The sequence below is a fragment of the Rhea americana genome, unplaced genomic scaffold (assembly GCF_003343005.1).
Source record: "Rhea americana isolate MKP2758 unplaced genomic scaffold, rheAme1 scaffold_9, whole genome shotgun sequence".
In the NCBI taxonomy this organism is placed as follows: domain Eukaryota; kingdom Metazoa; phylum Chordata; class Aves; order Rheiformes; family Rheidae; genus Rhea; species Rhea americana.
The window spans coordinates 5654400-5765248 of record NW_028187088.1 but is presented as its reverse complement, the minus strand read 5'-3'; the positions used below and the strand labels follow the sequence as shown (position 1 = coordinate 5765248).

Sequence of the window (110849 nt, the reverse complement as noted above, 5' to 3'; positions counted from 1 at the left end):
CCCCGACGGGGCCCCGGCGCCGGCCGGCTGCGGAGCCCCGCGGCGGTGCCGCAACTCCGGCGCCTCCCGCAAAACTTTCGGCGCCGCCGTCCCGGAGCCGCGGTCGTGTGTCCCCCCTCTCCCACACACGCGCTCTCTCCCTCCCGCCCGGCCCCCGACGGGGCGCACGGCCGGGGCAGCGGGCAGGCGCGGCGGCGGGGCCGCATTGTCCGTGCGTGTGCGCGCACGCACGCACACACACACACACACACAAGTGCACACTCACACGCACACACAAAGCGGGGGCGTCCGCGCCTCCCCGCRCCCCCTCCAGCCTTGCCCAAAATGGTGGCGGCGGCAGGCGAGGCCGCCCCCCTCCCCGGGATCCCCCTGGGGCCGGTCCCGCCGGGGGCGGGGGGGAGGAGGGGGGAGTCCCAGCTGGCACGGCACGGCACGGCACGGCACGGCGGCCGGGGCTGCTGCCTTCCTCCGGGCGCTCGGTGGGTCCCGCCGGCGGTGGCTAATCCGCGGGGCAGCGCCGCGCTCGTTGCGCGGGTTGCGGTGGAGAGGCAGCAGGGAAATTTCGGGGAAACTGCGGTGCCTGTCCGTCACGGGGAGGCAACTCGCTGTTTTTATGCTTTTTTTTTTTATTGTGTGGTGCAACTTTTCCCATGCTTTTTTTTTTTTTTTTTGGTGCGTGTGGCTAATGCTCTGTAAATATTTTGCGCCCTGGCTGCAAACGTTACAAACAAAGTGTGTCGGGGTAGGAAATCTTTTGTGCGTGCGGTGAAAAGCTATTCTTGCCAGCACACTGGCAATAAACCGGCTGAATAACATGGTGGCGTGCGTGTTTTAAAGACAGTAATTGCCCCGTGAATGCGAATTGCAAAGATGCTGGAAAGTTCAATAGGATGCGCGAAGCCCTAAAGAGCTCAACGCCTTGAGCAGGATGCGACTTTCTGAAGAGGGGGAATCCCTTATGCGGTGCGAAATCCTGAAAGGGGGGTAAGGTCTCTCAATGATGCAACTTCTTGCGACGGGGGACTCCCCTCCCCCTCCTACTGAGGCAAAACCATTAARGGGGGAGGCTCTCCGGCCGGCAGCGCCGAGTCTTGGAGGAACCTGGGTCTGCAGTGATAAAAGGGCCGAGGCACTAGCCTTTCACCTTTGCAGGCAATTAGCATCTGGCTTGCTTCACAAATGAAGCGGCCGTGGGCTCCCCTTTGGTTCCTGGGGCACGCTTCGGGTGGGGGAGTTAACATCACTCCGAACAAATTAACTGCTTTTGGGGGGTCGCAGGGGGGAGAGGAGCCCGGGCCGGCTGGTGCCCGGGCCGGCTGGTGCCCGGGCTGTTACCAAGCACGACCGGCCTCGCCAAAAATGGGGTCGCCAGCACCTCTGCGCGTAGGGTGACGCTTTGCACGAGGGCTGGTGGAAATCACGGTTAAAATCTGCGTGCTGCAAGGGGATGGATAGGGCTGTCGTAACTTCGCATCTGCAGGCATGCAGAGTGTGACTCTTTCCCTTTCCCTGCATGATACGAGCAGTCTAGTTTAGGCTACTTTAAAATTTGCTCTTCCTTAAAGTTCACCATCTTGTTACCTCTTCGCTGGTGTAGTTGTTCCTGTCTCGTCAATGGTTTCAGGGATATCTGTGAGTGGCGTGTTGCACAAAGAGCCTACGTGGTTTATGGAGTGAAACCACACAGGGACTTAGAAACACTTTTTTTTTTTTTTGAGTGTTGCTCTATGTGATTCTTGGTTTGTATTTTATTCGGCTGCATAAAGAAGGTTCCTCCCTTGGTTTCTCACTTCGAAATGCCAGTCCCTTTTGGCTGTCTCACGGGATATTCTGGTGCATCCGCGATGGACTTTGAGTTTCAGAGGCTTCTGCATAAAACAGAGATGGCCATTCTTGTAGGCATTTGAGGAGCACTAGTACTCAAGGCATATTGGAGGAAAAAATGGCTTGCCACCAAGAGTGAGATTGTGCGCTCATCTACAGATGAAATTTTCTTTCTTCTAGCTGCTTTGGTTATTGAGGCGWGCTTGTGGCTGACGACAAGTGGTTTGAGAAGTTACTGTCCCCTTGATCGAAAGTTACTGTCCCTCCTCTGGGATGCAGTAACTGAGGGGCTGAGTGCCACAGTCCATTTTGATGCAAAGTAAAGCAGGTGAGTTGGAGCAAACCTGTTTTCTGATGTAGCAAAACAGAAATGCAAAGCTCGTGGGTCACTTCAGAGTATTTCAGCTGAAACGCTCTGATGTTCAAAGTGCTTTGTGGCAAATGTTTGTCCACCTGCATCCCATGTCACCATGGACCAGCTTCACTTGGGATGCAGTCAGTTACTCCTGAAGGTATTCTCCCTGGTGGGAAGGGCTTAGGTTGGTTCTCAAGTATGAACCTGGCTGGTGCCTCTCTATGCTGATGTTAGGGTATTTCCAGTYGAGAGTTTGCTTGACTCTTACAACRTTCTTAAAATGGTGAAAGTTTTAAACTAACTCTGTAATTGTGCTGCTAACAAATACCCCTTGTGTTCTCAGTTGCTCAGACCTTACTGTACTGTGAGTTTCACTTTTATGGTCACTGCTATTCCCAAACTGGACAAAATCTGATCTTTGGAGATATAGCAATAAAAAAAAAAAAAAAGGCTGTTACCTCTTGGTTTGTTTTTACTCCTCTCCCCCTCACCCCAACCTACCAATTTGTTTTCTTCTGGTAGCTCTGCTAGTATTTAGTCAGAAGGTGCTATGGTGATAGGCCATCTGGACCTGTCCCACCCTGACTGAGCAGATCTGCTGATGATACTTGAAAACTTTTTTTTTTTTTTTTTGGGGGGGTGGGGGAATTAATACAGTGAGGCAGCATGGAGTTCTTCTGGTATTTTTTCCACCTCTTTTTAAATGCAAAACTTTTGCCCTATCGTTACCGGCCTAAAAGAAGGTGAGCCTTCCAGATGTGGGCTGCCATCAGCAGCTGGATGTGTCAGAAACCTGGGAAGCAGATGTTTTGTTTTCTTTCGCACGGACCGCGGCGTAGCGAGAGACTGGGGCAGGGGTGTCCGGAGCGGGAAGAAAGGAGCGCATCCATCAGGCCGGGCCCCGGGCATTGTTCGGGGAGGGGGTGGGCGCAGCCAGCCCCCCGTGCCGGCTCCGGCAGATGCAGGCGCCTGACAGGGCGCGGGGCTCCGCTTTTCACATCTCCGCAGCATCACACAGCGATGGGCTCAGGAGGGGTTCGGCGACCACCAGGTCAAAAGTTCAGTGGGCCACGAGCGAGTGCATGCGTGTGCACCGGGACACGTTCGGGTTCACGCCGGGTTTTGCATGGATCTCTCAAGGATGACAGAGGGGACCTCTGCGTTCTTGTTTTTTTTTTTTCTTTTCTTTTTTTCCCCCTTTATAATGGCTGCCTTGTCAGCCATCTGCTGTACAAAACTTTCGTGCCACTTCAAAAGTGGGCTTTTAGTTGTGTTGGTCTGGTTGTGGTTTCTTTCCTGGTGGCTCATAAAATCTACAGCGAGTGTTTGTCCTTATCTGCCCTAATAGTATTTCAGGGCGAGAAGACCTGTCCGCGTGGGGGATATCAACCTTCCTTTTTTTGTAGGCTTACTGTGGTAGGAAAAAAAAAAAAAAGATGCTTTCCACAGTCAAGTTAGTACATGTGATGATAGGAAGCGATTTACTTCGCTTTTCACAACCAGACTGTCGTGTGTGACAGCTCTTGCTACAGTGTCTCCTGGACACATGCCCTCCCCTATGGGACAGAAATGCTTCTGGTAGCTGCAGCAATTGTTTACGTAGAAAATATAAGAAGAACGCTTAACGTTTTCAGGCATATTTCAGCACAACTGAAATAAAAAAAAAAAAAAATAAATTGGAGAGAAGCCAGAGCGGCACGGCCACCCAGCTCTTCGGCATGTGCTCCTGAGAACGGTGGACTAAACCATTTAAGAACTTCTGCCTTGGTGGGTCCAGAGGAGCAATTTTTGAGAACCTACTTGAAAATAGTCAAAACGTTGTTGTTAACTTAGTTTATTTGGAAAAGGGGAAAAGCCACATTACATAGGGAAAACATAAATCTTTTCCTGTGGTTTTTAAAAGCGCCTTTGGGCAAATTGGCTCAGCTGTTAACTTCACTATAGCTTTAAGAAGCTTTTCTTCTCTTCTTTCCCCTTCCTCACACTTCAGGCTCTGTCTCTACCTTTAGCTGCTCTCCTCCCACCCAAAGAGAGCACCCCTGCTCTTGCACTCCTTTTTTTTTTCTCCTATAGCCCTGTATCTACCATTGCAGGTCTTGGACAGGCTCTTCCTGTCAGAAATATTTCGTGTCTGTTACAAAGCAGTGGCTTCTACTGCTTCTGTGGGTCCCTTAGGAGGAGGAAGAGTGTAGAGAGAGGGAGGCAGCTTACTCCATGGCATCTCTCACCTTCCCACCTCTGTGCTGCAAATGTTCAGCTGTGGCTGTGAGGTAGAGAGCAAAGGACAGGGGTTTTTTTGGTGCAAGCCAGACAGAAAAACACATTAAAAAACAATGGTTAACATGTTAAACTTTAGGTGTTGGGTCTTACTGTTATTCCTCCGTGGAGTTTCTTGCTTTCTGCCCTCTGGGTGGGTCCTGTGTGAGCCACGRTACCAAAACTGCTCAACCTTTCTGTTCTGTCACTGCTCTGAATGGAGTTAAATGCATAAACAGTGTGCTACAAAAACTGAGTGTTAGATCTCCATCCCCTCTATAGCAGTTCTGGTCCAGGACTGTGTTACTGTTTGTTTTATAGTAGCATTTACTTCATCAGCCTCATTGTGCTGGGTAATAGCTGAGATGGCCAAGCAGCTTCTGATTATAAGAGTTTAGAATCTAATTAAGGCAAGTGCCACAAATAGGCACATGCAAGCTAAACATGTAAATGAATTCATGTAGGTGAGCTCTACTCACACAAGATAGGTTGGAGGTAATAAAAATGCTTTTTCAGTAGAATAGTTCAGATGTTAGGATGCCCTTCTCACTGTTTGCCCATTGGTGTTAAACATCAGAGTGGAAGCGAGTGGCTTGGGAAAAGATTGAATAATGGATCTACTCCCTCAAAACTTAACTTTAGCTGGAGTCAGCACTTGGTTTCCGAAAAAGCAAATCGTTGGAGGAAGAATAGAGCAATTGGCAGTGCAGAGACTTGTGCTGTATGGTGAGTAGACAGGATTGGGAAAAGTGATGATGGGCTTCAAACATGCACGCTAGAAAGAGTGTCAACCCCGCTGTGCAGAGATACCCATTTATGGACTGATGTGCGAATTTGGGTTATATACCACGGTCATTCCTCAGGGAGGAAAAAGGTGCTGAAACATTAGGCTTTAGTGCTGGTTTTCTATTGCTCTTTCTACCTGTTCATTCACCATTTGGTTTTGTTGCTTCTGTTACCATTCTTCTTCCCATGTTTTGGTAGCAATTCTTTCTTTGCTGGGCCTCACTTTTGCCGCCTTACTTACTCTGTTCATAATAGAATCATTAACACTCTAAATGTCAGTATTCAGCTTTAGAGTCCATTGAGATTAATGGAGGGGGAGGCAGAGAGATACTTCTCAGAGCTGTTGTTTCAAGTGGTGTGCAAATTGGAAAGCATTATATCGGTTTACATTTCACATGCAAGTCACATTTTCACAAGTGTAAATCTTAAACTTTTTAACAAGTGTTTATATTTTATATAATGAGACTGTATAATTAGATGGGAAAAAAAACAGAATAGGTAGTTTAGGAGGTTGATACGCGAGTTAAAGCCTTATCTTAAGCCTCTGCAAAGGACCCAGAACTGGCTGTGCACAGAAGGACGGGTGTCTGAACAATGGCTAAGGAAGGTTATTTTGACAGCAACATTTTGAATGGATCTGACTTAGGTGACAGGGAAGTCAGAGAGAATGACTGCAGCAGTCCAGGGCATAAGAGAAAGAGGACTTCAATGAGAAATTCAGAGGTTTCGGTAGAGTACGTGGGGTTGATACTGTGGATTTTCTGCGGTGATTAGTAGTTGGAGGCAATTACCTCTTCCAGCAGCAGCACAGAAGAGTGAAAAATAACATCTGTTGTTAGCTGAAGTGTTTGTGCATTCACAAGTTTAACAGTTTAAGCTGAATTGGTTTAGAAAACAGTTTAAAGATAATTTAGTGTAAACCCTGCTAGAAAAAAATGTTCTTTATAATAGTTTAAATATGACTTAGCAGTTTGCTTTGTTTACAACAACTTGACTCTCTGCAAACCTATACTAATTTAATTAGGCTGATGTAAACCATTGCATGGTGCATCTAAATTAGGCTTCAAGTTTATGTGCTTTTTAGAATTTGCACCAACTAAACCAGTTAAAAGTAACACCTTAAAAGTGTTGCAGCTTTATATGTAGACCTGCTTAACTGTGCTCTTTCTCTCCCTGCAAAGAATACTGTAGAGCTGTGCCATTCTGCCCCTGGCATCTGTTAAGTGCCTGCATGAAGGGTGAAGAATTAACTTTTGTAATGGCAATGGATGCTTTCATAGGCTTCTTTCAGGGAAAATCTCCTCAAGAAAAGGGCCAGGGAGAAACGACAACAGCCAGGGAGTTGAAAGTTTTTGAATTAAAAGTTTTTATAGTTTAAATCTTAGAGTAGATGTTTATGAAAATTATTTTTCCCCCCTCGTTACCCGGAGAAACAGCATCTGCTGGGGTTGTGGGAACAATGCAGCCCAGTGATTCCTCCTTCCTTACAGTAGAGAATCCTGTTAAACACACAAGGCTGTGCCTTAGAGTGTATCCTTTCAGCAGGCTTGTTCCTTTTAATGGGTGCCCATTCCTGGGGTCTCCATTGTTTCATCAACAATAGCACTGGGGGCAGCTGATTTGGTTGACAGAAAATGTGTTAATTTAACAGATCTATTCCCTTTAGCAAGTCTCCTTCCTATTGTGTCCCCCTTCTCCCTCCCTTCCTTGCAAGGAAGGCCGCCTTAGCAGATCCTGTTAGGTGGAGTACTCCTGTAATTAGGAGGGGTTTGGAGTCCTTTGTGTAAAAGAACAGAAAACAGCTGATAGAGAAAATTGATTTTTGGTGCGTTTTGTTTGTCACCGGAGCACACGTTTTTGCTATACTTCCATGCTTGTTGTGTGTGTGCTTTTAAGTCAGTCTTTACTGGGGTTGGGGGAATAACTTGGCGCTACAGACTAATTGCAGTCAAGGTCTTTACTTTGCAAATGCTGCTCTGAGGTGGCCTAACAGCTGTATGTGACTCCTTTTAAAGTTAGGTCTTTATGGACTTTTTTTTATGTATATATAAATGCCTAGGTAAGATCCCAACTTTTTCCTGAAAACAAGGCTGTTGAATATCATTCAGGATAGGRGTGCTGACTGGAGGCTGGCTGGAGAGGACCGTATATAAAGTCAATACCACAAGATTTGAAATATAAGGGGCATATAGACCTTCTTAGACCTTCTCTGTCCTAGGGCAGGCCACCAATGTAACACGATTTTAAGAATGATCTGATTTAAACGATGCAAATCCTTAATGCTAGAGGTACTTAAACTAGTTCGGCTTTATTTATATTGATTTAGGTTGTTTCAGTACCTCGCTGCCTGCTTGGGGGGTATTCCTTTGTTGCTTTTTAAATCAGTGTGGTTAAATCGGCGCGTTCGGCTCTGCGGAAGGGGCTGCGTACGCTGCTGCTGAAGGAGCTGTGAAACTTGAAGCTTCGCTTTTGCGGGCAGCCCGCTGCGTGGAGGAAGTCTCGCTCCCTTTCCAGCTCTCGCCCTTGCTCTGGCCTCGCTCCTGACGCTGCGGCCGTGCCCCTTCCCCGRCGCCTGCCCTGCAGCGTGCTGGGGCCTGGCAATCCTTGGGCAGGATTGCTTTCCGCCGGTGGTGCTGGAGGCAGCGCGATGGGAGCGGGACCTCGTGTTTGCCCGGCGGTGAGCCAGCGGGTCAGTCCGCTGCAGCCCTCGAAACTCTTGGCTTAGTGCTGCTCTGGTCACTGGGGCTCCTGGTGCGAAAGCAGCCTCGGAGGGTCTTGTTCCTCCTCGTTGGTAAAACCATTAGTTACTGGAGTCTTCTGCTCTAAAAGAGATGCAGCTTTGCAAGGCCAAAAGGTAGGAAGAAAGAGCTGAGTGGGTTTTTGTTGTTGTTGTTTTTTTTCCATTTCAGATGACCCATGTACACAAGGAGTTTAGGCAGCAAGTATGTTTATACATCCATAAAAGCAAAGAGTTTTGTTTTGTTTTTTTGCTCTTGCTGGGGGTTTTTCTTATTTGCTTTAGGAGGCAAGAGGTGAGAGTTCAATTTAGGAGCTTGACTCTTAATAGAGCTTGTCATTGTTGCTAATATAAAACAAATGATGAGCATGGGAAAGGAGTCAGAGGCTCCCTCTTCTGGTGTGCTGTGAAGGTTCAAACACAGAAAGAAATTTGGGGGGGGTAAGCCCTGCAAGAAAGACCCCTTCCGTGTTTTCATATAGTACTGTAAAACCTCTATTAGGCCTAATCCTTACTGAATTAGGTCCAAGATACAGCTTGCTTTGTGACACCTGAATAGGTAACCTTAAGGGGGCTGTGAAAAGGTAAAATGCTTTTACAATTGCACACCTAGTGCATTTGCAAGCACAAGCGAGTCCTGGCTTTACAGGGCTCCTGGTTTGAACATGGGATGTGGCAGCCCATCAGGCCTTCACATCTAGCTTTCCTCAGTACCCTTCCTCATGACTCCTTCCAACGGTGTCCTCCCCATGCAAAGCTCTTATTTCATCCCCTGCTGTTCACCTGCTGCTGCTTGGTCTGTTAGTTAGCCAACCCTCGTGCAGGCTGTGCACGTGCTGGTATGCAAACATACAGTCGGGGGGGGTGGGATGGGGAGATGTAGGGGCCAGGTGTGGTTGAGCGCTCAATGTAGAAACTATGTGTCTAAGACCTTTGCACTCATGCTGCATTTGATTTAAGTCGACCAAGAATTCAAAAAGTTATTCATTGGTGATTGGTAGAAAAATGTGTGCGTGGCGTAGTTTATATAAAGATTTTAAAAAACTAGTTCAAGAATTTGGACAAAATGCGGTTGTTGAGTTCCTCTTAGATTAACATGATTTCAGGAGATTAGAGAAGTTACTTTATATCTTTATTTTTGTGTTGTTCATTGGACAGCCTATACAGCCAGTTTCACTGTTGTACTATTAGTGTGGACTCATGACCGAGTTTCTGGTGGAGCCAAAGGACATGTTCTCAAGTGTTTATCTCGCAACAGTTCCTGCCACCCTTCACTGATGGCATTAAAACTGTTCATCTGAATTTAAAATATATATATTTTTTTTCCTTTGAGTTGTGTGTTCATAAGCTGGTTCTCTGTGTAGCTCCACAAAGGTTTGCACCAGCATAACTGAAGTAGTGGCACAAGAATGGAAACAGGCGGTGGGGAGAGGAAGGGCTTTTTATAGCTGACCCTTCTGCCGAAAGAAATGCTTATCACACGGCAGCTCTGGGTAGCAGGTGGAGTGAAACTGTAGGTAACAAGAGGTCACACAGCAAGAGGAGACACCTGAGGAAGAATCCTTATCATCCTTTTACARTGATATTTGGGGTGGTTTTTCTGACACTAAATCAAGATTTGCTCTGTTTTTTTTTTTTTTTGTGTGTGTGTGTGTGTKTGTATATGTATATACACACATGCATACACATAATATGAAATAGTAGATATTACACTATACATGCATGCATATATGTATATATGCTTTCTAAGAGTTGACTTTTTTAAGGAAAAAAAATATGAATTAAAGTTCGTGGTTGTCCTTTAAATTGTTCCTTCCAAATTCAGGCCTAAACGTGCAGTCACAATCAACCAGTTTAATTGTCTTGCACAGAAACAAAGTAGTGAAAAGTCTGATTATCCTTCTTAGAATTTCAGGTTTTTCTTGTCTTAAACAAACCAACATTTTTGTCCCTAAAATTTCTTCCAGGCTCTGGTCACCCAGCATATGCAGGTATCTATCCACCAGGATTTGCTTGCCTATGGTGAGAAAGCCCAAACTGATTGCCCTGTAGGACAGAGCAGCCATGTAGAATAAGCATGGAATAGCTGTCTCGATTTCTTTTCTTTTAGCTCGATACAAGGTGCCGAGGCACAGAAGACTACTTTGCCCTTAAGATAATTGTGTGTTGGAGAGGATCAAAGGGCTTGAGSGGTTTTTTTGGTTGAAAGGGGATTTTCTCCATGGACAGCTGCAGTAGTGCATTAGTAGTGCGATGGATTATCTTTCCATGATCTGTAGGATCTCGACCAGCTATCGGGGGGCCCTGCCAAAGGCTGCTGCTGGGAGGAGGCAGAGTGAAAGTCCCTGGTAACGGGGGACCTGTGAGGCCCCCAAGCTCGGCCCGCTTGGCTCCCTTGCCCGACAGGGTGGTGCTGGATATTCTTAGGCTGCAGATAGTGCTGGAGCATGGTAAAAGGGAGCGCAGCTCTTGGTTATGATTAACTGCAGCTGATGCCCGACATCCACCCTGCGTGGCTATGGAAGTACTTATTAAGGAATGTGAGAAGGGAGCCGATTCCAGCTGTTGCGGTGTCCTGTAAAGGGCAGTGTGTAATTTGGGAGGAGTGTTACGAGTCCCTCGGCAGAACAAACTGCTCACTATAGTAAGCATCTGCCCTGCCAAATGCCCGGACTTTCTCATTTTGGGAAGTTTTGGATGATGGCTGAACCACAAATAGCCACAGCGTTGCAGGGGAGTCCCTTCGAGTGTGTGGATGGGTATCGGTATCCTGTTTGTTGCTTGCCGGGGGCGCATGCAGTCAGACCTGCTGACTGTGGCAACAGTGGCAAGAGGAGATGAGACGGGGCTTGGTGCTATCAGAGGTGGAGATCAGGTCATGCTTTGCCTCCCTGACCTGGTTTCAGCGCTGGGGGACACAGGGCGGGAATATGTGCCACGGGGTTGTCAAGGAATGCTGGTCCCCAGGTGGCTGCTTCAGATGCTTGTGCTTAAAYAGGGTTCGAATTGCATCTGTGTGCTGGTTAATAAGTGGCGAAACAGCGCTGTCTTGGCAGGTCCTGTTATGTGTTTCTTGAGGTAGCAGGATGGCAGAAATACAAGATAACAATAGTATCTGGGTAGCCAATATACATAGTCCCTCAGCAGACTCTGTCACTTCTCTTTTGTTGTTCTTGTTGTTTTGTAACTTGTAAAGCATAAGCCAGAGGAGCTCACCTTGGATTTCAGGACTGAAGTTTTCCAGGAGGGTGGTTAGGAAGACTTTTCTCTTGGTGATTGTAAGCTGGACTGGTTTCCACAGAAATTTTTAAAGAATTAAAGGATGAACACGAACTTCCATATGATCTTGTGTTGTTTTTCTTTGGAAGAGTAAGTACAATTTAAAATCATTGCCTAATCTGTAGCCAGTTGGCAGGAAGGCTGTTAAGGGATTGATTATTAGTGGATGCTTCATTGTGCTGTCCAAGCTTGAATTTCTTGATCTAACCAGTTTCCCTCATTTGTAATGGCTGTAGTCAGCAAAGAGAAGAGCGGGAGATGTGTCTTCCCATTTGGCAGTCTTATTTCTTGTTCATGGGATATGCTCAGGAAGAAAGGGTCAACAAAAAGTGTCAACACTTCAGCGTTCTCGTAGAAAGCCAGCTGTCTAGCTGGCTGTCTGGAGACTGCTTGCAATTTTTCTGCTGCCTCTTGGGATTCTCTCTAAGTGCATTCATTTTCCATGTGGTGACTTAACAAAACTATTGCCGTTTGGTGCGGGTATCCTGGAGGCTGTGCTTTTTTCCTGGGAAACACAGCCGGAGAGTGGAAGTCTCACCAGGATCTAGCTCTCAGAAACGCGAGTGCCCTGCAATCCAAAGGTGCTGTGGCAACTCCCGTGACTGTACCTGAATTAGCATTTGAACTGGCAGCAGAGAGGACATGCAGCACTAGAGCTGCAGCAGCAGCACAGAATCGAGCTTGGACAGCAAAGTCTGTCCTTGGGTAGATACTTTGGAGGTTAGGTCATGCTGAACCACATCTTGCTGCAGCTGGGCTGATACTGGTACCTGGGCTATCTAATTAAAAGTTGGTATGTGCATGGCTGTGCAAAAAGCAGTCATGCTGCCGTACTGCAGTGGAGTACCTAGTGTTACTGCTTAGGAAGGGGAATTTCTGAGCAGGAGCAGTAGTGCCATGAAGGGGCAGCCCCCGCAAGCAGTGTGGTGAGCTTAAACCAGGCTTCAGCTCAGCACTGTGGCGGGGGCTTCTGGCATGAGGCGTGAGGCTGAGTGATAGCAGTGGGACGAAGACAGCTGAGCTAGTACTTGCAAAGCGGAGGGGTCAGAGACTCCATGCCAGGTCTTAGGAGCACGGTCCTAACCCTCTGCTTTTCTCCTCTTTTCCTCCCCCCCCACTCCCAAGCCCCCTCTTGTGCTGTGTGGAAGTGTCCCAGTTCTTGCAGCTGTGTTAATTGTAATGGGTCATTTAGTCCTGAAATCCCTGTTTAAAGGGGGCAAGTCCTTGCCTCGTGTGACAGCTGCTGCCTTGCACTTTTCCCCAGGCTGGAAATAACTGCATATGACACAGGAGCAGAGAGCAGGGTGGGGGAGGGAGGAGGTTTTTCTGGCTTCCTCTTAGCACTGTAATGGCTTTGCTGTGTGACTCTTTTCCCATGTGGACCATCGCAGAGTCATGCCCCACATATTTAGCAGCACTCTCAGTTGTCAGTGCCTAGGTGACGGCCTGGCRCTCGGGGCGCCCTGCTCAGAGGCTGCTCACAGTCCTGGTGTATTCGTGGGCATCCAGGAGCAGGAGGCGAGGGGCACACGCCTGCCCAGGAAGATGCACTTGCCTGTGCGAAGGCCGAGGTTGTAGCGTGCAAGATGGAAAGGTTTGTACTCTCCCTATTCTCATTCCCCTGTCCAAAACCCAAAGCCGGGAGCCCAGGGAAACCTGGCCAGCTTTTCCTCCTAGCTGAAGGGCTGTCTTCTGATTGGAATGACAGCTTTGAACTGGAAGACATTATTTCATTAGCCTGCTAATCAGATACAGAGATTACCTGATTGGCTACTTAATAATTAAATGAAGTTGCCTGTAATTCTTTGAGCACACACAGAACTAATTAAATTAACCCTTTGCTGCCCTGCATGCCTGGGGTGCAGTTGTGTGAAATGGAGAGGTCAGCTCTTCGAATGTGGGGACCGTGAGCAGAAGAGGGGAATGGCTGGGATGCAGCCAGGGCTGGACATCTCAGGTGTGTTTCTTGTGCAGAGCATGGCAAAGACAAGAAAGTATGTGGTTATACTCTCCCACTGAGTTGGCATTTGGTATTTTACCTGCTCCGTGATCAGTCTGTTTGGCAACACTCCACACACAAARCAAAACAAAACAAAACAAAATCTTATCCTCAAAAACCTCGAGAATGCACTCGGCTTACGGAAGCTGGTGCCCAGGCATGTGTGGTAAACCAGCCCATGGCTTTGTATTGGCTAGCAAAGTGTCTGTGAAGAAAGATGTACTTCACAGTTCTTCAGGAGAAATAGTCAGGTGAAGTTGGAAGATGTTCTCCTGTACCTCTGAAGCATTCTTCATCCATACAGACACATAACCCCAAACTAAGGCAAATATCTCCACTTTTTTGRCAGGATTCCACTAATTAAACTTACTGTTAACTACATACTTCTCTCTACTGCTTCAATGGCTGCTTGAGGAACTGCATTTTGCATGTGCTTACGGGAAGACAAGTGTGTCTCCTGTAGTTATAGGAGGACACACGTCATATCGTTCACAACTTTCCTATGTTGTAGATTAAAAGAAAAAAACTGAAAAAAGTAACAGGGAGAAACAGTTTAACAGACCTACAGTTCTTCCCCACTGAGGCTCTGGTTTTGTTTGGGGGGAGGAAAAGTGATACAAATTCAAGCAGTTTTTCTGAGTGTCTCCTATGATAGCAGACAYAATGATTTGTAGTATTGAGCTGCTGGTTTCTAGACCAAACTTCTCCATAGTCCTACATGTTGCAGCCCCACTACTACCACTTCCAGTGCTCTGCCCCGGCTTCTGTAATGCCCAAGGTGAGCACGGTGTTTGAAATCTATAGCAAGAGGCTGATTTTTTCATAACTCTTGCCATGTGCATGTGAGAATGTTGTTATACTGTTGGAGACTGCTTTTTTGATTATTTCATTGCTAGAATGAACAGGCACTATCTATAATTTTTTGTTTTTAGTACTGAGCACTAGGCTGAGGCAGTAGCAAAGCCACCTTATAATAATCCAGCTCTGCTGCCTTGCTGCTGTCGCCTTCTGGACTTTGCCCATACATGTTAAAACGAAACTGTCAAATTAAGCACATTTCACTGTCATCCAAGACTAAACTTGGCAGAAAAGAGCCCTCGGACCTTCTGGCCTAAGTTAACCACAGCTGGCTTCAGCTTCCCTGCTATTGAATTGCTGTTCATCCATTCTGGGCAGGCAGAATGGCTTTCCCCTTACCCACAGCCTGCCTTGCTAGACCTGTGCTCTTCCTCTCTCTTGAAGGTTGGTGGTAGTGGTAGTGCCCTCAGTGTCAGCCAGTCCTCAGCGGAGGGATGAATGCATGAGCTACTGCTTTGTCTTTAAAATCTGGCTTCCACATGACAGGCAGCCAGAAATGCCTCTGAAAACGGGTCAGGAGACAGAAGAAAACAGGGAGGATGYGAAACAAAAGGGCAGATTTCAGGGTAATTAGACAGTTTCAGCACTCTGTCCGGTKCGCGGGGCATCTGCTTGTGAGAAATGATCTCCTGTGCTGACTTGCTATAGATTTGGGTGCGAAAGGGATTGGAGAGAAGAGCAGAGTAAGCACAGAGATGGGCCGGCCAGCCTTGGGATAGCACATTTCTMTTGATCCCTGATATTAACAGTCTCCCCTTGCAAGGCAAGCTGTCGGACCTGTTTTCCTCACCAGTTAGCTTGTGCTGTCTTCTCCATCCCATCTAGCCTGTAGCAAAGCAAGAGCTAGGGTACCTTCCTGCCTCTTAGCCTGCATCTTGGGCGGGCAGGTTTGTGCATTTTATGAGCAAGAGGGCAGGCATGGATAGAAAAAAGCATATTCAGCATATAGCAGGGTCAAGCTGGAGCCCAACTGCAGAAACCAGTTAGGTTTTAGTATTCTTAATACTTGATGTTATCTTGTTGTGAAAGAGTGGTAAGTAAGGCTGGCAGGTCTGCGCCTGATCACTTGTTGTAATTAAAAGCTATTTTCTGTAGAGATTTCTGAAATTAAGACTATCTTAGTGTGTGGTAGAAGTGGCCATTTAAATGCATCTAACCGTGAATGTTGCTTGTTTGCAGTTTTAGTATTAGAGCTGTCGCTGCCCTCATGGGGAGGGGGCAAAAGCGTGCTTTGTAGGACCCTGTATGCCTGAATGCCAGAAATGCAGTTTGGGGTGGTGTTGAGGGAGGCTTTTGCCTCTTCTRTCCTCTTTGTTTTTGTTTATGGGTTTACAGTATGAGATTAGCATTTCAATGTTACACCTTTGAAGGGAAGGCCCTTGGGGTGTGGTGGAGAGCTGTGCAGCTTAGCTGGTTGGGCTTAGTGCTCCCTTCCTAGCAGTGGTGGTGCTCCTCCGCCTCCAGYAAGGAGCGAAGCCCGAGGCCTTGTGTGAGTTGGGGGTGTGCTCACACTTCAGCCATCCACTCAGCTGCACCAGCACGAAACCTTAAGGYAGATGGGCAATGCCACCGTGAACTGTAACTAGCCTTGCTTTCAACCAGGGATAATTTTGTATTGTTTTAAATTGTAGCACAAGTTCTAATAAAGGGACTCTGAATCCCAAAGCTGTTTGGGTGGGTTTTTTTTCTGGCTGTAGCTGCTGATATAACACAAGATACAGAAGCTTTATCTTTGGGATATCTGATTTTTGTTAACTGATCATGACTTCTGTTTGGTTTATTACCCAGTTTGTACAATGAATGTGGAGTGCTATATAAACAGTATTATGTGTTTCTGTAATATAAGACAGTTGCGTGTGGTTGAGCTGGTAAACTTGAATTTACACAAGACTTCAAGGTAACTTTGCAGTAAATAAGGTCATATGCTTATTTCTTCTTTGTTATGAAGAAAATGTGAAGTTTTTTTTTTTTTTTTTAAATCCTCCCCCCAGAACAGTTATGATTAAAGTGGTTGTATGGCTTTTTCCCTGCTTGAAGAGGGCACTGTATTCTTGCATAAAGGTCTGTCTCTGAAATCTTCACAGCTTGCAGCTATTAACCAAGAAATGTTAAGTAAACAGTATTCCTCCAAACCAGCCTTGATTGTCTCAGGTTGACTCCTAAGTTTTTATTCTAGTATAGAAAATTTTACAACAGTTATTAGTGTGTTCTGCCTCTCTCTCTCCTCCTAGAGCACTGTGTACACCTTCATTCCTCCCTTCTGGCCGCATGGTTGGTTGTCTGCTGTCTGGAGGAGAAGTCGTTCAGGTTGCCGGTGTGCTAAGCTGCTGAGGGAATGGGGAGAGCTGGGATGGAGGTGTTGTTACCCTCCGAGGTGTTAATTGGTGCTCTCAGCCACTTGCTTGATTTCTAGACAATTGCAGCAGCGCTTGAAGTTGCGCCTGAGCGAAACAAATGGCTGCGTCAGTGCCYCATTTTCTCCCTTTCGAGTGTGTATCCCCCCACTCCAGATCAACCTGGTTGAGCAAAGAGGATGAGTCTGAATGTGCAGGAGTTGGCTGGTATGTGCTGCACAGGCGTTGCTCACACGCGATGTGACAAACGTGGAGCAGCAGCACAGGATGGGTAGGGAGATGCTGTACTGCATGGGAATATTCCTGGCTTCTTTGAAGCAGAGGACTAGCAGCACTATGGTCATGCATTTTCTTCCGTGGTGTTTTCTAACAGGAAGATGCTCAGCTCTGTCCAGGACAGAGCCCTCTTGCAGGAGAAACATCCAACTGCCAAATAACACTTTTTACTTGTAGTCTAAGGTCCCTGCCCAGAAAGATAGCAAGTGAGGGTCTCTGTTCCTCCTGTAGCAAGGGTGCACAGCTTTGACCTGTGCCACCAAAAGAGTAGCTTGCTCTCCTGTAGGTTGAAGAGGAGGAATGCTGTGCCTTTCTGGCCTTTYTCACTTGGCTGGGAATTGAGGGAACACTCTAATTTCCCTGTCCAACCACAAGAGCTTCTTCACAGATGGAGGAAGAAGTGGGATGGGGGTGGTATCTGCTGCAGCTTAGAGACAGGTATCTTTTAGGCTAGATGCGTTCATGCCTCCTTCCTGCACCAGAAGATCCAAGGTGTGTTGAACATTACTGAACTACTTTTGCACGGATCCCCTGGCATCCAGCCACATGTGCACCCAGCCTCAAATGCTTTTGCATCACAGTCTTTTGGTCTTGGTGGGTGGAGTATTGCCACACTGATATCCTGCTCTGGGTGTCAGGCCCTGCTTTGCCATGCTTTTGCCTGCTTTGGTGGGGCACTGGCTTTGTGCTACACCATCCACAGAGCATGGAAAACACAGTGAAAGAAGGCTGAACAGGGAGATGATGCTAAATGGACACTGAGACTTTGAAGTGTAAATGATCTGTGATAAGCATTATGATTGGAAAGCCAGTCAAACCTGACTTCAGGAGAGACTGACAAGGAAACCCCACAGAATTATGTGGCCGGAAGGGACTTCTGGAGGTCTCTAGTCCACCCTCCTGCTTGCAGCAAGACTGTTGCAGGCAGTAGATCATGGTTTTGAGGATATGTAATGCTTTCCTCTGTTCTTTTCCCACCTCCCAGAACAGAGAGCAGGATTGTCACAAGAATTGTTTTAAGGTAACATTTAGCGCTGTATAGTCTGAAACGATTTGCTGAAATATGACATTGGGCAGGAGGGGTGACAGAAATAAGGGTATTTAGTTGTTGATTTGGGGTTTTTTTTTGGGGGGGGGGGACAATTGAGTTTGGGATTGATAATAAGGRGTAGTTGGAAAATGCCATTTTTTCCCTCATTGTACAGGGAATAGTTTGTCTTTGAGGGTGGTTGGTGCCTGTACTCTGATACCTCATTTCAGGAGTCATTATGTGAGCACTTGAAATGGGACCTGTGGGTAAGGAACACACAAAATAGCAGCTCTTACCTGGCCAGACAGGAGAGTGTAGGTTTTTTTGTTTGTTTTTGCTTGGAGAGGGGGGTGTTTCTTGGGTTTCGCTCGTGTTTTTTTTGGGGGGAGGGGGGGATTATTTTTTTTTTTAGGTAAGAAAAGATAGTCTGAATGCTGTCCTTTGTTTTTTTTAAGATCAAGTTAATTTCCTCTTACTTTATGTGCCCAACACTAGTCACTAGTCTAACATCTAGTTCCGTGTGTATTTTTCTGATAGCAGTATTAACTGAAACAGTCCCTATATCTCTAGCAGCACCTTTTCAGGTGTGCCAGCACAACTGTTTGTGGGGCCACGCTGAGATAGGTCAGGGAGCTCGTCAGGCTAGTGCRACTAGCAGCAACTCAACTTCCTTCCCACCAGTTATTTTTCACCTGCATCAGCTTCATTAGACTGTTCATGGAATGGCCCTGCAAACAGCTGTGCCAGCCATACCATAGYGTGTGAGTTGAAGTAAGTGGTGGAGATCAGAAAAGGGGCAAGAATAATTTAGTGCTGAATGTGGACCCTGAGGTCAGACTGGTCATGCAGGTTTTCATCATGGTCTGTGAAAAGGAATAATGTTTGAGAGATGAGAGGAGCCTATTTTGGACTGATTTGAATCATTCTGGAGGTGTTCCTCTCTCACAGTAGATGATGGAGAGGAACAGCATGCACCTGTTCAGATGACACCTAACTCAAGCCTCACTTTGACTCTAATATTTTAATAATTGAAAAGTCAGCATCCCTAATTAATATTTATAATATTAATCCTAAGCTCATAACCTGACAAGTGCAAGCAATAAYGTAACCATGAAAACCAAACCTGTAACTATAACGCAACAAACTGAAGGGCCAGCTGTTAGCTCTGAGGGGAGCGGGGGGGAAACCCTCTTAGCTACTTGCAGTTAGCAAGGCAGCCTGTAAAATGGGGCTGTTCCTGTATGCTTTCCAGTGTTTCAGTGCTATAGGGACTGCTTCAAAGTACAATATTCTCTCCTTGTCTGCAAATGTAATTTGTACTCAAGCTCAAGTGGTAGCAGTGGTAGAGAAGGTGTCTGCTTTGAAACACCGCTGTGGCACGATAGCGAGGGGTTTATTGCACATTATTGTTTTCTGTGTTGAAACTGATGCTAAATGATTACAAATTCAATTACTTGACAGGAAACTATAGATTTACACTTGTCTGTGCAACCTTTAATCTATTACCTTGTACCTGCAGATGATGATCGTTTTTAATTACAGGGTCACRTGCTTTTTCTATGGGAGAATGGCAGCGTTCAGTTTGTAGGACAGATGGTGCTGAGAGTATAAATCAGGCCTGAGCATTGAATGAATCTGTTAGCTGTCTGAGTCTCACCTCATTTACTGAAGTTTGAAGGTGGGCAGGAAGTGAGGTGTAGTGCCATGTTTCTTGTCGCTCCCGTAGCAAAGCAGGTCTGAGATCGTTGCCTTTTCCCTCTTTTACTCCTGCTCCTAGACCGAGTTTACAACCCCCTTTTTGTGCAACATCAGAGCTCTGCCTACAAAATGGGGGGGGGGGGGAAGTCCAGGCTTCAGAAGCTAAACTGGAATAATTTCACTTGTCTGTCTTGCAAAGAAGCAACAAAATAATTGCCAGAGGCAGTGTGCTGTGGCATAGGGATAGAGGAGGAAGGGAGAGCTTTGCTGCCAGAAACAGGCTGATGCAGAGTTGCATGATCAGTTGCATGTTGCCCTCATCTGTTGCAGAGACCTAAACTGTTGTCTAGGCAGAAGTGACTGCCCAGATTTCTCACCGGCAACCTCCATTTGCCCATCTTTGTGCTCTTGAGGTCGTTATTGTCACCGTGTGTGTTTAGTAGCAGCACTTGCCTCCAGAGGAGCTGAAACACAAGCTGCCCCTCCTCTGTAGCAATGCTGTGGTTTGTGGAGGTGTGTGTGAACTGAGGGAGACCGGAGTGGGGTCCCATGTCGTGTCACAGGCAGCCCCACGAGTCACAGTGTTGGCCACACCATAGAGGGTACAGCCGTGGAGGCTGCCCAGTGGCATGGTGTGCATGGGCCCCCATCCCAGGCTGCGGTGGTCCAGATAAGGGCCACAGTTTTCGCTGGCTGAATGAGCCCCTGTCAATGCCAGCTGATGAGTGGCAGCAGATGCCAGCCAGTGCAAAGTTAACCTGGTTAAATGTGTTAAAAATCTGAAGTGGCAGAGGGATGTGAATGCCAGATAGTGTGTCATTTTGGGTTCAGGACTGAAAACCAGAAGCTATCTTTAGCTGTATTGTTGCGGTATATCTTTAGAAAGTGCTAAGAGCTTGCTGCTAAAGTTGAAATTGGTCRCAATAGCTGGGTTGAGCACTGCAGGAACAAGCCTACCTCTGCCACAGGCTYGTGAAAGGCTTTGGTCTTGTTCTTGCTTTCCCTGCCTTTGAGGTACATCACTACTTACTCATGTAAGGGTACCCATGCAAGGATTGGTCATGTCCTTTCTCAATTTCTCATTTGTCAAATAGGATTAAAAATCATTAACTTGTAAAGTGGTTGAGAAGAGAATTCATCTTCATTTAATTGAGATACTGTGTGGAGGACCACCAGAGAAAAAAGTCTATGGAGCGATTAATAGCTTCTTATTTGGTGGCAGGGCTTGGAAGCTATGCAGTGCATTAGACATAGGGATACATAAAGAATGAGAAAGATAAAAATCAATATTGAACAGCTGTCTACTTCCTCATTGCTCTCTCCCATGTACTGAATGAAGTGTAATAGAGAAGTAGGTGATCACTCATTTAATAGCTGTTATAAAGAGTTTGAATGATGTGACAGAACTAAGGTTGTTTTTGCAGTTCTGAATGCAGCATTTCCTTCTGTCACCAAAATTTTGTTATGGAAGGTCAACACTCTGCACAGATGATATGAAAGAAGTAGTAATAAGCAAGGCAGTATGGCAGTGTAAAAACCCAAACTGCTCTGGTTAGCAATGAGTTAAGAGTGAAATGAAGCTTTGGGTGCCATCTTTTGGGTGAGGAAAAGAGTAATAGGGAAGGAGGGAAAGGGGTAGAAATGGTAGCCTGAATGCTTATCTGGATTTGGTAGAGAATGAGAGCAGAAGGAATTATCTGGATCAGCGATATCAGAATATCACACTGGTTGCAGATTTGAACTGTCTTGGTATCAGATGGCTGTCTGGCTCTGTGATTACTAGCAGCTTCAGAGTTACAGAATATGCAACTCTGATCCAGAAGACAGATGATTTTTCCGATAGGCATCTCTTGGACCTAACTTTCTTTTAATAACCTAACTATTGTAGTCTCAACAGCTCTGTGGTTTGAAAAAAATGCAAATTTCTGTATGTCTGATGAGGTAGACTGTGTGGAATAGATATTCTCGGCAAGCTGGCTGGTGCTGCGCAGTCTCTCCAGGATAATAGAGTCTGGGAACAATTAAGCAGCAGCGTAATCAGTTCCTGGGGGCAGGAGCATACCCTCTTGCTTTTCAGCATTCCCTTGGCTGACTCATGAACTCTGTTGATTGACTTGGGAAGCAAATGAATCCAGCTCTCCTCCACAAGGAAGAGTTATGGAGGCAAGGTGGTGAGAGGAATACATCAGATTACAGGCAGTTCCTGCCCTCTCTTCTGTAAAATGTGTGGAATTTACAGTGGCTACTTAGCTGCTAAAGGAGTAAGGGTTTAGGTATTTTTTTTTCTTTTTTGGCCTTGAAGTTCTGTCCATCATTTAAGAAGTACAGCAAATTATAGCAGGGAAGTGCTCAAACTCAGAGGACAATCTGAGTTTGCTGGAAAACTGACTATAACTATATTTAGTTGTCAAAAATAAAAGTATGCAGCCATATAATTTGCATGTACTTTGTATGTATCTTGATAAATGAAGGAAATGGCTCACTTGGATTGACAGTTTATGGGGTCCTCCTTGTTATTCAGCTGTTTCCAAGCAGGTAGCTGGGTACTTTGTTTCAGGCAATATCCTTGTTTTTCAATGCACTTTGTATTTCCATGTTTCCTTCCACCCAAGAATCCTAAGGGCATTAACGTCAGGTTAATGAGTATAGTCAGGCAGGATGTCTGAGAGCCGGGCAGTGCTCTTGTTCCTCAGGTGGAGAATGGAGGCGCAGAGGGGTTAAGTGACCTGCCACAAACTTCCTGTGTGATCCCGGGCAGCTTGCAGTGCAGCCCTGATCATCTGCCTTCCAGTCCTCCATGTGTGAGACACAAGAATGTCTAAGGCACAAGAACACTCAAAGCATTTCTTGTTTCTTTAGCAGGTTTACTTAGTTCTTTTGCCAAAAATCTCTATTCTTCCCCCCCCCCTTTATTAAAAAAAAAAAAAAAAAAAAAAAAAAGCTTGATATGTTTTGGTGGTAATACATTCTGTAAAGTTATGCGGTCTCTCAAGCACAGAGAGAGGAAAAACCCTTGCAATACCCCAAAGTGTGCACAGGGAAGAGATGTGCTGCATGAACAGGGCTTGCTGTTAACTGTATTTGATTTATGATATCTTGTATTCAGTGATGAGAAAAGTGCTGGTGGTAAATCTAACTTGCAGAGCCCAAACGGGCCAGTGATGGGGGAAACTGGAGGAGGGGGGAGAAGAGACAAGCACACAGAAAAACAGCTTCTGCTACCTCAAAAACATGCATGCAGAATGATAGTGGGATGGGTGAGGGGGGCACAAGCTAGTAACATCCCAGAAGCTGGAAGAATAAAATGAAAAGGCAGCAGGATCAGCCCTCAGATGAAAGGCAGCCCCTTTAACATTTGCTCCTGGACTCCGGCAACTCTCAGCAGTTGGCTGGAGACTAAGCTGGACGGTCCTGTGGAGCCACAACAAAGGGACGAAACAAACCCCCGTCCCCCGGGGCCCCCCTCCCCGACAACGCGTGAAACAACTTGATAAATGATTGCTCTGTCAAGGGACGAGGGGATGGAGACGTCTGGGAGCACAGGGGGAATGTATCTAATTCAGGCGCGCAGGGAGTTTGGGGTGGGAGAGAGGAGGAGAAGAAAGGGGGGCGGCGGGACCGGGCTAAGGTGGTCTCTCCTGGTCTCGCAGCAGCAGAATTAATATGTATGCAGAAGTCGGAAGGGGCAGGCGGCACGGTGCCGAGGTTTCTCGGCGAGGGGCTTGAGGACGGTTCCCGCCGTCCGTCCATCCGTCCCTGCCTTGCCTCTAGCCCCCCCCAGTCCTGCGCACTCACATTACCTCATTTATTCGGGATGGCAGGAAATACAAACCTCCCCCCGCAGCTCCCAGCTCAGTCCAATAAGGGCAGCCGATAGCATTGAAAGCTACAGAAACAGGAGCCCATGGCCTGGCTCTATTCAGGGGAACATTAATTACCCTAAAACAAAAACAAGAGGAGCTCACAGCTGGGGCCCAACACTTCAGATTCCCCTCCCACCCTCCCCTGCTGCTCCTCCGGAGTATGTGCACGCCAGCTATTTATACAGTCTCCTCTCACAAGCGGCGGATATTGGGCCCGGAGTACCCTTGGTCCCCGACCCTCTGCTGTTGGGCTTTATCAAGACGCCGTTGCTGGCTCCGGCGTTGCACTGGCATTTCAGAGGCAGCATGGATGCAATCCAAGGGCAGGCGCTGTACACTGTGCAAAAAGCCAAATGCCACCACCAAAATAAATAAATAAAAAGTCAAGACGGTGGCCCACCAACAGTTCAATTTGCTGTGTAGTGGTCTTGTGGCAAATTGTGGCAGCTGGAATACAAGCAGAGCAAGAGGGCTGCTGAAGGAAACCTGGGCTTGAGCATCTTAGCTTGGTAACAGTTATTAGAAGAGGGCAGTAGGAGAAATTTTGTTGTGTCCYGCTGGAAGCGAATAGGGACTCAACAGTGGCAGAGTATTTCCCCGCCACCTCCCTCCAAATGGGACTGGAGCAGAGAACTTAATTTAGAGCACTCCTGAGCTGTTGGTTAATAAACGCTTGATCCAGGAGGCAGCTGCTACTACCACTTACAAGGTGACCCAGAGCCCCGTTCTAGCACGTCCCAGGCCACTATGTCATGAGCACCAGTTGCCAAGAATAGAGAATGCAGCAACATTTATAAATAAATAAAATTGGTTTTGAGTGCACTTCTGCATTCAGTTGATGAAAACAAAGGGTCTGAGTTCATGAGAAAATAAATGCTGAGTTTTGTTCTTGGTTTAGTTATCAGATTACTGTTATCCATCCAAATAGAGGCTGGTTCTGACTTTCACTTTTGTGGCACATTGTCAGTGAATATTAACAAAACTAAATAAAATGGGGGGACGACTGCTTGTGAAGAGGAATGTTCTGAAACACTTGGAAGACAGTAATGGCCAGCTGTCAGCTCCAAGTATTTCTTCAGGGTAGGATTTAATCTCRCTTGAGCATTGCTCTTCCTGTTCTCTGCTATGCCCCCTGCCCCAGTATCTCTGACAAGCTTAGTAGCACTTTGGCACAGGGAAGAGAGGTTATCTGCAGCTGAAAGCTCCAGCGAAAGCACTGTGTTCATTGAAGCTACTMACCCTCTGACTTTGCAATATTAATACAGGCTAAAGCACCTACGTGCTTAAATCCCTCTAGCACCTCTCCAAATTTGCCTTGTGTCTCCAGAAAAGCAAAAAATTCTCCCACAATATTTAGAGGCAACAGCTACAGGAGCTGTGAGATATGCCCCTGGAAGCGCTGAAGGGAGCAGCAGGTCTATGAATCCAGCAATTTGTATGCAATTTTGCAGTGTAGCCGCTTGCACTCATGTTGAGTTGAGCTAAATGGTGTTAGCTGAGTTAAGTAGAGACCTATTTATAGTGTTGAATGGACCACTTCAAGCACTGTTGCAGATTAGGAGGGTAGGGATAGGGAATTGTACTCAACCTTTTTAATGTCCTCCCTAACAGTAAGAAGGAATTGTTGGTGACTGTTACTCCTCTTGGTCCTGCAAGGACCATCATCACTTTGATTCATTACAAAGATAGTTCTCAGCCTTGATAACTTCTGTTTTTCCTTGCACTTTTGGAAAGAGGGAACAGTTTACTCAAATATGCCCAGTATTGGGGGGAGGGAGAGGAGCAACCCACAATGTGTGGAAAGATTCTGTGCTCTTTGGTTTGGATCATTGGGAAAAGAGGGGAGAGTAAGAAGAGTTTTCATTGTGATCAGGCCTAAGTTATAAAAATGTAACATTGCCAACTTTTAGAATACAGGCTATATCCTGCAAACTAGCAGGGAGCAAATCTTGTCCTGTAACCTTGGATTCTGCAAGTGTGTACAACACTACAGGAGTGTAGACACAACCTGTTTTTTCATTATTACTGCAAGTTCTCGACTCATGTAGGACACCACCATGTAGCCTTTCACCTTTTCCACCAGAAGCTCATCTAATACTCTGGGCAGTAACCTTATGTAGAAGACCAGAGAGGACAACTGAATGCAGTGATTGCTTCCAATATTTTACTGGAACTTGTAGTCCTACCTAGTGGTAGGGTTTTTTTAAAGGAAGTAATTTTCTGCACAAAAGGGAAGTATTTTTTCTTGCAAGACATAATTAAACTGGAATTCACTGCCACAGGATGTTGTGGATGCCAGAAGTCTAGGTAGGTTCAAAAAGCAATTAAACAAATTCATGGAAGAGAAGTTCATCGAGGGCAATTAAACACAAAGATACAATCTCTGGCACAGGAAGTCTTAAGCCACAGCTTGTTGGAAGCTGGTAGGGGGGAAGCCTTATGGTATGCTTGCCCCATTCTTATGCACCCTCTAAGCATTTGCTGCTGGTTGCTGTCTGARCAGGATATTGGGCTAGATGGACCTTTGRTTTGACCCRACCTGACAGCTACATTCTTCTGTTGTGTTTTAGACAAATCTAAGATGTCCCATTTCTGCTATGGAAATGCTAACAGCAGGTAGAGATTCATGTGTCCCTCTGGAGTCTTCTCAGCAGGTAAAAAGCAAATTAAGACTAGATCTTCAGGTAGTGTAAGACAGAGCTGTGCTCACAAGGGAAGCAGGGAGAAAGAGAGGCAGTGGAGAAGGAAAGGAAAAGGGACTGGACTGCTCAACCACTGTCCTGCTGCCACAGCACACGGTATGCAAAGCACACGGGGTGGTGTTTGTGGACAGGTTCCAGACACTTTATGTGCTTCCAGAAAATCCTGCATGAGCCCTGTCTTCCAGTAACTTGCCCTTCTCTGCCAACTGCTTTCTCCAGTGCATTCAATACACAAGTAAAGTCTTTCATAATGGATTTAAAATGAGACTTACTGTTGATTAGCACTGTGTACATACATAGACTTCTAGCCTTTCCTTTAGTTTCATGCTTTCTGAACCTTCTTTTGGTTGAGAAGTTTAAGTGAAGCAGTGTTAGTATGATGTTGTTATTAAGTGCTGTTAGCCAAAGCAGTTGATGCCTAGTACTGTGTTATTGTAACACATTTTGTTTGTCTCAATAATGTTGCTTCATTTACACTGCTAAATGAATTCAGCTGTAAAAGCAATAACCAAAAAATCCAGGTCTTCCCTCTACACTCTGGGTAAACCTGTAACTGAAAACTGCACTGCACTGAGAGGATGTTTATGTAGGTGCCATGGGTATCAGAGTTAGACTGTGTCATAAATTCACTGTTGATTCAGAGATGGAAATAAGCAACTAATTAAATTGTTGAATGTTAAAAATGCTAAAGGAGTCTTACTTGATAGGACAAGAGCCTGGAGAGATTAAATGTATAGATAAGAAATTCAAGCTGAGAAGTGTATGCTCTCATAACTGGACAAAAATAATGCCAAACACACTGGAAGCAGTTGAGTTGTGAGAATGAGTATGTCATGTCTTGTTGCCAAAATCTCAATATTGAGTATTTTACCTCAGTTCTTGAAGATGCTTTGAAAATGTAATCTAAGTATACCACCAATATAGAGAATCTAAATGAACTCAGTATTTATTATTTTAAAGAGCTAGATTGTGAATCCAATATGTTGTGTTTGTTGTGGGTTGGATACCTTGTTTTGAATGTTTTGGAACAGTAAAGCTGTTTGGAATTTCCAAAAACTGTTTTGGAAAAGTAAAGAGGCTGTAAGTGCATGATGTTTTTTTCTTAAATGTATGTTAATGAAAAGGAAGTCTATTGGCAGCATGTATAGGAGGAATATGATACTATAAAACATACCGTAAGACTGGTGGTAACTCCTGCCCTTTTGTGTAATTGTGTTTGCACGTATAAATATTTAAAAATTGTGAGGAAGTCATAGAATGTCAACAATAACAACASTGTAGGATGATCCTGTTATTTAAAAAAAAAGGTGGAGAGACCTCAGTATATCCAATATGTCTGATGTTCACTTGTATCTAAGGGACACAGACGCCAAGAGAGCCAAGGCATTTGGGTGACAAAAATAATAAGCTGAGTTGAAGGAGGAGAAGGTTGGTTCTGAATACAAGGAAGGCTCCACTCTTGAGACATTTGCACTAGAATAACACATTAGAGGGAAAAATAGGCAGCAGAGAATATCTCCCAAATAGTCCAGGCTTAAAAATAGGATCTAATAAGCCTTTTGTGTTTCTGAGTTTCATGCTCGAGAAAGTGAATTGGAAGATGGTGGAGGTTTAGTATTATGAATCAGTAGTGGGTTCCTCTCGCTAACCAATGACCAGGATTGTTTGACCAAGAGGAAGCATTTGTACTGTTCAGACTGGCTTTCTTTTGACAAAACTGAAGTACTGAACAAGTGACAGGCTTTTACTGGAAGGTGTGAGAAGGAAGTAGACAGCAGATATGCTGTAGTCATCTTACTGTGTGAGTCAGTGCTTCACGGTTCATTGTGAAGGGCACAAGCTAGCTGACTGTGCTCTGTGGTTGGTTTTTGATGGAGATACTTTCCCTTTCCAATGTAATGAGAAGATTGGCATCTCCTCCAATAATTAGTTTGTCCTCTAGGGCTGGATGGCTATCAGGGTGATAATCTTGTGCCCACCATTTTCTTTACTTGCAATGGCACAAAGTGGACCACACTGTGTGACCTTCAGGGCAGATGCACAGCCCTCCTTCCTGTCCTGAGTGATCCTGCTTCCAGTGTCCACTTCAGGTTTTGTCTGTGTGTGTTACTGCTCAGCAACAGCTATTCTATTTTAAATCCTTGCTCTGATCTGAATGGATATTCAGACGTAGGAAAGACCAAGGCAAAAATTGTCTCCTGTTTGGTTTGGGTGGGAAGAGGCAGTTACAGTAACTGTAGAGTTGATATCACCTCCATCTTCTCTTCAGAGAAGGCTGAAAAAATGAGTAGTTTTAGACATGAAAAGCTCTGTTTCTCAGCATTATTTCACCTATTCTTGTGCTGACTTAAACCATTTTTTCCTTGAAYATACTCCACACAATGAAGTTAAAATCATGTCCTCTCCATTTCCTTCCTCTTTCATGTTGAGATACTTTCATGTCCAGGGTTTGTCTGCCTCCTCACATTGAACCTCCCGAGCAGGTCCTGGATGAGGCCAGTGGCCCAGCTTGTTCTCATTTCCTGTCCTGAGTCATACCTAATATTAGATACCTTAGAAGAAAGAGTAAAATCCTGCAAAGACCAAATGGGAAAACTGCAGTATTCTCTTTCCTCTTGTTGCTGACATTGTTGATGCTTTGTGGTTTTTAATCTTATTAGGGTTATTGCTTCAATAAATASCGTGCAGAAAAGAGTTCTATGGGTTAATGTATGGGTACAACAGTATTTTCTCTCCTCACTTTTAGATCTACTGTCTTTTATTTAGTTGGACAACTCCTTGCTCCTGTCTCATTGGGAGAAAAAGAGGGTGGAAATGGAGCATAAGTGCATCCAGATGGGTTTCTCTGCTGYCTTATGTACTTGATCATTTCGTCTCTTACTCATCTCACCTTGAACGTAGCCCAAAAATTTGAAGATTATTAAAACTCTTATTCAGCAAACATTTTTTTTACTCAATCATAGGTCATCCAAATTCATGCTAACTAGGGTTCAGATAGTCTGATCCTACTGTAATTGTAATATATATATTTTGTAAATAAATTCTTTGACAAGCTTCTTTCTAGATCTCTAACTTTTGTCAGTCCTTTCTGGACTTTCAAGTTTCTGATATTTCTTTTTGTTGCAGAGATGGAGCACAATTGAATGTAATGTTCATGACTGAAATTGCTTTCCATGTCATTCTTTATCTCTCTTTAATACAAGTTACACATCTGGTTTGCGGTTTTGACAATAGCTGAACACTAAGCAGATGTTTTCCCTGTGCTGTCCAAAAGGGCACTTAGATCTTTCTCCAAATGGTTACAATTAATTTAGAACTGATCTATGTTGACAATTAGTTCAAACTCTTTATGCCAATTTGCATAACCTTGCACTTGTATGTACTAAATTTTATTTGGTGTARTTTGTGTAGATCCTTGGGATTCTTTTTCAGAATACTCTCCAGTTTTAACTTACCTATTGAACTGTATCATCCACATTTTTTTTTCCTATTCCTCATTGTATGTGCCCCTTTCCAGATCATTTAATATATTAAATGTTGATCATAGTATCCGCCCCTGGGACTTCCCCCATTAACCCTCTTGAAAACTGGCCATTTATTTGTGCTGTTCGTTTTTTCTAAATTAGCTCTAATCTATTGACAGATGTTTACCTCTCACCCCATGACTGGTTTCCCTAATAGGCTGTGGTGATTAATATTACCAAAGGCTTTTTGAAAATTCAAATTAATTATATGTACCAGTTTTTCTTTAACCACTGTCCCAAGTCCCTTATAGAAGAAAAATGGGCACCTCCATTATTTTCTGTAAATACCATGCTAATCTGTGCCTCCTGTACCTATTAGCCTAACTTTGTAGCTACCCCGTTGAGCCATTTTACCCAGTACTGAAATGAGATTCACAAATATCTGTAAGTACCAGTCTCACTGTTGCTTTTTATTTGCAAAGTTTTGTTATTCTCTCCCCTGCAGTTTTGCTGTCTGCTATGTAATTTTAATGATAAAGCTGCCAGCAAAATATGTAATATGCCACTTCATTTTTGCATTGTTTGGCACTCAGGCAAGTGCGACCGGGGCCAGTCTGTTTCCAGTTTGGATTAATTTTCTGTGACTTAAGGCACCAGGGAAGGGCTGCCCTGTGTTTTGACAGTACCTGTTCTAGTGCTGCATGTTGCAGACGCCTCTCGTGTGCTTGGTGGTCAAAGCRAAGGCAGAGAGCATGGTTAAGCTCCCAGTATGTGCATTGCCTTCTAATATTGATCGATCTCTTTATTTTACCGAGTTCAGTCTMTCTTGTAAGGTTCTCACTGTGGATACACTTTAAAAAGAGGTGTTTTGAGTGTCATGATAACCCCTTCTCTTCAAACGTTGAGGACACTTAAGTGGACTGGTTTAAATTGTTTGCATGTTTGAACTGAAAGGTGAACATCTGTGATAATTTTTCATTTAAATATGATTGTAATAATTGTTGCCATTTGTGCTTTAGTAAAAGGTGGATTGTCACTTGGTCTTGCTAAGATGTGGGGATTTACAGCCAAATTTCAGCTTTTACATTAAATTCAGTACTTTTTTCTATAAGCCTTTAAGCCGTTTACGGCTGTAATATTCATTAACTTGGATTCTTAATTTAATGTTTTATGTTACTTCCTGTTTCTATGTTTCTTCATGTTTACAGAATAAAACAGTTACTTTTGATCTGTAGTAACATACTTTTGGATGGAAATTGGAATTGATCTAAAAATGCACTAAAACCTTTTAAACTGGTGTGACGATGTAGTTGAGTACTAAATTGTGTTCGAAGAGCTGGGTGTTACTAGAAGTAGTTTTTGCACATAAAACTGACTTAACTGCAGTTAGCTGACTGACCTGGTTTGTTGCTGATCCTCAGGTCCTTCAGGGCTCTATAAAATCAAGATCTCAGCCTCTCACATACAGTTTTTATTTGGAGATTGGAAGAAGAAAGTAAGGTTTTTGGCTCGCAGCCCAGTGCCCGCCTGTGTGCTGAGCGTTGTGCAGGTTTAGGCATTTGGCAGAGGCACTGCTGACCCCGGTGCCGGCAGTCGCCTCCTCCCGCGCGCTGCACTGTGTTGCCATGAGTGTGCATGTGTTGGGCAGAGGAAGGTTGATCCGTGCATAAAATAATCCAGCAAAGAAATCTCAGCCAACTGGTCCATTTTGAGATAGAAGAACCAGCCTGGTTTGTCACGTACACCAACATGTGGGGAGAAGTTGCTGCAGAGCTGATAGTGAGTGGTGGGTGGAAGGCAAGGAGAGGACACAGGCAGGGGAACATGGCATCAGTCGGGCAGCGACGGTACAAAGTTAAATGTGAGATTTCATTCAAAGTGAAAGGAATACACAGAAATGAAGTGTGTATTCTTTCAAGTGCTCGCAGATGGGACCCACACATGTCAAGGCTCAATTTATTCTGTCAGTAAGGTCTATTCTGGGCTCTTCCTTGTGTTTTCTACTAGTTCAGTCTGTGAGTTGTTTTACATCTTTTGGCAAATATTTATTTTGGATGTTTTGAAATATATCTTAATGACTGATATAAGTCAGAAAAAGCTTCAGTTCTTACTGGTTATTGCCATTTCAAATTTAGCTTTATGTAAGTACAATTTAAAGGTATTAGCGTGTCTTAAGTATTTGAGTGTAACATCCAACCAGATCAAAACAYCTTTTGTTGCTGTTCTTGCTGATTTTGCAGTGGTGTTGGTATCCCAGGTCAGAGTCTATTTATATCTCCTTTCATGATATAGATAGATCTATGAGGTTTCTAGAGTGTTGGGATTTTTTTTTCAGTAGAAGATTTAATATCTTTGCAAAATTTAGGTCAAGTATTATTATTTCTGTATTTCTAAGTATTCAGTGCATCTTGGATGTGGACACAGATACTACAGTACTTGTCACATTGAACCCAATAACCTTATTTCTCTCCTACCCTTTTAGAGCTATGCTAAATCCTTTGTAGAGTTTGCAGTGTTATTTTTCAGAGGCATKTCAAGCTTTTCAGCTCCTTAAATGCATTTTCCATGCCTTATTTTGACTTGCAGTATCTGTTCCGCTCATACCTTAACAGGTTTAATTTCCCTGAATTGATTTCCTGAGATTAAATTGTTTCCTGCGTCCTCATGGCTCTATACTTTGGTTRCATCCCGTTCTGTATTTGGTTCCAGTAGCCTGTGAAGTGTAGTACTGGGAGTGCAAGTATTCAGCTTTTGCTGTTCTAACTATGCTTCTTCAGATACTACAGTGCATCTCAGATGTTTGAAGAGTTCAGCCTCACAGCTTTCCTGTGCATTAACAAAATATTTTTTTTTAGTTTTATGGAACAACGAGTGAAATGCCCAACATCATGAAGGAAGTCTGTGGCACAGCTGGGACATGAACTCTGATCTCCCTGTGTCTGTCTAGTGCCTTAATTACGTGATCATCTCCAGTGCCTCATCTGAAAATCGTCTCTTGAAGTTGAACAAGCATGTCAAGCTGCATTTTTCATCTCCCCCTCTCATCTCTGCTTATAGCTAGAGGCATTGGAGAAGAGTGGAGTTTTTACATGTTGGGAGTCTTCTTCAATACCATTCTTTTATCCCCTTCTTTTTCTCTCCCTTCTTGCATCCYAAGTCATGTGAAATCAAGAGTCTACTCCCTTCTGCATCTGAAATACTCTTCTGTGTATTTATGCAGATACCCACTGCCAAAAATTTCATCCATAACCTTCATTTTAACACTATAACAAGATTTTTCAAGGCCTTTATTTTCCCTCCTCTGTGACATTCAGCTCTAGGCAACCAATGTTTTCAGTGTTTGCCATATGAATCTTGTTCTCTCCTGTTCAGTTTTTACAACTGTCCAAATTGCACATGGAATACAACCCCCCCCCCCCTTTTTTTTTTTTTTTTTGCCTGGTAGACAGGAATGGATGTACAAGGTTAGATCAAAGACCTGTCTGGCCCAGCATCCTGTCTCTTGTTCTGTAGCGGATACCCRGGGAAGTGTGTCAGAACAGGGCAATCGAGCAATGATACTTCCCCAGACTATGCTCCCAACCTCTAGTTCATATTTGCAGCTCTGGGACTTCCTTTTGTATTAAAAGCCCTTGATACGTTCTTTTCTTGCTTTAGGTTGTCCATTTGTTCTGTGAACCCATGTACACTTTTAGCATCCATTATATCCCATGACARAGAGACTGACAGATGAATTATTGCTTGTGCAAAGAAGTGCCTCCTTTTGTTTGTTTTTAACCTGATAATTTAATTTAATGTCTGTTCATTCTTTTCTCAGAAGAGACCCTGAGCACTCCTTTACCTTCACCATGCCATTCCTGGTTTTATAGACCTTTATCATCCTGCATAATTGTTTTTCCCACAGAAGCTGTTCCATGCCTTTGATCACTATTGTTGCTCTGCTCTAGCTTTTCCAGTTCCACTTTTTTTTCCCTCAAATCTGGGGGCCAGAACTGCATATAGYATTCAAGATGCAGATGTGCTCTGTATTTTTACAGAAGTATAATGATGTTTTATGCTCCTTTCCTAGGCGTTCCTACTGTTTTTAATTCATTTTTGTCAGCTACTCTGTTGCTTCTGCTTTGAGAGTTCTGCATGCTGCTGGTTGCCCAGGTTGCATCTCAGCTGATCGTTTCCCACTCTTGCTTGTGGCCTGAGCTCTGCCAGCTACTCTTGCCTCACCAGAATTTCCTTTTTCCTCTTTCTTCTCTCTTTTTATGCTTCTACTATATCTGGAAGAGCTTCCTTCCTCTAGTGTTCCTACCCACCTTGATCTCCAAATTCCTGCCAAAGATTCGCACTACAAAGCCCTTCAGAAGCATCTGCTCTTTCTTGTCTTATCTAGCGTACCAGCAGACAGGCAACTTTCTAATACGCTGGAAGGAAAAAATGCCTTTAAGATTTGTGCCAAGCTCACAGAAATGTAAATTCACATATGTATATCCAATCCACTCTTCTTTTTTCTCTTTTACTCTTCACCATCTGTCTTCTAATCTGGTTTCTGTGTGCATTAACATATAATTTTACACCCATGCAGATAATTCCAAGTTTAGCCCCAGTTTGTGGTGTTTAAAAATGTCWCACATTAATGGGGCTTAATCTCATCACAGTGTGAGTAAAAGCTCAAGGAAGGCAGTATTGCAAATCTTAAAGAAACAGTTTTGGAAAGTCTGGGGTCTTGTATATTCCTGTCTGGGAGTTTTTGGATAGAATTCACTCAGATGATCTGTGTAACTTATGCATAGTAGGTCTGATGTTTCTTGTCTATCTGGGACCCGCTGCAACACTGATGCACAGATGTACAGTATGTTTGCCTTCCAGATGCACTTGATGGTGTGTAGACTCCGCACGCAGCGGACACATATGCGCGAGCTTGGCGACTCACCAAGAGCCTTGCGTTTGCTTCTTACGTTGTACGTTATGTCCACCCATAAGCATTGCTTCAGAGTTATCCTGGATAAACAGCGCTAGCTGGAACCTGCCATAGAGTGCCTTCCTGCACAAGTCCTACTATCACAGCATGTTTTAAACCCAGCAAGGATGGCTCGTGCAAGGGAACTCGGTGCTTACAGCAGTATGAACTGTAGCTGCCCTATCCACGTTTTAGATGAGTACTCTGACTCCCTGGAAGAGCAAAGTCCCTCATCTTTTCAGCGTAAGTGGCAGGCAGTGGGCTGTAAGCGTTTGGGAGATTCGGGCTTCTGTTGAGGTGCTCCCACATGGACTTTGGAAGTTGGTGTGCACTGGTGATAACGTGTTCTGTGGATGGGGTGAGTGGGGCAGGAGAAATGTGCTACTCCCACCACTGTCCTCCTCTACCAGCAAGTCTAGCAGTGAGGCAGTTTCAAAGGTCAGCAGCGTTTCAGGCCTCTGACTGTGGCAGTACTAGCAAGGACTGTCGTTAAGGTTGTGTCAGATTTAAGATTAGATGGGATTCACAGAAAAATACCAAAAGTCTTCCTTGAATGTATAGCTGTGTGCTGCGTCCTTTGGAATAAATCTGTTAGCTGAGCAGTGAATTAAATCAAACTAAATTAGAAATGGATTAATGCTACAGAAGCCTGGTCTGAGACTTGTTAGACTCAGTGCTCTGCATCAGGTTTCCTGTGTGATCTTGGGCGAGTCACTTAGCTTATCTGTGAGAAACCCACATGGTTGCTGTGAGGTTAAATTCTGTAAAGATGCATGAGGTCCTCTTATGTATATGTTACGGGCGTTAATAAAGGCTGAAGATAAACTTAATGCAATGGGCCCTCCTTTGTTGGCCCTTGCTCCATCCCAAATGATTTTTACAGTCTTGCTAGGAAAAAAAAAAAAGAAAGAAAAGATACTTAAGAATTTGCTTATAACAAAATCTCACTAAAATACTTCCATAAACTATATCTGAATAAATGAGGTTACACTTAAATTRTCAATGGTTGAATCTAATGTTTATGATTATACTGCCAGTGTGATCTTCTTCTGTAGTAAAAGTGGCTCAAAGCCTTTCTGACAATTAAAAAACAAAAAAAAACAAAACAAAAAAAAAAACAGAAACGATCTCTTACCCCTGCTGTGGGAGAAGGAAGTATGAGAGCTAACTCTCCACCACTGTACTGTGCCATGCCTAGCATATATTTCACACATCACCCCCTTTCATAGCTTTTGCAGGTTTAACAAAATTCCCATCSATGGTATCTCCCTTTCAAGGTAACTTTAGACAGAATACGAAATTACGGCAAGAAGTGCGAGGACCAGTGAGGCAGTCTGCAGGCTCGTCCTTCTCCCATGGCCCCCCAGGAGCTGAGACTCCTGCTTGCTGCTATTGTGAGAATTAATCCCTTAGTGTTCCTCGCTGCTTTACCTTCTGTATGGACACTAAGCACACAGTGACTGAAAAGTTAGATGCATGCTCAAAAGAATGAATAGCAATGAAGCAAACTGTTTTAGCTCTTTTGCAAGTGCTATTACGAAAAAATAGCCGATTGCTTTTTATTTGAAAAATAACTGTGATGCCTTGGTTCACCTGAAAGTCAATCCGGCATTTTTGGAAAATTTCCCCCTTTTCAGATCAAGGGCAGATGCAGAAGAAAGCAAATTCCTGGTTTTGCACTCTAACTAGAAATCAATATCTCAATGCTGTTCCTTGATTGCTGGCTATAGATATGGCTCTGTGCTGATTAAGTGTGCCTGCAGTAAATGCGTATGTGAAACATTGCTGCACTTCAACTGAGAGTTTTTTTCAGTACCAAGATTTATTTTGAAGGAAAACAAAGCAACATTTTATTGTKGTGGTTTGATAACTTCTGTGCAAATAACCCTAGAATGAGCAAATCTTAGAGCTTAGGATGCAGTGTGGGGGCTTTGTGCRTTTTCTTTTTCTTCTTTGATTGGCAGGAAGTGGTTTGGAGGTTACTACATTAAAATAACTTCCTGGGATTCTCTATGCTAGAAGGGAATGAGTTGCAAACAGTCTTTGKAGCTAAAGTGTTGCAAAAGCCTTATTATTACTGAGACTGGTTCACAAGAAATGTTATCACCCATCRACACAAGTGCTGTTCAGTCCCGTCAAGCTTTGCTCTGGGGGTAACSAGGTCAGAGTCACCTGTACTCATGGGCAAATAGATGTTTTGAAGAGTAGTGGTATATGAATGCATTGATCATTCTGTTGGTGTATGCAGAAACTAGCTGTAGACAGTCCTGAAAAACCTGACTCTTTGAACTCTTGTTGTGTGTAGTAAGTATGAAGCTTTATKTGCCTTCTTTTAAGGATTTTTGGTAACCATAGGACTATTTCATACCCAGAAGTTTGCTAGGCGATTGGACTTATTTCAGCCCCCCCCCCCCCATGCTGCGTGCAATCTAGCTTTAAATAAACAAGATAATGTGACAAAGATAAATTCTGGTATTTATTTCGAGCTGTTTTATGAATGACTGAAACATTCCTTTGTTTTATTTAAAATTTTGAGATGAATCTACAAAGAGTGTGAAAATTTGAGGGGAATGGAAATCATATTCTGAGGGGAAACTCKACGCCGATACTGGTTTTCATAATAGACTTGTCTAGGATTAATTTATTATTTGAAACAAAGTGGTGATGATTGTTCCAAATGCTGAATATTCTGTTTTGTCTTGCGTTCTRTGTTTTACCTTTGAAACTCCTATTTCTTCTTTTTTTAATTCACTTTCTTTTATAGTCTTTAAGTTGTTTTTAACATGTCCTGTAATGAAAGAGTGTTCTTTAAGAGTTATCTAACTAACATGGCTTTCTCAAAACTGGAATTTTTCGTRAAATCTCTGTTTTGCCCCTTCTGAGCACCTCCTGGGGACTTAAGTGCTAAACAGAATGAGATATTTCCTTCATTGCTGAAAAATCTTTATTTGCAATATTCTAGTTCAGGGTTCTTGAATTTATGAACTGCCTGGTGCAGCTGTGCTTGCTGTCATCTGTGGGACTGTGGAGAATTTTGAGCAAACATGCATAGATGAGGGCCAGCCATTCTCTCCTGCTTTGAGAGATCTGTGAGTTGTAAAGTTGGCGCTCGTTGTCTTACAAATATCAAGCCACATGGGAGATTTAGGTATTTATCTATATTTCATATCTATTGGAAAAACAGCAGAGAACAGTCCAGTGGGTTGCCTGAAGTCACCTAGCCTGACAAAGCTGGGAATAGGTTTCCTGGCTTCAAGTACAGCACTTTAAACTACAAGATTAGACTTTTTTGAAAAATATAATCTGTATGTTCAAAGAAGGCTTTATAAAGTTCCCATTAACCATGGTGCTGTACCTAGTGAGGGATCTAATTTATGTTCTGGCAAATGAAAGCAGTTTCGAAGACCTTAGTGCTGCAGGTCACTGTCAGACCTTCAAGGTCTGTTGCCACTAGTTTAATTTTTCTCCCGCTTGGATTCTTCTCTGTCCATCGTTTCTAAGAAAGGGAGAGAAAACTGTACTCCTGAGGAAAGATTTCCAGAACCATCAAGTTGCAGCTAACTGAGAACAAGGTCCATGTGTGTTTTTTGCTATGCTTAGTTAATATACAGAATGGCTGATGTTCCCATTTCTTCCTTGAAAGAGCCGGGGGGGTAAGCGAGGGAGAGGGACCTTCTGACAAAGTTCTTTTTATTACATTTTATCACTTAGCCAAGATCTGAAGATCTGAATTCCAGTAGCCAATGTCCTTTCAAACTAAAACATTTGAACTTTTGAGCTTACCCCTGAGTCCTAGGGCTACCTTATCTAAGCATGCTGTAGAGAGGAAAAGTGTTCCAGTTTTATTCTGTTATCTACACAGAACCGCGTTTGTGTATTAGCGAAGTAGCAGTACATCATTCCCAGCATTGTTTTCACCCAAAGATTCAAGTGATATACAGGGTTGGGTAAAAATTGTCCAACTTTGCAGAGGGAGAAGGAAAGGAGGAGGAGGGAGAGAGAAATTTAGCTCTCATCACTGAATGCATGAAGTGAGAATAAAAGCCAGGGCTTTCCCAATCCCATACTCTAATAAATAGCACTTTTACAAGCTGGTTATATAATTATCTATTACCGCTTTTCGTGCTTCAGGCAGAGATCAACTATTTCATGTAACTGAAGCATTTTGTGCAGATCTTTTGATAATCCAGTGTCATCATTGGTGCACTGATTTGCAGAAACAAAGCTGGCTGTTACAGTTTACAAGATGCAACATACCTTTGTTTCAATTTTTTATTTTTTTTAAATATATATATATAATATATATTCTTTTTCACTCTGAGTAGGAGGGAGGACTTAGAAGGAGAAGGTACTCTGAAATAACATCTTTAGAACAAATGTTACAGCAATAGACTTAGTTTCCTCTGTGTCTGGGCAATATTTTACTGTCCCTCTTTAAAATTATGGCCCTGTTTATAATACATGTTTTATGACCACAGTTAGTATTAACATTTACAAACATAATTATTATTAACATTAGTAATAATTTGCCATTTCTGGCAAATAACTGTTATTGCAGAAACAGCTAAATGTTTATAGCAACCTGTGAATTCAGTGGCTATAAAGACAATATGAAGTCCAGCCACAGGAGAATTTCCCCTATGGAGTGTATGTTGAAGAAGATATTCAGTCTGTGCGCTGGAAAGATTGAGACCTAGAAACACTTTTATCACCTTTTCTGTTGAGCAGTGTTGCCAGATGTGAAATAAAAAGTGGAGGGCCCGTTTCCTAAACCCACGGAGGGCTTTACATCGTTCTCCATAGCGCGCACGAACGCGAGCTGAGCTCCTGCCGGGCTCGGGTGGGTACGGGGGTTCGGTGCCGAGTCTGGCCGAGGGGCGTTCGCCAGGATGGTTCACTGACTGCCTCTGCGTTAATGTCAAGTCGCTCGGAGCATGTCACAAAAAAGCTTTGTTTTTCTAACCAGACCCTTCTCCCTGCTATATTTCCCTCAGCTGCGATTAGGGGAATGCAAATTCCTGCGAGGTTCCTGCTTCTCTCAGCTGCTCCGCGCGCCTGCGGCAGCCGGTGCCGTCACTAGGCAACGTTGTTGGGTCCTGTTTGGCTTTTTTTTTTCTCTCTTTCCCCCACCCCCCCACCCCCCCAAGCATCCTGTGGCAGATGACCACTCAGCGGAGCAGAGCAGGTCCGCGTGCTCGGCAGGAAAGCCAAGGAAGCGTAGGATTGCGGTTGGGAGTGGGAGGCCAGCCCGGGAACGCGCGCGGGATGCGCACCGGATAGCGGCCGCAGGGGGACGGGTGCTCCAAGCTCCTGCTCGGCTTCAAAAACACTGGGGCGCTTTTACACACGTCCAATGCAATACAGATTTTTTTGGACTGGGCTGAAGGTAGGGTTTAGGAGTACTGGAAGAGATAGCTTCCCCTCAGATTTATTTTGGCCTTGGCTCCTGCAGCAACATGTGTTGTAATGATGGTTAAGATAGAGCTGCGTGAAGAGCTGTGACTCTCACGTTTCAATATTTGACAGACTTAAAACACCATTTCCTGCGAGACACCTATCCCCTAGCGTACATACCTCTCGTTAATATGGTAGCATCTGTGTTTACTATAAAATATAATAATAGGAAACCTGTGTGAAGGCCTTCAATTTTTGCACTGAAGTATGGCTGGACTGTGCAAGTTTGGGACAAATACAGAGATTCTGACAACAAGTAAGGCAAAACTTTTGGCTCTCCAGAGTAGCACAGAAGGAGATTTAAGAGAAACACAACTAATAGGCTTCTTTTGTACTACAAACTGATAACAGCAGAATAGATCTGGGTTTTTTAAAATGTTTTTTAGACTTATTTGCAACTAAGCCTGTTGCAAATGTGCAGTTCCTGCATCTGGGTGACTGGCTGATTCTGTAATCAGAATTCATGCTGATAGGCATGTATTTTGTACTTTTTAGATTTTTCTTTGCTAAATTAGTATGTGCATGTGTATATATATATATCCTGGAACTCGGATTTCAGCATATCACGCTCGCCACGTGCTGGGGGTAGAAATCTGTGGACTACCTGTGCGTGACTCCAGGCTCTGCTGTTGTCTCTTCTTTTGTTTGACCCAGAGTGAGGGCGAAGGATTTTTAGTGCTGGTGGCACTTTAAGACCCTTCTCCCTGCTGAGCCACAAGCCGGGGTTTGTTTGTGATGGGTACGCTGTGGACTGCACTCGGGCTGCGGACTGCCGCGCAGCAGCTGAAGGGGAGTTAGAAGAATGGCTGGCTGGGGAGATCAGATTAAAGAGAAAAGCGAGGCTTTACAGCCTTTTTTTTTTTTTTTTTTTTTTTTTCATTTTACTTTTTCATCCTGCTTTTTCAGGCAAGGGTGAGCAGGAATTTTTCCCCATTCAAAAAGCCAGGCCTTCATTTTTGTTACAGGGGCAAAAGGGATATAATGGAATCACCTTAATTCTTAAAGGATGATCTGTGCTTTTAGTTTCTTTCAACACATGCGAACATAGTTTTTCATGACTTGCTTATCAAGTGGCAGCTAATAACGCCCTGGAGGGAGGGGGCAGCGATATGAGCGCTGGAGAGCCACTCTTCACTTTTACAAGAGGACTTTCATGATGCGAGTGTGAAACAGCTGCATAGCTTGAATACCGTGTTGCATCAGCAGCACATGATAGGAAAAAGTAAGTCCAAGGAGTTTTGGACAGTATGAAAACGAGAAAAGTGGAAGTTGACTAAGGTGTGTAAGCCTGGATATATTGAGAACTGTAAAAATTGCCTTTAAAAAGTTATTTTCCTAGTAAGTCTTGAAATCTTTGCAGAAACTTTAGCCAAGCAATCCATTCCAGATTTTGGTGTTCATCCTTTCTCTGCCCTGTGCTCATGCTGAGCAGATGAGCGCAATGGCCAGACCTAAAATGAAGAGCATCTACAGTCTGATCTCATCCTCCCTTGTTGCCTTTGGCTGGAGAGGAGGAGGAGCTTTGAAATCGGATTATTACTTCGAGCCTCTTGGCTTTGGAGCTACAGACTGTTCACCACGTTGCCAATGGGCTTAAAAGCTTAGCAGAGCTCCCACTAGGTACCCAGGAAGCCTCTTACTGCAGAAGATGGTAACATCGTAGGATCAGCTGTTCTTTATTTATCATGCAGCTGAATAGTCTGGGGAGGTACCATAACTAACCCAGTGATGTTGTTTCCTAAAACAACAWCCAAGACAGGTAGCCATGCTGATGCTATTTCTGCATATGCCATTACATTTACCAAAGGTGCTATGTAAAACAGTTGCTAAAATGTTTAGCCTTCAGCTGTTGGTAGTGTTTAGGCAATAAATGAAAACACTAAATCCAGCATTTGTGGAGAGAGGGTTTTGGGGAGAGTTTTTTACTCTGTTTCACTTTGTTTTTACCAGCAAGATTCTACTGGCCTGAGGTTGTGAGCTCAAAAATGTGTAATGCTGTTATACTTCATCGTGGGCTGGTTTCAGAATGGTCCCAATGGTGGGATACAACTAGTGGTAAGCTAGCTTCTCACCACGTTCCTTCCCCTGTCTTCCCACTATCAAAAGGGAGGGTGGGAAAGAGCCTAAAAAATAGACTTTACGAGTAGTTTAATAATCTGAATACATCTGTTATTCCATACAAGTGCTGCTAGCCTGAGAGGATGCTTCTAAGCAATAAATAGTATCTTTCTTACAGGGAGGCAAACAGGATGCAATTCAAAAACTTTGTTTCCTCTCATATTGTTGTGCTTGGAGGTTATTTTCAGCTAGAGTAATTGAACTTGTGACTTGGGCAGTATTGGTCAACCACTTTGTGGGAGTTTTTGTCTTGGGTCTTTTTTCTTTTCTTTTATTTCTTCTTTCTTTCTTTTTTTCCTTCTTTCTTTCTTTTTTTCTTCTTTCTTTTTTTTTAAGGGCATGACCCTAGTACTTTGGCAGTAAAGGCATGGACCCCTGATTAGACATTTAAATGCACTGGTGTTAAGCTTAATTTTCTTAATTGCCTCTCACAGGCTTCTTGGAAGTCTTCCACCAGGTCTGCAAACCATAGGCTGCAGACCATTGGTTCTGCTGAGGCTGAAATTTCTGTCTGTCTCCCATGAAAAGCCAGCTCAGTGCCTGGTGTGATGCTTGCCCCACTGCCAGCATAACTGGCTTATGGGTAAATGGCATAGATTATCTGCTTTGAAGGAAGAGGGGATTATTTTGAAAGGGAGACATGATCTTTTGGAGGGAAACAGCATGATCTCCAAATGCCTTGGCTACTAATAAAACTGTTGAAAAAGAAGAAGTGGCCGCAGCAGTGGCCTCAAGTGTGAAGTGTGCCCCWGGTGAGGATGCTGGGTTTTTGTTAGTTTCTCCAGCTTTAACATTGCTCTCTGTGTGGCTGTGTGCCTCTCCTTCCTTCACAGGTGCTGTGAAGCTTCATTAAGTGATTTTAAAATGCTTTTGATGCTCCAGGATGAAAGCTACTCTARAGGAGTAAAATATTAATGTCTTACTATTAAACAAACTAATCGCTTGTTACTTCAGAGCTTCAGACTTCAGATGTACCACTGTCCATCTGAAAAGGCTCTTTGCAGGGCATGGAAGTATGAACCAGCAGCAATTTTATATCTCAAGTGCTGACAGTGCATAAAATTCATRACAAATGCGGTTCTTTTCCCAAATCGCTTACGCTGCAGACGAGATGAACTAGGTGGCTCAGAGGAGAGAAAGCGTTGTTATCATCAGTWCGCTGCTATGGGCCATGAGGGAGGCTGGATTGATCGTTCTGAAATCTCTTCTCAATACAGTTTAGCCACCCGGWGTGAGCTGTTCGTATTTGTTTGTATTATACAGCAGTGAAAAATTCCAGTTGGAGAGCAAGCCTCCCTGTGCTGTGCAAACAGGGAAGGGTCTCTGTCCTAAGGGAGTGACAGAGACAGCAGCTTGATGTCGATGGGTGCAGTGGTCTCAGAGCACCAGCARCCTGGCATCTGCCCAAAATCATTAAGCACCCTGGTAGAGAGGTTAAGAAAGATAAAACCAAAGTGTGTCTCCAAACCAAGCCTCAAATTCTAGCCTGAGCAAAAAGCTTCATCAGTACAGGAAAGAGTTTGTGTTTTCAAACCTGCTGGGACTGAACTAAACCAAGTTCAATGTTTGTGCAGCCCCTTTTGCAGCCAAAGGGAGCTGCTGGAGGAGAGAGAGGAAGGCTTGAGGTTATCCATCGCACTGCCAGCACCGTAGGGGAGCATGGGAGATTTGTTCTTTGCAAACAGCAGTGATGTGGAGGCAACATGACAAATTCTCCATGGCTTTCTGTTTATAACCATCTCCCTAATATAAAGCTGTCATCTCACACCTCTGCTTAGCTCTGGAGTAACATTATGCCCCTATTTACAACGCGCTTGAAATAGCCTTCAAAGTCTGCTTGCAGAAAGTTAAGGGAGGGAGGCAGAGTTTGCAAGGTCTCTGAAGGCACTGACAGACATTAAAGATTGATCTGAAGAAACAGAAAAGGGGAAGGCTTTTGCTGCTCTTGGATTTCCTTTMCCCCCTTGCCGAATCGTATTTCTTTTCCAGCAGGATAGCTTTTCTCTTCCCTCAAGTGTTTGCCCCCACCCCCRCTTACCCAATGCACACCAGTCTAACAGCTCAGATAAGACCCAATGGACTGCTACAGCCCTGAGCGTTATTAAACCACTTCATCTCATGCCCCTGAGGCTGCGTAGKCTGGCTTGGTTCCCTCTGAATCAGAGGTCTGCAGGGGGTGAGGTGCCCAAGAAGGTGTTTGCTTGAGGAGAGCTGCTGATTCGGTCCCTACTGCCAGGAGGGCAGGGAGGGGATTCAGCATTACTTCTGGGCTTGTTTCCATCTCTGTGGAGGAGCTGGGGGTAGTATGCTACCTTTTCTTCATTGAGACACTCTAGTGTTTTACTGCTTCCCTAGCTTAAAAAAGCTCCCACAGAATCACAGAACGGTTGAGGTTGGAAGGGACCTCTGGAGRTCGTCTAGTCCAACTCCCCTGCTCAAGCAGGGTCACCTAAAGCAGTCCGCCCGGGGTAGTATGGAGACTCTTGCAGTGCCGTCACCTGCAGGTCTTTAGGGGAACGAGGACACCGGGAAGTTGGGAGAGAAATGTGTAGCTGCAGTTGTGACTGGCCCTGGCACTGCACAAATACCGGCCTGAATGGTGTTGCYAAGCTGTTCGTCAGGGACAGGGAGGCACGAGGGACCGGTGTGTCCTGCATGTGAGGCAGAGAGTGTAATCTCCTCTCAAATATTTGGATAAAGTATGGTGTCTCCAACTAGCGACTGAAGTTAGGAGATTGTAGCTCAGAGACTGCATCAGGATCAGGAGCCAAAACGTCTCTATGCGACTTTATCGCAGTGATATAAACTCACGGGGTTTTTTTTGTCCTCAGAGTATCAGGAATACCTTAGAAGTGCCCTTCATTCCCTGGAATTGCCCCCTCTGCTTGTCACTCCACACCGGGCAATTTCAGTAGGTGTCATATTTTGAAAACTTTCCTACACTGGTAGTAACCACAGCCAGGCAGAGTGCGGCAATGGCCTGCAGAAAGCAATCTCTGGTTGCTGGGTGGGTTCATGGGTTTTTAGGCATGGGAAATACATCCTAAGGACACCACACARCATCCCACTAAGATAACCGGCTCTTAGATTTGTTTGGAGATGCCTGGATATATTCCACCATATGATCTGACAGACTAAGTGGCTGGATTAATAATTTAAGTTAGCTCGCTTCTGACTGTAGTCTGGAAATGGACTTTTGAGGACATCATTTTTTTTCCTAAATCTGAGTGGAGTGCTACTGTTCACCTTTGGCTCTCATTTCCCCATCCTCTTTACCAAGCAGCTATGAGGTGGCCCATCATATCAAAACCTCTTGTTTTTCATTGCGTTGACTTTTTCATGATGAATTGGCTGGGTATGCTTTGCAACTGAAAGGAAGATGCTGCACTTTTCTCTGTGGTATGCGTGGAGGAGTGGTTGTCACTCCCAGAGTCCCTGCATGCTGCTGGGTTTGGCTACTTCTGCTCATAGCTAAGGGGACAGCTGGATATTTAAGGGGGGGGGGGGCAGGAGCTCTTAGCTGGAGATAGGAAGCACATGCAGCAGTGTCAGGGAGCACTAGGATAGATGGTGTTTGTTTGGAAGTATTTCAGAGCTGTGGTTGTCTTCATGTCTTCCTTCCCAGTCTAAGTAAACTGTATTCTTTCTTTAGCTTTCCAGAAGGCATGAATTTGCCAGACTCCTGCCCAAGCATCTCTTATCATTAATATCATTATCGGGGGGGGGGAAAGAATGTCCTGAATTTAGTGGTAGTGTTGAAATTTCAACCAATGAGTTGGGTTTGGTTCAACATAGCCTGCTAGTAGCTCTCCACGATCTCCTAAAACTCTCTGCAAAAGCCTGTTGAGTCACTTCAGAGTATCGCAATGGAAAGCTGATAACAGCCGCRGTATAGAAATAGAGCTGAAGGGATTGGGTTATTAGACTGACAGCTAACTTGGGCAGGGCTTAGCTGTGCTTAAACTGGTTATGTCCATCACAGTTGGTTATAGGTGATTCAGCTTTGCAGCACCAAGGAAGCCCTGGCACTGCAGTTGTGCTCCTCCGCCGTGCTGCCTGCCCGCGCGGTGCCCTCACGCCTGCTGGGCTTCCCCGCTGGTTTGGAGGCTGTCTTGTGAAACGAATGCCCCTAGGCTGGTGATGCCACCGTCCAAGCAGATAGCTTGCTTGGGGCTGACCTGTGAGTTTCCGTATTTATAAAAAGCCACTGTATGCAGCAATACCCTTGTTTCCTTCATCATCTCTACACTGATGCTGGTAACTTGTTTTGTCTGTGCTGTCATGTTTGTGAACTATTTTTTTTTTGCTTTTTCCTGGTGACTGATGGTCTTTTCTTCCAAAAAGCCAGGCAGAAACTGAAAAGTCGCATGCTTTGGGGCTTGGGCACCAGCTGTGCTCTTCTCTGCTGGCACAGGGGGGTGAAGCAGCATTTGCAAAGAGATACAAGTAATAGCAGGGTTTGATATATGCATATTCACAGTTGTTTTGTGGCGGTAGTTGAGCAGCGCTCATTTCCAACTCGAGCCTTCGTCGCCTTCGACGGCACACCGAAATAGTTAACCGTACCTGCCCGCTTCTCTGGCACGGGGCTTCGCGGAGCTCCGGGGCCGTTGGGTGGCCCCGCGCTCGGGCCGGCTAGCCCCGCTGCAGACCAGCGCTCCTGCCGGGYGAGGTGGTCACCCCTGCCCCACGCGCGCGCTCCTTCCCAACAGCCATTGCAGGACTCGGAGGGGATTTAGTCCAGGGCTGGGGGCAGGGAAAGACGTTAAACAGGCTTTTCCCTAATGAGGTGTGACGCCAGCTGGAGRGGGGGAGAATCCTGCTTTTCTCCTGTCTGTTGCTCTCTCCAGCTACAGGAGGAGGAGGAGATGTGTCCCCCCTCACTCCCCGCTTTCCTCTGCTGATTTGCTGCCTCTTCTGTTTCCTTTCTGTTCTGTCCCCAAAGCGTTTTGGCAAGGTTCAGATTTCTGCGCTCACAGCTCAGTGCTCAAAGAGAAAGGGGGAAAAACAAAAGGGTTGCAGGCGTCGGGGGGATGGTGGCGGCGAGGCTGCCGAGGAGGCACGCGGCACCCTAACCGGGCCCGGGCGCACGGTGGCGGGCGCCCTGGGGCAACGCTCGCCCTGAGAAACAGGCCACTGGTTTGGGTGGGTTTGGGGTATTTTTTCTTCTTCTCTTCTTTCTCGGATTGTGGCGTTTCTCCTAGGCGCATCCCGTGCGCCGCTCCAGCACCTCCCTGCTCCAACGTGCGTGAGGGTCAGAGAAGCAAAGATTCTTCTGTTCTTAAAAATATGGGTTAGAGGATGCAGTGGAAACGTGAGAGGATCCTAATTCTTTGTTCTTGGTCCTGAGATGTTAAAATGTGCATCGTGTCCTCCTGGTACCTGCCATTCCCACGTCTCCCAGGGTGCCCCAGGCAGTGCGTGGGAAAACTCCGGCGTTTGGATGTTTTGGGGCAGAAAGCCAGTGAATCTGCCTGGATGGAAAATGGTGAACCTCCAGGATTTGGATGTTTGGGGGCAGAAAGCCAGAGAATCTTTCCTGGATAGAAGACTGTCATGTTAGGTTGGACAAGGCCAACGGACCCATCATGGGGAAGTTAAGCCACCTCTTACTGCTTTTGTCTGATCTCCAGCACCAACAGGAAAGAAGCGGCCAAGAACTTCATAGGGGACCGTGGTGCTGTCGCTTTTTCAAGGCAAATATTCACAACGACACTTGGATTGTGCCTTAAACATAGGCTTGATGCTGAGTGCAATGGATGGCAGGGACCAAATGACCCCGGGGGATCGCACATGTGCACTGGGGAGCGGGTTGCAAATGTGGGTCTGCAGAGGGCCTGACAACCTCGCGCCTGCTAACGATGGGCCTTCGTTAGCCCCATGCAGTGCCAGTGCTCGCTGGTCCTAACGTGAGAGAGAGCCCCCCAGCTCCGCGCGCTCCTGGGCTACTGCGGCGGGTGCRCCGTATGGGTCCAGGAAGGAGCCGGGAAAGCCCGGCGCCGGGTGCGCGGGGAGATGCGCGCCTGTCCTGCGTCGCGGCCGGCACCTTGCCCGGCGCCCGAGGAATGCCCCCGTATCTCCTCCGCGAGCGACCTGTGAACTCCGACGACGGAAAAGGTCACCGCTGGGCTTGGAAAACAACCCTGGCAGATAGCGGGCTCTCCGGGCGGGTTGTGGCCGCTGTTTAATGAGCGCTAGGCAAACAGCGGGCTGAAGAGGCTCATGGGAAGCAATTTAAATATTCCTTGGTACAAAAGGCTGTCACATCCTAGCGAGGGCAGGCTGTTGACTGATGGCTTTAACGCACAAGGATGCAGTGGGAGGGGGAGAGGCTGAAGGCAGCGTGGGGGGAAGGATATCCCGAGTCTCACTTTTTTCCCCCTTTCATTCTGGGACCTAACGTGTCATTTTTCACAAGCTGCAAGTTCATGGTGGTAACGTACCTGAGCAGCTATATTTTATCGCATCACATCCTTTCTTCTTCCCCCACCCCATCACGTCCTTTTTTTCTTTCTTTTTTTTTTCCCCTTCTCAGTTATATTTTGTTAGAAGTCTTTTAAAAATTAAGCAAGTCAACACCTACAAAATACTACCTGCTTACTGCGTCAATTTAGTTTTACATGTCTCGTGACCTATTACTGTTATTAATTACTACTTTTTCTATAGCAATGTTTTCACTCCATCCAAGATATGGCAAGTAATAACTGTAGTTTTTGTATTAACTTGCCATTAAGCAAGGCAGTCAGCTAGAGGCCAGCACAGATATTCTTGGGACATTTCCTAGTTCTGCAGCATGGTCACCGTGTGAAGCTTTGGTTGCCTTTTGTCCTTTCTTTGCCTCAGTTTCCACAAATAATAAATGTTTTTAATATATACTTTACAGGGCGTGTGTTGGGCTTCTGCTTATGAAGCTCTCTGGATATCGTGCAAGAAATAAATAAGAGTAGTGTTGATAGTGAAAATATGCCATTAATACTTTTCCAATAAAATACTACAAGCAGCATTTAATCTGCAATCTATTATCAATAACTTTATTACTGCAGTTACCGCAGTCTAATAAAAAAGCACTTTCTCCTCTTTATTGGGTAAGTGCCAAAACGTTTATCCTTTATTCTCTGGCCATTAACCTTTATTCTCTAGCCATTAGCTTAGCCATTTGTATAACAGTCTGTTAAGTAACATTCAAGTAGGAATTTGTATTCAATCCATTATTTACTCTGAAACCCAAAAAGAATAAATTCTTATGGCTATGTTATCTATCCGTATTAAATCTTATCTGCTGTATACTGTGATGATCACTCATATGAAAAGTGGATTTTCTTGCTGTGATTTTCTAGCTTATAAACACAACTTACTTTAGTTAACCTAGTAACATTTTGGAAAGAAAGCTTGAAATTGCCAGTCAAAAGCCTGATATTTTCTCACAACACGTTCAAGATATGTATTAACTACTAAGAGTTGAAAGTTTATCATTTCTATGGATCCTGAAATAAGCTGGGATACTCTCCACTGTTTGGTCAAGGGTTGAGAGTTTGGATCAGGTTATGTGGCCTGACATCCCTCCATCCTGTCTTTTTTCTCCTTGTGAAAAAAAYGGAGAAAACCAAAATTCCTGGGGATATGGGGGAGTTGAGGCATTTACTCTAGCTTTTTCACCATTTTCTGGCTACCTATCTGAAATTGCTGCTTCTCTGCCTGAGTGGCTTTTTGCGCCACACTTTCTGAGCAAGTCATTTAAATTAACTCGCCACTACCACTGTTAGTGAATGGAAAACAAAGCAGCAGAATGAAACTGTTAATTCCTGCCCATCAGCTGTACATAGGAGAGATTAGGTTTTTTTTTTTTAAAAAAAATTGTAGTAGCTCAAACTCACTAAATCTTTTTCTTTTTTTCTTTTTTTCTTTTTTTTTTTTTTTCCTGTTTCCAGACAAAAGCATTAGTCTTCTGGCTAGAGAGTGTCTTTTAGTAAAAAGCCTTTCAAGGTCTTCTCATAAACTTTTGCAATGAAGAAGTAATAGGAAGCAAAAGCTGAGGGTGGGGGAATTAAAAGGAAAAGGAAAAAGAAACAATTTCAAATTTAATATTTTTATATTATTATTTTTAATGAGGAGGAGGGGGTTATGCCCTCCTCATCATGTATACTTCAGACTGTTTGGGTCTTTCGGGTCCTGGTCAGCTAACAGAGTATTTTGAGGAATTAGTTTGATGACTGGAATTTTTTTTCTCTCCTTTCTGCTCATTAGGAACTGGAAGCTGCTCTTCACAGGGATGATGTGGAGTTTATCAGTGACCTGATCGCTTGCCTTCTTCAAGGTTGCTATCAGCGCAGGGATATCACGTGAGTAACCTCACTCTATGGTTTTAAGCACTTTGCAATGAGAGCTAATTAACACAGTCGCAGGGATGTTTCACAGCTTCAGAGTGATGACATGGAAGGGATCGACAGTCACCAGCAATCAGGGCAAATTCTTCACTAAGTGGAAGGGAATTCCATCTCCCCTCTACATTGCAGGCTTTTAATGTTACAGACCTGTTGCTACGCGGAAGTCTGTGGAAGAAAATGTGGTGTTCAGATCTCATGCAAATCTGGTACTCTGCTGTAGCACAAATGCATGTTGAGAACATTCACATCTGCTGTGGTGCTCTGCAGGCTACTTGATCGATTTAGTAACATCGTAGTAAGCATTGCACAGAATAAAAAATGCTGCTCTGCAACCACCTTACCTGCGTGGAAGGTTCGACTGCTTTACAAAGGGACAGGTTGGGCAGCAGGAGCGGTGACAGATACTGTAATTATTTTCTTGGGAATAAGAGGAGCACTGGAATCAGTTCAGTTGTAAGATGTTAAGAAGGACTTTCGAATGTTCTCCTGATGTTTCAACATCCAGAAACAGTTAGTGCCCACCTAAGTAGCTTCCCAAAATGAAACATCTGTAAAACATCATTTTAAAGGATTGCCACTCACACAGTAAAATGCACTCTCAGTGGTAACAAAGGCTTGTTGCAGTGTTCTTCTCTTGTGAATCCTGCTAATAGCAAATCGTAATTGTGGAGATGAAGACATCTTGGCAACTCTTACTGTTGCTTAGAAGAGGTGTGAAGCAATCCTGCTCCCTAAGATTCCCCTGTTGTGCAGAGGTTTAGGCTAGTATGTGGGCATAACCATAGTGCTTGCTTTGAAGGCTCTTTTTCTCATTAAATGATGTTGTTCAACCAAAAAAAACTATAATATGTACGTGTGTGTGTGTGTCTATTTGCCATTTAAATGGGTTCTCTTGCATTTCTGAGTATCAGGAACCGAGTGGCTCCACTGCATTTACTATCTCTGAATGAAACTGATGTAATGGGAAGCTTGATTGTAAAGTGACCACAGTCATATATACCTCCTTCATTTAAACATCCACAGAGTGATACTATCTTGCTTACAAATATGTAGCCAATTTATTTCTGCACACAGAAATACCAGAAAGTAGTTCAAATGTTTTGCCCACATTAACTAACTCATTCTAGTAGAAGCAGTGGAAGATTTGTCACTGTGCATCTGTTTTTCACTGTGCTGTGTTAGTTTTCAATGGCTTAAGCATTTTGGTGCCCAAACAAGAGGTAGCTCACAAATGTAATAAATCCTACATTTTGAAGTTCTAAGAGAGTCTGCCTAGCATTTGCACTGTTTAATTGCCTCCAATTCTCAGCTGGTTTAATTAGCTAAAAATTAGGGATGAATCATTGGTGAGTTGTTAGGCATTGGCAGGTTGTCTGTTGGGGAAGTTTACACATGTAGGCTTGAATGTACACTCATGCACAGTTACATGACTCATCTGGCTGCTCAACAATGTGCAGTTATTCAGTCGTGTGTAGGTCCCATTCTGTACGTGTGTAAATACCACCTTGATTGGTGACATAAAAGATGGAAGGAAATAATGTCATTACAGAAGGAAGGGAGGGTAACATATATGCATTTTTGTGTAGTCTAGTCAGGATGCATGTGCAGCATAGGGTGGTTGCGAGAACTTGCACCTCACCCAGAAGGTGGTGCTAGGAAAAGCATGAAGTACCTGAAGGAGAAATGGGTGATCAGACAGTGAAAACTGTGGCCACCTAAGCAGTAGCTACTGTGTAGGAGGACTAACTCATGGGTAGGGTAATAAGAAGAAAAATGTTTTCTGCAGAGGAAGCGGGAAGAACAGCACAGTAGGAATGGTGTGGTACAAATGGCTGAAGGAATAAATCAAGCAAACTGTCCGTAGCTGCTAGGATTTTAGGGAGGTGAGTTCTTAAGCATTGCAGAGGAAGCAATAGGGAGGCTAGCTGGAAACAGAATGCTATGCATATGCTATATGCAGAGGAACGGCACAAAGAAAGAGTCATCAAGAGTTAGTCTAGATGTGGAAATCTGTGAATAAAAATGGTGGCTTGGATACATTTCTCAGAAACAAACTTGAGCCACTGTTTGTTTCATGCTTACAAAACCAGTCATGAAACATTCATCCAAAATAAATTTGCTTTTGAAACTTAATATTCTCATTGTTCCTTGTGCACTTACTTCCAATGCATGTGTTCCCTCTAGCCTAATTTCAGGCAACATAGGCCTTTGCTGATGCACAGCTTTCCTGCTGTTCTTAATTTATCCCCCATTAATGATAATAAGTTGAACCTCTAATTGATTTTTGCTTGACTGCTCAGTGGTCAGAGACGCACAGATAGGAGAAGCACATTTTTTGTGGAAGATCAGTTTAGAGCCGGCTTCTTATGATGGGCCAGGGCTTCTTAGTTCTCTGTTGCTGCCAGGTCGAAGGTATCTGTCTTGCATGGAAAATGTCAGCAGTTTCTTGGACTATTGCAGCTAGAGCAGCGGCATTACTACAGCAACTTCTACAGCTATTTGTGCCGTGCTTTCTCATGCCGAGCCTGGGCTGTTAATCTTGAGGCTATAAACTTTGCTCCCAGTTGCACYTCACAGGGGAAGGTAGCTATTCTCATCCTTTTTCTTACACTGGAGCTCTGTGGCCTAAGCACAGGACACTGAATATAAACTTCATGTAAACCATAGTTTAAACCTCAAAACTCTTCTGAGAGGTAGGCAAGTAGTTTTGTACAGTGTCTTACCTCTTTGATGGCCAAAATGTTATCTGTCTATGCTTTCTCGCAGTCTGTCTRGGAGTAGGTTGTAGTTCTTGTCACATCTGTTTTGATGGCATGCAGAACTTACGACTGAGCTGGGTTGCCTGGCTTTAATCATGCATCATAAAGGGGTATAAAACTGTCACATACCTTTGCTAATTATAATGTGCTCTCAAGTAATTTGGGAAATGGAACCTAGCCGAGAACCCTTATAATACACAATTTAACATGCTCTAGTTTGATACACTTACTGGTATTTGAGAAAAATAAGGTTATTAATTTTGTAAGGTTCCATGATTCTTGATTTTCAGGTAGAACAGTGTGGTTTGCAACTTTGCCTTGGTTTTGATACTCTTTATCACAGATTTTTTTTTAAGGAATTAAATACAAAAGATAAATTGCTTTTGCCTTATTTGGTCATTAAGGAGTCTTAACTGTAAATTTAGCACTTCCTTTGAGTTATGGATATTTGGGTTTAACTACTAAGATTACTTAATGAGATGCCACGTGACAGTCTTCAAATTATTGTTTATCATAACTGCAGTGTTTAGGAGCACTGTTCATTGACCTGGATCTTATTGTGCTAAGCATTGTAGAAGAACAGAACAAAAAATGTGGTAGTCTGCATCTCTGTGATCTGGTAGTCTTCGTTTTGCAATGATCTTGTCTGGCACCAGGTGATTAAAGCACTTGGCTGAAGCAGTTCCCCTGTTCTTTCCTCTTTTTGTTCTGATCCAAGTAAATAGCATTCTTCGTATTTATATACCATACATACTATGTGACTACTAACCATGTAATAACTAATATCCTTGAAGATCTTTTTATGTAACCTCACTGCTCAGTTTTGTTTTATAGGCATGATTTGGTTTGATGCCAACGAGCTTACCCATATATTTTTCCTGCTACTAGCTTTTGTCCAGAGACCTTGAAATGTCTGTTTTCTTTCAGTGGTTTCAAAATGTGACTGCCTGGAAAGTGAGGAGTGAAAAGGGAGAAAGTTCTTAATAGAATATGGAGTTTATACTAAAAAAATTAAAGCAGTTTGAAGAAATACTTGTACTCACTTCAGAATCTGCTCTGATATAAATTGGGCAGCTGCATAATCCCTAGGGGCTGCCACTTTAATTCCAACAGGAAATGCGACTTGATGACTTGTATCAAGACAGGAAGATCAGAGCTGCAGCTAACGGCAAAGGCCACAGCGGGAGCCTTCTGCAGCTGTTTTTAAGTAAGAAGTGATGGTGTGACATAGATGGACACGTTCAACTAAAATAATCCAGAAAAGCTGCTTCTGTTCCGCATTTCTTTAGGCGAAACTCTTTCTTCCCAGCATATTTATTTCTTGCATATTTACTACTTTTTTCATGTGAGGGCRTAACAAGTTTCAGTGACTTTATCATGTTTCTCATCAGGAACTATATGTTATTGTATCTTGAAAAGCATTTTAATTGCTTTTTCTTACAATGTATTTCACTTCTTATTTATTCAAAGTGGACAAAGGTGCCAAAAAGGAAGAACAAAAACAATATCTCTACTCTCATCTATGCCCCATGAGACTCTCTTCTTTTTTTTCTTCTTGTATCCCWAGACATTGGTGCATCACTCTAGCTAGAAATGAGGTAGTTCAAAAAAGGTAAGAGATGATCTGAAATCTTCTAACCCATCGAGGCAAAATGGCTGTTTTTGAGGACTAGGTATAATGGCTTTGAGTGTTTCATTTCTTACTTCTGTTTTGTCATGCTCATTCATCTTTGTTCTTCATTCTGCTAGGACTGTGTCTTTACAGTGCAATTTGGGGGTTACCCAAGTCTCATGTTTTGGAAGAGTGTCCACAATAAAATGCTTAAAGTTTTAAAATTGTCCTTCTGCACATGATTGAGAGCTGTACACTTTCAAGAACTGCTTTACTGTGGTCTCGCTTAGGGAATAAAGTTGCAGGTCAAGAGGATTGCTAGAAAAGCAAACCAGTGAGAAGCTTTCAATCTCATAGATACTGTAATGAACTGAAATATGAAAGCGAAAATATGARATACGAAATACGAAAATATGAAATGAAAGCGAAAATAACTAAACTAAGGTACAATGACAATCTGAAGGGATTCAGCAGTTCAATCGGTGCATGACATCTGGGGCAGATAGTGTAAGCTCAGTCAAAAGAGACCTGAGGAACAGCACCTTTGGGAAAGAGTTTAACAGCTGACAGTTACAGTTTTGCCAATGACCTTGATTACAACAACTATTCCAATGGCCTGGTTGCATATCCCCTTTCTAACTCTGGATCATATTCATGAATGCCAAGTGTGAATATCAACAAGATCAGCATTATTTACAGTCTGACTTTTAACAAGTGCTGCCTTGCATACATCATGGAGATTGGTGAATGGCCTCTGGAATCAACCCAGTATCATGAGTGCAGGAGGTATCTTGAGGAGGTGAGGGAGATGAAGTGGCTACATTGCTCATCTTGAATCCAATATTAATATTTATTATAATAACAACCAAGTCATGCATGGTGATCCTTTTAAAGGGTAAAAAGTGAAAATGAGGCAGCTGGAGATGTTGGGGAAGGAAGGATGAGATTACAGCAGTAAAATAACACGGTCATTCAGAGATTAATGAGTAGCACAGTGGAATAAAATTATAGAGTTCAAGTATAAATAAAGCTAAGTAAATGTCTTTGACTCTCAGATGGATAAAATGAATCTTTAAAGAAGAATTTGAGGAAAAGTTGGTAGCACATTATGGAAGTACCATTCTATATGTGTGTGGTAGTAAATGGAGAATGCAAATGGTAGGAGGAGAGACTGAGAATGTGAAAGCTGTGCTGTTAKTGCCAGGGCAGATGGATGAGAGAGAAATAGATCGGATAACTGGGGAGAAGAAGTTATGCAAAACATTGACAGGATGGAAAAGGTGGCTAGTCTTGAAAGGATGAATAAAGCAGAGTCAGTGARGGGTTTTGGAGACTGCAATGATGTCATTTTGCTGCTGTCAGAATTTGAAATATGAAATGGACAGCTGTATTTTGAGCTCTTGAGTTTGCAAATCAGGCACTCCAAAGAAGAAAGCAATAATGAAGAAAGCAGTTGAGAAAGCAAGTGAAAACATCTTMTGTTTAGACAAAAGGAAAAAGACAAAGAAGAGACATGTACATGTTCTCTCTGGGGCAGGGGAGGAAGGCAGAATGCATGAGAGCTCTCCATGTACAACTTTTACCCTAATTTTTGAGCCTTGCATTTCAAAATAGCAATGGTCCAAAACACCGGTGCAGGATCTTTGTTCCCACACAGTTATTTTTGCAGGCCATCTCCAGAAACTTAGCTGAGTTCTGACAGTGAACTTTGGCCCAAGGATATTGTAAAATTTCAGAAATTATTTTCTTGGAGACCTTTTAGCTCCAGTGAGCTTGATGAACAGCTGGGCTGGGTGCTGGCCAGCTGCTCAGCTGTTATAATGATGTGGGTATCATATCAATCTCTATACTCAGTCATGTATACTTTCTGTTTTATCTCGTTTTACCTTCCATCTTTCCTTAGTTTCCTTCTAGTTCAACCAACAAAGGTAGTTAGAACTTTAGAGAAAAGAAGAGGAAAAAGCCAGCTCTGAATCAAGTCCTGAAGGGGTTCCTTAGGACAGTGTATCTGAAAAAAAATATTTTACATTTGTCCCAAGAAAGTCATRATCTGCGGGGCTGGTTCTAAGTAGTAACTTGCTAAGCTTTTTTGCTTTAATGCAACCTCAAGCTAGGTATTTTTTGCCTCAGAAGAGACTTTCTTCTTCCACATGAAGCATATTTTTCCATGAACAATGAGGCAAATAGGGACTTGTATTGTATGGACTTGTGCCATAATACATGCATGTCTACTATTTCCCCATCATCATCAACACAATAACTGTAGTTTCTTCCCCACAGTGCTCATCATCACTACAATACCCTAAGGTCCTCTCTAGAGCCCCCGAACAATCAAAAGAGCTTATGGTGCCATAATACTGTTGTGTTTCTTTATGGCTATGAATTGGGAGTATGCTTTCTGTTGATGGGCACTAGGAATAAACAATGCAACATTAAGTTGGCTTCACTTGTTCTTAAAGGATCCAGGAATGAATAATAAGTAATGATCGGCTCCCGATCTGAATGTGGAGCACAAGTGAACCTCTTTCTCTTTCTTATTTGCTCTGGCAGAATATGAGATATGTATTCGGGGCTTTAAGTTGATTGGCTCTAACTCCCAGGGTAGATTTGCTTCTTTTCAAAGAGAGCATCACTGTCCAAAAACAGCAATAGAAAGAAAGAAGCGTGTGGGTGAAAATTAGCTAGCACAGATTAAAGCCTGGTCAGATGCGAGTGAGCGTAACTTGTGAGAGAAGCGAAATGCCATCACAAAGTGACCAAGGCCTTTGCTGTCTTATCAAGACAGTTTAGAAGGTGAGAATCATAGGTTCTTTGTCCTGGACCATCCAGGCTGTGTTCATCTCTTGTGAAATACAGGCTGGCAAAGCTTGGTCTTGATTTCATCACCTCTGGAGTGATTTGTTGTTGTGCATACACTGCGTGTGGTTCGTTGTCAAGGTCACACAGCACAGAACCAGGAAAAGAACTTGATGCCTTGAAAGTCAAAGTGTATGCATTGAGGCAGAGGAGGAAAGAGGCAAACAGTGGCAAGAGCAGGGTGTACAGCAGTGCTTCTCACGTGTAATTGTGTCTGCATGGCAGCAGTTCCCTTCTTTAAGGAATGCATGTCTAYTCCAGGCCAGAAGAGTATGTACCTGCTATACGCCCAATGTACATGGATCAAAGTCTCCTTTAGCAGTAGCAGCAGCCAGCATCTTACCAGGTCTCTCACTCCATTCCAGGATTGCCCAAATCCCACCCCCCAAAAGTTAGCTTTCCCCAAAGTACTTGTTTTCTTCTTAAGCACTCAGATCCTTCTCTCTCCCTTTTTATTGTATCTAATAACCTGTAAATAGTTCTTTGGTTAGTTAATAAATAGCTCTAACACAGGGGTGGGTTTTTTGTTTTTTTTTAATCCCTCAAGGGATTGTCTTTTGTTATTCAAAGCCCAAGGTACTTGACACAGAAGCAATGCAGAAGTCCCCGGGCTTCAAACACTGTCTTGGCTGTGGGATCATTATGCCTATAAGTGATTCCCATCCTCACTGTCTGATAAGCCTTGGGGAAGAACTGCCCAGAGAAGAATGCATCACTYCAAATTCCTCAGGAGCGCTGGGAGGCATCCATCCATGCTGGGAGGCCTCCACCACTGGAGGAGTTACTCTCTCACCTGCTGATTAGTCTTTCATGATCAACATTTCACCCCGCCTGGGGACCCTCCTGCCTTTGTCTGACTTCCTTTACAAGGCTGAAAAAACTCTGGCCTCCTGTCTGAGAAAGGAAGGCACCTCCCTTTTAAAGCTGTGCTCCGAAAGGTCCAGGTCAGCCAGTTTTGTTTTGAGGCCCAAGAATTGCCCGTCAAGCTCTAAAACAGGCCTGGGAACTGCTGTGTCTCAGATTTATTGCCTCATGAGTATGTGTTCTGAGGAGAACCTTGGTTCTTTGCTTTTCAGTTGCATCCAAAAAGTGACATAATTTACTGATACCATTAAGTCTATTGGTGTTATCAAGACTGCTGCCTGCTGATGTGCCTGTAAAGTTTCCAATTTGGCATTGTACTGCTTAATCTTCTCCAGGTGATCTAATGTTTTTATCAGAAGACCAGCTGTGCCCTGTGGATTAATGCATTCTTTCTTCAGCTGGCTCTCCTACTCTGCACCTCTGTCTTGTTCATTGTTATCACCAACTTCAGTATTGGTCATAATATGTCTCCTTGCCATTATCTTCCTGTCCTTCGGTAGCAGTGTATGCTCCAGTGCCTTCAGTACACATCCTGGTGCTGACTCTGAGACTCTGGACCTCTGTTCTGTCTCCTGTCATTCTGCCTTTGCCAGCAACTTCAGTTATTTGTCCTCTGATTTTGAGCTTTGCAGAAAACTCTACATTTAGTCTCAGGAGATTCTTACTGCTTTATCTTAGCATTCTGTCAGGGAAAATTTCTTATTCCTGCTCAAGGTGTAGTGGTAGTTYGCATTGGATAGAGATGGATTGGGCTCCAACACTCCTCAGCTCTCCAASCACATTTATTAGTATGCTAGGGAATTCATTGCTTAATGAAAGTCATTTTCCACAGCCAAGATCACTGTCACMAATGTCATCATGTGGTAAGAGCTGACATATACATCTCTTTGAGATATCCCTTAGTATCACCTATCACCTTACTACAAAACTTTCTTCAGCTGCGTTACAGAGAAATTTTCAACTCTATCATTAACTTATCATGGGGGCTGGGGATGAGATAAGTTCTTTCCTTGGTCATTTTCACCTTGGACATGATGTGTGATGGCATCAGCGCTGATGCCACCCTGTTCTGGTACTGGCTCTGCTTCTCTTTCTAGGCAAAGCTTCAATAACCAATGTTACCTCTTTCTTGGCTTCCTTTGGCTAAACAGACTGATTCTTCAGGGCAGGAAAAGAGCAGCTGTCCCTGCTAGGTCATGCAGTTCATCTCCTTCTCCACGTCTGATGGACTGCCCACCAAAATGAGCATCTGATGTCATTCAAAGACTTGTATTCTTCCTCTGACAAATATTAGAAGACCTTTTTTGGTAGTTTTTATTTTATAATATCCAGTGCTCTTTTCCAAGAATCTTTGTTCTCAGATCTTCACTGTCTTATAAAGGAGCAGAAACTCTTCATGCTTGACAAACTCCCAAGTCATCTTCCCGTTCAGACAGGCAGGATATGTGACAGACTGTCTTGCTACGAGTTTCCTGGACATTCTTGTATCTTTTCCAGATGCACARTATTTTAGAATTTCAGCCATATCTCAAAGAAATAAGAGCTGTAATTTTAGGCAAGAATAAAAAAAGAGCTACAATATCGTCATATCGTCTGCTTTCTTCCATGCTGGAGTTGTGGAGCGTGTTGCAACATGATGGTAGGAACATGCATACCAGTGGCTGATTACAGAGTGGTTTCCTYTGAGTTTAAACCATTCTTTGCCACTCTCATGGGTTGTGTGTCACATTGATGGCAGCTGATTTGTTATTGTGCCCTTTGACTCATGGTTTCAGGGTAGTACCTAACAGTAAGATTGCATAAACTATGGAGTACAGAGTAACTGTGGTGTTAGTGTGTTGACAAAGCTGGGCAAGTGTGCTTAAACATGCTTTTAGGGGAGTGTGGTAATCTTGAATCAATCCAAACAATATCTATGGAAAATAGCAGAATTACACTTAATTAATTGATATTCATGCAGTGTTGGAACTAAGGAAAAAGAAAATTTTWAAAACTGTTTCAAATCATCTCCTTTTTGCATTCATTCAGGGCAGATGTTCTTTTTTGAGCATCTATTTCTACCTTACCTCATGCTTTAACAAATACATATAGCAATATTCTATGCTGACCAGAGTGATGTTTCAGGATCTTTTAGAAAACTTCATGATTTTTTCCCCTTTTAASCCAGTTATTCAAAGCATTGATTTGTCATTATCACTTTTCACTTAAAAAGCAGCATCTGTAGTTGTGAGGGRGAGAAGAGGGAGGGTTGCTTCTCTTTCCTTACTTTAACCCCAAAAGTCTGTGTACACTGAGAGCACAAATCTTCGCTTCCTGGAGCCTGTGCAGAAACTCATTGAGAGAGAGAGGTTGAGATGGCAATGAAAAACAAACAGGAAGCTGTCATATTTTGAGTTTTATTTTATCCCTTTAATATTCTCTTAATCTGCCTAGGCARTGATCTTATGCATCCTCCTGCTTCTAGGGAATTTCTCTTCCTACGCTACCATATGTCTTCAGCTGTTGTTTGGGATGCTTCTGGTTGCTCTGGCTTTGTTGCTGCTCATATTCTTCTTACTTCTTCCCTTCCCACTCCCTAATCAAACAACAAAAATATGCAGGCAACCCTTGCTCCTATCTAAAAATCAAATGTGGCCCATCACCCAATGTACATATAGTTCATCATATGCATCTTGCACATCCTCCACGTACTGCATAATCCGCCAGACTTGGCAAATCTCCCCTCTTTTCTTTCGTGGTTTGCCTCTTCACACCAGTTGGTTTCTATCTCTGGATTACTTGTCCAAACAGGCTGCTGTTCTCTTGAGATGGGGGAATGGATGCTGGGCATCTGCTGCGTTCTTCCTGGTACTGCAGTGTAGGAGGAGGAAGGGGAGCAATAAAGGGGCAGATAAGGGCAGCAAGGAGCACTTTAGCATAGGTAAAAGAAAGGCCACTGGTGCCTTCAGGTTACTCGTTTCCTTCAACAAAAGTCATACACACGTGGAAGGAGCTGGAGTGGTAATACAATGTGCCTCTTTGTTGTCTCCTGCTGCCTTGACATATTAGWGGTGGGACGACTGCATGGTAACACTTGTGGCCCCTCCTGCTAAACCTGGGGGTGACAATGAAAATAGAGCAGCCATGGCTCACAGAAGGGTGCGTGGAGCTCCTGCAAGCAGGGAAATGGAAAACGACAGGACAGTTCAAAGTAACAGGTATGTGTGATTTCTCCTGCCGGTGCCGCCTTTCTCTCACACAGCCCAATTAACAGGGGTCACAGAGCACCGATTAGCTGCCTCGGCATTTTGTAAACATAAAGCAGTGAAAAATCCAGGGTGAATGGGGGAGAGAAGATCAAATAGACAGTTATCTCAGCCTTCCTGCCTGTCCCTGGCGTTTGCCAGCCTAAGGGAAAAACCTTTTCAGAACAGGCCAATATGGGACAGTTTTATATCTGCTTCAGTATCTCTGATGCTCTTCTGTCTTCTCATAGCAAAACAACAAACAAGTGACTTTCAGCAGTTGTGTCACATGGACGGTGGTTGCTAGATAAAGGCAGGATCACAGGAAAAGCACGGACCATGGGCAGCTAGGCAGCTGTGGAAAGTTAGAGCATGCCTTTTGCTGCTTTGGCTGATGAGTTCAGTTGTTCCGAAAGTTTTCTGCTTTCGGAAGAGTAGACCAGCAGCTTTTTGCCTCTCATGTGAAGGAGAAGGAGTCTGTATAAGTGGAAAGCAACACATATTGGCTCATGGCAGACAAAAAGGTGTCTGTCTGATTCATGAGTTCGTTAGTGTGGCCTTGTAGGGTTTGAAGAGCCCAAGCTGGAAACTTTCTTGGTTGTTCAGTGTGTCTGTCAGGGCTGCAGGAAGTCTCCATGTGCAGTACTGGAGCCTCCCTGAAGGGTGAGAGCTGTGGTGACCTTGTGGTTTCCCCTTCTTCCTTTGTGCTCCCCTTTTTTGGGGGTAGCACAGCAATACTCCCACTTCAGCTGCCATATTCAGGTTAAGTGGCTGCACTTGCTTCTGTCAAGCCAGCACATGCTCCTGTGGTGTGATCCCTTATTAGACTAGACAGGCCATATCAGCTCTCCATTCTCTCTGCATCCCTGGAGACACTGTCTCGCTCCGTAGCTGTTCCTATTCTCCTTCTCTGTGGGATACGGCATATCTGCCAGCTCCCCTTCCAGCTTCTCCAGTTTTTAGTGTGTGGAAGATTGCTTGAGGTAAGATGAAGAAAGATGAGGAGCAGGACTGGAATATTCTTAGCTTCTGACAAACCTGGTTTCTCTCAGTTCTTTCTTTCTTCTCCTAAATATAAATGGTTTCAGAGTTCAGCTGGGAAGGCAGGGGATTCTCTAGCATCCAGCTGTGTAAATTAGATTTTCTTAGCTAGATCAAGCAGCCCTTCTGCTTGAGAACCTCCTGTCCTACTCTGTGTTGCCATGTTGGAAGGGGGGTCCTAAATTACATCGGTGTCCTAATGTCTCCTCCTGTCATGTGGTCTGGTCAGTGTGCTCTTGAAGGTTGTCTCAGTGCCACGTTCAGCCTCTGGAGGCATGTCGTGGGGCAGGCAGGTGAGTGGCAGGGAGCAGGAATAGCTAGCGTGCTGAATTCACCCCACTTTCCTCTACCTTTTTGAAGACATGAGTGTATCTTTCAGGGATGTGCAAATGCCAGTTCCTGGGGTTAGACGAGACTGTTTTAGGGCAGAGCTGCTGCCATTTACCATTTACTAGCCAACTTTTTTTTTTTTTTTTTTTTTTTTTTTTTTTTTTGAAGCAAAACCATGAGCGTAAGGTAGAAATAAATCTTCCCATGTTTAGAAGTATGAAGACAGATTGGTGCATGCAGAGCTTTGTGCAGTCTGCACTCTGACTCTTGAAACCTTTTTCTCCTTTCCTACACTGTCAGTGCTCCTGAACRGCCATGCAGGCAGAGCTATTTGAGGTTTGGACAGCATCTGCATTCAGAAAGCTAGTTCTGGTTAAGAGTGGAGGATGAGAGGTAGAGATGTGCCTATACGTGCCTCATGATGGCCTCATACTCCAGCAATATCTGCTCTCTTCTGACTCTAGAAGAGAGACTTCACTGGAGCTTTGATCAGGCCAGTTTGATTTCCACCTTTCCCATCCTCCCACCCGTTTTGTGATCTCATTCAGGGTCCATTAATGTAAACAATCCTTCTTTTGTCCACAGCTCCATGTAGATCAGTGCATATTCCCCAAGCACGAGTCGAAAGAGGGCACTGAAGAGCAGGATGAGCCCAGGTGTTTATTTCCTCCATCATAAGGGCTCTTCCAGGGTCCAGCCTTGCTGAGGCCTGTCACCGGGTTGCTGTGGCCAAGAGTTATTCCTTACCTCAAGACTATCCATTGCTGGTATTCTTAAAGCCTGTCCCTGCAGGTAATGCAGAAAGCTGCTAGTTGGATTGGAAGCAAAATGTGGCTCTTAAAGCTTACGGTCACGATTCTTGGATCTCCAGCTCCCCGCACATTTTACTCTGCTGTGGTGAAGTGTTTTAAGGAGAGGCCCTTCACAGCACTAGTTGCCCTTGAGTCTTTGCCAGTCTGATTGCCCTGATGACAATGGTCTGAGGAATACATGTTTTGTGTTGGCTTGCATGTCTTCTGGGCAGGTTGCACACAGAGGGCTTGGAAGGCAATCAGGATTATACCTATCTGATCTTTTTCTCCCCCATCGGGATAGTATCTTTTTTCCCCTGCACCATGCCTGACTTAGTTTCTAAGTAAAGTAAGTTGTTTGAAGGTAAAGTACAAGCTGGTCCATAAGCCTTCCTCCCCCACCTCAGATAAGAAAGCTCATTAATACAGTTTAAAAAAAAAAGTCTCCATTGTTACATGAGAGCTCAAGGTCAAGCTGGTAGTAGTAACTCATATTGCTTCTAAGGTCAGCCTATGCTTTCTCTTTCTGACAAGCCACGATAGATTGATCGTGGGGGCCTTTACGTTATTTTTTCATCTAAAATAGGCTTTGCTTCTCCTGACCCTGCTAATGATGTTTGACTGAGGTCATCCCAGCAAACCCTGAATCCTTCCCATTACCGTCTAGAGGGCTTGCCTTTGTGCCGAAGCATTGTATGCTTGTTAAGAATTTAGTTTTCCTGATCTCTGCTGTTGCAAAGAAGCTATCTTCATTGGAGAGAGGAAAATATCTGGAATGCCATCTGTCAATTAATGCTCTCATTAACACCTGAGTGACTCCCAACACCGAACTGGTACCTTTTTGCCAATTCAGAATATAAAAGGTGCCAGCCCRTAAGGTGAAATATCTTCAATCCAAGAAATCTTTTTTCGCTTATTACTGAGCGAATTGCCTTGCAAAGGCAATTATTGCCTGTTATTTGCCTGTTGCTTGCTGAGGGAATCCAAGTCTTTTTCAGCTTTTAAAGCTTTTACTGACTAGAAATATCACCTCTACTGTTTTTCTTACTGGCTAACTCTGTAAAAGGAACTGCAAGAAGATAGTCTTTGAGGGAAGTTGAGCTCTTCCAGTCTTGTTTTCCATTTTCCTCCCTCACACTGTATGAAAGTCTCTTGGGTGAAGGTGAAGAAGGTCTATTAATGTTCCTGCTCTTTGTCATCCTTTGGTTTTGTCAGGGTTCTTGGTTTTAATCTCCACTACAGAGCAATGTGGGTAAGGCATAGGTCAGGCCTACCCTTTTCCCAGCAGTTTTACTTAAAGAGTGTTCCAGTATTTACTCTACCATCGCATTTTTGTAAATTAAATGAAACAAGAGACTTAAAATATTGTCAACATGATAGATATTCTAGCTAGTGGGCCCAGGCAATTATTTGGCTTCTGAACTTTCAGAAGGCTTATCTGTGTGTGCCAGCAGTATCTGAGCATCATTGAGAGATTTTTGTGTCCAATATTTCCAACTTCTTATCCTAATGTTTCTTTTGATCCAATATTTACTTTCTCAGGCTTGAGATTTTTGTGTGTTTTGTCTTAGGCTTTTTGAGGGGAGCAGAGAGGGGGAGCTTATAACAAAATTGGCAGCAGTGGGCCGCATAGAGAAGTATGCTGTGACAGTAAATCCATACTTGGTCCATGGCATCCTGCCTGCGGGAAGTGCACATTGACATGGGGACTCTCTTACTGAATCAGTGTTTGTTTTTGCTTTTGTTTTTTTGGCTTGATTTTGTTTACAGTTTCCGAGCCAAGATTTAATGTGCTTTGGAGACTTGAAAAATAAAAGCACAAATGGCTCTGCTTCTGTTGGGCTTGAGCATAAAAATATACGTGTGTGTGTATGTATGTATATGTATACACACACACACACGCACCCATGCTTGCAGTCTTAACAGTCCTGGGTTTGCTCAGAAGGGATTTCACATTGAGGTCGCCCTCCAGGGTGCCTGTGGGCTTGAGGTCTGTAGGTGCAGCTGTCCTCTCCCAAGTGTGCTCACCCGAAGCTCCGGATAAATTTTTTCTTTTATCCTGTGAGCCCTGTGAAATGCTCACATGTTCCTGCTGAGGTATCCAGAGGAGATGCTCTTAGAGACTGCACACAGCGATGGCACACAGGCACCAGGAAGGGGACTTCGCTAGTTCCAGGTGCCAGCCAAGCCTCTCAGACGGAAGAAAGAGACCAGCACATTAAAACCTTGGGTGGTGGGAAAGGTGCCTTTGAGTGTGGGGAAGGCTGCTGTGGAGACAGACTGCTGAATTGTGATCACCATGCTGGGGGAGGAGTCCTCGGCTCCCCTTTCCTGGAGCACAGAGGAACATCCCTCTTCTGCGAGGCAGCCGTGTGGCAGATGGTCGGGCTGCCATGCTCGACTCTCGGGGGGGGGGGTGTATAATTTCTCTGACACTGATAATTTTTCTGGACGCTGATACTCCTTCAACTTGCCCCCATCTTCTTTATGCCCTGATTCTTTTGCAGCTGCTACTAAAGATCACAGGCAACTTGAGCTGCAACATCGCCAGTACTCTTGTGGATTGTCTGCTGTTGTTTCTCCCCTTTGAGACGAGTGTGCTAGATCATGTCCTTCTGCTCACGACAGATTTCTTTTTATATATGGACAGGTACACAGCATATGCTTAAAACTTCCAGCCACAGATGTGATTCAGCTTGACCCCTTTTTAGTGATTGGAGAAAGGCAGGGACTACTGATGACAGCACGGTGGTTTCAGAGCATACAGTTGAGGATGAGGCTCCTTGTATGCTTACAGAAAAGGAATTATGTCACAAGGACATCCACATCATCCACCTGGGGATGTTTCACTTAGATACACATGTATTATTCTACCATCTCCCTACTGCAGCTATCCCAATTCTTTTCTATATCAGATGGTGACTGTAGAGCAAAGGGACCTTGTGGCAAGTGAGGGAAACTTTGTCTTGATTTTGTGAAATTTTAACAGCACAGAGGCTAATGAAGTTGGGATGGGGAGAAAAACTGTAGGAAGGGGGAAGCTTTATAGTAAGTGTTCCAAGTATAACTCTTCTGATCTCTTGTAGATGGTTACTTTAATATTTTTTCTTGGCTAATGAGCTGTATGAAAGATGCTTCTGCTGTATGGCATGGGGGCAGGCGTAGAAGAGTGAGATACGATGACAGTCATTATGGCCCATGGTCCCAAATGCTTTTTTTAATTGTTACCAGGAGCCCCAATTTGCTTCCAGGGAGGACACTGAGAACTCTCTTGATTTCTCCTCTGGATCAAGTGATTACTAATTCAATGTGAAAAAGCTCTTCTGAAGACACCTAGTCCTTCTTAAATTCAGAAACTAAACAGACATGACCCTTGCTGTTAGTGGTACAAGATGACAGGAAAAGGGATTTTCCATTGGATACATGCTCTGAAACAGAATGTATCCAAGTATGAATCTATTCCAGCTGCTGAATATCTGAATTTGTAGAGAAGAAGCTTTGCTGACTTACCATTGCTTCTGTCAGTTGAGTGTCGGTGATGCTGAGAACATCAGAAGAAATATATCTATCTTATTATCTCGGTAATCTCCTACCACCTTCTCACCTAGAAAAGGGTTTTCAGAGATTCTCAACTGCAGCACATACTATGTAGGACTTAACACACCTGCAGATATATCGCTATCCTGTTTGTTGAATTGAAGAAGGCATGCAGGTTGTTCCACTCCTGGGCCCTGTCTCTTCAATTCTTGGATTTGGATTTAATAGGTAACGCTAAATAATAGGTTTCAAGCATTTCTGGTTTGTCTGTGGAAGAACTCAAAGGCTAGAGTTTTTGTAAGTTGCAATGCTCCCTGCAGATATTATTCTGTGATCAAGACAGCCTGTTTCAGAAACTTTTTGCAAAGAAAAGTTTAATTGAGACAGGCCAAGGGAGACTAAGCATAGGTGTGGCAGACAGATTGAAGACTGGGACCTCATATTTGTCTGGGAAAATGAGACCAACCCTCTTGAAGAGGGAAAATATAAATTGAATAGAATCGAGAGTGATTGGAAATGCCTTGAGACATCTGGTTCCCATCTCTGGTTCTCATTTCTATCCTTATTCAAAGCGACAAATGCACAGTAGCTGCCTTTGAAAATTGATGGGGTAGGAACTCAAAGTACTTTTGAGAACAGAGCTTGTAATGTATCGGACACTGAGCTGGATGGCAGAAATTTTTAGTGTTATGTGAACGTCAGACTTGAACTAAATTGGTTAAGTCAACAGAGCAAATCCACAAAGGGAATGTGAGTTATATTGGCAAAGATTTCAGATGATCTTATGGAATTGAGAAGCTTCCTGGATCAGTGGGGTGGATATTCTTTTAAGGGGGTGCAGCTAAAATGGAAGATCAAGAAAAGTGAACTTATACAAGTGGAAAGACTATCTGTCTGATGCATGTCTTTCCCTTTTTTGTAGAAGAAGTTTTAGGCAGAAAAATAGGAGCTGATAAAGCAACTTCTGTTGCTTCTTTCTGGTATCCCGTGTCACCACTGTTTTCCAAGATCCTAGGAAAAGTGTTTATTTGGTCAATTTTACTAGAAATGACCAGAGCCACTATATCAGACCTGATCAGATAATCTTCTACCTTGAGCTCTGACAGAGTTTCAAAATGATGAACTTGTACTACTGGAATTGGATGCTCTCCGTCACCTTTCATGATGGAAGAAGCATTTGAAGAACAATGCAGGCATAAGCCTGYTTTCAGGGAAGGAGACTTAGGTCATTATTTCTGTTCTAAAAGCTTTAGTCAAATCTTTTTTTATTTTATTTTTTTCTATTTGGTGACCTGTAGTAAATATCTGATATTTAAACTGTGTGATCAAATAGCACTCCTAAAAACAAAGAGTTTATACTTAGTATTGTGCTTTTTGACAAGCCGAAGTCCTCACTGAAAGTTGGGTTGGGTTGGGTCTTGAGGTATATAATGAAATGTACGTACTATAGAAATGTACGGCAACAAATGTAAGGTAGGTTGACTCTGCATTCAATACTTCATAAAAGGATAGTTTCTGTAGTTTTTACCCTAAAATTCGTGCCTGAGACAACATGAATCATTTCATGAAACTGTCCTTCTTTATTGTATTGACTGAATRTTTTTGGTGTAAAGAACTGTTTCAAGTTACGTGTGGTTTTGCTTATATCAGTAGGGAAAAACATTGACATTTGGAAATGCTGATGTTTTGCTTGTGCCATATGGAAAAGAACGAAGCTTGCAGGCTGCAGAATTCACTAAATCCACATGCATTCATGCACCTGTTGTTAAATAGAATAGGGAGGCCAATAAAACTCATCCGGTGAGAGGAGTTAGCTCTAAGAGGTCAGCTTTCATTGATATGCAGAAAGAAACTGGCTCATAGAGAGTAATCTACAAGGCAGTAGCATCTATACCCCTCCATTCAGGAAGGAAGGGAAATCCAGGTGGATAGGGCTTGAAGAAATTGTGTGTCATCCTGCTCCTCAGTTCTTGCAGTCACTGTCCAGTCTTTACCAAATGTCTGAAGCCTTGCTGTCTAATAGCTAACTTCTCGTTTACTTTTAAGAATCTTCTTCCAGTTAGATCATGCTCCTCTGTCTCTTCATTAAAAAAAATAATAATAGCTTTTGTAGTAGTTAGCAATTTCTCAGGCACATGCAATACTGTAGTGCTGGCAAAGTTCCATTAATCATATAGAGTAATCTGTTTGCGCCAAAAACGTATCAAGTTGAGCTGCCTATTTGAGGGATGGTGGGAATGTGTACCCAGTGGTGTTCTTCCAGGCATATGGATGGCTTGTATGTGTAAGAGTGGCTGGATTCTGGGCACAGCGAGGCTCCCCCTTTTCTGTGCGCAGGACACAATTCTAGCAGGTTGACATAGACTGGCAAGTCTCAGGAGTCCAAGCAATATGGACAGTTACTTAAGAAGTTTTGGTTTTAGGGATAAATGGTCTCACCATACCTTCTTTATTCCCTTCCCTGAATTTTTCAACAATCAGAATAAGCTCTCCTTAAAATATAGATATGAGTTCTTCTAATCTTAAGCTTCATCAGCGGTCCAAGATATGTCAGATGGGACAATTTATAATACTCATCAATACCAGATAAGGAGAAGAAACATATATGTTTCCTTGGGTTAGATGGTGAACTTGTTGCAAAGGCATGGGTGCTTACTATGCCCTAGTTAGCAAACAAAACAAAACAAAAAAAAAAAAAACATTTTAGCAGAAGTGCTAAAGAGATGTTCAGCCTGAGCCCTTGAGTCTGGAGAGGAGTGTGCACTCTGAGCTGAACACTTTGTGAGGCACACTAGTGTTAGGAATGAGCCTTGCTGTGTAGCAGGGCCCAGGCTACAGTCTGCCAAGGTGGGCTGCACATATGTCCTGCCAGAGACAGTGTTGGCAAAGTAGGAGAAAAGTAGCAGCAGCTTTGAGCTTGGAGGGAGAGAAGGATGGGGGCGGTGACAGGAGTATGAGAGGCAAGGAGACAGCAGCAGAGAGGATCAGCTATCCAAAATTTCAGAGCTGCTGACCTGGTGCATAGAAAATTTCCCAAGAGGCAGAGGGAGGAGCAGGGCTTAGCAATGGCAGATGTGAGAAGCAAATGGAAAGCTGGAGAAGATAAGAGTCAATTGAAATGGAGGGAGGCAGATGGGATCAGACTAGTCTGCTGCATTGCATCTTAGTGTCATAGAGGGTCGATGCCTGTGATGGCACGGGGTACTACTCACTGTGATAAAAAGAGGATGGAGTGGGATGAGATCATGTTTAGCCTGTTCTTTCAACTTGAAGCAAAATAGTAGTAGTACAGAGTGCTGTAAGCTGCATGTATGTAACGTGAAATCCCACAGTGTTGCAACCAGAATATGGTACTGGTAGGGGAGCTTGGAAACCTCGACAACAGAGAGAGAGTGAACCGCAGCTGTCCTAGGCACAGTTTTCCTTCAAGCGTTAACTATTTCTGTGTTGCATTTATTTATGTTGTCCCTGTCACGTTAGGTATTTCTGGCATGGTAAAACCAGAGTGACTGTGGGGGGATTTTTTCTCTTGGCTAGATCACAGACATTTCACAGCTACCTGGAGGACATCATCAACTACCGCTGGGAGCTGGAGGAAGGAAAACCCAACCCGCTGCGGGAATCCACATTCCAGGAGCTGCCCCTGCGCACCCGAGTCGAGATCCTGCACCGTCTCTGCGACTACCGGCTCGATGCAGATGATGTCTTTGACCTCCTCAAGGTGCTTTGGGCAGTAGGAGTGGGGAAGGAGGAGATGGTGCAGTTGTGGGAGCTGGATGGATTAAGAAATCTTCCTGGGGAGGGCAGAAGGGAGGGAAGTCAGTGTCCCGTTTCCCTTGTGCAGTTGGGCATGATGCAAGGATATTGTGGGGTTTAGGTCACAGGTCAGAGACATTTCAGCAATGCGCTTATCTTGGTGGCCCTTTTCTGTCTTTTTTTCCTGATAGCTTTCTGATGTGTTGGTGACTAGAGCTCATTGTGCTTTTTCTGTGAAGTCAAAGAGTTGTGGGTTGCTCATGAGTTTTGAGGTGTGCTTTTGATAAGCCAGGACACTTTCCCCCATCACCCAGAAAAGCATGTTTTAAGGCCCGGTACTTGGTGCCAGTGCAGCAAGCTTTGACAGTTTGTCCTCTCCTCCCCCCTACACCCTCACTTGCAGAAGAGCCAAGGCAAATGTGTTGGACTGATCTTGGGACTCTCGTCCTCTGTAGATTTGTTTCTAACACAAAAGTCACTAAGTAAATTGGCTTCATTGGCTACACTTTTGAGAAGACTGAATTTGGAGATGCTCCAGCTGTAAGGGCAGTGCTGTAGGAGCGGAGACTGTTGCTGAGGGGCACTGTGAGATGGAAGGATGGGGCTGAAGTGTAGTGGGAGAGCTGGGGGAATGGGAGTGGCAGCAGTGGGGAGAGTTTCCAGGGCACTTCTCAAGGCTGTGCATGACTGTCACCAGCACTAATTAGACCTTCCCTGTCAGGAGCACCGAAGATGAAATGTTAAAATGAGAGAGGCCATTCAAATTAGAGATGCCAATCTAAATCCCTCCCTGGGCAGAGAGCGAATGTCGTCTTCCCTCTGGAGTCGCATTTTCCCAGAACGGCCTGGAAGAGCAGCTGTGCTGCTGTTATGGCATGGTGGGAGGGAGGGAGGTGTTTGTGGAGGGAGGGGTGTCATCACATCTTGTGTGACAGTGTGGCTGCTTTTCAACTTGTCACCGTCTGTCTGGGCGCTCCCCATGGATGCAGGGCTTGGACGCCGACAGCCTCCGCGTGGAGCCGCTGGGCGAGGACAGCAGCGGTGCGCTGTACTGGTACTTCTACGGCACGCGGATGTACAAGGAGGACCCGGTGCAGGCAAAAAACAATGGAGAACTGGCTCCAGACAGGTAACAGCCCCCTCGAGTCCTTGCACTTCCCCTGTGTCTGGGTGCATGGGGAGAAGGGGGGGCCTGTGCAGCCAGCCTGACTGGAAGGGACTCTCCGCCTGACTGCTGTTGTCACAGAGGGGAGCGTGTGGCTGCAAAGGGAGGGCCTGGGAGAGGGCTATGTCGATGCAGGGCAAGACTGGAGTTGCCAAGCAGACTGCTAGCTGCCCCGTGTTGTGCATTGTGTTAGAGCCAGTTTGCAGCCTTTGTGGCACCACGAGAACCTGCTGTGGAAGTGATGTTGCCTGCCCCACCACATTCCTAGCTGTCTGCCCTGCACCGTGCCGGCGGCTCCCAGATCAGGCTCCCAGCAAGTGGGAATCCCGCTTCTCCTTCCCTTCCTCCCTCCCTCCCTCCCTCCCTCTTCATCCTGTTGCTGCTCTGATTTAATCCCTCCTTTGGTTTAGTTCCTAGCAGCTGTTTCAATTTCCCTACCCTTCTCTTTTCCTGCTAGCCAAGGTTCCCTTGCTCAGCAAATATTTCATGTTGATTTTGTTGTTTTGCAGGGGATGTGGGGGGCAGACAAACACCCCAAATGTTCCTGGRAAAACAGGCAAGAGACGAGGGCGACCCCCAAAGCGAAAAAAACTGCTGGAGGAAAATCTACTGAGGTATGGAAAGGTTGTTCTGCGATAGTTGTAGAATGCACATGTTCCCAGATGGAAGTCTCTCTGATATTTCTTGCCTTTAATAATATAATGTACTTCGGGGCTTCCCCCAAAAAGTATATCTATCTCATGCAGCCGTAATTTCAATGTATCTCTGAAATGAAGCAAGCTCAGACTTGGAAGGTGCTTTGATCACTCTCCAAAGAAAATTCTGACTGAGCTGGAAGCCAAGTTTGGTGAAACAGTGGGTATCACTCTTCCTGATGCCTGACTTCTGATGCAGTTCCTCTGTGCAGTGCTAGGGAATATGGTCCTGATAAAGAAAGCTTTCACTGTTTAGTACTTGAAGCCAAAATCCTGGCCCCCTTGAGCCAGTATAGATTTTGGGATACTTCCCGTAAGAATTGAAATACAGTCCTTGCCAAACACCAATCTAAATAATTCACTTCTTAAAGTGTTATGAAGCTATGATACATATATTGAATGTGTGTGTTCTGCACACTGATTTTCTTATGGTTTTGCTATGCACCAAATAATTTCTGTGTTCCCCGTGCTTCTACCCAGAAATGGCTGCATTTCAGTGATGTTAAGTAATGTATTATATCAACCCTTCTCTTTCTTTTTGGTAGGGAGAAGGCAGAAGAGAACTTGCTAATCCATGAGACACAGATAAGAAATGGTAAAGAGGTTTTGTGGGGTCAGGGTTGATATGATCAGTTCACACAGCTCTTAAATTATCAAAGCCTAGAGAGGTGGGCTTCTGAGGAAAGGGAGAGTCTTTCTCTTAGTGATTCCAGCTGAGTTTGGAGGAGAGGTTAGCATTACAGGCTGCTGTACAGCTAGGAGCCTGGGTACCTACATACTTCCTATCTTATCATGGATTAGTTTGGGATGAAGAAATGCAGTGTATTGGGTTACACTAGGCCTTAGGGGCCCACCTACTCRCTAGAGTGGATAGAAATGAATCAGTTTTGCTTCTCTGGGAGTGAGGTGAATACAGGTCCCTGTTTGCAGTGGGAGCTTTTTTTTCCTTTGTACCAAACGCACTGGGAAGAGAGAGTAGAATTAGTGATGCCAACATTGCGAAGAGGCTTTTGATTCTCCTCACCTCTCTCTCCTAGTAGCTGTTGGGTGGCTAGACTCCATCCTCTGTAGACGCTGACTTGAGGATATCCACCTAAGGGTTAATGAGGGAAGGAGAAAAAGAGAGTTGGCAACATAATGTGAAACTGAGTCTGAGGGGTTGGTACTCATTTGTCATACATGAGAATCCTTTGGCTTCCACATAAGTCATGGGCTCAGCCTGCCCATTCCTCCACAATAAAAGGCAACTGGGGCATTGTCTTTCCCATGCCTCCTTCTCGTCTTCCTTTGTTTTCGGATTTCCTGGCTGCTGCTCCATAGTTTGGAGGCAAAGCTGAAGCTACACACATGAGATACTGTGGGTTTTATCAGATCATTGTTTTCTAGTGAACTGTGTCACTTCAGTGGAGTAATCTTCTGGTGGCACAAAATAGGGCAATAGTCCTGGTTGCTTTTGAAATGAGTTTGCCATAAGAAGCTGGCAAGGGAAAGGAAAAAGAAGGCAGATTCTAGGGCAGTGTGCAGGTACGCTCTTCACACAAATTTAGCTCCAATAGCTCCTTCTGCCAAATGAGCATGGTGGGGTGACAGAAATAAATGTGGTTTTGGTCCTCCACCATCTCAGTTAACAGACCAGTACATTAGCTTGAACTGAAACTGATGGTGGGTTAAGCTAATACGCTAGCCTGTGACCTGGGGCTAGCACATGTTTGGTCTGCGTCACTACTGCTGCRTGGAAGTTTCTGACGGAGGGCAGGTGGCTGGAGGGAGGCAGCAAGCTCTCCGATCTTACTGAGGCAAAGTAGTAGCTTGYGTGGCAGAGCTACCGCAGCTCAAATCCACAAAGTGCCCAGGCTTGGGCTGAGAGAGGAGAGGGCTTGAGGGGGGTTCTTTATTTTTTCRTAATAAATTTGTTTAAAAATGCAGTGAGAAGCTACGTGACATCTGCCAATGGGGTGTGGGATTCTTTCTTTCTTTCCAGCAGCCAGTGGTTAGCATGCTTTTTTTTTTGAGGGAGCTGAGAACCCCTCAGCTTGAAGGGACTTGAACCAGCACCTTACCCCTCCCCAAACGTGGGCTGTAACCCTTTTGTTTAGAGATTGTCCTGGGGCAAAAGTGTGCAAGTTGCAACTGATGAGTTTTCTCCGCTCTGTGTAAACATTTGTGCAACCAGAACTACATTCCCTCTTTCCAGGTGGGTGTTCTAACCACCAYGCTGGAGAGTCTTCCCTTCACAATTAATATTCAAATATTTCACACAAAGTGGAACAGCTCAGAATGTCTTGGTAGTTAAGACATGCTCAGAGTGGGAAATCTGCTTCAGATTCAACTCTGAATCAAGCAGGGATGGGATGTGAACTTTTGGAACTTCCCCCCCATCTGGCAGCCCGATGAACCCAGTCCTTCACTTCCTCTTCTTTTCTTTCAAGTGCCTGCAAATGAAATGTTTTATTTGAGTAGAATGGAAGGTTTTATTCACCACAGTAAAGGTTTGCAGTGCTAAAAATTTGGCTTATTTCAAAATAATATTTATTTTCAATGTTTTTATTCTGCTGCCAGATTAAAATAATCAGACATTTGCATTACCCTATGTTCTGCCTTGGCTGACAGCCTCCATTACAAGGAATAAATTAAATCCTTTTCTCTGGTACCCTTTGATCATGTAAAGTGATGGAAAGCCGTAACTGGGATGGAAGGTTACTGTTGCRTGTCATACTGCCCACGTGTTGCAAAGTGCCAGTGTTATTTTTTGCCTATGTAATTGCCCTGTGTCTTGGCATCTCTTTCAGTGTCACTAGGAGAGGTAACAAAACTTCCCATGAATCAAGAGAACTTTGGGTCTACAGCAGTGCAGTTTTTTTGTTTTCTTTACACTGACAGTGCTTTCCCTCACTGAGCATGTTCTCYTTAACAGTGACCACTAGTAGTATCTTTTTTCTTTCCCAAGCCATAATGATAGGAGAAGGGATAGAGAAAAGTTTTTAGTCCTAACTRTCATGGAGATAACATCCTTTCGTGTTGTTGAAGGGTCCCAAGGGCCAGGTCGGGGGACATGGTGGCTGCTGTGTCAGACGGAAGAGGAGTGGAGGCAGGTCACAGAAAGCTTCAGAGAGAGGACTTCCCTTAGAGAGCGGCAACTCTACAAACTTTTGAGTGAAGACTTCCTGCCGGAGATCTGCAACATGATTGCGCAGAAGGTGAGGAGACATGGCATCCTGTTTACCTCTGACCAATTTCAAGAGCATGGATGTTTGCTGATTGCAGGAGCACTGAATCCAGGCAGCTGTCACCCCACCCTGCTCCTCACTCCAGCCTGCAAGTGTCGTGGATGCAGGGGCTGTTAAGCATTATGTATGGGGAGAAAGACTCCCTATCATGGAGCGATAGGGCTTGAGTCAATGTGTAAGGATCTGGTTCATGATTGCAAGGCAGCGTATGTTGAAAGGCTGAAGGGGTTACTGTCTTCGGCTGTGTTCTTCTCCCTTTTCTGCTAGCAGGAAATCTCTGTCTGTTCTTGAACTGCTGCAGTGTACAGCCTAGCTTTTCCATGCAAACTGCTACTGATTTCACTTGAACTGCAGTTTCTCAGCTGGCTCTGCTGAAGGGGCAGTTGCTGCTTCAGCTGTCCTAGCTAAGTCTGCTTGAGACAGTAAGTCAGAGCTCTTAGACTCGTAGAGGTATTGCCTGTCAAATGAATATTTTAAGGGGGGACAGATTTGGAATGGTATCCTCCTGATAGACGGCTTTGTACAATGAACAGGCTCTGCAGGCAGCGTGACGTTCTTGGATTGAGTTCAGTTTGTTTGTTTGCTACCCTTGTAAAGCTATTAGGGATTTCATGGTCGCTTCTAGCCCTCAGAGTTTCTTCCGCCAGTATCACCAATGTGCCCTAATTTCATCCACTCTCTTTTTCCTTCCCTCGACTCTCAACCCTGTTTCAGGAGAAGCGTCTGCAGCGGACAGAGTTTTCTCCCAGGTGGATGTCTGACCATCAGCCCATCAAACCAATCAAGCAGGAGGTGAGGGGGGGTGTGAGGGGGAGGACAACGGAGGGAGGCGAGAGCAGATGCCTCCTGGGGGAAAAAATAAACCACAGCATCGCTATTCAGTGGGAAGGAGTCATTTGAAAGTGCTTGTGCTGAAAGAGAGATGGGTGGTAATGCCCGTCAAATCCAGCCTGACACTCARGGTTTCTATGGCGAGCAGGGAGGTGCTGCCCTCTGGATCGCGGAGGTAACAGGCCTTGCTGCAAACTCTGGTGCAGCTGCATATGGAAATCTGTGCTCAGTCTGGGGAATTCCACTTTAATGAAAGTGCTGGCACATTTGAGGCAGTTCAAAGAAAAGTTGAAGAAGGATGAGAGGGCTAGAAGGAACTGGCTTACAAAGGGAAATGACAGAAATTCAGCCAAGGGGAAAACGTGAGGCTGCAAACACATGAGGGTGTAGATAGTATGGAGAGAGAGAGAGAGAGAGAGAGAGAGAGAGAGAGAAGAATGACTTGATGCAGCACGGAGTTGGGAGGGAATCAGATGGGAATGGAAGGCACAGTTTAGACTGTCTAAAGAAATACTATCAAAAAACAGGACTGCCAGCTAAAACAGCTTCTTCCCTGCCTCTTCACCCTCACTWCTTCTTCTCTATCCCATCAGTGTAACGGCACTGTGGCTGGCAGGTCTGTGCAGTGAACCAGACCCGGGAAAATGACTGGAGTTAAATATAACTTTTTCCTTTGGTTGGCATTATTTTTAACATAGATCAGTCTTCTTGTCCGGTTCACCACACAGCATCCAACAGTCATGTTGGCACAGCCAGGGGCATAGTACGGTGGAGATGGGAGTCTTTGAACTGGCAACTGCCAGCAAAAGAAATTGGTCAGACAATGCAGGGTTAGCTTTGGAGGAAAAAAAAAATGGCCATGGCATAATCTCTCACTGTAGGTGTAATGAAAACATAGTTAGCTGGTGCTTTGTCCCAGAATGCTGCCAAACCCTGGAAAATTAAACTGCAGGGAATATCCCATGTGAGCCAGGGTCAGAGGTTCCTGCAAAACAAAGGAGAAAGTGCAGTTCCCCACGATAAATATAATTACTTAGAATAGGTAAATAAAAGGAAGGAAGAGCCTCTCATCACGGTGCAGATAAAAGCCTACAGAGAGGAAAATAAGACCCCAGCAATGGTCAGTGTGGGGCCAGAGCTGCTCTCTGCAAAGCCCACCATCCAGGAGGTGAGGGCACACATGTTTGTTCGCAGGCAGCAGAAGTCCCTGAGGAGGAGGGGAGTGGGAAACACATGGAGCCTGAATGATGCTAATCAGTACCGCAGGTGCTCCAGGTCTGCTGTGGCAGAGGGCTGCTAATTGCTGCCTGTGGGCTGGTGAAACATTTCCAGCAAACGTGTTGTGGGGTGCCAGCAAGCAGGAGGGCGGCAAATCTCTGGATGCGCACACTGGCTACCCAGCAGGACACGGCAGTCAAAGTGCCACAGGGGAGTCAGAGAAGGTGCCAGCATGTCTGATGGCCTGTTTGCTGAGTGAGCAGTAGACGAGTTTCAGGGAAAAAAAAAAAACTTGGTCTGGTGCAGGAGTGACCCCTTCCTGCCAACTCTGTATGTCCAATGCTGCTTCAGTCCAAGATGTAACTGCTCCATAGGCTTCTAATACTGTGAGGGATTTCTCAACAGGTGGTTCAGATTAGCTCCTCATTAAAGAGCTGCCTAAGCAGCACCCTCATTAGGGCAGCGCTGAGGAAACTGGAATGGGGAAGGCTTGRAGGGCAAGGGGCTGGGGGTGCATGCTGGTGGGGGCAGAGTGCCCACCCCGTCTGCTTGTGAAGTTTGATACCTGGTGTCTAAAGAGCAAAGCAAAAGGAGAAATTTGGCCCTTTTAGGGTCTAGGGGAAGGCAGCAATGTTGTGTCCTGGAGTGCTCTCTGGCGGAGGGAAGGAGATGGTGATGTTGCAGATGCAAGGGGGTTTCTTCTGTGCCAGTGGGGAGAAGCTGGAGAAAAGTCCTTTTGCCAGCTCTTGACTCAGGAAGGGAGTTTTACTTGTGCTGGCTTTTTGCTTTTGTCATTCTAGTAGGTGTCTGCTTCCAGCACATTTAGGAGCTGTCTGATTTTACTTAGTTTTGTTGCTTTTGTTTTTTAACCCTGAGATGAGCACCCCCAGCCCCAGTGGGCTTCAGGGGGGCACGAGGTACTAGGTGCCTCTGCAGATCAGGCCGTTTCTGCATCTTGAGTGTCTTGAAGAGTCATCCCAGCACTGCCCCTGCCCTGCGAGTGCTACAGGGAGCAAATGCGGTTGTGTCATGTGCATACACTGGGCTTGTGGTTTATGKTTTTCTCTTGTTAGATCTGCTAGGATGACTGTCTCTCCTTTACTTTAAATGTGTCATGTTGTTCTGTCACTGCCGTATTTGTGGTGAGTTGATCTAGGACRCATCCTGGGTCCTCTATTATGCTATTTCTGCGTAGGGTGCTCAATGCACTCTGCAGGCTTGGAGGGGTTCTGGAGTGAGCACTGCCACTTGGATGTTGTGTTCACATTTCTGTAGGATGTGAGTGGTGGAAGCTATATAAATCCAAAAAAAAAAGAAGGTTTTACCAGTGCACCAACATTTGCAGAAAACAGTATGGCACCACAGTTTGGCTTAGATCTACTGCCTGGAGAAGTGAAAGGCTGATGGTCACATCGTAAATAAAATCTGTGACATGCTAACTTCTGATGGCTGATTCCTGCTTRCCTTTTCTTCTTCCTGCTTACCTTTTCTTCTTCCTGCTTGCTGCAGAACTTGACTTTGGTTCCTATTGTAATTTAAAGGTTGGACAATAAAGTTGGGTGAAACTGCCTGATGGTCAGTGTCAGACATGAAAGGATGGTGTTTGGAGTACATGAGTAGAAAGTAGGATGGATGGTTGAGCAAAATGAGAAAGGGATATTGAAGGAATCAAAAACAAAAATGTAGAATCCAGTTCTCTAAGGTCTTGACCTCTTGCACTTGGCATACTATTTTTCAGTCCTAGGATCCTGGTATTTGGATATTAATCAGTTGGAGGCAAGATGAGAAAGGCAACTAGAATGATTAGAGAACTGGAAGGATTGCTTTATAAGGAAACATTTAACCTAATTACATGAACACAGGAGTTTTGTTTAAGTGTCTGAGGAAGCCCGTAAACGCTGGAATTTGACTGAAGAAGATGAGAATTTATGGTGACCCAGAAGCGTGTAACTAGGAATAATTGAATGGAATGAAGGGAAGAAAATGAAGAAAATTAACTTTAGACTGAATGTTAGGAAAAACTGGCTGACCTGGAGGAGTGCGGACTCACAGAACAGTTTACCTAGGGAAGCAGCAGAAGTGTGAAGTACTAATATTTGGCAAAGATTTAAAAAGGAAAAGACCATAGGCAGAGTTCCCTTGTGGTGGGGTCATGATGTGGGTTTTTCCTAGAAAGATGAATGCAAAATAGGTGTTTTTGCAGCCCAGTCTGTCCTTACATTCGGGGTATGGTCCTAATGTTGTGAATAATCCCATGGCCCTCTTTCAGGCTCTTCTCTGTACCTGTTAGTGGTTGAAGAATAATTCTCCTAACATACTATTGCTGCTGGGAGCAGGGAGATAATATAGATTGTCCTTGTCCGTGGAGAGCTGTGGTAGGAGATAGCTGGGCAGTGCTGTAGGAGAGAAGGGGAGGCAGAGTGAATGAATGAATGTGCAGTAAAACCAGACAACATTTCTGGGCATTTATCTAAACACCCTGAGGTTCCACTCCTAGGCAATGAAACAAAGATGAAATAGTAATCATAGTGCCAGATTTTTTTCTGGGGATTAATAATGGGCCTGGGGAAGTTGATGGTCTAAGCAGCAGCCAAGGGACCCCAGCTGATTGCTAATCCTCAGGAAATGCCTTCTRCCTAAGTGGCGGTTGCTGGTTATTCCCTGAAAATGGCGGTGGAGAAAACTATAGGCATACTGTTTTTTTTTTTTTTTTGATTGATATTCCCTGCTGATAAGAGATGCACATACCTTGATATTGCAGAAGTCAAAGAAGTAGGAGTGGCTGGCAAATGACTGATTCTTTTGTCTTATAATTAAATTAAGCTAATAAAGGTAATTCCACAATGCCATATATATACCTTGCAATTTATTGGAGAAACAGGAGCAGGCAGTTCCTGGTCTGGAAAGTCTGTGGTCTGAGCAGGACTAAACACACACAGCCTGCTGGCAGTAGGGAGGTAAGGAAGTGGTGCAATAAAGGAACAGACGTACTTGAAGGAGAAAATTGGTCAGGGGACCCAGCAGGAAAGCTATCCAAGCAAATGAGCGAGAGGCAGTTCAGGAGAGATTAGCACAAAAACATGATAGGCCTTATTTTAAATAGGAAAAGAAAACAATGTGAATTGATACTTCGACTTAAGGCTGTATCAGTCTCTTCAGTCTCTTTTCGTATCCTAAGTATTCTGTGTTTTATAGCAAAACCAGATTTGGCAGAGTAGCCCTTTCTACTCACACTTCACAACACTCAGGGTTCAACTAGCTGGGAGGGCATAGGGGTTGTACAAGGATGTCAACAGTCAGGATCCTTTGCCTGGAAGGAAAAACCACATGGTACATCCCTGGCAGTGTGGCAGTTTGTCTGACTAATCCRTTCTCCTTCTTTTGTTCCTGGATCAATAGTGTTTCACTGTTTCACAAATAATTTTCCTTTACATGTTGCTTTTTCATCTGAGAAAACAGATGTACAAGTCTTTTCTTTTTTCAGCCATTCATTGTAACTATGTTTTAATTCTTCTTCCAAATAACCCTGCCTCTGCTCAGGCTTGAATAAGCCAACACATTACAGTTGTCTGCTCATCTTTTCGTTACAGGTAAACCCGAATGTGCTCGGTTCGATGGAGAAACAAAGGCGCAGGGAGGAAGAGGAGGAGCGCCAAATCCTTATAGCAGTGCAAAAAAGAGAACAAGAACAGTTGCTAAAGGAGGAGAGAAAGAGAGAGATGGAAGAGAAGGTCAAAGCAGTGGAAGGTATGTGCAGCCAGTATGAACTAGAGGTGGGAGTCTTAAAGCCAAGCCTGAGATCTCAAATTAAGATCTGCCATTTGTGTTCTTCCCCTGCCAGACATGCTAACGAGARTATCTTTTCTTGGACTTATCTCAGATAAGTTGGCCTTGCTGTCCTGAGTGTAGTTTCTTTTCCCTTGTCCGTCTTCCTTAGTGTTGGGTGGCTCTTCTCTAGTTTACACTTCAACTGTGTCATCTTCCTCAAATCATACCTGTTTTCTCCCTTTCCATAAACTTTCTTTCTCCTGCTATTCCTGTTATTCCTCAGCTCCCATACCTCCTCTGTCTCCCCACATGGGTCCTCATGGATTCCCCTGTGTGCAGGTTTAGATGGCTTTRCTCGTGCTGAATAGCATTTGGTCCTTTTGGTCTAATACACAGTGAAAGGAGGATTCTCTTTGGGGAGAAAGGGAACAGTACACAAGTAGCAAGAGCAGTGTATTGCTACCTCCCTCATCAGATGGAGAGCTAGGGATGAGGGGACAAGACTAACCAGAGCACAGGAAGGTGACAGCTTCAGATTTTGGTCTTTTKTTGTTGTTGTTGTTGTTTTTAAATTGAACACAAAGTTAAGCTGTTGTGCAAGAAACCCTCATGTTGTGTTTAATAAGCTATATTGACATACAGACACCAGGCATTCAGCCAGTATCTGTGGGTGCTGGTRTCACAGAGCAGGCTTGTTCCTGACCACCTTCCCTCTGTCAGCCTCCCGTACAGGGGATTCCTTTWTGTGCTGTTTTTGCCACCGTAACTGATGGGTTGTTGCAGTTCCAGGGGAACACTGAACATCTTCAGAAAACTGTTCTGGTAACATGGGGTAGTATCAATGTTGTGAATCTTTAAGTGGATAAAGAATCGAAAAACAGAAACGAAATTTGTACAAACCCTGTAAACCTTCCAAGACAAAACAGTCTGCTACCAGTTTGATATGTTTGATATACAGTTATTGTCTGATAGCAGASCAGATGTTATCTAAGAATAGTTTCTTACTTGGTTACCTTTTAAATCTTTAGAAAACCCAATTACTTACTTGGCCTTCATATATTTCTGGTTACCAGTCCTGGCTAATCTAGTGCTTTAAACTTGGAACCATCCAGCTTCCAGATCTGCCACAGATATGTTTCACCTTGGCGAACTGCACGTTCTCTGTGCTTTAGTTCTCCATGTGTACAGACGAAATTAATTCTGAAGTTTCAAAGGAGCTGCAAAGGTAAATCTAGCATTCAGAGTTGTTCAGGCRTTGCTTCGGTATCAGCTGTGTCCATTTCTTGGTAAATACAATCACTACATCATCTGACGCAAGTGCAGCAGAGCCACTCAGAAAAACTGACTCAGAATTGGAGTATTCTGTTTTAAGCTAATTGAGTATACATTRGTGCTTATCTTGGCAGAGATGCTTTTATTTTGGTTTGAACGGTTTATTTCAGTTTAAACTAGCCTTGTCTCCAGTCGATTTAGACTAAGTCAAGAGAAATCTGCTTTTAACCTGGTGCAAAAGCTGTTTAAAATCAACCATTTAAATAAACTTTTCAAATAGATCACTGCAGTATTTTTTTATCCCTAGAAATGGCAATTATTGAGGTAAAACTTTGGCTTCTTAACCATCATGCCTTATTGTCAAGTATATCCTCCATTAGCATTTACTTTGACAGTTCTCATGGTGGGCAGAGAGTGATTTGAAAAAGAGTTGTTTGTTAGATTTGTTAATACTGGACATCCACCAACAGAGGTTTTAGGGGTAACAAAGATTTTCTTGTACTTTGTGATCTGTGTTGGATTTAACATTAATTTTATAAGGTATTCTGTAGAGGGGAGATGTGAAACACAGCATGAAATATTTGCTTGTGATAAGACTTCATCGGCGCTTCACCTGCTKCTTAGTTTTGGACTGTATGTCTGTTTTTAGATCATGTTCCTCTTTTCACTCTGGGATTTCACTTCCCCCCACTCCAATGCACACCCCAGGTAGTGAGCCTCCTGCTGGGCCCATCTGTACTTTCCTGAATTTATGAGTTAAAGCAGCTTTCTAGATTTCTACCAGAACAGCAGGTTAGAGTTTTCCAGCTCTCTTCCCAGATGCTGCTGTAACATCACTTCTCACGCATACGACTTTCTAGCAGTTTGTGTACTTTCTAGGGCATTGGTTAGTTTTTGAAAGCCTGGTGGGTAGGGCTACGCCTAGGCCAACATGACAGTGAGCACTGTCAAATATGATATTAACAKGATATTTTAATTACTGGCAGTGGTAGAGGGACCTGCCATTAACCCTAACTGTCCTTCAGCCTGGTAACATGGTAGCACTTCCCAGTTCCTGTCACTTTACCTGGTCGGATCCTCAGCAGGCATTGAAGGCTTTCTAAAATCTACCTTCATTCTATTTGGTTGCTGTTATCGTGAGATTTGCCTYTTGCCACCCAAATCATTGTTGCATATTTTTCTCAGGTTCTCACATAGCCATCTATAAAAGTGTCATCTAAATGATGTTAATTCTACCAAAGAAGTATGCAATATTGAATTGTGCTTGGACTGACTTTAATAATCTCCGCTAACTGTAGTTTTRTGTCATACTTCTCATTGTTAAATGTTACAGTAGATGCTGACAGATGCTGTGAGCCAGCTTAGATGCAAGTCCTCTCCTCCCAGCTTCAGTGCTACCCAGAGTGCTATAAAGGGAAATTTAGACTTTCTTCTACCAAGTCTTTAACATGTCTGGCCATGGACCACTCTGGAAATACTCACCCTGTAGCTATTCCTAAATAATATCCATCATCTTGTCAGAGCATGCTTTAGAAGGAAGGAATTATTTGTGGAGTCAAACTATGATTTGTAGTGGTGCCACGTCAGTGTATTATTGCAACATCGCTGTCTCCTTCTCAGAATAAAAATCCATTCCYTTTGTGGCTGGGCACAAGGTGTGGCCATCAACTTCTCTGCAAGGAAGGAGTGTCTGCATTTTTTTCAGTGTCTACAGAAAAAGATTGGAAGCCTTTAGAAGCAGAAAGCTTATGTGAGCTGTGACTCTCCTGTATGAGTAAAGACTATAAATGCATGCAGGTTGGGACATTTTGGAAATGTCCATTCCCTCATTTCTTGCCCTTCTCCACCCAACCCCCACCCCACTTGCTTTTGACTGGCAGGGTAAGAGAGCATGTTAATAATCTTCCACCAGTACTGGTGCCTCTTGAATCTTTGGCATTTTTCTGAGATGTAGCCTCTGTTAGAGGGTTACAGCTGAGTCTGCCCCATCTTTCTTTCGTTCTGGGTGTTCCCCTGATGGGATCTGTTTTCTGGGGTGTAACTCTTACGACATTTCTCCTGTTGGGCTGTAGTTTCGCAGAATTCTACTTGAACAGAAAGTTGGTACAATTGCAGGTGTTTAGCAATTCAGATGAATTCAGATTTCCTATAAAAAAAAGGAAATGAGGTTCATAAGACACCATAAACTTTCTATTATGAAGCAATCTGTTAGCCAGCTGTCTGGTTGCAAACTACAGGTTATATTACTAGCATTGCTTCTTCCTCTCGCCTCTTAAACCGGAACTGTCCCAGTGGCCCCCTTGGGTGGTTAGTTGCTCCCTCTGGCTGCTGGCCGTGGAGGCCTACCTGAACAATCTTTCCAAAGCTAGCAGTAGTGACAGCAGATACTGATGGCTGCAGTTACTCATTGTCACCAATGTGGTAGAAGTACTTCACCCTTCCCTCCACACTGCTTTCCATCCACTTCATTGCAAAACCAGCTGCCTTAAGTTCACCTGGCTGAAGAGTGCTTATGTCCTTGTAACTGCACAGAAGTAGAGGCAAGCAGCTGAAGGGTGGTAACTTAACAAGCCAGCTGTTTCCATAGTGCTGAGCTGTACCTTGAATGTCTGTCTTTGTACCATACCATGGGCAGGAATTTGTCCGGAAGCTGACTAGGAGCAGCTCTATCACAGTAATGCTCCAAAATTGGTGGTGATAAGGTAAAGGGAAAGTGAAGAGGCATATTTATTGTGCACTGTATTCTAAGCTCCTGTTTCTTTGCTCTTGCTACTTTTGTTGGAAGAATGAGAGCATTTCACTGGAGTTCTTGAGAGTTATAGGAGCAACCTTAGTTTTCCCTGCAAGATATTGCTGACAAGGAATGTCGAACTGCTTTCTCACTTGTCTCCCCTCCCACTGTAGAACGGGCTAGGAGGAGGAAACTTCGTGAAGAGCGGGCCTGGCTGCTGGCGCAAGGGAAAGAGCTTCCCCCAGAACTTTCCCACTTGGATCCCAGTTCCCCTACTAGGGAGGAGCGAAGGACCAAGGACCTGTGAGTATGCAGCTGAATATGCAGCATGCCTGTATGCTGAAGTCTGTGTAGTGGGTAGGGGCAGAGAGGAGTATGGTCATTCACGTGAACGAGGTAGAAGAGAGGTTGGAAAGCACTGAGGAGCAGGCTGAGAAACATCAGGGTTTGGTCCACACTAGAGGAGTGTTCGTGGTAAGGCATGTTTGTTAACATCATTTGCACTCTGTGTGTGGTGGAAGGAAAGATGAAGTAAGAGGGACCTATCTTTTAAGTCCTAAGTCTGCATATTCACTGTTTGCACTTCTCATTACAGCTTTGAACTGGATGATGAGTTCACAGCCATGTACAAAGGTTAGTTTTCCTACCTCAGCTTTCTGCTTTGTATGAGTCTTTCAAAGTAAAATAATCCCTTGGGCATTAGTGTGTAACAGTTCACCTTTCTTTTGTTACTGTCAGTTCTAGATGTGGTAAAGGCTCACAAGGACTCCTGGCCTTTCTTGGAGCCTGTTGATGAATCGTATGCTCCAAACTACTACCAGATCATTAAGGTAGGGGAAGCGGTCCAGCTAGCTTGGCTGATGGTTTTTGTTGACTGGGATGCAGCTGTTTGGGTAGCATTTTGACATTATGTGGGCTGTGTTACCCCTCATAGTCAAACTGCCTGACTCCAGTAGTTCRTCCTGACCTTGCAAGTGTAGGAAATGCAATGCGAGAGGCTGTATCTCATGGTGAGCCCCTGCTCACCATCCGTCTCTGTGAGRAAGCTAGTAATATATGCAACTTTGTGAGCCCCTTTGCTCTTGCTGTAACTGAAAAGAGCTTTTACTGTGTTTCAGGCACCCATGGACATCTCCAGCATGGAGAAGAAGTTGAATGGAGGTCAGTACTGCACCAAGGAGGAATTTGTGGGTGATATGAAGACCATGTTCAGGAACTGTCTAAAATACAATGGTGAAGGCAGCGGTAAGAGTGCTAAGATAAGTTCATCTGTTTGCAGTGCTGACTCAAAACAAGCACTGATCTCTCCCTACTCACCAGTACCTAATTTATGTTTATTCTCTTTTAGGGTGTTTGTGGGAGGGAGGAGGAGAGAGTAGGAGCTCTTTAGTTAATAAGACCTGAGGTTTCCGACAGGTTTTTAGTACAGTTGTCATGCTGAATTGGGGTCTGGCATGTTAAAGGACCCCCATGGTGGTAGGTAGTGAAGGCAGAAGGGGCAAAGAGAGGGAAGTCTGTTTCTTTGTGAGCTCATTCCGTTGTGTGTTTTCATGTGTCTTTTGTGCTTCTTTGTCTCATAATATCTGAGTAACAAAGACTTTGTGGAGCATAGGAGCCTGATTAGCCCCCAATTTTTGTTGAATACCACAAGAAAAGTGAGGAAGGCACCAGGCATGTAGCCATTTAGATGGAAATGTAGGGTTTAGATTCCTTGGCTATTGGATGAACAGCATGAGTCTGCTAATGGGAAACCCTGGTTTAATTGCCATGCCAATTAAAATTCTGTGTGTTACTTAGGTAAGAAATCAATTCCCAGATGGTGGGTCATCACTGCAGGCTGTGTCTCAGCAACGCTACCCTGAAAGGGGAAGGTAGTTAGCGCAACCCAGCTTACCAGTGTGGGCATCAAGCAAAAGCATTCCAGCACTGTCACAGGGAGAGCTCTGTTTTCTGAGGATCTTCTGGATTAGTTCAGTGGAAACAACTGTGAAGTCATTTGTTTCAAGGCCTTGTCAGTAACACCTCTCACATATCTTTTCCTTCCTATCCACTTCAATGAAAAGTATGAGCCTCTCTGAGCTGAACTGTCCTGTGGAAATGGCATGTTGGGGAGAGTAATATTTGTACTAGCTTTTGTGTCAGGGTCAGCAAGTGCTTTAGAAACTGCACATAGAGAAACTCTTTGATTTTTCCATTTTGGTAGCATGCAGTGGAGATTTGAACCATTCCAAGAAAAGCCTTTGACTGTAGTCAAATAACATTGCTAGAAATTAATGTTTCTTCTCTCAGCTCTCTGCTGGCTAACTGTGCGGGTCATACATATCTGCAAACAGAGATGATGTTTTTCATAGTGTAAATCTTGGCACTACTCTAGAATACTAGATTAATGCTGACTGTGCAAATCATGCCACTAACACTATTTTGTTATGCCTGTATGCCTCTCCTTTAGTRGGATTACTGAACAGATCTGATGCTGTGTTGCTTATTGGGTTTAAGAACATAAACAGAAGTGGATTAGTTACAAACAAAAGTCTTCCTCAGAGGAATTTGTAGGAGCAGATGTTTTATTTGAATGTGGACTATYAGAAATGAGAAAAGTCTGATGTTGTGTGATTGTTCCTCTCTGTAAGGCTCTGTCCCTGATGTTGCTGGATTTTTTGACTACAGAATATACCAAGATGGCCTATAACTTGGAGAGRTGTTTCCACCGAGCGATGATGAAGCACTTCCCTGGGGAAGATGGAGACACAGATGAGGAGTTTTGGATCAGAGAGGACGGGAGGCGGGAGAAGAGGAGCCGGAGGACTGGCCGCTCCAGCACTGGCAGCGTTTGGACTCGGTCGCGAGACCCAGAGGGACCAGGCAAGAGGCAGCAACGCCTGGAAAATGGAGGGAAACCCCCACCATATCGAGCTACTTCCAGGGCTACTGCTTCCTCGTCCTCTTCCTCCTCCTCCTCTTCCTTCTCCTCCTCCTCTGCAGAGGATCCAAGTGGCAACCTAATGCAGCCTCCTCGGGAAGTGGGCCCTTCCAATGGGCGAGGTTTTCCTCGCCCACTGCAGTATGGCGGCATGCCCAGCCCTGTGCCACATCCCGGCCAGATGGTAAGGAGTAGTTTCTGCTGTTTTGCACCAATCAGACACGTGGAGGGAGGTAAAAGAGAACAAAATTGTCTCCTGTAGATTTCCCCGATGTGTGGCAAGAGTCTTTCCCCRGAGACTAAGAGCCAAAACTATGTTTTTTAGAACTTAAGCTTTTCAGCCCTTAGTTTTAAACTGATTCAGCTCGGTCTTCCCAGGTCTCCAAGCAGCTTTCTGGGGAAAAAGAGGATTGGAAAGAATACGCTCCATCTTAAAGAGTAACTGGGGCTAAAAAATAAGCTACTTCTGTAGTGGGAGGCTGTTCTAGATTGATGCTTCACTAGTTAGGAACAGTCTATTAACTTTTTGTGTGGCTAGCATGCACTGATGCATGCCTGGGCCTACACTGTCCCCCACCTCTTTTCTCTCCTTGGTGAGTTACCCGCTTATGCCTGTAAAGCAGTCACATTCCCTCTTTTAACCTCAATTTTATGATGCTGAACAAGCCACTCATCTTTTGTCTCAATTGTTTACTGCTGCCTGGTAACTTTGTGCCATCTGTGTGCTACTGCACTTCGTGCTTTGAGTATTTATAAAAGCAGTAAACAAAACTAAACACAAAGCCACCCTGGACTGCTGTAGTGACCTCTGTTTAGCCTGACATTTCTTCTCTGAGTGCCAGCTGTTCTGCCTGCCCTATGGACTGTTCCTCACCCATCCTTTACTGTCTCTTCCATTTAACCAGTGACGTCTGGTGTCAATGACGTGTGGCATGCTGTATCAGCTGCTCCTCAGAGATCCATGCTACTCACTTTTTTTAGGTGGAAGTCAAACAAAATTATTAGAGCGACTCTTGTGATGCAAATAGTGGGAGCCAGCAGGAGAGGTCGAGCCAACAAGTATTTTGAAAGAAATACAGCATGTTCCCCCTCACTCTACTCACTTCTGATGAACCCATATTCTTGAGATCTGCTCCTCTCCTTGGAGCTAACCACTGCCCTCTCCTATCTTCTTGCTTGTTTCCAACTACTTAGGCAAGAGGTGAGCACAGGGAGATGTGGCTGGGAGGAGAATGAGGGTGACTGGTAGGGAGCTGTGCCATCTCATAGGAAAGCCCCCAGGTTTATCATGGTATCTCCAAAAAGCCTATTTGCTTCAGTCCTRGTGTCTTATGTGTAGCCGCTCTGTTGCTTTGCTGCATCTCACAAATGATTTTGTTTCTCCTCCTCACACCACCCCCAGAGACCAGCCGTGCCAGGATCATTTGGCCCTCTACGTGGATCAGATCCAACTAAATTGTATGGCTCACCACGAGTCCCAGAACCCCATCCTGGAGATCCAGTTCAGCAGCACCAGCACTTTGCCATGCAGGTAAAAGCTTTCAGAAATGCTGTGGTCTGTTTTCATAAGAGGCCGTGCTRGTGGCATCACTTCTGGGAATGAGCAGCTGGCACTTATCAGTCCTTCCCTGTTTCTTCCTGTGACTCTTGCAGTGTGACAGCTCATTAAAACCACCCCTTCTCTCTCTCTCTCTCTGTCTCCCTCCCTTCCGCCTAGCCGGCCGTGGGACTGAATGAACACCGAGGGCATAGGTTGGCTACCTCCGAGAAGCAGGTGTGTGCCGGACCGACGCACGTCGCTGGCCTTGGCCCCCGGCCCGGAGCCCTGCAGCTCGGGCGGATGAGCGGTCCCCCTCCCGAAGCCGTGTACCCGCCAGCGCAGTACCAGCAAGGATTTCTTCCTCCGAGGCACAATGGGCCTCCCATGCGGCCGCTGGAGAGCTCGGAGGTCCCCCCAGGCCACATGTACAGACCCTACAAGTACCTGAACCGTGCGCACCCGGCACTGTGGAATGGCAGCCATGGTGCTGCTGGCCAGGGCACCCTCGGGCCTGAGGAGAAACCCCCTCTGGGACCAGGGCCCTCTCTCCAGCCTCGTGCCCTGAGTCACATGATGGACCCACGGGCCATAAGGCCACCTCTGCCTCCCAGCCAGTGGACTGAGCAATCGAATTTCCTACCTCATGGGGTTCCTCCCTCAGGATATATCAGACCACCTGGGAAAGCTGCCAGCCAGCGAATGACACAGCCACCAGCCTCTCTGTTTGGGGGGCCACCTCAGGTTCAAAGAGGGTGCCAGGGTGGGGACTCCATGATGGACAGTCCGGAGATGATTGCTATGCAGCAGTTGTCATCCCGTGTGTGCCCACCAGGTGTGCCTTACCACCCTCGCCAGCCACCCCCTCCACACCTCCCTGGCCCCTTTCCGCAGCTGGCTCACGTGGCGTCCACCAGCATGCAGCCCCCAAAACCGATCATGGGGAATGGGAACTCGCAGGAGCAGAGCAGTCAGACCATGGAGCCGGAGAACAACCAAGGTAACTCCTCTCATGTTGAGCTTATCTGCCAGGGCAGGCAGCACCTGCCTGTAACTTTGTACTTTCCCTGCCTATGTGTTTTACCCACCTCACCGTTGCTTGCTCCCACACATCTGCTACTTGCCCTGCTACACGGCACTGTGTTTTCCTGTACTCTGATGGACCCTCTGCCCACTGATTACCTCTTTTGGAGAGAGGCATTGGCTGAAAGCCATTGAGAGGCTTCCCCTCTTGTCCTTGGTGCTGCTGGGATTTGTCCAGCATCCAAACAGCAGATGCTACTTCCTGAACCCTTGTATTATTCTGCACATGTTTGTTGTGCATACAGCAGCACCTCACAAACAGCCAAACATGCATATTGGGGCATGAGATGCTGCACCGTAGGGCTGGGAGCTGCACCCAGGATGTGTTGTGTGCTGCTAAGGAGAAGGAGGGAGCACCTCCAGACCAGCCTTGTTGGGGAAAACATTCCTGCTCTTGGCCTCCAAATTCTTAGGGTCCAAAACTTAGTGGTGTTGCAGATGCACGAAAGCTTTCTCTGCAAACAATATGGCTTTATTTGGACTTGCACTGCTAGAGAAATGAAATATATACCCTGATTTTCAGACTTACCCTGAGTCCATTTTAAACACTGGGTAATACTCAGCAAGAAAACAAGTTTTATTCTAGAAAAGAGTTAAACTCTTGAATAAATAATTGTGGAGACATAGTTCTTAGGCATATTGTGTTTTGTTTGTTTATTTATTTATTTATTTATTGGAATATATTTTCTGCTTCAGCTATTACTTAGGATTTTTCTAAGACTTTTTTGTTTGGCTGCCAGGGCACCAGCACTAGCCTGCCAAAGGTCTCTTCTATCCCAGTTATACCTGGCAGTTATCAGTGTGCCACTTGGGGCAAATGCAAAACATAGTCTGTAATGCTGCTTGTGCTCAGTTGGAATTAATATAAAAATTGAATCTGGAAAGAGTTAGGTAGGAAAGAAGATGTTTAAAAAATGGTTTAAATACAGTTCTTTTGGTATATGTCAGTATGGCTTCTCCTCTGAAATGCATATGTGCCTCATGAGCTTAACATCTCAAAGTCATGAAAGAGGAGTGCCAGAAAACCACTGAACAGCCATGTCAGTTTAGATGAGATGGCAGTGTGTCATATGTGCCACCACAAGTTTCTTTCTAGATGAATTTCATTCATTTTATTTGGTAAAGTAGAGATCAAAAAAACCCTAGAGATCCAAAAAARGGGGGGCGGGGGTCATTCATTCTAGCTGGTAAACGGGAAATCAAAAACCTTTATCTTTTATCAATCCCTTGTGTGTCTTGCACTGAAAGGCAGCTCTTTCCTTGGGTGGCATTGCTTAAAATTCATTATCATTTGGCTGTGCTAGATGCAGAACAGAGCCTAAGGGAGGACTTTGAGCAATTACCAGGCAGAATAGCTACATCTCCAAATCATGATTGGTTGAAATACGGCAGGAATTGGTTTGCAGTATCTTGGTACGTGGTAGTGCTTTTGCCCAAGCTGTGGGTAAATGGGGTTAGTGGACCCGAAGGGGCAACACAGTCTGAAGTCAAGCTGTCGTTACCTCTGCTTCTTAGCTCGCTCTTACATGGATCCTGTGGTCGCTCCCAACTCTGCCTCTCCGTTAGGCAATCGGTACACACCTGTGTTTCAGACCAAACCCACATGTGCAAAGTTGATCTGGTGGAGGCGTGATTTACTAGAGGTTTGCAAATGATTCTGGGTCTGTATCTTAAGGCAATTCTATGGATTCAGTCCACGTGTGCCATCCTTCCAAGAGAGCTGCAACCTTGTGAGCAATTTTAAGAGTTGTTTTAAAAGAACAAGCTACTAAAGGTTGCCTGACTTTGCAAAAACACAGTTCAAAACCTTAAAAARCTCCAAAAGAAAGATCTTATGTCAGAAGTGGCAGGAAGGCCGTAACCCTGCAGAATCTGTGCAGCAGTTGTGTAGTGCCATGCCCTGACAGTCCCATAGAGAAGTTTGAATAGTGGATGGGTTATCAGAGACTTTGTAGTACTTACCTGGTCTTTAGTGAAAATACCTTCATGATTTTAGAAAGTCACTCTTTCTTTTCCATTTCTACACAGTTAACAAAGTGGAGTGCTTTCTCCATCCAAATGTTAGGGATTTGTCAGACAGTGCTGCCCAGCACATTTTTGCTGGGTTCAGCAGCAAAGAGAATATTAAGAGACCCAGAATGACAGAGGCTGCTATCCTTCCTATCAAAAGTAGATATTGTGAGGTTATTTTGGTATATCTTGTTAAATTGACAGGATTTTTTTCTTCGGCAAATTTGCTTTAGGTGAGCATGAATAAGCACATATATATTAGGCAAGGAGGGCTGATTTCCAAATTTAGACCCAACAGCAACTTTTTCCCTCTCTCTTTCCAGCAGAGCCACCCACCGGCATGGACGAGAAGGCTCAGTGCATCGGCATTCCTGACGGGGCCTACACCAAACTCCTACCTCATCCCAAAGCCCCACTGCCCATGGAGTGCACTCGGCGCACCTTGCCCCCAGATGGGGAAGGAGACGGCTCAGGAGCGAAAAACGACCTGAAGGCAGCCCAAAGCAAGAGTGCGTGGGCAGTGGAGAACACCTATACCAGCCCAGGCACCCAGGGCTGCGTGAGGGACCTCGTGCCCACCTCTGAGAGAGGAGGGCCAATGAGCGAGAACGGGACTGTGGGCGAAGGGCCCTCAGGCAGCACGGAGGGCAAGGGGCTGGCTGCCAACCTGCTGGAGAAGCCCCTCTGCGGCGGGGGGAAGGCTTTGCCTGACACAGGCGTGCCTTGTATGGGGCAGAGCACTGGTCTCCCTGGCATGGATGCAGGCTCCATGGGGGCCGCCCCAAACCAGTTTCACCCTCTCTACATGCCTGGTTTAGAATACCCAAATTCGGCTGCACGTTACCACATCAATCCAGGCTTGCAAGGATTTAGCCCCGTGATGGGTGGGAAGCCRCCGCCAGTGTCTCATGCACAGCATTTTCCATCGCGGGGCTTCCAACCAAGCAACACCCATCCTGGCGTCTTCCCCCGATACCGCCCCCACCAGGGCATGCCGTACCCCTACCAGCCCCAGCCACAGCCTTCCTATCACCATTACCAGCGACCACCATACTACACCTGTCCGCAAGGCTACTCAGACTGGCAGAGGCCTCTCCATCCCCAGGCCAGTCCCAGTGGGCATCCACCCACCCACCCACCTCTGGCTAGACCCCCTTTCTCTGATCGGGGGAACATGAGCAGCTTGCAGGGCTGTGAGTCACTGAGCGCTGCCCTGGCTTCTCCAAACCGCATGGACATAGCGAGTGCCAAAGAGGTTTCACCGAGTGACGGGCAGGATCTGGGGCCTGAAGATGAGAAGTCTGAAGAATCCCAGGAAAGGCCAGAGAGTCCCAAAGAGTTCCTTGACTTGGACAACCACAATGCGGCCACGAAGAGGCAAAGCTCAGTGGCAGCAGGAGAGTTCCTCTACGGAGCTCCCCCAGCACACCTGGGTTCGGGCATGGGATTTGGGCCTTCGAGTTTCCCTCCCCATGGGGTAATGCTACAGACTGGCTCTCCTTATGCATCCCGGCATCCCACCAGTCATTACCAGCCCCGGACATATGGATCACCTGTGAATGCTCACCTGTCTCATCACCCAGCCCCTGGCCAGGCCAATGGCCTCTCTCAGGAGGGACCCCTGTACCGCTGCCGAGAAGAGAACATAGGCCATTTTCAGGCCTTGCTGATGGAGCAGAGAGGCAGTGGAGGTGGCATGGGGGGGCCACCTCAGGACTTGTATAGATCGTCAGGGTAAGACTGTTTTTGGCAAGAAGGTGAGGTGGGAGGGGGTGACACCAGGGTGACAAGAAGTATTGGATATCCTTGAAAGGCTCTGACTTGAAAKTGGAGGAACTGACAGGTGCTTTTGAAAGGCTAACAGATTACTCATGGGCCCTTGGAGTAAAAGGACTCTCTTAGACCTTTCTACAAGCTGAAGAGAGTCTTGTTGCAGCTTTTTAACAAGCAACATTAGCAATTGTGAAGACCTGTTAGCCTGCCCTGACCATCCCTGTGCCACAGTTTTTGTTTTATCTGACAGTATTTCCCTAATGCGTTGTCCAGTTGTCCAGTGTTGCACATCTCCTAAGCAAATGGGCACTTACTGTTTTGCAAGAATTTTGTTGCATCTTTTTCAAAATGGAGCAGAGTAGCTAACTCAAGTGGAAGTTAGCCTCCTGTTATCAACTCCAATAACTTTAATGTCGCCTCCTTTTTCCCCTCCTCTTCCTTCATTCTTCCTCTGTTTCAAATTTCCCTCAAAGCAAATTAATTCTCACTAAGATTTTGCATATCATGTTTTATTCCCAAGTGGAAAATTCTACTATTCCAAAAATTCCATGCTCAGATKATATAAATATGCTGCCACTGTTACTGTTTTGTCATCGCTCCCACATGACTGAACAATAAACTGTTACCTTGCAAGGCAGGTGTGGAGAAAAAGGAAATAAAGGAATTCCYTTCTTCCAGTATGCAGGAGACTTGGCTTACTTCTAAGTCATCTGTTACAGGAGATGGGGATGGATTTAAAGTCTGTGTTTTGGGGGAAAGCCAAAAAGAAAAGTGTGCACGTGATATATGTGCGTTTATGTAAAAGATCTGCATTCAGCCAAGTAGGTGGGATTTATTCTTGATGTTCATGTGCTAAAATTCTCTCTCCATTCAACCTGGCTCCAGAATGCAAATGCATCAGGCTCAAGTTCCCTTCCCGAAGATGCCTACGGCAACCATGTCCCGGGAGGAGTTGACGCCACAAAAACCGTCAGCGTTGCCTCTGGATCAAGTAAGAGCTACCAAAGAGAACAGGGTTCAGATGACAACTTTTTCTCTCCCCGTCGTTTAAAGGAATGACCTATTTGCTAGGAGTGGGAAGCACTAGAGAAAGCTGGGAAGTGAACTCGCTGTTACGCAGAGGAATTGTGGATGTCTCTGTTGTCACAGCTGACTGTAAAGCATAGCTTGAGCTGACACATACTGCTGTGTAGTTGTGTGAAATCATGAGGCTATTTCTTTGTAAAACTGCCTGTTGTTTTTTCTCTTCCAGAGCTAGTCCAAGGAAGGAAGACCCTCAAGAAGATGAAAGCCACATGTGATTWGGACAGGGGGGAGGAGGGGCAGGCCTTCCTCCCACCCTCCCCTCACCCAAGCAGCACGGAGCTTCCTGGGGCCGTGGAACATGGTGCCACAACGGCTTTTGCGTCAGAAACCCAGAGCGGTGCCGGCCCCCAGCCAGYCGAGCGGCTGGCTCACCACCGTGGGGGAAGCATCCCAATCTGGTGGCTTTCCATGCCTGGAGACTGCGTCTCATTCAGGGTTTGAGGGATTTTTTGGGTGGGGAGGGCGGGGGTGGGGACTGAAACTTTCATTGACTGCTAAACTCAGGTATATTTTTCAGGGTGGAAGAGGATGATGATGGAATTTTACTTGTAGTATTAACGTGTGTGTTTTGGAGCTGGATCCAGTTTACAGAATTTAACCTGTTGCCTTTTTAAATAAATTTCTGTTGTTGGTGAATGTATTGTACATAATGGGGGAGGGGGTGGGCCCAGCTTGTAGTGGGCTTAGCACTGGAGGAATCCTTAACTGTTTACAATCATGTCATACTGAAATCTTTCAGGATAGGGGGGAATAGGGAGAGGTGAGGGAATGTGTGATGACAACTTACTGTCCTCCTTCCTGTTCTCTGCAACTGAGACATAACCCAGTAGTTGCTTGTTTGAGTAGCAGGCATTTCTCAGGAGCATAATGTGTCCTCCTCTTTCTCTTCTCCCTCCTTTCCCACTCATCCCCTCTTCTGCCCCCTGGATCCAGGGCCTGAGTGCACTTCCAGCTCCTGTCATCATGGGGGAACAAGGAAACCAGGACCAGGAATTGAAACCAGGACAGGACACTCATGGCGTTGTCCCTTCTGCTAGTACAGTACCCCTCTCCCTGCCTTTCTGATAGCAGTAATTTATCCTCTAGAAACTGGAAAGTGGTCATCTTAAACTTCTTTAAGAGAAACCAGGACAGCTAGGGTGTGGAGCAGGATCTCTCTGTAGTAGAATGCAAATCTGTAATCTCTTGCTGCCTTAGGATGGGAGCTGAAACCCCATTTTTCTTTCACTGTCCCTTGGCTACATTTTCTTCTTAGCAGCAGCAGAGCAGAAAGTACCCCTGAATTCCTGACAACTCTAGTTTCCATGTGGAACAGGAACGTGAAGCTGCTTGGGGGGAATGATTTGTTTGCTGCAGTGCAAGTGCATCTCTTGGCCCATCGTGCTGGCCTTGGTGTTTGCAAGTTATGGATGAATCAAAAAGCATTGCTTTGAGATCAAATGGAGAGGTGCAATGGCTCGGCATGTACAGCGAAAAGAGGGCTGTGTGCTTGAGTGTACAAGGCTGCTGTGGGTTCAGTGAACTCGTTAYTATTGATAACATGACAGCAAGTACTAGAGTGCTAGTGGCAGCTTCCTTCACAGGCTATACCCAGTCTGAAGGGACTTTCCTCACCAGCAATACTGCAGCTGGGGAGCCTGAACTCATATTCTTAGCCTGAGACTGAAGTTCAAGTTTAGCTTTGACCAATGGGTTCTGTAGAAATCTCATCTGCAGATATTTATCCACATCTTAAAGGTAACAAGCAGACATAGCTGAATGTTCTTGGAAACAGTGTCAGGGGTAAAACAAGATGGAGCTGCTGCACAGCAAGACTGGGCAGCAAGATCTGTCAGGGCTACAGCCCCAGTGTCAGGTGCAGGTTGGACTAGAGGGACAGCGGTGCAAGAAAAGAAGGATGTGCTAATATGCCAACCAGCTAATATGCTCCCATTAGCACAAGTGGCAGCAGAGAAGAGGACACAGTGCAGCATGACATTTAGTCTATGCTGCCAACTAGAGGAGGGTCTTCATCTCCAGGTTTCTGGAGAAATTTTCTGGCTGCTTTGTTGTCTTCACCTGTACTAGCTGGATTGCGCTAGCATGAGCTATTGCAATGCCTTTGTCTTGCTGTGKAGATGTACCATGTGTAGGCCAAACTGAGCAAACTGTACTTAGCATCCAGCTGGGCCATTATTCCTTCTGTCATAAGCTTTTGGAAACACACAAAGCCTAGAAGATGAGGAACAGTCTTTCTTGAAATAGTCAGCACGAGGAAGGACTGTCATGTCAGTGCCAGTCTTAGCAATGRGTCTTACTGCTCTATTACTACAGTACTTTTGCCTCTGATGAGCTGGGTAGGGGCAAGGCATTTTCCAAGCCTAACAGAAGTTAAACAGCTTGTTGGTATTCCCACACATGTTCATCAGTTCAGTTCTCCTTATACCCTGCCTCAGCCAGTGAACTATAGCTGCTCTCTGTTAAGTCCAGGGAGTGCCTGGTTTGGCTGGTTCCTCCTCAAAAAAAGACTTCAATATAATGTGAATTGCTTAAAATACCTAGCTGAAGATGCCATAAAACTGCTAATGGGAGTTTTTTGTGTTTTTTCATTTGTGTTTATCAAACAAGGAGCAGCTGTCATTGGTGGGCTGCTGTAGACTGGAATACATAGTCTGAAAAGCTGTCCTTGGAGTGAGAGGCAGGCAACTGCTCTCTGTAGCCAAGAACAAGACTATGGCTTGTTTGAATTCATCCCAGGTCTGAAAGTCTTCTGCTGGCCCATTGGCTGATGGYGCATTTTCAAAAGTGCCCCAGCTACCAGGAAATGCAGATCCGAATATAGTTTTTCATGCCATTCAATGAGTGGAGGAACTGAAACAGTAATGGGTATTTATTAAAAGCTGTGAAAATATATTTGCTATTCAGCATAACAAACCCAGGACAAAAGAAAAAAACAGTTGCTTCTTTTTTTTTAAGTACGTTTAAAAATGGAGGAAATATAACTTGTATCAAAGTATTTGAAATTCTGGAAACATGAACATATATTCTGCAAACGACCCCTGCCATATACTTCAGCCTGTATCTTCTGTATTACGGACAGTTACCCAAATATTTGAAGTGCCTTTCAGCTTATTGTAAACTTTGTGGAACAGGAGGTTTTAGAAGCTTAAAAAAAAGAAGAAGAAGAAGAAGAAGAAGAAGAAGAAGAAGCAGCACTCTGGGGAGGTCTTCATCTGAAACCGGCACTTGGTTCTAGTGGTCATGGTATCTGGATGAGTATCAACCCCAGATCAAAACAGAGGAGGAGTAAGAAAGGCAAGAATTGCTTGTGGTCTGCCAAGAGAGGGTGGTGGAGTATCAGATAATGATAGATACCCTGAGCATCCTATATGGAGTGTGATATACGAAGATATCTTTTTTTTTGACATAATGGAAATCTGAGGGAAGATTTTGACTYGTAGATGGTAGATAAAACGCAGAGMAGTGAAGCTGATGCCTCCTGGGAGGGTTTCTGGGTAGATGGCTTTTGATGTAGTTGGTAATTCTCATTACAGTGACTAACAAGCTGCTATTGTGAGGACACATGGTTTGTATTAGAAAAGTACTAATGTAGTATGGGGGAGCTATGGCTGGGCTGTAGGGATAGGACTTGCTAAGTTTAGAGAGCTGCTTGTGGAATCTTAGCACTGAGTATCCAGACTTTCAAATGCTTTGTTCATAAATGTTTGCGGTTTTTCTACGATAACATCTAGGAATTCCCCAAAAATCAAGAGCTCCATTTCACGAGGTACATTCTAAACAAATCATAGAAATTCCTGCCCCTCACAGTGAGAGCTCACAGTGGCTGGGAATGGGTTGCAAAGATGGAGTGCCAACAGAAACCTACAGAGCAGATCTGAATTTTACAGCTAATGGATTTCCAGCCCCTGCTGTGCAGGACTGATTTGTAGATATTGTGACAGAGACAGGTTTAAGGAGAGATGTAGAAGAGAGTGAGATGACAGCTCTGCATGTAGAGAGTGGTGCTTTTCCATGGGTTGGTGTACAGTGCAGGWGAAACAACTGCATTTTAAATTGTCCTGGCGTTTGAATGTGGAGACTTCTGTCACTATCTTAAGTAACATTTTAATGCAGTACAGAGAAATTCTGCACTCTGTGATTGGAACACCACTGTCTTGTACCCCAGCATTGCTCTAATGTAGCATATAACCAGTTGGTCCTTCTTCRGAAAGCATATTGAACTAGTGACTTGGGAACGTTTCTTGTAGCTGTTACTTTTCCATATATGGAGGATGTGTTTTGCTATAATTGCAGATTTCTTGTTGAACAGGACTATATAATATGCAGAACAAATAAGATTCTGTCCATGCTTTAGCATGCTGAAAGTTTCTCATGTTCTCAGAAAAGCTTTGTGCACTACTCTGGCTTTTTAGCTGCTTGCTCTCCCTACTGCCTCCTCCTTTGCATATGATGTATAGTGTATTCACACGTCCCTTACATGCTGGATTGCCATTATAATTGCCATTGTATCAACTTCCCACTGGACTCTGGTAGCTCTGGGCATCATAAGCACTATAGGCCCTGGCAATTCAACCAAGTATTTTAAGAAGACCAATAACTGAGGCTTCACAGTGATTTTTAGCTGTGTCCAGCAGAAGTCTGCAGTTTATAAATTCCATGGTGTTAGCCACCAAACCACTCAGTAGCAATCCAAGGCACCAGTCTGCAATGAAGAAGACAAAAGAGGAAAGTAAATTTGAAGTTTCAAGACCCAACTGTTTCATTTGTGACTTTAAAGTATATGAAGACACTTTTCTTGGAACAGCTTCTAATTCTTTCTGCTCTGCCAAATGCCTTTCCCATGCAGACTTTCTGAAACAAATCTCTGGTGTGTATTTTTGTAAGTGTGGTTTCTCAGGGTCTTGGAGAGCTATCAGCTTCTTGATGTCTTATCTGAAAGCTAGTCACAGAGGCTGTCTCTCATTCTGCTGACTGAGACAGTTTTCCTGAAGCTTCTCTCTCTCTTTATACCCCAACACTTCTCCAATTAAAATGAAAATATAATTAGAGAACAACCTTCATTTTCCTCCTCTGCAGATCTCAGTCTTCTGCACATCCTTATGATCAGCCAGGGTTATTTCTTTGCTCATATTGGCTTTGTTCTGCTTTTGTTTTCCAAGGAGACAGCTCGGTGCTGTGATACACATCATGAAATTTTGGAGAAGGTGCTCAACTAAGTGACTAGGAACCAGCATCCCAAGGGGTAGCTTGGAGAAACCAAACAGGAGAATCCATAAAGGTGTAGTTGCCGCTGGTTCTTCTMATTACATAGTAACCATGCAACTGGGTCTGCTTTTAATAAAAGCTACCCATTAAAAAGTTTTTACTGCAGTGCATTACTGGTAGAGAAGGTGCCCTTGCAGAATTCCTGTTTTGCTTTAAGTGTGGTGCTAGTGGTTGAACAGCAGGTGTGTGAGTGCTGTATCCTTTCTGTAAGGCCAAGATTGAGATAGCAGGCTATGAAAGTAGTGTTGCAGCTGCAGACCATGTGACAAGCTTTAAGAGCATGTGCTTATTGTAACAGAGAAAGCATCTCAAACGCTGACCTTCCAGCCTTTGCCCATCTGTACCTGTTTAACATACAGATGGGGGTAAAGCACATTCTGGCTTGGCAGGACCCCTGCCGCCCATGCGGAAGGAAAATGCTTTAAACCAGCACATAATGAACTAAGCATTCTGGTTTTCACTCGCCGCCGCCCACCTCCCTCAGCAGCCCACTGCTCTGAAAAAAGAGCTGGGGTGTGTGTGTGGGGAGGATCCATTTCCAGCTGTCTCTGAATAGGAGCTATTGGACAACAAGAGCAAGGCTCCATCCACCCCTAGAGCAAGGAAAGCCATGACAGGGAAATAGCATCCAAGTATATCTTAAAAGTACAGGTGTAACAAGCTGTGTGATGCTGAAACCCTTTTGACAGTGATCCGTCCTGCCTCTGCTGTTCTCACATGCAGTATTTGAGAAACCATGGAGTGTTTTGTAGTTAGCACTGCTGGCCTTGTGTCAACTTGCTTTTTTCTTTTTTTTTTCCTCCTTATTCTGCAACAGTGGCCTAGATTTCTTTTGGCAAAGGTCTTCCTGTTTTTGAAACATGAATGTCAAAGAGAAAAGGACAGTGCATCCAGGAGTGGAATTCATCAGTGGAAGAGGGGATGAAAGATTAATTGGGGCTGAGGATTAATTGGGATTGTCACTAGCTCTACCACGTCCCTCTGTCCTTCGCCCTTTTTATTTTGAAACACATAGCTCACTAGCAGAAGGGTAGTAATTGGAGTATCTTTTAAATAAAAGTGGAATTGACTCTGTGTGGGCAAAATTCCCTTGTTATGGACAAGGTTAGACCAGGTGGCCATTACAGACTCTTTTGGCCTTCAAATCGGTGAGAGGCAAGCAGGCACGTAGTTCATTCAAACACAGTTTAGTATGTCAGGATAGCAATCTCCTTTTCAGTCAGACAGCTACAGGAGCTTGGGCCTCAACCTTTCATGTGGAAGGTCCTCTGACCCCCTTTTGTTTCATGCACCAACATTTTCCCTCTCCTTGCTTCCTGATTTTCAAGTCTCTTTCTGCTCACTTTGCTGCAGTCAGTTGCTGTCAAATGCAGAGGTGAAAGCTCACTRCCCATGCGAGCCGAAAGGCCGAAGATTGAACTTGCCAGCTGTCTCCTTTGAGTACACATGTAAAAAGAAGGTGAGGAGTATGTGTTACTCTTGTCATGAAGTTAAGGTGTCCTCAGTGACTAACTAGTGCTGTCTGATGTGCCCTTGGGTCTGCCACCCTGTCCCTCTGCCAGCACAAGGTTCACTCTCAGCCCTTGTGCAGCATTCCCGCACTAGTGCTGTGGCACATCTACCTCCAAGGCAGCTTAGGTTAAATAGATACTATGAACCACTGTGAAAGCTGTTATCGCTCTTCCTTGATAGATCAATGAGCACCGCTGCCTGATTTTTCTCAGCAATAATAACATACAGCAGTGCAACTTTGTCCTTCACGTATGGTTTCAGAGAGAGGGTAAAACACACTGTGGGTCTCCACAGTTTCAGTGGAGAAGCACAGTACTTTCTGTGGCCCTGCATTTTAACTGCGTGACTATGCCATGCTTCTGCTCTCCCAGTGACTGATACAGCCAGGAGAGACCTGGTACTTGTTCTGTGTTTCGGGAAGATATAAAGGGAAGCAAGTGTGTTGATGAGAGTCAAGCCTCGTCCACAGCCTGGGCTCAGAGCAGAGCACATGGAAGAGGGTGTCTCGTGCTGGAGTACAGTGCCTTGGAGCGAGGGGCAAGCACATCACTGGTTTTGTGCATTTTGGAGGAGACCAACCCATTGCTTTTTGACTTGGCATTGATGGGCAAGGTAGCAGGAGAGCCTACACCACTACATCCATTTTTCTGAAGTTGGGTCATGTTGGGTTTTCTGTATTATTGTAAGTTTGTAAAGAATGTAATCTGTCTGTCGGGGGCATAAGGAAAAAACAGAGCCTTTCTCTTTTGGGGTCAGGCTGCTCTTTTGTTGCTGTGTTTTTTGTTGTTGGCTAGGGAGGAAGTGTAGTGGCCATGGGGGCAAAAGCCTGGCCTCGATCAACCAACTGCAGCTATATCTGATTGCAGGTATTCAGGGCAACAGGCTGGTGAGCCGATGCTGCAGCAGAGACCTGCACCACGCTGTGAAAACAAAACCTTGCCTTGCCCTCTTTCCATGGGGAGAGTCAGACTTGCATGGGGCTCTGCACCAGGGCATTTTTTTGGGTGGTATGACATTGCGCTTGAGGGCTTGTGTTGCTCATCTTCAGATGATTAAAAAGAGCTTGTAGGCTGCCTATGCCATTCAGCCTTCATGCAAAGGAAAGGTTGGATTCGATGGCTTGAATTTTTCAGCGCAAGAATTGTTCCTGCTGCAGTTGCTCCCCATAAGGCTCCTCTCCCCAGCAGGGCTCAGGTACCATGCATTGCCATCAGCCACCTCCCGTGAGCCCTGGCTCTAGCCCCTGCCTCCCTCCCCATCCTGTAGAGCACAGTGTCAGGGATCCTCTTCTCTCTCCTGCTGCTGCTGCAAAGTTGTGTGAACTTTCCTGGTCAATACTGGAAAGGGGAATGCTATTTATTTTTATATTGTGTATATTTTGTCTTGGTCTGCTGATTACCTTTGTTCCCCAAGAGCGACAGTTACCTCAATAGTTAGTTTAATACTGTGTGTTGGGTAATTTTTTTAAAGATCTTTTTTAAAAGCTTGATCCTTGGAGGTCTGTAGATTTTATTTCCATATGAATTGGTTATTTTGTATAAAGTATGTTCTTAAAATAGCAATCACTCTTGCTGTATGTGTGTTTTCTTGTCTCCTGGATGGTGGTGGTCTTCCTTTGCAAGGGGGGAGCGGAGAGGGGAGGGAAGGGAATGCAGCGGTCTTTCTCAGAGAGACAGAGCACTGGGCTGCCATCAGATGTGGTTATACCACCTGAAAACCATTTACAGGAGAGCAGCTGGAAAACTACTTGGGGTCACTCTGCCTTTTGAAGCACAGCTGTCTGCATATGCACAACTGAGTGGAAATGAGATAATGTCACCAATGTCCTGTGAGTCACTGGCAGGCTGCAGGTTTTCTCCAGGTCAGTCATGGCAGTGTGTGCTAGAAGACCTGCTTGCCCTCAAAACACTGTGCGGTCTTTGGACTCACGTAGCCCTTTCCCTCACATTCACCCAAAACCTGTCTTTGTTTTAAACRGATCACTGCCCTTGAGTAAAGGCCATGGTGTCTTGCTGCAGTGAAGGATGAACTGAATGTAGCTTCTTTCAAGCTCATGTCCAATAATCTCAATCCATACCAGGCCCAAAGAAGTGATTACCATTTGCTATTTATTAGATCTCTCACGTGAAATGAGACAGTGATTGCAGCCTTCTGAGCAGACAGATGTTTTTGAGATAACATTGCACTTTCTTACAATGGACTCGGCACTGAGGTTGGGAACTGGCTTTACCATTTGATTTGGAAAGGCGCCTGCCGTAGGTGTGGAGGCAACTTGCATTTGGCTCTTGCTTGGCTGGTCCCTGAATATATAACTGGCTCCATTTTGCTGATCCAGCAGCTTTTCATCAAGAGAGAATTGGTGCGATTTCTTTAAAAGATGGTGCCAGCAAATAAGAAAGCTGGGGACGAATGGCAGAAGGCAGGGGGGCACGATGGCTGCGGGGCGGCGTACTGTGAGCTCCTTCCCTCTCCTCCCGGTGAAAGCTCCCTCTGTCTCCTTGAGGGCTAGTAACAGATGCTGTTGCTCACATCTTCTTTTCCTGCCAAAACAGCTTCACAGAGCAGCCTGCTTACGCCACCGGGGGCCCATCTGCCCACGTCGGCTCTGGGGCTGTCGCGCGGGCGGGGGGCAGCGGGCTCGTCCTAAGTTTGGCTTGCTCCCCGCCCCTGCTGCCGGAGACCCAAGATGCCTCTGAAAGGAGAGGTGCACAAAACGTGCGTGGGCAACGGGGGACCCTCCGCTYGTTGACCGAATCAGTGCCGCGACGGTGTCCCTGCAGGTCGTCTTCCCCTCTTGGGTGCCCTCAGCAGCAAGTTCATCCCCTCGGTGCTTTATGAAGATGGCAAACAAACTAAAGCAAATTAATTGGTCAGGAGTTGATCTAAATCCCCAGCTCATCTGAGCCTTTTCTGCCACCCCTGCTCCTGCAGGGTTTCCCTCGGAGCTGATTTTACCTGTAGGGTTTGACTTTACTACACCTCCAGATCTGCACTTGTATTGTGGAACCTGCAAGAGCACATGGTGATGCTTTCCTGCCCCGGGACATTTGGAGGACCCCAGGACGTGATCTGCTGCTGYTTCTTTACACCTCGAGCACCCCAAAATGGCCAGCCGGCTGCTCTGAGAGTTTCCAGGCCCAGCTGCAATCTCCGGCTGTCTGAAGAGGCACTCTGCTCTGAGGTGGGGGCAAGGTAAGACCTTCCCGGAGGCGAGCCCAGGGCTGCTCTCGGTCACGTTTTCCCCCTTCCCCCTCTCCCGCCAYGCTGCCAGCTGGGGCCAAGGTCCAAGGCGGAGGGGAGCGAACTGCCCAATTTAGGAAGGGGAGGAATTCGGTCGCTCCTTCAGTCCCAGGAAGTGCTTGGGTCAGAGGGGATCGGCAGGAGGACGTTTCTAATCCTCGGGCTAAAGCGGCGCTGAGCTGAGCTGACGCTAATTGGAACCAGTCCCAAGAAGGGTCTGCAAGCTGCTGTGCCGGGAGCAACTCTGCACCCGAGGCGAAGACAAAGCTCATCTGTGCTATAGGAAATGCCACGTCCTAACCTTGACAAGATGCTATCGCCAGTGTAACAGGCAATGTCAAGCTAGGCCATTTGCCCCCTTCCCCCTCCCCCCCAAGTTATTCTTCACCTCTCTAGTYTCTGCTGCCCACGATTCTCCTTTCCCCTCCGCATCCCCCTCACTGGGCTGGGAAATCTGCCCCTTTGGGACAAGACAGGGCTTTCCTGAGCTCTTAAAACAAGGCTTTGAACCGCTGGCTTTGTTTCTAGCTTCCTTTCTCCTAGGATGTTTCCCACCTCCACGTTATCTCCAGGTTTGGGAGGCTTTTTTTTTTTTTTTTTTTTTTTGGTGCAGCGATACTGGAGCAACTGGCTCGCCTGTGCGGGCTTCAATGGGGAAGGGCCGAATGGGTCAGCTTGAGCAGCTGCTCTCAGTGCCCGGCTTGGGTGCAGAGGCAAATGCCACAGCACCGCGGGCGGCCACCGCTTGGTTTCCATCACCATAAGAAAACGACGCATTATGGGGAAATAAGTCAAAGCCAAATGTTGGCTCTTAGCRGCAGAAACCCATACCAGCATGTCCTAAAGGAGGGACAACCTTCCGCAGGGTCCCAGGAAAACCGCATCCAGGTGTYTCCTGCTCCTGGCTGAGTGTGGGAGCCTCGAGTGTAGGGTGGCCGTCATATCCTTTGCAGAGGTCCATCCAACTTTGTAGGAAGGTTTGCTAGAGGTGCTGAAYCTCAGGTGTCTGGTGGGCACCTAACAGGGAGGGAAAACCAGAGTGCGCTTGGCACACAGCGGTGTTTTGGGAAGAAGTGGGGGGTTGGGGGGAGAGAGGGTTGTGTTTTCCCCTAAGGAAAGATTCCAGCAGGTAAAGTTCCCATCTTGAGTTTTATGACAGAAAAACCTATAAAACCGCAGCCCGTGGCCGCCGCCAGGGCTTCGGCCTCGGTTGGCTTGGGGGAGCGCCGTGCAGCCTGTCACAGGAGTCAGAGTTACGCCTCGGGGCCTTGTTGGCCAAGTCCCCTTGCTTGCGGGTTTCCAGAGTCCTGGAAACTYGAAAACTCTTGCGCCACGAGGTTAGTCCCCCCGCCGTATCGTGGGCTGCCAGCATGCAGAGGAAGGGCTATGAGGAAGCTGTGATAGCTCGGGAGGACACGTTTCTGTATTCTCAGAAATGTTCTGTGTAGACATACATGTTAGAAAAAAATATATACATCCACTTAATTTCAAGTGGGGTTGCTCCGGGCCCGGAGGCTCGTTTCTGCCAATGTCAAGTGATCGTAAAAAGCTCACTCTCCTGTCACGAATTYGCCGAGTCTTCCGGGGCCAGTGGGCAAAAGTTGTTTGCAATTTCCTCAGGCCGTGACCTCTGTTTTGACCRTGGCGGAGGAGGCTTGCAATCCATCAAACGCGGGGCTCGTCCGGCCGCGGGGGCAGGAGGCCTCCTCCGGCCAAGCCCGGCGAGCGACGGAGGCTGCGCGCGCGAGGGGTTTTACCGGACTGAGCTCCGGGGAGGCTCCCGTGCTTCTCGCTTTCAGTGGGAGCGGAGGCAAACTGGGAGATGCTTGCAGACCTAYGACTGCCTCTGAAGCCCCAGCTGCTTTTATGGCTTGTGAGGGTTTGGGGAAGATCCTGCACTGCTATGTTTTGTTAGGAAAATAAGTCCCATCCCCTGGGAAATAGCCCCTGTTGGCCTCTGCCTCTCTGCAAAGGTTCCCGGGAGAAATCCGGCAGAAGAGCACGTGTTGCCCTGCACCCCAGCGTGTCCCCTGTGAAGACCTACCTGCGTGTGAAGTGCATCTTCCCTCCTGGAAAGGAGCTGCAGCCTGTGCCTTGCCAGTCTACCCCATCTACCCCCGCTTCCCTTGGCAGCGGGCCTCAAAGCGCCCTTCCTCCGATCTCCCCTTCCCTGGGGAAATGCATCCGGCCACCACTTCCCTGCTTCCAAATAACGGTTCCCTGGGGAGTTGTTATTCTTTCACAAATGCCCCTTGGGCAAGCTCAGAGCACGCCTAAGTTTTAAGGTCAGAAGACAGGATTTCAGCGCCTCGTCTGGCACCCTGCGAAATGCCAAGCATAGGATTTCAACATCGAGATCATCCTTTTTAGCCCAATCACTTGCGCTCAAACTAGTTTTTTCTCTTTTTCTTTTTTCTTTTCTCTTCTCTTCTCTTCTCTTCTCTTCTCTTTTCTCTTTTTTTCTTTTTTTTTTCTCTCTCTCTTTCTCTCTCTCTCTCTTTCTCTTTCTTTCGTTCTTTTGTTCTTCCAGGAAGAAGGTTTGTGCTAATTTCCAGGCACGGCATAACCAAGATGTGAAGAAACGTGCCATACCAGTGAGGATCCGTGCAGCACAGGGAGAAGTGGAAGGGACGGGACTGTCCTTTTACACCTCTTGAACTGAAATCCTCGTGCTGCCTGCTCCCTCCTCGCCTCCGAGCTCAGAGCCTGACTGAAAGCATTWGCTGGGAAGGGAGCTGGGATCCGAGCTGCACGCAGGGAAGTGGAGCTGCCACCCCCCGCCCCAGACCTCGGCAGCCAGGCAGCGCTTGCATCTGCCCTTCCCATTGCTCGTGCAAGGGAGCATCCCTCTGGGAATATCGCTTGCCAGAGCAAGGCCATGCACCTCAGCACCCGTGGCTCTCCCGGCCTGACTGGAAAATGCCCCTTTCCCTCGGGTGTTTTCTGCTCCTTGGTTACAACCCAGGAGATGGGGCAGATGCCTTACGGGYCCTGGGCACTGGGAGTGCAGGAGAGCAGCGGTTACCGTCAGCCAGTGGGTGTTGGTAGAGGATGGAAATGCAAAGCTGRATGTTAGCTTTCCCTCCTGGAGATTTCCACAGCCCTTTCCAGAGCCCCTGCAATTCAGGGTGAAGCCTGCTGCTGCCTTAGGACTCCCTCTCCGCCTTCTCCCTGAAATGCAGGTTTCCCTGAGGTGCACACATAGCCCGTCTGCTCTACATGACAGAGGGTGTTTTAAATCCTTTGCTACACTCCTGAGTGACTGCATCTGTGGCCAGGAAAGGGTCCTATGGGGCTGGCCTGCTGGACCTGTAACTCCAGAGGATCCCGCTGGCCAAAGCAAGCTGCAGAGTGGCATTTGGCAGCCGTCAAAGGAGCAAAAATATGGAAATGAGCAAAGTTAAATCTTTCCGTTCCTCCTCCTCACTCCCTTAACTCTGAAGGGCAGATACCCTCCTGCAATGTAAAAACACAAACCAGAAAAACTGGTACCAAGGAATCACAGAAACACAGAACAGTTGAGTTTGGAAGAGATCTCTGAAGATCATCTACTCTAACCCCCTGGTCAAGGGCACTTGGTCATCTGCTTAGCATGGTCTGGCTGAGGCATCACCTGCCCCTTGGCACCCAGCTAGTGTAACCACTTAAAGGCGGCGTAGGATGTTCTCTCAGGGTGGGCGTCCGCAGGTGCAGAGCAGAGGGCTGCGGGGCATGTGCAGCCGCACGTGCCTCTGCCCTGGGTGTGCAATGCCGGCCCCCATCGCCCACGTCATGCTCAGCGGTCACAGGAGCTGGGAGAAGGCACAGCCCTGCCCCATCCTGTCTCTCCGAGGATGCAGGCGGGTTTGCTTGTGGGGGATGCAGGCGGGTTTGCTTGTGGGGGATTGCTGCGCTCAGGCACCCGGGCGATTGCCAGCTGGTCTTTGCGGTGCGTGCGGCCATCACTTCCAGTCATCGCAGGTAGCTGGCAGTTAATGAAAACGGAAATGCATGATGAAAAAGGCATGATTAGTAAAAAGAGCAATAAAACCGATCAGAGGCAGGGAGATATGGTACTGATATACATTAAATAAGGAACAGGGAGACGCCAGATGGTTGCTCCACTTTCTAACTCCAGATGACTTAGCAAGTGGTCACTTTTAGTGGAATGGAGAGCCAAATGGTTCAGACTGGATGAAAGCAAACACTTTTTGTGCCTCCCCACGTAGCCCTGGTGAGGCGGTGGCAGTTGCTGTGGCAGGACGGTATTGGCAAAGCTGGCACAGCAACCATTTCAATTGTTTTTATAAATTAGTATCCTTTTCTGAATTGCAGCAGTATTTGCAGCTACTCTGGGATAAAAATAGGAAAAAAAAAAA

General features: G+C 45.2%; 1 protein-coding gene across 1 annotated transcript; it reads left to right on the top strand.

The window, feature by feature from the left end:
* Nucleotides 1-48069: 48069 nt before the first annotated feature.
* Nucleotides 48070-96928, top strand: CECR2 (CECR2 histone acetyl-lysine reader). Its single transcript, XM_085324121.1, has 19 exons — nucleotides 48070-48174; nucleotides 50249-50343; nucleotides 70940-71123; nucleotides 72148-72287; nucleotides 72833-72937; nucleotides 73564-73613; nucleotides 76046-76215; nucleotides 76960-77037; nucleotides 81885-82041; nucleotides 86239-86368; nucleotides 86661-86698; nucleotides 86804-86895; nucleotides 87184-87310; nucleotides 88733-89169; nucleotides 90388-90516; nucleotides 90703-91522; nucleotides 93939-95349; nucleotides 96274-96379; nucleotides 96641-96928. The coding sequence occupies exons 1-19, from the start codon at nucleotides 48070-48072 to the stop codon at nucleotides 96644-96646; spliced, it is 4380 nt and encodes a 1459-aa protein (XP_085180247.1). The 3' UTR covers nucleotides 96647-96928.
* The last annotated feature ends 13921 nt before the right edge of the window (nucleotides 96929-110849 follow it).